At 37.4% G+C, this 117662-nt stretch overlaps 16 protein-coding genes, 3 non-coding genes and 2 pseudogenes across 22 annotated transcripts; 14 read left to right on the top strand and 7 right to left on the bottom strand.

Annotated features, from left to right (window-relative positions):
• Positions 1-6312: 6312 nt before the first annotated feature.
• On the bottom strand, positions 6313-7107 carry LOC121254035. The gene is made up of 2 exons (XM_041153999.1): positions 6613-7107; positions 6313-6497 (listed from the first exon to the last, which is right to left on the bottom strand). The coding sequence occupies exons 1-2, from the start codon at positions 6977-6979 to the stop codon at positions 6388-6390; spliced, it is 477 nt and encodes a 158-aa protein (XP_041009933.1). The 5' UTR covers positions 6980-7107; the 3' UTR covers positions 6313-6387.
• A 6053-nt stretch (positions 7108-13160) lies between these two features.
• Positions 13161-17074, top strand: LOC121254744 (ABSCISIC ACID-INSENSITIVE 5-like protein 7). 2 transcript variants are annotated; one of them, XM_041154889.1, is made up of 5 exons: positions 13161-13320; positions 14314-15523; positions 16180-16251; positions 16378-16407; positions 16781-17074. In XM_041154889.1, exons 2-5 carry the CDS (start codon positions 14429-14431, stop codon positions 16853-16855), a joined length of 1272 nt encoding a protein of 423 aa, XP_041010823.1. In that variant the 5' UTR covers positions 13161-13320; positions 14314-14428; the 3' UTR covers positions 16856-17074. The 2 variants fall into 2 exon arrangements, with proteins under 2 accessions (XP_041010823.1, XP_041010822.1); XM_041154888.1 differs by having other exon boundaries at positions 13161-13323; positions 14318-15523.
• Positions 17075-17937: 863 nt separating this feature from the next.
• TRNAE-CUC lies at positions 17938-18010 on the top strand. Its single transcript has one exon. It is a non-coding gene; the product is annotated as a tRNA-Glu (tRNA).
• Positions 18011-18122: 112 nt separating this feature from the next.
• Positions 18123-22767, bottom strand: LOC121254743 (protein DJ-1 homolog C). Its single transcript, XM_041154887.1, is given in 9 exon segments — positions 18123-18608; positions 18688-18825; positions 19246-19446; positions 20233-20310; positions 21315-21494; positions 21590-21648; positions 21651-21738; positions 22107-22307; positions 22455-22767. Coding segments are annotated over 9 exon segments (1413 nt in total). The 5' UTR covers positions 22710-22767; the 3' UTR covers positions 18123-18395.
• A 470-nt stretch (positions 22768-23237) lies between these two features.
• On the top strand, positions 23238-27212 carry LOC121255907 (methylcrotonoyl-CoA carboxylase beta chain, mitochondrial). Of its 2 annotated transcripts, XM_041156459.1 has the most exons (10): positions 23238-23537; positions 23613-23732; positions 24015-24449; positions 24668-24758; positions 25001-25242; positions 25334-25498; positions 26127-26201; positions 26342-26473; positions 26724-26780; positions 26889-27212. In XM_041156459.1, the coding sequence occupies exons 1-10, from the start codon at positions 23337-23339 to the stop codon at positions 27090-27092; spliced, it is 1722 nt and encodes a 573-aa protein (XP_041012393.1). In that variant the 5' UTR covers positions 23238-23336; the 3' UTR covers positions 27093-27212. The 2 variants fall into 2 exon arrangements, with proteins under 2 accessions (XP_041012393.1, XP_041012394.1); XM_041156460.1 differs by lacking the exon at positions 23238-23537 and having other exon boundaries at positions 23607-23732; positions 24022-24449.
• A 312-nt stretch (positions 27213-27524) lies between these two features.
• On the top strand, positions 27525-27597 carry TRNAR-UCU. Its single transcript has one exon. It is a non-coding gene; the product is annotated as a tRNA-Arg (tRNA).
• Positions 27598-28100: 503 nt separating this feature from the next.
• Positions 28101-30268, top strand: LOC121256376 (thioredoxin M3, chloroplastic-like). Its single transcript, XM_041157153.1, has 2 exons — positions 28101-28431; positions 29630-30268. The coding sequence occupies exons 1-2, from the start codon at positions 28221-28223 to the stop codon at positions 29944-29946; spliced, it is 528 nt and encodes a 175-aa protein (XP_041013087.1). The 5' UTR covers positions 28101-28220; the 3' UTR covers positions 29947-30268.
• A 1372-nt stretch (positions 30269-31640) lies between these two features.
• Positions 31641-37111, top strand: LOC121254921. 2 transcript variants are annotated; one of them, XM_041155152.1, is made up of 3 exons: positions 31641-31788; positions 31976-32045; positions 35222-37111. In XM_041155152.1, the coding sequence occupies exon 3, from the start codon at positions 35248-35250 to the stop codon at positions 36844-36846; it is 1599 nt and encodes a 532-aa protein (XP_041011086.1). In that variant the 5' UTR covers positions 31641-31788; positions 31976-32045; positions 35222-35247; the 3' UTR covers positions 36847-37111. The 2 variants fall into 2 exon arrangements, with proteins under 2 accessions (XP_041011086.1, XP_041011087.1); XM_041155153.1 differs by having other exon boundaries at positions 31660-32045.
• A 4790-nt stretch (positions 37112-41901) lies between these two features.
• Positions 41902-49477, top strand: LOC121254135 (annotated as a pseudogene).
• A 626-nt stretch (positions 49478-50103) lies between these two features.
• LOC121254215 (ceramide synthase LOH2) lies at positions 50104-55838 on the top strand. Its single transcript, XM_041154178.1, has 6 exons — positions 50104-50524; positions 51885-52093; positions 52275-52430; positions 54133-54318; positions 54412-54590; positions 55494-55838. The coding sequence occupies exons 1-6, from the start codon at positions 50408-50410 to the stop codon at positions 55511-55513; spliced, it is 867 nt and encodes a 288-aa protein (XP_041010112.1). The 5' UTR covers positions 50104-50407; the 3' UTR covers positions 55514-55838.
• A 3617-nt stretch (positions 55839-59455) lies between these two features.
• On the top strand, positions 59456-60589 carry LOC121254216 (ethylene-responsive transcription factor ERF109). Its single transcript, XM_041154180.1, has one exon. The coding sequence runs from the start codon at positions 59578-59580 to the stop codon at positions 60331-60333; it is 756 nt and encodes a 251-aa protein (XP_041010114.1). The 5' UTR covers positions 59456-59577; the 3' UTR covers positions 60334-60589.
• A 2218-nt stretch (positions 60590-62807) lies between these two features.
• LOC121254214 (protein CYPRO4-like) lies at positions 62808-66083 on the bottom strand. Its single transcript, XM_041154177.1, has 2 exons — positions 64230-66083; positions 62808-63293 (listed from the first exon to the last, which is right to left on the bottom strand). The coding sequence occupies exons 1-2, from the start codon at positions 65880-65882 to the stop codon at positions 63006-63008; spliced, it is 1941 nt and encodes a 646-aa protein (XP_041010111.1). The 5' UTR covers positions 65883-66083; the 3' UTR covers positions 62808-63005.
• A 1185-nt stretch (positions 66084-67268) lies between these two features.
• Positions 67269-69481, bottom strand: LOC121256759 (EKC/KEOPS complex subunit Tprkb). The gene is made up of 6 exons (XM_041157647.1): positions 69312-69481; positions 68184-68250; positions 67936-68058; positions 67758-67841; positions 67563-67649; positions 67269-67480 (listed from the first exon to the last, which is right to left on the bottom strand). The coding sequence occupies exons 1-6, from the start codon at positions 69377-69379 to the stop codon at positions 67394-67396; spliced, it is 516 nt and encodes a 171-aa protein (XP_041013581.1). The 5' UTR covers positions 69380-69481; the 3' UTR covers positions 67269-67393.
• Positions 69482-69531: 50 nt separating this feature from the next.
• Positions 69532-69604, bottom strand: TRNAR-CCU. Its single transcript has one exon. It is a non-coding gene; the product is annotated as a tRNA-Arg (tRNA).
• A 1004-nt stretch (positions 69605-70608) lies between these two features.
• LOC121256346 lies at positions 70609-74660 on the top strand (annotated as a pseudogene).
• On the top strand, positions 74630-75480 carry LOC121256345 (calmodulin-like protein 30). The gene has a single exon (XM_041157117.1). The coding sequence runs from the start codon at positions 74706-74708 to the stop codon at positions 75261-75263; it is 558 nt and encodes a 185-aa protein (XP_041013051.1). The 5' UTR covers positions 74630-74705; the 3' UTR covers positions 75264-75480.
• Positions 75481-87677: 12197 nt separating this feature from the next.
• LOC121256561 (protein CHROMATIN REMODELING 25) lies at positions 87678-96199 on the top strand. The gene is made up of 21 exons (XM_041157404.1): positions 87678-87938; positions 88540-88920; positions 89201-89287; positions 89429-89669; positions 89741-89866; positions 89978-90034; positions 90133-90219; positions 90618-90713; positions 90933-90983; positions 91095-91169; positions 91290-91376; positions 91620-91711; positions 91797-91929; positions 93487-93606; positions 93734-93847; positions 93961-94044; positions 94169-94246; positions 94338-94396; positions 94990-95179; positions 95269-95367; positions 95828-96199. Exons 1-21 carry the CDS (start codon positions 87775-87777, stop codon positions 96176-96178), a joined length of 2772 nt encoding a protein of 923 aa, XP_041013338.1. The 5' UTR covers positions 87678-87774; the 3' UTR covers positions 96179-96199.
• A 1198-nt stretch (positions 96200-97397) lies between these two features.
• LOC121255544 (ribosome biogenesis protein BOP1 homolog) lies at positions 97398-103629 on the top strand. The gene is made up of 18 exons (XM_041155909.1): positions 97398-97737; positions 98269-98355; positions 98918-99034; positions 99144-99298; positions 99711-99828; positions 99948-100049; positions 100232-100388; positions 100487-100595; positions 100692-100794; positions 100979-101129; positions 101224-101356; positions 101478-101584; positions 101666-101736; positions 101905-101965; positions 102284-102511; positions 102647-102731; positions 103055-103233; positions 103326-103629. The coding sequence occupies exons 1-18, from the start codon at positions 97576-97578 to the stop codon at positions 103409-103411; spliced, it is 2211 nt and encodes a 736-aa protein (XP_041011843.1). The 5' UTR covers positions 97398-97575; the 3' UTR covers positions 103412-103629.
• A 120-nt stretch (positions 103630-103749) lies between these two features.
• LOC121255547 (nifU-like protein 2, chloroplastic) lies at positions 103750-105935 on the bottom strand. The gene is made up of 4 exons (XM_041155911.1): positions 105707-105935; positions 105496-105607; positions 104900-105210; positions 103750-104064 (listed from the first exon to the last, which is right to left on the bottom strand). Exons 1-4 carry the CDS (start codon positions 105791-105793, stop codon positions 103876-103878), a joined length of 699 nt encoding a protein of 232 aa, XP_041011845.1. The 5' UTR covers positions 105794-105935; the 3' UTR covers positions 103750-103875.
• Positions 105936-106797: 862 nt separating this feature from the next.
• On the bottom strand, positions 106798-107838 carry LOC121255546 (WEB family protein At3g51220-like). The gene has a single exon (XM_041155910.1). The coding sequence runs from the start codon at positions 107704-107706 to the stop codon at positions 106981-106983; it is 726 nt and encodes a 241-aa protein (XP_041011844.1). The 5' UTR covers positions 107707-107838; the 3' UTR covers positions 106798-106980.
• A 5899-nt stretch (positions 107839-113737) lies between these two features.
• Positions 113738-116427, top strand: LOC121255587 (uncharacterized protein At5g49945). The gene is given in 4 exon segments (XM_041155968.1): positions 113738-114004; positions 114007-114839; positions 115798-116001; positions 116096-116427. Coding segments are annotated over 4 exon segments (1449 nt in total). The 5' UTR covers positions 113738-113823; the 3' UTR covers positions 116327-116427.
• Positions 116428-117662: the final 1235 nt, after the last annotated feature.

The following is a 117662-nucleotide window of genomic DNA, read 5'->3' as shown; positions in this document are numbered from 1 at the left end:
CCCATTACATAGTATTACTCTTGACCATTATTATGTGTGATAAGTAACCACTCCACGCTTAAGAATTTTAAGTTCTAAGTTCTGGATTTACTCTGTAGGTTTTGGTTCAGTTTGATATTAGCTAGTATATATAAAAAGAATGAAGCATGAAGCCAAACAGAACAGAGAGATCCAGTGGTATGGTAGTCCTGTTTTAACAACTGTAACAATTGGTATGGCAGTCCTCTTTTGAAATCCAGGGATCATGTGCTAGATACTGTCTGACCAAGTGTGATGTTGAACCTCATTTATATAAGCTGTGTTGTGCATATTTGCTTGTTTCTTCTTCTCATTGTCCTTGTTTTCTGTTACAATAAATTGCAGTATCTGAGAGAAGAGCTTGCAAGAATAGATGAGAGTTGGGCTGCAGCATGCTTTGATTCATTACCTCATGTTGGATCTTTTTGCACTTTGAGTTATAGTTGCCTTTCTTATTCATATCTAGATGTAGGCATGTATACATAAGTAGATGTATTGGTATACACACATTTTTGCATGCTATGATATGCCCTTACTTAGTTGTTCCAACATTTTCTTAGAAAATGGAAAAAAAAGTACTTGTACTATGACTTCATTATTTATAAACTAGCACTACAATTATTCTCTTTTAATTTTTTTGGATTTCACAGTTTGGTGATTCTGAAAAATTTCCATGTTCTGTACTAGAAACTTTGGCTCAAGTTCCAGCTCATATTAGAAAGCTAATTGCTGACAGGCAGTGTTATGCTGTAGTACCATATTCTGTACTTCAAACTGTATGTTTTCTAGCATTTTTTTCCTGTAATCCCACTTCTGTAAGGTTATTGTATCTTTCATTTCTTTTTTTTTTTTTTTTAATTTTTGGGGGGTGGGTTTGTGGAACTTTTATGTTTCTTAAGTTACATCTAAATACCTGATCTTATGTCTGGTGATCTAAATAAGTATAGTCATTGTGTCTTTCAAGTTTCAATAAAGGCTCAAGTCATCGGCTCACTACTTAAGGGGTTAAAGTCAATGCTATATTTATAATCCAGTATTTTTTTCATCTTGTCGTAACTCATTCTACCTTTAGGATCATTTTTTAATGATTTACTACAAGCTGCTTTGATGTTAACAAGATCTGGCAACACTATCTTGACCACAAAGATTGCATTATGTCCCATTGTTCACACATCTACTGAAAACTCTCATTTTTACCATCATTTTAACCTGGAAACTAATTATATCACTTTGATTTGGGGCTTAGTTTAGAAATTCTATGCATTTTTTCATTGATTAATTAAAGTAAAGATAGTTTAATTATAAACAAATTTTAATTAAATGTAGTTGTTTGGGTTAGTTATAATATGTCGTTGGTTCTAATGTGGATTTTTTTTTTTGTTGGTTGGGCGATAGCCTATTTGGATTGCAATGGAGTGGATGAAATGGAGTGACTTCACTTGTGTTGATGTTTGAGCATGGAATGGAGTTTGGATGAGGATGAATTGTTTTGAAGTTTTGGAATTAAATGATGAAGTTGTAATGAGTTTGTAGAGTATGATGATGATGTTGGTTTAATAAATAAATTTGTGTATATTAAATGTACTAGATATGGATGAAGCTTGTAAAAACAAATGAGTGTTTTGAATGGATTGTATGTTGATCTTATAAAGCTTGAATATATTGTATGGTTGTGGTTTTGTAGAGTCATGAATTTTAACCTACAATGTTTTGAGGTTGTGTGGTGTATGTGTATAAATTTTATGGGCAGTTTCCTCTTTTGGGTTCTCATTAGAAGTTTTTTTTTTGTGAATGTTAGCACAATGTTACATTTTTAAAAAAAATTATTATAAGTGTGAATTTGGATCTTCTATATTTATTTTAGCATATATTAGACTTTGTTATGATCATTTTCTTAGTTTACAATTTTCATTTTTTTTTGTCTGAAATCTCTTAGTATTTGCTGCGAATGAAACTCGTGGCAAATACTTTTTTTTTGCTGGAAATGATTATTTCCCCCGATAAGATTTCCTCGTAAATAAATATTTCTGACGAAATACTTTGTGGAAAATATATATTTGCCAAGAAAGTATTTATCGAAAATTCTAAAGACAACTTTTTCCATGAAGATATGTCATGGGTAAAAAATTTTTGCCACAACCTCTTTCCAAGGAAAATGATGTTATTTCCAACCATATTATACCAGATGAGATTTTATTTGCCATGAAAAAAAAAAGTTTTAACCGCCACAAATGTCATGAGAAAAATAAGGTTTTTTTCATGAACTTGTGATTTGGTGGAAAAAGACTCTTTCTCCACCTATTATATGCCATGAGTCTCCCACGGAACAAATTGGTGGGAAAAAAATTTTTCCACTAAAGATATACTTTTTCCCACAACTGTCACTCTTGGAAAAAATCAGTATTTGTTGTAGTGTCTTTACCCTCGGGAATTTTAGGTAATGTACTTAATTATATACGCATCAAACAAACGAAGTTTAATTTCAAGCTCTCACGTACAAACCACTTTTCTTTCTCCCTCACTTTTTGACATGAGTTCTAATGCATCCCCATCACCCTCATTATTTTCCCAGTTAGAACAAATTGTTTGGACGTGATTCTTAGCATCTTCGATCGTGCAAATTATTATTTTTCTTCTTCTTCATCTTTTTTTTTTCCTAAATAATCATGGTTGGAGCTAGCGCGGTTCAGGCACTCAGTCCCCGACATTTCACTGAGAGAGACAAATACTATTAACAGCAAATTACTTATAGTCTTTGTTGGAAGGTAGAAGGTACGTGCTGTAATTTTAAGAGGTGTGATCACCAAACGGTGTACCCCTTAGAATGACACACTCTGTTTGGTGATGGTTCACATGAGGGGTGATGGTTAAAGAAGTGTCAAGAGACACAACGATCCTTTGATTTAGTCAAAAGGTTGTGTGACTAGTGAAGTGTTAAAAGACACGATCTTTTGATTTAGTCAAAAAGTTGTCACTTCTGAAGGTTGTGTTATTTGTCAACCATTGAGTTACCAATAACAAGTCCGCTTCGAAGCGGTCCGGCCGTTAATCACTAATAAACAGCTCTCCTATCAGAATCAACCACATCAGAATTTACATCAAAAGAGAAATAGTCTCAGCCACACAAGATTAGCCCTGCCCCTCTCAGATTCTCTTCGTCCCTGTCGCTCGAATCGCACAAAACTTGCCCTAACCCTTTCAAAATACATCTCACTGAGAAACAAGCATCTCTTCTGTCGGATCTCTTCCGTCCGAATTCATTACCTGAGTTCGTAGACATGCGTGTAAAAGCAAGACATTCTGAGACACCCATTGTAGAGTCTGCACCTCTCTTTCTCACCTCCTTGAGATTTTAAAGTTCATTCGCCATTTCACAACAAGCACACCACTTTTACAAATTACAGACGTTCTCGATGTGTGAAAATGCAAGCATAGCCGCATTTTGAGTTCAAAAGCTCTTAACTCCTTGTCTCCTTCGTTCATTGGCCGAGAAACCGTACAGACAAATAAAACAGAAAGCATAGCTATCTCACACAGCAATCACTCGAATTTTAACCATTGTACTAGTCTTCCAAACATCATCGGCGGGAGAAAGTAGTTCAACTATGAATTTTATCCCAAGACTACCAGCGCATCAAATACATATAGTCTGCTATTTCTGACGCAAACGTAGAGAACAATTGGTACCCATTCGTTTTTCTTAACGTTGATGGGAATTTATTCATCTTCTCGAATAATCGAGCTGTTTTATTGGACTATGCAAGAAACAAACTCGTGAAGACGTACTCGGCAATACCTTCGATGCGGCAGGCGAAAACAAAAATGAAAAAAAACACCAAAAGCCAGTAGTCCTTCTAATCGGGTGAGGTGCGGTCACACAAAAAGAAAGATGACATGCATACGTGTATAAATATTATTGGTGGGCTGTTTTTAGTAGGTTATAAACCCAACAGATCAGAAGGTTTTCTCTACTAATAATTGTACTCTCTACCAACCGGTGCATGATGGCCTATAAAGAGGGGTCATTAGTGCACAAATTCATTCACTCAATTCTCTTTGTCCATCATCAACTTGTGAGATAAATATCCTCACGAAAATATCACCATATTGCCAAATTTCTTTTCTTTTTGTTTTTCATAATTCTACTCGTACGTGTGTAGTGATCAGATAAACAGTTTTTTTTCCCCTCTTAAAAGGTACGATAGTATGAAAAAATAACTTCATTTGACTAGCTCACAGTACGTACCGGCCTATACGCAAAGTTTGGATTCAACTCTCTTGTTGAGTTGTTGCCAATCATTGTAGAGTTCAACTCAAAGTTTGGATTCAACCGCACCTTCCAGATCAACGACTATCTTGTTATATACGGCTCTAGTCACTAGTCTTGCCTTAGGCATCTCCCTCCTAGTAGTATTAATTGAATCCATGGGAGGGTCCTTTGTATCAATTATTTCCTCCCAAAAGTGAATGATACATACATTTAATTCAAAGAATACAGCGAGGGTACGTTAAGCTAGAGTTAATGAAAGCAAGAAAAATATTTATTTGTGACGAATTATTTTCAATAAAATTAATTATTTTTGGTTAAAATGAGTTTGTTTTTGTCGTAAATAATCGTTATTATTACAAATAATTCATCACAAATGTTTATTTTTTTTGTAACATACGAGTGAGAATGGATTCGATCGAGGTGAATGGAGCCAAAAAAAAAACCTCACTGGCTAGGTTGCGAGCCACAAAATCCGTAGGAAAGTGAATTAATATATATTCGGAGCTTTCATGTGTAGAGTGTGGGAAGCAACGAGTAAGATCAGTCGCTTCTGAATGATCATGTCATGTTCAAGTATTGTTAAGGAGGTCCAGGGAAATTTCTACCAATTTATAATGCTGTGTATTTGATCTCCACATGCACACCCGTGGGCGAGGGATCATCCAAACAGGGATTAGGGATGGGAGCACTGAACGGAGTCCTAGAGAATTTCTGGAGCATGCACGCATGTGACCAGTCGTGTGTACGCGCGTATTATAAATTGCATGGTTGCGAGCGCACCAAATGTTATACGTACATGCATGGCCATAATTTAGATAGAATTGAACCGATTATTCCGAAATTTTGAGGAGTCGAAGGTTGATAAGATGGGAGGGCAGGGGGATAGAGTTGCAGCACCAAATTAGGACACAGGCGCGTGCATGCATGAGAGGATATTTCTAGGAACTGAGGAGACTGTAACATAATAAGAAGAATAACAAAACTAAAGAATGAGTGAAAATCAACGGAATTGATAGTCACAAAATAAATAAGCTACGGATCGAAAAGTATAGTTTCCATCCTCAAATTATGGGTATTTTATAATTTTACATCTCAAATTACCAATAATGATATTAATTTTCTCAAACTATTACAGAATTGCAATGAGTACTATATATATGCTAAAATCCAAATGTCAAGGATTTAGGATTGTGGTATGTCTCTTATTTTTATTTAGAAAAATGATATTTACAGTCTTAAAGTGTATAAGTTTTGCTTATTTTTTTTTTTAAAAGTGGGTGAATATGGAATCTACAAGAAAAAAAAATTTAATTATAGATCCTACTTTTTAAAAACGAAATAAGCGAGACTTGCCCACATAAGACTGTATCTAGTATGATTACTATTTTATTTATCTTTCATCTTTTATAGCAGTCAAAATTACACAATGGCGATCTTCAATAATTTTTTATGGTTGGAGGGTATAATATGTTTGTTTGATAGGTTAAACTCACAATAATTTGAACGTGAAAACTATATACAAAAACGAATTAAATATGTAATATTATTATTACGTCCCTAGTTTTTTTTTTTTTTTTTCAATGCTCTTATTATGCGAGGGATAAGAACGTAATTTTACTCAACCAATTAACGAGGAAGATGAAGTCTAAAAAGTGGGCAGAGTAAAAATAAGTGGTGAAATTGAACACCATTCCCTCCATGCCCCCGGCTCCTTTATCTCTCAAAGATAATCACTGTTCAATTCCTTAGGGAATTCCTCCTCCATTCCATCCAAACAATAGATGTATGCATATACAGCCATGTTTCTTCCTTCCATACTAAGATTTCAGTTAATTCATTTAATATTAGTATTAATCCACCATGAAAATCATCAGGAACAAAAGATAAAGTGGTTAAAACAATTAGTAACATCATTGTTGAAACATCTCAGTACCTCTCACCTCCCAATCTCCAGCCTTCCAAACAAGATTGTTGTTTGGCAAAGAAAATCAAGAACATGAATGACCAAAATTAAATAGAAATTATTAAATAAATCAAAACTTTTAATTAGTAATAATTGTACGTTACAAAATTGAGTATGAAAGGGGAAAGACAATCCATCAAACATTTCGGTTCATGGTGGTTGACGTTGAAACGGATTGACGCACTGCGCAAGCAACCACCTGGGCCCATTGCCTCAGCCTCGTCTTTACCAGATCAGCATCTTCACCTGAAAAAAAAAAATCCCATTTTTTTAAAGTGAAATGCGAAATCGATGAGTTACGGCCGTCGGATCAAGAAAAGTCCAGGACTCCACGTACGGAATCAAAACGTCGGAGGTTTACCTTGATCGATTATGGAGCTGGGGCATTCGATTTCGCTATCGGAAGCGGCCATTAGAGACGATGAAGACGACGATCTCGACAAGCTGTTACTGTACTGCTTGCTAACAGCGTAATAAAAACCCAGAGCGGGGATAGTGTCGGAGAGCTTTGGATCCACCTCCGGCGAATCGAACCCGAAACCGAACCCCAGTTCGATGCAAGCCTTCAACTCCTCCAGATCATCGTCTGAGACGCTCTTGTTGCGGCGGAGAAGGTCTTCGGTGCCGTGATTGCCTTTGCGTCTAAGCCACGCCTCGTCTCGGTGCATATCAGGAGCCCACGAACGCTGCTTGTGGAGAGGCCTCGGCGGCCCGTGGGGGTTTGACATGGCTTAGGTTTTGAGGTGGCTGGGTTTTTCAAAACAAAACTACGAACAGTATTTGCACCACCAATGCAGGAATATGTGTTCGGACAAATATTATTGGGTTCGTAGGCGGGAGGGATTCTCCGAAACTTACGGCTTAAACCTTTATTTATTTTAAAATTCATGGGCAAGCAACAGGTGGGGCCCAAGTCAATACTGGCCAGAACTTACCAGTGATGTCCATTGCCAATGCCACCACACAGGCGCGGCGCACAATACACGTGGCAAATTAGTTGCTTTTTAATTTTGATCATACGTTATCAAATATGGGAGAGTATAATAAGTGCATTAAGTTATGATTAGCATCACCAAAGAGGATTCCCACAAGAATGTTGGTGGAGGATTGAGAGAGAGAGAGAGAGAGAGACAGTCTGGCAATTGGAACAACTGAGGTGGACTCCAAAGTCAATGGTTCTATTCTTCGTCGGTAGCTTGACAGGTATTCCACAGTTTCTAAATGTATGTGTGGGAGATTTGATACACTTGTCCAGATAAGCACCTGGATGGATCCCTTGCCATTTTTGTTGAGCTAGCGCCTGGTTGGCGTACCCTTGATTCTTCTACCATTTCGACTGTTTAAAAGTAAAGCAAACTAAATCGTAAAGGTTAAGTTTTTTAGGCATGATGGAAAAAAATAAAACATAAAAGGAAAATAAAGAAATAAGAGTGGACAAAACTTTCAGTGGCTTCGATTCCGGTTGATACCTATTCCAACTTTGACGGAGTCAAAATTGAAATCGGAGTCAAAATTGTTTTAAAAAAACTAGTCAAAGTCTGAGTCTAGTAAACTTATTATATTTAATATTGTAATATAAGCATTAGGTAATTGAGTGGCTTAATGGTTGAGACAGTATTTTGCAAATCTTCAATCCTGCATTTGAGCCCCTATAGACCAAATTTATTAAACTTTTTATTTTTATAAAAAAAGGCCGTTTTCTACCCTCTATATATTCATCTATTTCCCTTAAACAAACACCCTATGCATCATTTCTTACTTCAATTGTGGCCTGCCTCTCTCTCCACTTCCTACACCACTCACTCCTCCATGGCTCCATATCACAGTCTCAGGCTCTCAACTCCCAACTAGATTCTCCGTCTCAATAAAATCCTTTTTTCGTTTCTCACCCTCTCTTAAAGCGTCTTTTTTTACTGCCATGGCAGTGTCAAAGTTGTCGTCTTCATACACCAAAACACACTTGCAATCCTCCTAAGTCTCATTTTTATCGAACCGTCTCTACAATCACCACCGCTATGCTTTTCGACCATTTTAATGAGTATGAAGCACCACAATCTCGTGCTTCTGTTACGCCAAAGCTTTGAAATCAATGTTACTATGGCATTGATTTGTGTCTTGTCTATCAAATCTACACTTACTTTCAAGGATCCGATTATAGTTATGATAATCAGTGTTATTATGATTTTTTTTTCTCTTTTTTGTTAAATGATATATTTTTGTTTTTATTAAGATTGTGGGTTTGGTTGCTTTATTTGTTAATTGAAGTGTGAGCACTGATCAATGAATGTTTGGTTGGATTGGTAGCTTTGTTTAGGATTTTGAAAGAATATTTGATGGAATTTCAAACTTCTGCTAAGTTGCCTCTCTATCTTTCTCATTCTGTAGCTCCAATAGGAGTCGAAAGCTGCTCCGATTTGGAGTTGAAGTCGGAGCTTAACTTGGACTTCAACTTTGGTGTGAGTCGGAAGTCGAAGTTGGACATTTCAACTCTCTTGGAGTTGTAGCCGTAGCCCAGCCCTATAAAGAGAAGTGGTGATTAGAATGCTACAAATCATTGGAAAGAGTTGTCTAATACTGTATTACCGCATCATTTCAAAAAAAAAAAAAAAATCATATATATATATATATACGTATATAGTACCCTTTTGGTACAGTGGAGTGAGTCCAATATTCTGGGTTTGAAGGGCTTCTATGCATAATGACATGGTCAGTATTCGGTCTGGAAGGATTTGAAGAGAAGCAAAAGGTCTTGACAAGAAAATGATCCTATTTGACCTCTATACATTGCCTAACATTCGGAAATGGAAATGGTAATTGCTAAGAATCACATTATTTCGTCTTTTGTAGTGGTAGGAAAAGTATATCAGTAAAAAAATACCTTTTCAATGATATTCATGTCACCGCCGCAAGAGCAAATTTCGTACTTGGAAAGGATGAAAACGATTAGAATCCCTTACAATGATCTCTCTCACTACTCCTTAGCTACGAACTCAATCGCCCTATAGGGATCGCTACAATTATTGAATTCCAGGTAGAAGTACTCTATTAAAAAATCCGATTAAAAACAAAAAAAAGTAACAGAGAAAATGAGACATCGCCAAGGTTGGCGTAAAGATTAAGGAGTCTGGTGGATAGAAATATATTGTCTAGGGCTTTTCCTGATGCCAAATTAAAGAAGGGCATGAAGGTGATTAACAAGGAAGGAGTAGTTTTAAGCAAGATGATGAGAAAATTAAAAGATTGAAACTTGTTTGATATGAATTGCAGAAAAGTTGTAGCTGCCGGAAGAAGAATGGGCAACGGACCTGAAGGAATAGTCGAGTTGGTTTTGCATCAATCTGAGCAAAAAGAAGATGATGGAGAAGAGATTGTCAGCCAGAAAATACTGATGGCATATGATCACAACCCCATTGGGTACCGATGGCGATATTCAAACAATTGAATCTAGGTTTCAGTCTCAGACTTTCCCGGTACATCGAACGGGCACTGAGAAACACTTCAGAAAGAACTTGGTGAGAGGGTTTAAGCGGTTGGGGTTTTTTTTAGTGAAATTTGGGGAATAAGATGGGCTTGGGCCCAACGTAAGATGAGATCGGATCTAGAATCATGGTTGCTTTATTTATGTTACACCGTAATTTTTTAAAATTTTTTTTTAAATATTTAAAATTTTTTTTAAAAAAAATTCACAAATTCATTAAAAAAAATATTTTCTTAATTATTATGTAAAAAAAAATATCCAGAAACCTATAGTCTGATTGTTATAACTCTAATTTCTAAAATAGAGGTGTGCTACCCCAATTCAAAAAAAAAAAAAAAAAAAAAAATGGATACAAAAAATTGATGACATTACTCCACCGAGTAGTATTTTCCTTAATGAAATTTTGAAAATATATCTTATCTGGAATAGTTTAGAAAAGCCTAATGAATTATATTCTATAAAAACCAAAAATATTAATGACTCGCTCGAGTTTGTATTCAAAATTGGCATATTTATTTATTAAAACATTTAAAATTAAAATAAGTGGAACGTTTGAATTTTAGAATTGATGAGTTAATTGAATTCAACAAATAGATAAGGATGAGACCGCTGTGAGCTGTCCGATCGCCATACCCCATCCCATCACATATCCATAAGAATGTCGTCTATCACTACTCAACCTTCTAAATTTCGAGAGACGATATTTGTAATTATCATTGTTATGCAATCGTTTTTAAAAAATAATAAATATAAAAATTATTTTTTTGTGTTCAAATTATTTTATTTTTTGTGAAATTTTTTATGATGTCAATATTATTACATATTCTTAAAATATAATTTGTTTTATTTTATTTTAAAAGTTCAGATATACAAATAAAATATAAAAGTATTGGTAAAAAGTTTTCTGAGACGATGCCGAATCGTTTGGAATGGATCGGTCAATTTTTAAAAACAAACAAAAACAGAAAATTGAGTGGGGGCGAGTTGGCGAGACGCCGTCAAGAGTTCATTGCGTAGAAATGCAAAATTCGAAGGTGCGGGGGGCCCACCATTAGTTGTCTGGATCCTTTTTTTTGGGTTTTTAATGTTGTCACGGAACCAACCGTTGGACACCGCGTGGTGCACGGAACCCCCACTAGAATGTGCCAGCACGATACATACCACTTCTTATCCTGATTGGTGTGCTGTATGCTTTTTTATTTTTTTGGTAGTGCATCTGCCCCTATTATCTAGCTTCTCTACTACTTTTATATGGATCAATATTGCCGTTGTGATGTGGGTGACGGTCGTAGCCCAAAATTCATATCATTTTTCTCTTTTTTATTTTTTATTTTTTATTTTTTATTTTTATGAGGAAAATCCATATCATTTAGCAACTAATCCCTATCACTAAGGATGGACAGCAGGTGCCCGCCACCCACTGCATTACCCCGTTCGCTCCGTCTCTACTTGAGTGGGGCGGGAGATCCGTTCCGCATAAATGGGAGGTGGGGCCCCCCACCGTATGAAATGAGGGTTACGGAGGAGGGGGCGAAGGGGGCTCAGTCCTGCTCTGTAAATCCTCCGCCCTGCTCCCGCATGTCTAAGCCCCCCATTCCTTTCTCTTTCTCGAACTCTCTCGATCTCTCACTTAGTCACTTTCTTGATCTCGATCTCGAACTCTCTCGTGACCTTGTCCTAGATCTAAACTCTCAATTCCCAAACTCTCTCAATTTCTCTCGAACTCTCTCGATCTAACTCTCTCCATCTGGTTTTCCATGGCCATAGAAGTTGCAGACGTTGGCAGAGGACTCGACTGGCAACGTAACAGACGCCGCTAAGCTTAGGGGAGCCAAGGAGGGGAGAAGGGCCGATGGATGGAGGTCCACCCCTGCACCCCGTGCAACGGACTGGGTACCCTACCCCTGCATGGCCGGAGGTGGATTACAGGAAAAAAATTCTCACCCCTGCCTATGCGGGGGTGGGGGACAAGGAGGGGGTGGCCCCGCCTCGTAAGGGGCGGGTAGCACCCGTACCTATCACTACACTAATCTTTAGCAACTAATGTTTATGGTAAACAAAGTGATCAATAAGAACCCATCAATTTGATGTTAAGACTGAATTTGAATGTTGAACTGAGTTGAGTTGTGATAATAAAATATTGTTAGAATATTATTTTTTAATAATATTATTATTTTAGGATTTGAAAAGTTGAATTGTTTATTATATTTTGTATTAGAATTTGAAAAAATTGTAATGATGAATTGAGATAAGTTGAAATGAGTTTGGGATCCAAACTCACCCTAGTAAATAAATTAGGAAGGAAAATATTTTAAGCACATAGAGGTTATACAAAAATAAGCATACAAATAGATATAGTTTAATATGGTATGTTAAATTGTAAAATTATTTTTATTATAAGATAGATCTAAATAATTCTATAAAACTATCTTAATTTATGAATTTATTTTATGTAATTTGTGTCCGTAGCCATTTTCATAATATATATATATATATATATATATATATATATATATATATAGAAAAAGTGGCCTGATCAAACCTAGTTTATCTTGTCAAACTTAATCGCCGGAGTCCAACATTGTCCCTTCAACCACCAACATGGCTTAACTCAACTCAAGCCTAACACCCACATCCAAGGCCAGGATTATGTGTCCAAAGGTTAACATTGTCCTTTCAAGCCACCATGAAGCCATCACATTCGAGCTCCAAAAAGCCTGTCTTATGTACCAACCAACCTATGTGACATTGACTATTGTTGGTGTGAATTGACTCCATTAAACCTGCCAAAAACCAACTAATTTATTTTTTAACTGTTACGTAGAGTATTGATACAAATATAACATATTTTCACAATAATATTATAAGATAATAGTATTTTTATAAAATAATATTATTTTTATAAAATATTTTACAAAATTACCTCTTATTTAATACATTATTATCAAATATATTGTAAAAATATTATGTATAAATCATTTTACATTTGGTAATCTAAAATAAAATGTGTCGGTTTGGTGCAAACCACAGGATGATGTGAAATCTATAATTTTTTCAGACAAGTTATTATATAAAGCAACCTACACATCCACTCATGCTGATGAGGGGATCTGATCTCATCACGGGCTTAAATTCATCCAGTTCCTAAGATCCACTGCACAGGATAGAAACCCACAGTAACCAAACACCCTGCACTATTCCGGACGAATAAATCCAGGAGAATGATCACCATCAAATTATTTGTCGGAAAGTTCTACTCAACGGTCCAGATCTTCCCACCCGTCGACACTCCACTGGCTATCGGTCACGACAAAGTTTCAACCTCTTCATCATTGGGCCACGTTGCGAGATCTCGATGGCACCCCCGTCTCTCCCCCCAATATTCTAACCATTAAAAAAACAGCAGAAAATCAAAAGTCCCTCAAATCTCGATCCCGAGAGGCCTCCTTAAATAACGACTCGAGTCTAGGAAAGCGGCTCAAGACACCTGTCGCTTACACCACAGCCCAAGCTTGCTCAGAGCTTCCGACACGACTCTCTCTCTCTCTCACTCTCCAGCCACTCCGAATTTCGCTCCCCCCACCCAAAAAAAAGGTAAAAACAAAAGCCTCTCTCTCTTTCACACTCATTCTCTTTGTTTTGTACTGTTTATTTCCATTTTTCTTGTCTTTTCTGATCATATTTCTTTTTTTTTTCGTGAAAATTGGATCCCCCACTGTAGTTGGGAGCTTGAATGTTCATGTACCAATTTAAAATGGAAAGTTGCCTCTTTTCTGTAAAATCAGTAGCAGAAATGGCGTTTTTTTTTTTTTTTTTTTTTTTTTTTTTTTTTTTTTTTAATAATTTTTTAAATAAGGTTTTGGATCTCTATCATGTTGTTTATGATTTGAGTATAACTGGTTCGCTTTAGTTATTAATTACAAGTTCGGTTTTGATCAATTTAGTCTCAGAAGTGGAAAACTAAAAGTTGTTTGTAAGTTTGTGGATACATATGTTAGTGAGTTTTGGATCTGAATGAAGCTGGAGAATAAACAGGACAAAAGTGCTAGGGTCTTTTATCTGATCTGCATCTAGTACTGGATGGGTCATGGGTGTATTGGACGGTTTTGCGTGGTTCTAGTTACCTCTACTTTGTACCACTTCAGATTCTTCAACGTGAGGTCTTATTCGGAAGTTTGGCTTTTTTTTTTTTTTTTTTCAGGGTTTCAATCACCTCGAGCTACAGCTGAGCTAGTTTTCTGACTTGGGATTTTTATTGATTTGTCGGTTTTGAACTTGTGGTTGTCGTACAGTGTACTAACCAAGTTCTTGATAATCGGACTTATGTGTGAATGGTTCCAATAATTGCAAGCTAGCTGAGTTTTTCTTTTTCTCAGCTGCAATTTGCCATTTCACTTTGTTTACTAAAATGGGGGTTTCAGGGGAACTGATTTACTTGATTGTGGGTTAAATCAACAGTAGAATTATTATGTATGCAGTTTGATGTTTTTGGGTTTTACTCGGTTAGTCCATTGATAAATCTGTGTGAATTTTCTGCTTCACTGACTGATTTTTCCTGCGTTGCGGAACTTTGGATCTGTGTATAAAGAAACCAATAGAAATCAAACTGAGACTTATACTCGATCTCCTTCAAGTGGATGCTATATATAAGACAGCTCCCTAAACTCAAGCTGCTGCCACTTCTTGAAGTTTCCCAAAAATGGGGTCTTATATGAACTTCAAGAACTTCAGTGATGCACCGCCTGCGAGTGGTAGTAATGGGAAGCCGCAGGGAAATTACCCGTTGGCCCGGCAGTCTTCAGTATACTCCTTGACCTTTGATGAGTTCCAGAACACCTTGGGTGGTTTTGGAAAGGATTTTGGATCCATGAACATGGATGAACTTTTGAAAAATATATGGACTGCTGAGGAGACTCAAGCCGTGACATCTGCAGCTGGTGCCAGAGAAGGAAATGTCCCGGGTGGCAATTTGCAGAGGCAAGGATCTTTGACATTGCCACGGACACTTAGTCAGAAAACTGTGGATGAAGTTTGGAGAGACTTGCTGATTAGGGAAAGCAGCTGCGGTGGTGTTCCAGATGGGAATGGGAATGGGGGATCAAGTGTGCCGCAGAGGCAACAAACTCTGGGAGAGATGACGTTAGAAGAGTTTTTGCTGAGAGCTGGCGTGGTGAGAGAAGATACTCAATCGATTGGAAGGCCTAGTAATGGTGGATTCTACGGTGAACTATCAGGACCAAATGATAACATGGGTTTATCCTTTTGCTTTCAACAGCCAGTTCGAAGTAATGGGGTTTTGGGTAATCAGATAATAGAGAACAATAATCCAGTTTCTAATCAGCCTTCTAATTTAGCAATGAATGTAGGCGGGCTAAGGTCTTCTCAGCAACAAATCCAGCAGCAGCAGCCACTCTTCCCCAAGCCTGCAACTGTGGCTTTTGCCTCTCCCATACATCTTGTAAACAATGCTCAGCTTGCTAGCCCTCAAAGTAGGGGTACAATGGTTGGAGTTGCAGAGCCTTCTGTGAATACTGCTTTGGTTCAGGGTGGAGGAATTGGCGTGGTTGGTTTGGGTCGTGGGGCTGTCACTAGTATGGCTGGGTCCCCTGCAAGTCAGATATCATCAGATGTGATTTCAAAGAGTAGCGTCGATACCTCGTCATTGTCACCGGTTCCATACCTATTTAACCGGGGAAGGAAAAGCGGTGGGGCTTTGGAGAAAGTGGTCGAGAGAAGGCAAAGGAGAATGATCAAGAACAGAGAGTCAGCTGCAAGATCACGGGCTCGTAAGCAGGTAAGCATCATATTGAGGCCTCCATTATAGTTTATTAGCAGTTAATATTATCAGTGTTATGTTGCTTTGCTTCTTTGTCAAATTGGGTAATAACAAGAACCAGCACATCCTTAAACTTCTAAGAAAAATAGGAGAAAAGGGATTTTTTCTTTTCATGCCAGCCAATTGTGTCATGGAAATTACCCCCTGTTAGCAAGTGATTTTTTGTGGTTTAAAAATAAAGTTGACTTCCTATTAGCAACCTATTGCAAACTGCAGTAGCTACGCCCTTAACTGGAATCTGAATGCCATGACTATTCTATGGAGAGGGGAAAGCATTAGAACTGTGGAGCTCTGCTAATGATCGAATTAAATTGTGTTTCTGGCGTAAAATTCGAGATGGCCCACCCATTTGAGGTTCTTCCATCATTGTATCTTGGATCAGGTTGTTTCCCCAATGACAGTGCAGCCAATGATGTAAAGCCAAGCCCCTAACGAATCTGCCTAGAACAATATCGTGTGAGTGTCCACTTAACTGCAAGTCAAGGATCAAAAAATGGCCTACCCAGAAACAGCTTTGTAAATTAATGTTTCCCTGCTTGGTTACTGAATTTTGATTTTGTGCATAGAACAATGACAGACAATTAATGTCGCCTTCTCTTTTGGGTTTCTGGCAGGCATATACCTTGGAACTGGAAGCAGAAGTTGCAAAACTCAAAGAAATGAACCAAGAGTTGCAGAAAAAACAGGTGGTGTTTTAAAAAAAAATAAAAAAAAAATAAAATCTCTTTAATTCAATTTAAAATCTTGATCGTTTATTCGGTACGTAGATGCTGTGAAAAACCCCCATTGACCTCATTTTTGGCTGGCTGCAGGCAGAAATTATGGAGCTGCAGAAAAACCAGGTAGAAGTCCCCTTTGATGTCTCGTTACCTTACTCTTTTTACGTAAATACAGATTACACAGCCTTCAATCAAACAACAAATACTTGTTCACATATTCAAATTTGGGGAATAAAAAATCCATGGTCTTTTGGGTTTCATTGAACAAATCATGCACAGAGAAACTCATTATCTAGAAAACAGTTCACTTCTTCATTGATTTTAGCAAGTGAAACAAGAATTCATTTTGTTTCTTTCTTTAACAGGTTCTTCTTGTAATTCATTAAAAAAGGTTCTTGTTGCAAATTATCGACAAGAGCTGAACACTCTTCGTTAGTTAATTTGAACCGCAGAATTGGAGCCTAAAGAAGTCCTTTTTATCGCTGTTTTTTGGCAGATAATAGAGAAGATGAATCGGCAGTGGGGAAGTAAAAGAAGATGCCTGAGAAGGACACTGACTGGCCCTTGGTAGAGATGATGAAACCGATTGTGAATACAAAGAAATGGTGCTTTTTGAGTACACGGATGTAGGCGGTTGATCATTGATGTAGTAGTGTAATGGTTAAGAGTGTGTGCATCTATCATCTGACAAAGTTTAGGTAGCTGTATGTATAGGACTAGAGACAAAAAATAGAGTTTCTGTTGTAAATTAAAACTGAGATTAATTTTATGTTTGGAGCTTTTAGCGTGATTTCTATTTGCAAACCCTTTATTTTTTTGATAATGTTAGGTACAAACTCTAAATGTACGAGTCTTATACAAACTTCTTGTAAAAATATGGGCTCGTAAAAAAAAAAAAAAAAAAAAAAGAGTTTCATATTTTTCTACAGTGAAACTCACTTTTTTATAAAAAATTTATGCGAAAATTATGTATTTAAAATTTGTATATATCCTTTCTTTTATTTTTTTTCCCCTTTTGAGAAACCTCTGCCACTTTATACATCTACGGCCAACTTATTTATTTGATCGCATGGAGAATTTGGGATTCTTTAAGCCGTATGCCATTAGATTTCTAGGCGCATAAGAAATCTCAAAGCATTTTGGGGGGGACCTTCTACTTGTACGGTTCCACCACTGCTCAGCGGATCCTTGATTCCTTATTAGAGATGAAAAAAAAAAAAAAAAATAGGTACAACATATTACACAATATATGTTATAAAATAAGAGTATTTTAGTAAAATAATGTTACATTTACAAGTTAATTTATAAAATAACTGTCCTTTTAAAATATTGTTATATAAAATGTTGTGAAAAGTGAATTGTGTTTATATTTTAAAAAAAAAAAAAAACACAATTCTCCTCAAAATTTATTAGAATTTTCAGTATTATTATTTACTAACTTGTACTTATAAAAAATTTACATTCACGTGACTTTTTACTGTTTCTTTCTATTTTTATATATATTTTATTTGTTTTAAATGAGAGTGGTTTGCATGTGAAAAAGGCATAGGATTCATATTGGAATGATGTATTTGTTGGCAGGCCTTGAGTCGATCGCATAGGGGGAACAAGCTATTCGTAGTTATAAATCAATAAAGAACCGATATACCGTAATCCGTTGTAGTCTAGTTGGTTAGGATACTCGGCTCTCACCCGAGAGACCCGGGTTCGAGTCCCGGCAACGGAATTTTCTTTTTAATCTCTAATTGCCATATACGTGTTAGCCAGTGAGCCACAGTCGTTTACGAGAGGAGCTAGATAGGTAATATTATCATTGACTCGTAGGAGGCGTAAGCATTAAAACTCAATGCGAGTTCAATTTGGCATTTTAATTAACACACTCTGATTTTGTGAAGGAATTTGCAATATTTGCCCATGTGTGATTTGCTTGAGGACGCACGGGCAAGCAGTATGGTGATTTGTCATCAGTCCTCCGGTAAAGGGATAAAGCAATCATGACTTTCACACACGTTCTGCTGAGACTCAATTCTGAAATTGGGCTATCGGCCTCGCACATGCCTAATGGAAAATTGCCTTCATTCAATCCACAATGACTGGACTAATTGGATCTCCTAACTCCTTGGATACTCAAAAACAAGGCCTTCTGCAACACTCCTTGCTCTTGCATGACCAAAAAACTTGCTCACAATAGCCAATGCAAAATCTGTTACGGTAGCAAGTCCCTTGCTAGTGATCAGTCTACCGTCGATGACTACTTTGGCACCCTTCACTGCTTCCTTTGTAAGATCGTCAATGACCGACGGATGAGTGGTGACTCTCTTACCCTGTATGTTTGCAGAGGAATGGCAGAGCTTTAACATACGGAACTTATAAACAAGATGATATCAATTGGCTTCCAGTTACCTTCAGTAAACCCTGTCTATGCAGGACAGTTGGCGAAGAGCAGACTGCTCCATACATTCTTCCAGCTGTATCTTGTTCTTTGAGCAGCTTCTTGAGAATCTTAGATTTGTGTAGCCGCTCAGCCCCAACAATTCCTCCCTGAAATTTACAATGGACTTAAAAGGATGTAGCATGGAAAAGGAAAAATTATAATAAAGAGTACATCATGAATTCGGACAAAGAAAGCATGAGTCAATATAGGCATAAGAATAGTGGAGAATTCAATGATTGAGAAACAAGAGTGACCCATATACCAATCGGTTGGCTCCAATGCAAAGAATTATCATAAAGCCTGGGCTGAGCCAACCAATTAATAAGAAGCACTTTAAAGACTTTGAATTTCATTTGAGTTTGTGCGAGTAAAAATATAATTTGTTTGACCGAGACAACGAGGCTAATATCAATGGTAGAATGAGAATTCAAGACCTCCTAAACAATACCTACATCCTCAACACTAAGAAAATGTAAACTGCAAGAATGCTATTTTATTATCCAGAAGAAGTTGTTCATTTATCTTACCGGAAGAATGATTAGGTCATATGTTGACTCAGAAGCATCTTCAATTAGCTTATCAGCAACAAGTTTTGTGCCTTGAGATGCCACAATCTGTACACTTTTTTCAACAGAAGCAACCACTACATTCACTTTTGCTCGCCGTAGAATATCTGCAATAGTTACTACTTCAATCACTTCAGAGCCGTTTGCAACTGGAATGAGAACCTGCATAACCAATGAACAATGAGAGCACATGCCTTCAAATTTGAATACAGCATGCAATGATACCTTCACGGGCACTAGATTACCAAGGATACAGAAAACTTGGAAAGTGCTTTAGAACGAGTGTAGACAAGAACAGAGAATGTAGGAAAACAAGCCTCACAAGATGACAATTGATCCCAGATCCTAATACCCATCTGGTCTGGATACCAGATAGAGTGAAGAAAGTAGCTCCTTAAATATGTTTTTATAGGGAACTGACATATTAATGGGGTTGAAAAGAATTTTGTACCAAACATCCTATTCAAGATTTCTAGAGAAGAATTATAATACAAAATACTGATAATTCCTTCTTGAAGTTTTTCCTACTTAACCCCTTATCTATGACTAACAAAGCTACGAAGGAAGAAGCAAAGACTGAAATTTACCAGCACTGTTAATAGTTGAGAGTTCATGCTACTAAGAACCTATCAAGCAAAATTCTAAAAATGACATATTGCTTTCCTACAAAAGGTTTTTGAATTATTTCTAGCAATGCTTAGGCCAACAAATGATATTTTGAAGGTAAACCACGGCAAAGAGATGATAAAGAAGAACAACAAAGGCAGAATTCTAAGGATCTTCTCTTGTTCATTCCTAAATAGATATGCAGATATCTATCAGAGACAGAAAAGAAAAACAATTTGATAGTAGGATGTGCAAGAGTATTGAATAAAGGGTAGTCATTAATCAAGCTGCATTTCTGTAAAGGAATGCTCATCAAATTATACAGAAAGAGAAGCAACTCACATGAGGGGTGTGATTGACAGACCAATCAACTTTGTTGAATTCTTCCTTTCTAGGACTATCATCAGCAGTATACACCAACTAATACAAAAGAACCAAAGAGTGTTAGCTCAAGCTAATCAGGCAAAGAATACATCACTAAGAAACAGGTAAAAAGGAATATAGAAGAGAAACTACGATGGGAGACGACTAACAGATTCATTCTTAAACCACAAAGACAAAAATTACATATATGTTTATGGGGATTAAGCACATTCAACTACTTAGCTTTCCCATTTCTCTTTTATACATAGGATTAAAATTCAAATTTTAGAAATATATTTTTGTGTTGAACAACTCCCTCTCCTAACGATCAATGGAAAAGAGCCTATACACCTCCTGCAGTTATGATGGTAGGAGGTTTTCTGAAATTGTTTGATTCCTGCAGAATATCACCCTTCCCTTGCTATGCCAGCAAAGATATTCAAACTGGTCTTGTACTCCCCTTTTCACTCTGTTTTTATTTGTACTATTCGTTCTCTATTTCATTCATTTCATTATCAAGCAACAGATAATCTTAGCATCAGAGTGAACCCTGAGAAATTCTTCTACTGATATTTTTTTGGTAAGTGATTATTCAGCTGATCCATGCAAAAGAATCTAGTTGAGTAACACAAGTATTTTGAGTCTCAATTAGGCCAAACCTCTGAACAAGGACACCTTCAACCTGCACAAGTACTCATCTGCTGGTTACAGTTCTAATATATAATTTGATCACTTGAGATCTGGTAGGTTGAATAATTTATTGAAACCATGCTAGAATCTCTGGAAAAGAAAGATTACAATCCTATTCTCTCAAATTTATATTTTCCATGTTTATGCGTTGACCTTGTAATGTAACCTAACAGCTTCCACAGGTTGTGTCAGTGAGAAACAATGCACCAACAGCCATGATGATCCCATATGCTTTGTTTGCATACATTAGCCATAGAAATAGCTTTAACTAATACCGTCCAAATCTTAGCTTCCACAACAAATGTAAATATCTATGAAAGAATAAAGTCTGAAATGCCAAACAAATCACCATCTAGGTAAGTTGGCCTTACCAATAACTGTCCAACCTTGTTGGCAACTGACTCTCCGAACAGCTGCTCTACCAAGGAAAGAGCAAACTCAAAAGTGGTTCCTGGACCACGACTTGTTGTAAGCTCTCCAGAAACTTGAAGATTTGATTTAACAGCCCAAAAGGTTGGAAGCTTGTCCATGAACGCAGGATGACAAGTTGTCTTGCACGAAGAACTTCACCACAATTAGCCAACCAATATATATGGGTATTTATAGATTCATTAAATCTCAATTGACATAAACCCACGTAAGCCACCTGCTTTTTTCTCAGAAGTCCCCAAGGCAGTAGCGTGACTGCTGGAGCAGCACAAATAGCCCATATAGCCTCTTTTCCTCGGCCTGTTTGTTCATTATTTTGTGCAGAATTTCGGAGTCTCTTAACCGCGCTGAGCCAGGCATTCCTCCCTTAAAACAAGGCAGATTAAATTAACCACTAAAAGCATTCACCGTCAAACCAATCAACAACTTAGTAGCCTACAACCGAGATTATAATTCCCATATAATTAATTAACTGGCCATTAAGGACGCAAAAAAAAGGAAAAAGTGTATACAACTATCACTGCCATGCCAAAACAATCGCACATCTTTCTTTGTTACCTTTTATTTTAAGCATTTTGTTTTTAAAATCTCCCCAGTCTATTCCATTTTTTTATCACCAAATAACTAATCTTCGTCATTGCAATACTGTTTCCTTCTAACCACGAATTGCAGGAACTGTAATTTTATGGTTAATGTTACACCGGAATACAATAAACAAAAAAACATAAACTAACCGGCAACGCGACGAGGTCGAAAATCTGTTCCGAACAGGTCACGATGAACGTGTCCGCAACCAGTTTGGTGCCTCCAGAAGCTTCAATCTCGAGATGTGGCTCCACTGATGCCACAGTCACGTCCGCACCAGCTCGACGCAGAACATCAACTATAATAACAGCTTCCATTTCCTCCGTACCAAATCCAATAGGAAGCAAAACCTGGCCACACAGAAACAAAAAAAAACACTATTCAGTCTTATGAAAGCAGGAAATTTACTCCTTTAAGCTACGTCTGGTTGCCGAGGAAATTGTGCTTTTTTTTTTTGAAACTTTTGATGATACGTGAAATGGGGGTTGTATAAAGACCTTCTTGGGAGGCTGAGATGTGGTTGTGTTGATCGAACTAGTATTAATGCTTGTTGTAGTAGTCGTGAGTATTGTTGGAGAGAGGGATTTTGTGGATTTCGAAGTGCGTTTTGAAGTGGTGGTTCGTTGCTGTTGAGAGGGCAAGGAAGCGAATGATAAGGAAGAAACGGTATTTGCAGAGGCAGCCAATGGAGAGCACTTGCGAGAAGAGGAGCTGAGAGTATTGGACGAGAGAATGGACGATAGAGACTCCATTGACACCCTCCTTTGCTTCAACCTTGGACTCGCAGTCGCAGAATCCAACAGCGTAGAGCCTTATCCGGGTTTAAGCAGGCACTAGATCGTCTTCCCAAGAAACGGTGTCGTTTTCAGCCCAGGTATATCATTTTCTCTTTTCTTTAAAATTTTAAATTGCCACGCTGCTAAAATAAAGAGAGAAAAAAAAATGGAAAAGGCATGTAATTTATTCGAAGAATCGTATCATAGAGAAGTTTTAAATATGAAATATTAGAATAAAAAAATAAAATTATATAATTTTTAAATAATATAAAGACTGAGAGTTACGTATAAAATTTAGAAAAATCTAGTTATAAATAATTTTGTACATTAATACATATATTTATTCAATATGATTAATTAAAAAATAGATTTTATTAAAAATAATATTAATTTAAATTTAAAATATAAAAATAATAATATTAATACACATATTAATATACAAACTTAACTGTATATAGCAAAATTCATAAAATTTTTCTTATCCGAAAGCTGAAACGGATAGGTCTGACACATAAGCGCTTACACATTTTAGCTCAACGGGGCCGACCGATAAACAAGGGTAGTGATCTTGGCCTCGCGCGCGCGCGAGAGAGAGAGAGAGAGATGCTCAGGATATTGGCGAGGAGAGCAGCTTCGGCTTCATCAGCCCTGAATTCGCATCCATGGATTGCTCACTCATTAAAGACAAGGCCTTTCTGCCTTGGAGTCCTTCCCGACGGCATTGACCGTACCTCCGAGCCCTTCGCTCGCAACTCTGACGCCATGGACGACCTCATTTCCGACCTCCAATCTCACATAACCAAGGTCCTCCCCTTTCACTCTCTCTCTCTTACTGTACATATATTTTGTGCTATAACCGATCGATTGTGTTTCTGGAAGGTGTTGGCTGGAGGAGGAGCGGATGCCGTGAAGAGGAATAGGAGTAGGAATAAGCTTCTACCGAGAGAAAGAATCGATCGCCTGCTTGATCCCGGTTCTTCGTTCCTTGAACTTTCGCAGGTTTTCTCTCTTCTTTTTTCCTTCTTAATTTAGAGGCGAGTTGGGAATGATCTTCGTACAATTTTTTTGCCTGATTCATTGATCACTAGTACAACTTAGAATTTAATCATTTGGTGCAATATATTAGAAAGCTTGCATTTTTCCTTCCGGTTCAGGATATAATCATAATTCACGGGTTAATCGGCAAGCTCGTGTTCCCTTTGTTAATTAATTGGACAATTTTGACTTGATGCATTTGTAACATAAGATGCGAGCGTCTAAATAGTGTGCTTTGTGACAAAGCTTGCAGGCCATGAATTATATGAAGACCCCTTGCCATCCGCTGGCATCATTACTGGCATAGGTCCAGTGCATGGACGGCTTTGTATGTTTGTGGCTAATGACCCTACCGTTAAGGGAGGGACTTACTATCCTATAACCGTTAAGAAGCATCTTAGGGCACAAGAGATTGCCGCTAAATGCAATTTACCTTGCATATATCTTGTTGATAGTGGAGGCGCTTATCTTCCCAAGCAGGCTGATGTCTTCCCCGACCGGGATAATTTTGGTAGAATTTTCTATAATCAAGCTGTAATGTCTGCTGAAGGAATTCCCCAAATTGCGCTGGTATTGGGTTCATGCACAGCTGGGGGTGCCTATATACCTGCAATGGCCGATGAAAGTGTAATGGTCAAAGGGAACGGCACTATTTTTCTAGCAGGGCCCCCACTTGTGAAGGTTAGTTCCGGACCTTCTGGTGTTTCAAAGTGACTCATAGGGTAATTCTGTGGATCTGTTTCGTGATTCTAGGCGTCTTTTGTGTTAAATGGAATATTATTAAGGGCTCACACGTGTGCTAGCTGTGATGGATTGGTCTGCGGATATGTTTATAACAATTAGTTTGTCAATATATTCCTCAAAATTCTATCCTTTATTCTAAAGAGATGAGTCCATAGGCTGCTACAGGAGAAGAAGTATCTGCCGAGGATTTGGGGGGTGCCACCGTGCATTGCAAGACATCAGGAGTTTCAGATTACTTTGCTCAAGGTATTTGCTTTTCTACCTTTAAGGCATCTCTTCCTAAATTCATTATGACCCTCTCAGTGTTTTATGCTTAATGCTTATGTAAGAGTTTTTACGCTGGCCATGCCACACCAGTTTACTGAAATTCTCATTGCGAGTTTTAGCTTTCAATTTTATGTCATGAAGTTTTGTTTTTCCTGATCTCTCTATCTCTCTTTCAATTTTTGTGCTGGCGATTGTATATGTAATTTTATATCTTCTTGTAGACGAACTGCATGGACTTGCTCTTGGTAGGAACATCATTAAGAACTTGCACATGGCTGGGAAGGAAGGGCTATTAAATAGATTGCAAAATATAAACCAGGAATATAAAGAACCATTATACGATGTGAAGGAACTTCGTTCCATTGCACAAACTGACCTTAAGCAGTCCTTTGATATACGATCAGTTATTGCTCGCATTGTTGATGGAAGTGAGTTTGACGAATTCAAGAAATTGTATGGCACTGTGAGGACATTTGCATCACTTCAACTTCTTTGGTTTTTATTTGCTTGCTTTTGATATTCATACATCTTTTATCTCATTTGTGTCTATGCAGACTCTTGTAACGGGTTTCGCTAGGATTTTTGGACAGCCAGTTGGAATTATTGGAAACAATGGGATATTATTTAATGAATCTGCTCTAAAAGGGGCCCATTTCATTGAACTATGTGCTCAGCGAAACATTCCTTTGGTCTTCCTTCAGAACATCACTGGATTTATGGTATGTAAGCTCACTGTTAATGAAGCTTTCTAACATCTTAGTGTCACTATAGTTTCATAGAAAAGAACTGAAAATAAGGGTCCCATTAAAATCATGTGGTAGATTTCTCTTATGATGGGTGATTCATGTCCATTCTAGAATGAGGGGATGATGCTGTACAAAGTTTGATAATTGAGTGATGATTGAAAGATCCATTAAAAGGACATGGAAGGTAGTAAGGTCATGAGTTAAAAACTCACTGAACTAAGATGTAACCTACAAATCAAACAGAAAAGGAAATCCATTAAACGGTGCAGCAAGTTTATGCTGGATATAGCTAATGTTGGATAAAGTATTGGAGTTTAGAAAGTACTAGTAGATGTTGAATTTAAAAAGAAATTGGTAGGAAAAAGGGAATAAAAATGGACCAAGTTCAGAATGAGTTTTCTATGATCTTCTCGTAGGCCTCTAATCCAAGTAATGTCAGTCTCTTCTGTTGGAGAAAAGAGAGGAGCTTGGGCCACATTTTTGTAGTTCAATGGAAACTCCCTTTTTGGTTTACATCTTGGTTTTTGTGACCCTCCTTGAGGTATAATATATACAGAGTTGGTAAAATCCCAGATCATAATGGTTGATATTCATTTGGTAGGTTGGCTCAAGATCTGAGGCCAATGGCATAGCAAAATCTGGAGCAAAGATGGTCATGGCAGTTTCCTGTGCGAAGGTTGGTGCCTCATATTTAATTTAATTTAAATCTTATTCTTTTGTAAGTTCTTTGATTTATAACTAATCAATAAAAGAACAAAAAGCAAGATATGAAAGAAAGTGATTTACTCCTGCACCGTTTCCAATGCATTTTTCTAGGTTCCCAAAGTTACTATAATTGTCGGTGGAAGCTTTGGTGCTGGAAATTATGCAATGTGTGGTCGTGCTTATAGTCCTGACTTCATGTTCCTTTGGCCAAATGCCAGAATTTCTGTAATGGGTGGTGCTCAGGTAGTCTTTTTCACCCAATACATTCTTGCATATGAGATATCGTATTTTTGTTCGAGGTATATTGTTTCCTACGAAAAAATGATGGTAAAAGCATAAGATCTGCTTCTTTTTGAGTTTTAGTTAGATACCATGTCTTCCTGATTAACCAAATTATCTGCAGTGGAGAATGGTTCCCAAAGTGTTGAATCTATGATCTATCAATCTAAGTTGTTTCAAGTGTAGATTGGCATTGTTTTCTTTGAATATTCAGGCTGCTGGTGTGCTATCTCAAATTGAAAAAACTAACAAGAAAAAGCAAGGGATTCAGGTAAAAGTTTGTGTCTTTGGCGGAAAGATGGCTTCTTATTTCTCTGTTCTATCAGGGTGTGTTTACTCATCTTTGTGCGCGATTTGCGATTTGCATGATGTAATGTAGTGGGACAAGGAAGAAGAGGAAAAATTCAAGGCAAAGGTCGTGGAGGCTTATGAGAGAGAAGGGAGTTCGTATTACTCCACGGCAAGGCTCTGGGATGACGGAGTTATTGATCCAGCCGACACAAGAAAAATCATTGGTCTCTGCGTTTCTGCTTCTATGAACCGCGACATAGATGATACCAAGTATGGTGTATTTAGAATGTGATGAGAGATCATTTTATGTACAAGAAGAAGCAGCCAAAGCTGTGCTGCGCAGAAAACCTGATGCGTTCATTTGAAATCTTGTTAGCTTGTATGTGAAAGAGGAGCAAGCAACAAATTGAAAATTTCAACTAATTAGATGGTCCTATTTTAAAGAGAGAGATGCATATCACGTTGTCGAAAATTTTCGGCAAGTAATTGGGAAAAATTTGAATTGGATAAACATAAACTATCTTGAAAGAATCTCATTATATATAATTTGGCAAGTAATTGGGAAAATTTTGAATAACTGGATAAAACCAAAACTATTTCAAAAGAAAATTTTAACTTCTAAGACCTTTTGTAGTGGTGCATTCCTCCAAGTAATAATCATAAAATATAGTGTTAAAAAAAATTACTTATTATTATAAATAAATTGGAATTGAAGTGCCAAGAAGCGCCCGTGGCCTAATGGATAAGGCGTCTGACTTCTAATCAGGCGATTGTGGGTTCGAGTCCCACCGGGCGTGCGTGTTTCAATTAAAATTTTTTTTAATCCATTGGATGTGCGTGTTTTAATTAAATTTTTTTTTCCCCGCAACAGAGCCGTGACCCAGCTGTAAACTGAATAAACACACGTTATTTTTCACAATATTTTATATAATAATATTTTAAAAAGAGAAAGATTTTTTTAAAATATCTTATAAAACTAATATTATTTTATAAAAACACCATTATTTTTTAAGATGTGTTTTACTTAAATTTTTTTTTCCAATGGTCTCCCCCAACAGAGTCGTGGCCCAGCTGCCCCTTGAATTGAAAAATGTTAAAAACACATTATTTTTTACAATATTTTTTAAAATAAAATAATATTTTTATAAAATATCTTATAAAATTAATATTATTTTATAAAAATATTTTTATTTTTTAATATATATTATAAAATATATTGTATAAGTATCATTACTCACCTGAACTATCCCCCCTCAAGGCCCCAGCCCCCGGCAAATAAAAAACGTGCGCCAGCCACACTTCTCTCTCTTCTTTCTCCGTTTCTTCCCATTTTACTTTTATTTTTCCTGCTCATAGAATAGAAATCTGATTCGACTCGAGCACATAACCTTTTCTCCTCTTCCCTTCCTCATTTTTGCCCATGGCTTCCTATACTTGTTCTTTCTCTGCTCCTCTCTCTTTCCCACGCGCTGCTCAGCGCTCCGCTTTATCTCCATCTCCCTGTTACTGCCATTTCAGGAGACCTACAGGAGGACTCCCATTTCCCTCCCGTTTCCGCACCCTCCAGGGGCCTAGGGTTCCAACACCTCCTCCTCTCCCCCTCAAGATTCTCTGTGCGCGTCTTTCCAGAGGTACTCCGTCTCTGATCCAAAGATTATTGTTGCTTTTTTCTTTTGTTTCTTTTTTCCTTCCTTCAATTTAAGGCTTGAGGGTATATACTATAGTTAGTCTCCGTTTGGCCTCCGAGATAAGTCCGCAAAAGAAAGAGGCACTTGTAGATTTATGTTAGATGTATACATTTCTCTGCTTGTAGGCATAAGATTAACAGTCTATGCATGCGAATGTATTCGTTTGTCCCTGTTTGATTCTCACCTTTTAGATGTACTATTAGACGTAAGATTAACTATTCAAGCGTGCAAATGTAGTTCTTAGCCTCTGATTGGTTCCCGATAGAACTCCGGGCGATAGAGAGACCTGTAGATGTGCTACGTTTTTCTATGTTATTAGGCCTAAGTTCAACAATAATACCCAGACTCAGCCCAACAGTTGTGAAACGCTATTTTTATTTTCTTCCTCTTCTTTCTGGAACAAACATATTTTGGTTCTGTAAAGGCATGTGATGATGAACAACCTAGTCTTTTTTACCTACGCATTCATCTTTTTTTGCTTTATAGTCATGTGAGTATAGTTATTCATGTATGTTTGGTTTCCAAGAAAAGTCCAGAAAAGAAAGACTTATAGATGTGCAAAGCATGACTTTAGTAATAATGTTGAGACTCAGCCTAACAATTGTGAGAGACGCCCTTTCTTTCTTTCTTTCTTTCTCTCTTACCTTTTTTGAGAAAAGGAAACTATTTTTTGATGAATTTTGAGAAAAGGAATCTTTTCTTGCTATATAGTGATGTTATGATGAAAAGCCCAAGTTATTTTCTGCGAAATACTGTGCAAATTCTTTTTTGGCTTTGATTTATCAGTTCTTCAGTTTTTATTGCCGGCAAATGGTACAATATGAAATAGTTTTCATGATTGTGCAATGAAAATGAGGATTTTAACTTAGGAAGACGTTAGGATTAGTATACCTTTCTCTATTACATAGCTTAATCAAGGGCTTGTGGGTTCTTCCTATTAACTTACTTTTGCTTAAATGTTTTGATTGGGCACACTCTTATATTGCATTCTTCTTCCTTGATCCTTCTAGTTTTTTCACCTTGTATTTGGATTTGCTCTTTCTTGTTTGCTTGGTAGAGTTTTAAGTACAAGATATACTACTGAGGCAGAAGATTGAAAACATTAAACAGAATTCTAACAACATTATGTTGATCTGTGCAGACCTGGTAACCAAAGAATCCTGGGAAAAATCGATTCTGAATAGTGAAGTCCCTGTCCTTGTTGAGTTTTATGCAAGTTGGTGTGGCCCCTGCAGGATGGTTCACCGGGTTATCGATGAAATTTCAGCAGATTATGCTGGGAGACTTAAATGCTTTGTGCTCAACACTGATAATGACTCGCAGGTTGCTGAAGACTATGAAATTAAGGCTGTACCCGTGGTTCTGCTCTTCAAGGATGGGGAGAAACGTGACTCTGTGGTGGGTACCATGCCAAAGGAGTTTTACGTTGCTGCTATTGAGAGGCTCCTGGAATCCTAATTGTGGTTCATTGCGTGGCTAGAAACCTGAAGTAAAGTTGATTGATTTTTCCTCACCCATACACAATCTTAATAACTCAAATCTTCCACGAGCATCTCTACATTGTTGTATCTCGACGTTTGTTTTGCTGGATGTTGGAGTAGTTCATCGATGTCATGGTGATGTCCACCTCTTTCGCCTTCCTCTTTTCTTGAATTTTGATCGAGGAATTGGCTTGAACAATGGAGACTGTTTTGTAGATATGTACGTCGGTTGTTCTTTTCGGTTTTGTAAAGCGGAAAAGTATATGTTTCTATGCAAGGATAGTAATGGTTTGGAACTATACGGAGGGTAGAAGGTGGTGATGTTATGCGAAATTTGGTTTCCTCTTCTCCTGACTGGAGGGAGATCAACTCTTTAACCTTTCTTTCTCGAGCAGCTTACGGGAAGGGGTTTCCGACTTGAGATGAAATGTTACTCTTTTATCTCTTAACTTGCCATGTCACTTGGCTTTTCTCAATCCAGACCTTGGTAAGTTTACGGTCTAGTCTATCTTGCCTGGTCAACTATGTAAAACCATTGTGACGCCCATGGTTCTGCCATTTTTGACTGATTTGCTTCTTTTTTCGCTTGGCCTAGATGTTATGAGCAATACTATTTATTCTAAATTTTGTGATTCTCAATTATATACCTGTTAATTAAATGAATATATGCTTAAACTGTATCACATCAGTATGCGTTATTGGAAACATTAGCATACCAAAGGAGTGAAGTTGGAACAAAGATCGCAAATGCTATCTAAAGTTGAAGAAAAAAATTGGAAATGGATTAAAAGTGGAATTTTTGTGGCCATAATAATGCTAACGACCCAAGCCAGCAGAAAGGCGGATTGTGCAACAGTCCAATGCCATTTGAATTTTGAGATATGCAAAGGGGAGCGGAAGGCAACACATCTGGACTTCCAATTCTTCCTAAAAAGCATTCATCAAAAGGTAAACGGGTTGGGTTGTGATGGTAACGGGATAAATATGTGTTCTGATAGCAAAGTAAAGTCGTAGTAGCTTTTCTTAAAATTATCGATAATGGAGTATTACTTTGAACATGTCGGACCTTTTCTTTTTATATTGGCTTTCCTTTTTCTTTTTCTTTTTTAAGTAAATAATGTATTTATCATCTTATTCTACATTTAAATTCATATAATTTACGTCTAAGCCAGACTTTTTAACTTTAAATGGTGGCGTGAGTACTTAATTCAAAAGCTGAAAATAATGTTTCTTTCTTTCTTTAGAAACAGTGTGAGATTTGTAAATGAATAATGTTAGTATTTCTCTTTATTTTGCCTTTTTTTTTTTTTACTGATTAAGAGAATGATTATTAGTATATTATTTTTTTTTTAAAAATATTTAAATATATTTAAAAAATGTTAAAAAAAAAGAAAAGTATAATTTATACTAGAGGCACACCAAGTGGACAAATTGATGGGACATAGTAGCACTATCCTTTGTAAATTGAGCAATGATACCCACACAGTATATTTTATAATATATTTCACAATACATGTTTTAAAGTGAGGGTATTTTTATAAAATAATATTATTTTTATAAAATATTTTATTAAAATATTTTTTATTTTAAAATATAATTATGTAATATGTTGTAAAAAGTTACGTGAGTTTATTATTTTTCTTACCTAGTTGGGAAGAAAGGCCGGCCATGGACTAGGATTGCTTTTATTTTGGATATGGAATAGATTTTTAGACGGGTCCCTCTATTTTCTCTACAAATTCCAAATAGACAAGCATAAGCCTTAGATCAAATCATTTCTCTGCATTTGTCCCCGACCAAAATTCACGCTTCACTTCTAGTAAGATTTTTCAGTTCCTCAACGCTCGGTTTTGTCTGGAAATTCCCAGGGACCATGACCAAAACCTTTGTCCTCTGATTTTGATGCACAGGTTTCCTCTCTGTGTCTCTATCTCTTCTTTTGTGGTCCTCTTTTTCAATTTAGATCTCTCTTTGATTGGATCACTTACCTTTTGCCTGTTCTTCAGGATGGATCTAAGTATCTTGGCTTCTGGGGACCTGACCGGAATTTAGAGAGGAGCTCTGGACTAATATGAGGTACCTTTTTTCCGATTTTTTTTTCTCTACGATGTTATATTCCGATCAAAATTGTCAATTGGGAGGCTCGTACTTGAAATTGTGAACGATTTTGTTTAGTGGGGTTGTTTTAGTTGCTGCCAAAACGCAATGATAATAATAATAATAATAATAATAATAATAAAAGTTAAAGGATTTAAACTTTTTGTAGTGGTGTTCACTGTTTGAGTAATTGAAATTTTTGCCGACCGGGGTTTAATAAAAATATATGTTCTCATAACGTTTTTATGGTAAAGTCGAAGTCAACTGTAGCGTAAAAAAAAAAAATGAATTTCTATGTTCTTTCTTGATTCTACGAGAGTCTAAGCGACCATACACAGTATCTCCCATCTATTATTGCCCAATAATTACATCTTGTTAGACTTTATTTACCAGCTTGCAGTACAATATCGAATAAGTAAAGCTGGAAGCGTGGAATTTTAGGTGCTGTTTGGAAGTGGAATTGAGAACAGTTTTCCTAGTATAAACGATAATGAAAAAGCATTTTAGGTAACTCATTCCTTTTAGTGGTAAAAGGACCTGGGACTCGAAGGCAGCCTGTTTCATAAATATTTCCATGAAACTGTGTCAGAATGCTCTGAAATTTCTTTCTTAACTGTGGGAACCTGCAGCAAAATCATGTTTTGATCAGGATCAGATGGTACTTATGGTGGGTCTATATAAACCTTGCTCTAACTATGTTTTTCACATGAATCTTTTGTTACCAATAAATTCGGTAATAATTTCGGAATGCTTTTATTGGTAAATAAGTTTGAATTTTATATTCAACGATCTGCCTATGCAATTATTATAATTAGAGGTCTAATGCAAATAACAGGATACAGGAAACCTTAATAACGGTTCTGTGCTGTAGTCTTAATTATTATGCCCTCTGCAGGGCTCAGCGCAACCCTTTGTCTTAATGACCAGTTTTTGTTTGGTCTAGAATTAACATATCTCATGTCCTCTGTACATCCAACCCTGCAAGAGTGTATGGCTTGAGATTACCAGCAATTCAACATTCTTATTCCAATTATCTAGCCGTTACACTTGGAGATTTTATCTAGTTGGGTTTTGTTGAAGAAACTTTAGTTTTTGTGAATCAAATAAGTAATCTTCTCTATTTTACTTTGCCTCAACTTTCTTATATTTGACATTTTGCTGTCATGATGGTAACCAACCCTGTTGAACTTACCAAATTGAGTATGCAAATGTGAGGAGTCTTTAACATGTTGGTTCAATACAAGACTGTCATTTTTTTATGGGTAAGAATAAAATTTTATTAATTTTTTTAAAATTATTGAAAGGAAAGAGGCATGTCCCAAGTATACAGGAAGTATACACGGAATACGCCTAGCTTCATCTAGGGACTATAAATGGATACTGGTAAATTATTGAAACTATCCCCATTATAATCAATAACCGAAGCCCGAGAAAAAAGAGTGTTGAAGAAGAATCTTTTCAGCTCATCCAAAGAAACGCTCTTGGTCTTCAAACACCTACCATTGTTCTCCATCCAAAGGCCCCACATAATACAATGACAAATCATTTTCCAAACCGCAGCAACATTTATATTACCCCGAAGACCCTTCCTACACCCAAACAACTCCACTAACCCTTCTAGGCATAACCCTTGCCACTCTGATTTGGTTGAAAATATCATCCCACAAGGACCTGGCCACCTCACAATGCAACAATAAATGGCCCACCGATTCCCCCTTTTTCTTACATAAATAACAACAATCCAGGGTACAAAAACCACATTTCCTTAGATTGTCAATGGTGAGGATTTTCTTGAGGGAAGTAGTCCAACTAAAGAAAGCAATCTTGGGAGGAACCTTGCATCTTCAAATACTCTTCCAAGGGAAATGGTTACCATGATGACCAAGAAGAGCCTTGTAAAAAGAACTAACTGAGAAACTCCAACTCCCGACCAGAGACTAAATCATCCTGTCCTCCCCAGAATCACCAATGTTCATCGCATACAACATGCAGAAAAACTCAGCAAAAGTACCAAGTTCCCAGTCCTGAGCTGCTCTCGTGAAGCATCAAGACCAACATCTTGCTGGCTGCAGGATTCTTCAACCAGTTTTTATTTTTTTACCGATAAAAAAAAAGAACTAAAATGAATTACGTGTCAGATTGTGTTGTCTGAAGCAGAGATCCCCGTAGTATTAGATTTTTTATGTTAAATTTCACGTGTTTACCAAATTTCACACTCCATAATAGTTTACCATGTTCAGCATTGTGCAATTTGAAATGCAGGTCACTACTGTCTTAAGTATCGTGCAAATAGGAATCATAGACCATGCTTTGGAGATAGGTTTCAGCAGTGGTTTATCCTTTTATCTCTTTTCATTTTGCAGATGTGAATGATGATTAATGGGCTATAATTATTAGACACAAATATGATCAGAATTCTGGTCTTAAGTCATTATTTGTATTGATCCAGTGGGTTACCCATTTGTTAGGTGGCTACTGAGTCTGATGTGGCTTGTTACCTATGGTTTTCTGTCTCCATGCATTTAATCATGTCTCTCTCTCTCTCTCTTAATCAATCCATTCTGTTTACTTATATAAAGAAAACATGTTTATCTCTTTTGACCCTTTTAAGTGATCCCGTGAACTATGGTGGTATAATACAAAATAATTTTCTATGCACAAGTACCTTATCCTATGTTGAAATTTTTAATGGGAATTGGATTTGATTACCCTGTGGATGCTTCTATTATGTCATGCTCAGTTTTCTTTTTCAAACACTTTGGCTGTAACATCAAATCCAGGTCAATTGTAACATGCTCTGATCTTATCTTCTTCTATATATTTATATCCCCCATTGATGCCTTTCCCCCACACTTGGGAATTGGAGTGCTTGTTGAGGATCTAGGCAAGTAGTTAAATTGAGGATATATAAGCAATCATTTCGAGTGGTATAAAGTGTCAAAGTCTTATTCTTTGTGTGTTGTGTAGACTAATTGCCACATCTATTGAAGAAAATAAACCCCCCACCCCCCCAAAAAAAAAAAATCTCTCCGTCTAGATTTTTCCTTTGTTACTGTGGACTATTAGTAGATTTGAACTTAGCCAGTCCAGTATTTTTAAGCCTTGTCAGCACCATATGGTGTTTATTTACATTTTCTGATCTCTTCCATGTGTAGGAACCTTTGATTTTATTAATGAAACAATGATGGCTAATCCAAATGCATCAACCTCAATGGTGTATTCAGACTCCTCTGAACAAAAGTCCCCACGTGTGTTGGGTTCAAACTGGAACATTCTTCAAACTTCTTCAAGCCATCACAGTCGAAGCTCCTCAGATGGTCTTGTTGCTATCCTTTGGGACATTGAGAATTGCCGTGTCCCAAGTGATGTTCGCCCTGAAGATGTTGCTGGTAATATTAGAATGGCTTTGCAGGTTCACCCTGTGATTAAAGGATCTGTTATGATGTTTTCTGCCTATGGAGATTTTAATGCCTTCCCGAGGCGACTCAGAGAAGGCTGTCAGAGAACTGGTGTCAAACTAATAGATGTTCCAAACGGTAGAAAAGATGCTGCTGATAAGGCTATCTTGGTCGACATGTTTCTATTTGCCCTCGACAACCCTCCACCTTCCACTATCATGTTGATATCTGGTGATATAGATTTTTCTCCGGCACTTCACATACTTGGTCAGCGCGGTTATACTGTGATCCTTGTCATCCCTTCTAGTGTTGGTGTTTCATCTGCACTCATTAATGCCGGTAAGTTTGTTTGGGACTGGCCTAGTGTGGCTCGTGGGGAAGGCTTTGTTCCCCCCACCAAGGTTGTAATGCCCCTTTGTGGAGGAGCTTCTGACATTGCAGGATATCTCATGGGATACCATGTCAATGACATCCCGGATGCCCTAAATGATGAAGAGGCAATTGTATATAGGGGTATCTCACAAAGCTATTGCAACTCGAGGGATCTCCAATTAGTGTCACAATCTTTATCAGATTACAAGAAGAGTTCTTCAACCTCGTCTTGTCTTCCTACTACTTTGAGGTCACAGAGTCTTCCTTCTGGCTTGAATGAAGTATCGGGAGGTGGTGTTTGTCCTGGTGATCAGATGGAATCTAGTTTGTGGGTACAGCCTGGAGACCTAAATGGTCTAAAGGCTCAATTTGTAAAGTTATTGGAACTTTCAGGAGGATGCCTGCCCCTGTCCCGAGTTTCAGTTGAGTACCAGAAGTTTTGTGGGCGAATTCTCAAAGTATCAGAGTATGGAGCGTCCAAGCTTGTAAAACTTTTCAAGAAGATGGATGACACAATGACTGTAGAGGAGAAGGGCCATCAGAAGTTTGTCTATCTTCGAAATTGGAAGGCAGGCCCTAGTGCGCCTCCTTTGGTTTTGACCAGGAAGGATAAGAAAGGAAAGGGGACCCAGGAAGAGTGTATGAATAATGTCACAGGCAGTGGCTCTTCAGATGTGTTTTCAGATGAAGAAAGAGTGGTTATAGAAGCACATGATGTGAGCAGGGGCCAAGGAGATATCAATCAGGGAACAGTGGCCAATCGTGAAATTGATGACTGTTGTCTTGAGCAGTTCAAGTATGAGTTGCAAGAGATTCTAGTCAGCTATTCTTGTCGGATTTTTCTAGGTTGCTTTGAGGCGATATACGAGCAACGGTACAAGAAACCACTGGAATATCAAAGATTTGGTGTGGATCAGCTGGAGGAGCTGTTTGAGAAAGTGAGAGATGTGGTGGTGTTGCATGAAGAACCCACAAGCAAGAGGAAGTTCCTGGCTGCAGGTGATGGCTAGACAAACAAGGCAGTTGAGATTGGCATACCCTTGTGATGGTTTTACCTGATATATATATATATATAGAGAGAGAGAGAGAGAGAGAGAGAGAGAGAGAGAGAGACAAACAAACGCATAAAAAGACAGACTCAAGCTTTTTCTTTTTTCAGTTTGCCCTGCATGGATATGAGCTTTTAACATTGAAATTTCCATGTAAGACTCTTGCCTAATCATTGTAACTGATTAGCTGCTGCTAATGGAGATCTGTATGTAAATTGATCTGCAAGTTGTTTTTGTAACTTGCCTAATCACGATGCTAGTTGTTTCTGCATCTGATCATTATAATCAATGATAGATTCAGTTTTCTTTTCCTCTTCAAGTGTCCTCAACTCAACAGGAGAATCTCGGCTGTTGTGTCCTTCTAAATATGTAAACGAAGGATAGTAGCATACCTCGGCCTTTTTGTTCCTTTCTATTTTTTAGGGACGTTTTGTTCGAAACTTCAGTGAAACTTGATTGGTTCCTGCATCCTGAATCCTATCATGGCTAACAGCAAAATATCCGTGAACTTTCTGTGTGCAAATACCGGAGTTCCCAGTAAAAAAAGGGTCAGAAAAGAAGGAAGATCAGTGCAGCTGGTATTGATCTTCTTGTTCTGTATTTGCTTGGAATGGAATGGATGTGTGAAATTGAAGGTATACCTATATTCTTCAGAAGCTAGAAGGAGCTTCAGAATCATGACAAAATTCATTATATACGTGTATTTTGCACAGGTTGTTTTCAGAGAACATTATGGAAGAGGTGAGGTAGCTGAAGGCTTGAGTTTTGGTAGCGTAACAAAGTTTTGTGTGGAAATTGGGCTATGTATTGTAAGCGCTTTTGGCAACAATGCTTTTTTTTTTTTTTTTTTTTAATGCTTGTGTTCGTTTGTAAGTATATGATCATGCGATTATCATCGTATTGAAATATTATAGAATGTATTAACATTTTATATATTTGAATAGAATTAAATATGACTAGGGCTGCAAACGAACCGAGTTATGTCGAATTCGAACTAGAGGTCGCGAGTTTGATTAACATATATATCTGCTCGGACTCGACTCGAGCTCGAAAAATATTAGAGATTTTTGATTGAGCTCGGCTTGCCTAACATATATTAAGATCGAGTTTGGCTCGAACTCGAATACCAAAAATAAATGAGCTTATACGAACTCGAGCTCGAGCTACTCAACTTTGTCTGGACTTCACGACTTAAATACTTGTTTCAGGTTTCATGGCATGGGTTCAATGGTGGAGGGAGACACCGACAACAACACACAGATGCGGATGAGAGAGAGAGCTGCAGGGAGATGGAAGAGGTCGAGGCGCAGCGGCAGTGGCGCGAGGTGGACGACAACGCAGAGGAGGTGCGGCAATGTGCATATTCTCTGCAGCAGGAAGAAGAGAGAAAGAAGAAAAAAGAAAAAAGAAACAAGAAAAAAGACAAAACAAGAAAAAAGAAAGAAGACGAAACAAGAAAGAGGAGAGGGAGGCTGGGGGGTGGGGACGGCGCATTGAAGAAGAAAAGAAATAAGAAGGGGCTCTAGGTTTTATCATGGTCAAAACGCATAGCTTAATCAAAAGGGGTTGGGCCATTACTTGAAATGGGCGACATCAACTTCACACACACAGTTCAAAAGAAATAAAACACTATAAATCAACTATAAAAAGCCCAAACTCAAAAAATTAAAATAAAATAAATAAAAGACATTAAAATAAAATACACTATAACCTTAGCAATTAAATAAATAATATAATATATATAGAAATATTACGAGTATTGTGACGAGCCCATAACGAATCAAATCGAGTTTATACGAATTTTGTTCACGAGCCTACACTGAGTCGAGTTGAGATTACACGAGTTTAGCTCGTTTAATATTCGAACCAATATTAGTAATTACGAACAACTCATTTATCAAATGAACCAAATCCGAATCGATTTTATACGAGTCAAGCCCAAGTTGTTCACGAGCAACTCTGTCCGTTTGCAGCCCTAAATATGACTAGATACTCAACATAATATATGAACAGTTCCTTAAAAGTTTACTTGAATTGTAAAAATACAACATATACTGCAAATGTCAAGATGCTGATTTCAGATACATGAACCATTTTTTTCCCTATTGATTAAGTTGCATTCACTGACATCTAAAAGATTTAAGTTTAGAATGTGAAGAATCATGTTTACCGGTGACCTGTTTATTAATTTGAAGAGCCTGAAGAATGACGCAGTATTCTGTATCGTAAAGAACAGGCATCAAGACTTGCCGTCACCGATTGTGTTTTAACAACCAAGACAACAATCACCGAATAGAGCAGCTGATAAAACTAAATTTTATTTGGTGCCCTTTCTTTTCTTCGCCGGTCTAAATTTGCTAAAAAGTTATATCGGGCAACAAATGTATAAAACATCCCATCATGAACTGGAGATGCAAATCACAGCACTCAACGGTCTTAATTCCCAATGAGAAGTGATCACGACCTCATTTAAGATGCCAAAAGTTTCTTGATTCCCCCGACTTCTGCTCAGCAGTCAACCTTGTTGGGAATTTGATGTTGGACTTGATTCTTAAGGTTACCTCTCTTTAAGGGATCTTTTGGTATTGGCATACCTTCTTTTGGGACAATCTCCTCGTAGTTTGGATGAATTACAATGTTGATGGGATAGTCAAGCTCCTTCCATCAAGTGTTGTGAGATGGACTCTGTAACCTGTTAAAAATCTGCAGGAATGTCATTTGGCTGCTCGTTCCCTTTCTCTGGGAAGGTGATTTTTGTTCCCTTCTTCCACCCATGCTTAATCTCGATGGCTAGAATTTCCTTCACACGTAAGGTCTTCCTGCAAAACAAGATTTACAATTACTTAACCAAAACTAGATAAAGATAATTCCAATTTCTAGAAACAAAACATGGCAAGAAATAACCATTTAAACAATCCAAGAACGTCTGAAAATGGAACAGATTTGGACAACCTATCTGCAACCAATGGTAGCCATATCACGGCCTAAAGCTTCATAATGAGCAAAAGGAACATCTCCAATAAGTAGTGCTTGTTGGGATAGCATTGACTACTTTAGAAATTGCAGCCATCATCAATAACAATTGAGTGTTGGCAACAATAGTGGGATGGAATGCAGTAACAACAATCCCCCATGCCACTGCCACTGCAGCCATCACCATAGACACTATCCCTGATTCTCTGTCCTAATCAAACTGCAGTCATAAAACTGACATGGCCACCACCAAATGACCAATTCATCCCATGCAATCAATTCAGAGCAAGATAAGCACCGCCAATGGTAGAGACATTGATTCAATTCAATCTGCTGAACCTATGCGTGTTTTTTGCGTTTATGTATATAAGCACAAGTTCCATCAATTTTGTATTGTGGGTTCTTGTCAATATCACTCATGTGATGTCTTGAAAATTGTAAACAAATTCGAAAGAGAAAGTAAAAAAAGACAAATAAATAGAAAAAAAAAAAAAACTCACTTTTCCCAAGCATATTCATTCACACATACTTGAAATAAGACTCGAAATAATACTTTTGCTCAAACAAAAAATACATCTATATTCGTTTATAACAATAACATACATATATGTTTATAACACCACAACAAAAACAAAACAAAACTCATAAACTGACTTGAGAATACAAATCTGTCAAAAAGAAAAAACTAGCACTCAAAACTCAGAAATCTGGCTTAAGTTTAGTGTAGAAACAATTTTTTCCTCAACACCAACATCAGGTAAACTAGCTTGAGCAACTAGTTTTTGCTTTATTTATTCTACTTTTGGAATATATGAATGAGAAACAATTTTTTCCTCGACACCAACATCAGGAACAAAGTTTGCCTTGTGTTTTCTCGACAAGATGTTTTTCAACTGGTTGTTGGTTCTCTTCTTTTGGGCATATAATTTTAATTTATGGGTAAGGTCTATTAGTGATAATAAACAAACAGGAGGTTCTCTACTAAACCTCAGAAATCCTAGACAAGTAAACCCCTTATACTTGAGGTTTGACTACTTTGAATGTTCAGTGAAATACCCATTTATTTTCATTCCCACTCTCTCATACTGCGAAAAGAAAAGTTAAAACTTATCAAAATCATCACAGTTTGCATATAAGACCTTTTTTTTTTGAGTAAACAGATAAGAGAATGGCGGTGCTCATGGTAGGAGCAAGAGACTGCCATAAATTCTGGAACTGCAAGGGAAGTAACCATTGTTGGGAAGATTGTAAAAATCGATACAATGGAAAGGGAATGTGCAACTTATGCACAACACCATTTAAAAGATTGCAACACAGTAGCTAGTAATATGAGGCGAGTTTATGTGTTTTTCGTTCAAAGAGATTCCGATGGTGTTCCCTCTCGAGAAACCAGTCACCGCAACCCCCACTAAACTCTGTAATAAAAAGCATTAAAACTAATTATGCTATACGCAGATCTGACATTTTCAACAATTACAGATCGATGTCTGTAGTTCTTTCCAACTGTGCTTAAACCAAAAAGGAATCCAAAAGGATTTTACCTTCTTCTCGGATTCCTTCTTCTTTTCCGACCTCTGTATCTTGCTCTCCACTGTCGGATCGGATACGCACGGCTGGCTCGCTCTTCACCTTCTCCAAGTACACGGTGGCAAGGATGAGTTGAGAATCTGATGCTACTCCAACTTCCGACCTCGGGCGAGATCTCCCTCTTTCAGAACTGCAGAATGTGAAGTGTGAATCTGATGCTACTCATTATTTCTCGCTTCTTTCTTCTTTCTTCTTCCTTTTTTTCTTTTTCAAAACTGCTAGCTGATGTAACCGAGCCATGTCGGATTAGTGCGCGACGACTGTGCTAATACGACTATACAAAAGCTTGACCCTTGGCAACTCCCAAAGGTCTCAAAATCTGATCACGAACAAGAAGATTTCTCAGAAGAGCCTCTCCTAAGGTCCCCCAGCATCCGCTAAAAAAATGTTCACGCTTCTCTCTCACCCCAGTAAGATTATCACCGAAACTACCATTACAAACTTCAGCAGTGTCCCATGTCATCGTTCTCGGTGCGCTTTCTTTCACCACCCTTGTCCTCTCCCGCCCCTGCATGGCGCAGGACAAGGCACACAGCTACTCCGGCGGTGGCACCGGTTATGGAGGAGTTGGTCCTGGCGAGGCTGGAACCCAGAGTGGAAAAGAGAGAAGGCTACTGGGTGTTGAAGGAGAAGTTCAGGGAAGGTATAAATCCTCAGGAGAAGGTTAAGCTTGAGAAAAGAGCCTATGAAGCTTTTCATGGAAGGCGGAATAGAAGAGTTGGCCAAGATGTCGCTGGAGGAGATTGACAAGGCTAAGGTTACTAAGGTTGATATTGATGTAAGGCTTAAGTGGCTTGGTCTCTTCCATAGGAGAGAGCATCAATGTAAGCTTTATGCTATAATGAAACAGAAATTTGACTTCTTTTTTTAATTAATTATAAAGAAAACAAATTGTTCGACTTAGATTAAGTTGATGGGTTGGATTCCCTTTTATCTGCTTCGTTGCTCGGTATATATTGGAAGGAAAAAGTAATCTGATATATTGTAGACTACTTAATTGATAACCAGAGAAAATCTAATGACAGAAGGAGATCGGCTATTTTGAACCATCCACTTTATTCTTGATGCAATTTGCTTTCGTTGGTGATGATCAGATGGTAGATTTATGATGCGAGTTAAACTACCTAATGGGGTGACAACCAGTGCACAGACTCGATACTTAGCAAGCGTGATTAGAAAATATGGGAAGGATGGGTGTTCAGATGTGACAACCAGGCAAAATTGGCAAATACTTGGAGTGTTACTGCCTGATGTGCCAGAAATACTTGAAGGTCTTGCAGAAGTTGGGTTGACAAGCCTGCAGAGTGGAATGGACGATGTGAGAAATCCTGTTGGGAACCCCCTTTGCAAGCATCGACCCACATGAGATAGTTGATACAACGGCCTTATGCCAGTTTGTTATCACAATTTATCATTGCCAATTCATGCGGTAGCCCGGCCGTCACTAACTTGTGAGTTGCTTTGGCCCCCTAAACAGCATAAATAATACTTTTCCGTTTGTTCTAGTTAAGAGTACCCCCCCCCCCCCCCCCCCCCCCCCCCCCCCCCCCCCCCCCCCCCCAAAAAAAAAAATAATAATAATAATAAAAAATAAATAAATATGCAAGGGAAAGTTCAGGTTGTTTGTTGGGGAGGTTCTTCATGGGGTTGCAACAATCTTTTATCTGTGAAGTCATAGCCTATGTGTGACAAAATTTGATGTGTAGGCTATTGAATGCTGAATAGAGGATCACATTAGGCCAAGAGTGGTGGGTAAAGGTTAGGTATAATTGCATAAGTGACATTTTTAGTAAAGGCTTGTTAATTTGTGTCTGAGCAGGCCAAGGAAGTGGAATGTTTGTGTAGTGGGTTCTCATGATCTTTTTGAGCATCCTCTCGTCAATGATCTTGCCTACATGCCTTCTCTGAAGGATGGAAGGTTCGGTTTCAATCTGCTGGTTGGAGGCTTCTTTAGTACCAAGCGATGTGCCGAGGCAGCCCCTCTTGATGCCTGGGTCTCAGCAGATGACGTGATCCCGTCATAGCAGGATATTCAAAAGTATCATTTACAATTCCAACGTTTCTGATGACACTATAAAATCTGAAAGCATCAGAATTAGTCTTCCTTTTTTTTTTTTTGGTAGCATGCAGTCCTTTTTTTCCCCAATTCTGATTTGTTGATACTATCCACATGATTATTACAAGTAATTTAATTGAATACAGGGAATAGAAGGATTCAGGTCAGAGGTAGTGAAAAGAGTGCCTCAACAAGAGCTGGAGAGAGCTTCTACTGAAGACATAATTCGGAAGCAATGGGAAAGGAGAGAGTATCTTGGCGTTGTTAGACATATTAGCTCCGATAAATCAGCACCTCATAAGATAAATCTGTCACAGCTGTTACCTAGTTGTTGCTGTAGTTATCTAGCGTCCATCCACAGAAGCAAGAAGGTTTTAGTTACGTGGGTCTTCACATTCCTGTAGGTCAGGTCCAAGCAGACGACATGGATGAACTAGCTCGTTTAGCCGACACATGTAAAACTTTATAATGGAAAACAGAGGACTGCATGAAAACTTGTATATATTCTCATTGCTTTCGTATCTTAAAAGAGCTGTACAAAGGGTCTATTTATACACTTCATTTACCCAAGCATAGCTATAACAAACTTAACCAACTTAACTGTATAGCTGTAACAGATTTAACTAACTCAACTGATTATTTACAATTTTAAGATAAAACTTTCTGTTTGGCTTCTAGAGATTGTAATTCTAATTTTTCTATGTGATTTTCTATATTCCAACACCCCCCCTCAAGATGAGAATGTATATTAATCATTCCCATCTTGCGAATAAGGTGATGAAAATTGAGAGATCCGAGAGGCTTAGTTAATATATCTGCTATTTGGAATCTGGAAGGAATATGAATGATTTTTATAAGACCTTCCTGCAGCTTTTCTCGAACTAAATGGCAGTCCAATTGGATATGCTTTGTCCTCTCGTGGTGTACTGGGTTTGATGCAATCTCAGAGGCAGGTTTACTATCCGTGTATAGAAGTGCAGCTTGAGTATGTTCAATGGTTAAATCAGATAACAGGTAATTTAACCATTGAAGTTCACAAGTAGTTGATGCTAATGCTCGATATTCAGACTCTGCAGAGGACCTACTGATTGTGGGTTGTTTCTTTGATTTCCAAGAGATGAGAGAATCTCCTAGAAATATTGCAAAACCAGTGACACTCCTTCTAGTATCAATGCAGCCGCCCCAATCACTGTCTGAGTAAGCCTTTAGATGTAGTGGAGACTTGGCAGATAAGAAAATCCCTTGGCCTGGTGTTGCCTTGATGTATCTAAGAACTCTCTCTGCTGCCTTGAGATGTGAGGTGCTAGGATTGGCCATAAATTGACTCAATGCCTGTACTGAATAAGCAAGATCAGGTCTAGTAATTGTTAGATACAACAATCGACCCACTAGTCTTCTATAAGATGCTGGATCAGATAGAGGGTCTGATGAGTCATTTGCAGTTAATTTCAAGGTTGATTCCATAGGGAAAGCAGCTGGTTTGCATCCAGAAAAACCACTATCATGTAGAATGTCAAGGGCATACTTTCTTTGACATAGAGCAATACCTTTGGCTGACCTAGCTACCTCAATCCCCAAAAAGTACTTCAATTCACCCAAGTCTTTTATTGTAAAAGATTTATGCAAAAAATCCTTCACAGCAGATATAAGTTCTAAGTTGGTGGAAGCAACAATGACATCATCTACATATATCAATAGAGCAATGAAACTATTTTCAGTTTTCTTGATAAAAAGAGATGAATCTGACTTTCCTTGAGTAAAACCAAATTGAAGTAGTGAAGTGGACAGTTTTGAAAACCACTGCCTTGAGGCCTGCTTTAGGCCATATAAACTCTTTTTGAGTTTGCATACTCAAGGGTCATTAGGGGTAGAAAAACCAGGTGGTAGCTGCATATATACCTCTTCATTTAAATCTCCATGCAAAAAAGCATTATTTACATCAAGTTGATGTAAATACCAATTGTTTGATGCGGCTACAGCTAGTAATATTCTCACTGTTGTCATTCTAGCAACAGGTGAAAAAGTATCAAAGAAGTCAAGTCCCTCTTGTTGAGTGTAGCCCTTGGCTACCAATCTAGCTTTGTGTCTGTCCAATGTGCCATCAGCTTTAAATTTTATGCGATAAACCCATTTGCAACCTATTGCCTTTTTGTTAGGAGGCAAAATTGCAAGTTCCCAAGTTTTATTAGTTTCAAGAGCTTTAATTTCATCTGCCATGGCTTGTTGCCATTGAGGTTGTGAGATGGCTTGTTTAAAAGTTCTTGGTTCAGATATAGAAGAGACAGCATGAGCAAAAGCTTTGTGATTGTTGGAAAGTTTAGAATCAGAAATGAAAGAAAGAATTGAATAAGGTTTACCTGAAGAAGGATAGCAAGGAGGTTCATGGACAGCTGAAGAACTTTTAATCAAATTACCACAATAATAATTCTGCAAGTATTGAGGAGAATGCCTAATTCTTTCAGATCTTCTCAAATTTGTAATATTATGAGATGGTAATGAAACAGAATTTTCTGGAGAAGGTGAAGCAGAATTTTCTGTAGAAGGTGAAAGAGAATTTTCTGTGGTAGGACAGTCATATATTTGAGGAGAATTTGGAAAAACAAATGGGATATGGATAGAGTTAGGAATAAATGGAAAAATAGATTCATGAAATGTGACATTTCTAGATATGAAGGTTTTGAGAGTAAGTATATCAAGCACTTTGTATCCTTTTACATTTGGTGGATAACCAAGAAAGATGCATTTTGAAGCTTTAGGTGAAAACTTCCCTCGATTATTTTTTAGTGTGCTTGCAAAACACAAACATCCAAATACTTTGAGATATTTGTAAGTTGGTTGTTTATGGAATAAGAGGTAATATGGTGACTGATTGTTTAAGATTGAAGAAGGGGTACGATTAATGAGATGGGTAGCTGTCAAAACACAATCTGTCCAGTAAGATAGAGGTAAATTGCTTTGAAATAGAAGGGCTCTAGCAACATTTAGTAGGTGTTGATGTTTTCTTTCAACCCTACCATTTTGCTGTGGAGATTCAACACATGATAATTGATGTATTATTCCATGCTCTTGATAGAAAAGAGGCATGTTAAACTCCTGACCATTATCTGTTCGAAGAGTTTGAATATTTGTGTTGAATTGAGTTTGAGCATATTTGATAAAACTGGTAAGTATAGATCTTGTATCAGATTTTGCTTTCATGAGATATAGCCATGTAAAACGACTATGGTCATCTATGATTGTAAGAAAATAGCTATATCCAGAATAAGAGGCTGTAGAAAAGGGACCCCAGATGTCAACATGAACTAACTGGAAATTTTTATTTGATTGACTGTTTGATACAGGATATGGAAGCTTCTTTTGTTTAGCTAAGGGACATATTTCACATACATGATTTTGTGAAACTTTTACAGAAGGGTCAAGATTACTAATTATTTATAATCTTGTAGATGGAATATGTCCTAATCTAAGATGCCATATATGAGGATTGTTATTACATAAATGAACTAAGGCAGTAGAAGAAGGACCAATCGAATCAGGCATTTTTCTTTTATTTAAGGCAGGAAAAGATAAGTGGTATAAACCAGATTTGACTTCAGCAAGCCCAATCATCCTCCATTTGCTCAAGTCCTGCAAAATGCATTTGGATTGAATGAAGAACAATCTAATAGAATTAGCTTTAGTCAATCTTGAAGCAGAAATCAGATTGATATTGAAAGAAGGAACAAACAGTGCATTTTGGAGGATTATATCAGGAGAAAGTTTAACATTTCCAGAAAAAATGATGGGAACAGATTGTCCATTTGGTAAATGGACTTTAGAAGGTTTGCTAAGTAAGTTTTTAGAATCAAATAGATGAGGAGAACATATCATATGATCTGTTGCTCCTGTGTCAAGAATCCAAGTATAGGAATTCTTTGAAAAGGAAACAATATTAGCTGAAGAATAAGATATACCTGAAGTGGAGACAACATTAGCTGTGGAATCAGTGTTAATATTGGAATTGGATAGGCTATTTGCTAGGGTAAGCAGATTTTTGATTTGCTCTTGAGAAAATATCATATTGGGAATACTTGAATATTGTTCTAATGAAGATGCATTGTTTGCAATGGGTTGTGCATATGATGAATTTCCAGATTGCATATTGAGTGATCTTTTCCCTTTAGGACCTTTCCATCCAGGAGGATATCCAATGAGTTGAAAACATTTGTCTGCAAGATGGCCAGAATAGCCACAATGAGAACAAACCAAATCTGTTTTCCCTTTTTGCTTCGTGTATCTAGCACCAGCAGATGATTGTCTTTGAGGTTGAGCAGCAATCATGGCATGAGAATCCAAGGAAATTCCAATACTGTTAGACAGAGACCTTTGACTTTCTTCTTGTAGTAACAAAGAAAATACTTTACTCATTGATGGTAGGGGAGATTGAAGGAGTAATTGACTTCTGATGGCTGAGTATGAATCATGTAATCCAACCAAGAATTTTATCACATAATCAGACTGTTGTCGATCTGTGAGATTCTTGAGAATACTGCAGGTGCACCTACCAAGATTTCCACATTTACAACTCGGAATAGGTCTATAGCTGATATATTCATCCCACAAGGTTTTAAAATCACTGAAATATTCAGTAACAGTTTTAGAACCTTGAGAAATGGAACTGAGGGATTTTTCAAGAGAGAAAACTCTCGGACCATCACTTCTAAGATATCTTGTCTTTAGTTCCTCCCAAATGTCCAAAGCAGTTGTAAAGTAAAGAAGACTGCCACGGATTTCTTTGGAAATTGAGTTCATTAACCATGAGAGCACTAGATTATTTGCTCTTAGCCAAGCAATTCGAAGTCTAGAATCAGTATCAATTCTAGGTTGAAGTAAAGTTCAATCAATAAAGGAGATTTTATTCTTGACAGTGAGTGCAATTGAAATTGATCGACTCCACGCAATATAGTTCTCACCTGTAAAGATTTCAGATACAAGAAGTGCTCCTGGATTGTCAGAAGGATGAAGATAGTATTGGCTCGAGGAATCATCACAAGGATTCGGCATAGGAGGATTAGCCATAGAAGCTCTCTCAGAAGGAGTTTCAGAGTTTTCCATAAAAGCAAGAAACAGAAAAAAAATGTCAAGAAGCAAGAAGAATGGAAGATTTCAGCGGAAGACTTTTCTTTACTTCTCTGATACCATGTAAAACTTTATAATGGAAAACAGAGGACTGCATGAAAACTTGTATATATTCTCATTGCTTTCGTATCTTAAAAGAGCTGTACAAAGGGTCTATTTATACACTTCATTTACCCAAGCATAGCTATAACAAACTTAACCAACTTAACTGTATAGCTGTAACAGATTTAACTAACTCAACTGATTATTTACAATTTTAAGATAAAACTTTCTGTTTGGCTTCTAGAGATTGTAATTCTAATTTTTCTATGTGATTTTCTATATTCCAACAACACATATGGCGCCGGTGAACTCCGGCTCACTGTGGAGCAAAACATCATAATTCCCAACATTGAGAACTCAAAACTCAAAGCGTTACTCAGAGAGCCTTTATTGAAAGACAGGTTTTCACCAGAGCCGCCTCTTCTCATGAAAGGTTTGGCGGCATGCACTGGCAACCAATTTTGTGGGCAAGCCATTATAGAGACGAAGGCGAGGGCTTTGAAGGTGACTAAGGAAGTCGAAAGGCAAGTGGCAGTGACTCGGCCGGTCAGGATGCACTGGACTGGCTGTCCAGATAGTTGTGGGCAGGTACAAGTGGCTGATATTGGTTTCATGGGGTGCATGGCGAGGGATGAAAAGGGGAAGCCTTGTGAAGGTGTAGTTGTTTATTTGGGAGGCAGGATTGGGAGTGACTCACATTTAGGAGACCTTTACGAGAAGGGTGTTCCTTGCAAGGACTTGGTACCATTGGTTGTGGACATTCTGATTAAACAATTTGGAGCTGTAGCAAGGGAGCGGGAAGAGAGGGAGGATTGACTCTTCATACAATGCGGATATACAATTTTGGAATTAATGCTTACATTTATGTAATTGTGGCTTTCATGGTTTAAACGGTTTACTTTTATTATTTGAACCTTTTATTCTTTAAAAAATATTCTCTGAGAATGTTACACTAAATAGTTATTAGTTTTGCTTGTGGGAGGTTAAAGACTCGACCATGATCCAAAATTTCTAGAACAGTTAGATACTAATTTGGTTAACTCTCAAGATCATAATATTCTACCACACTTTTAAATCTGATGTTCATGGCAGTCTATTCTATCGATACTAATCCGATGGTAACCATTTCTCTACCCTCAACATCGTAACATGGGAGGTGAAATTGATATTTCTGGTTTTGAGTTTTGTGGGAGGAATAGCCATTTACAAGAATAAATAAAATAAAAGAAGACTGAAACAAAATAAAATTTAAAGCCTTTCTACACATCATCTTTACACAATACTTGATTTTTTTATTATTATTATTACTAAATAAAAATAATTATTTTACTCATCATACATACATCACATATTTAATAAGAAAAAAAATAAAAAATTACGTGTGGTGTTTGATATAGCGCTGATAAATAGAAAGAAGCAAGAATGCGCTCATTTTAATTTGAGGGCTTGTTTGGGATGCTAATCTTATCTCATTTCAAAACTCCTTATAAAAAACTTCCTCCTCCCTGCTTTTCGTTGCCACTTGCCACTCTCTCTCTCAATTAGGAATAGCAGAGTCCTTCGTGCTATCTTCATTGTCAAAATTAGGGCTAAACATTTAGATCTGGGGAAGTATCAGATAGAGGATTATCCCATCCAATTCTTGCTTATCGGTTGCTGATCTCGATGTGTATATCGAGCTCCTTGATGATTGATTCTCTTATTCATGCTTCTCTCTGAAACTCTGTTTAGGACGCGGACTCTTTCATGGACTCGATCTGGAGCCACAATGACGCGCCGCACGCCTGGAATTTCGTCGTCGCTCTATACTTTGCCCTCGGCTTCGTCGCCCTCAGGTTCTTCCTCGATAGATTCATCTTCCAAGTAAGGTTCTTGCTGTATCTCTTTTGCCCCCATAGCATTTTTTTGTGAGCTTCTTTATGCTTGTGCAATTTTGTGATTCATTTTTATGGCTATTTTTAGTTTGGCGTTTGGTTGATTAGAAAATTGTGGAAAGGAAAAGTAACTTCCAGAACATATCGGTTTTGTTCGATTAATTCGGTTTCGAGAAATTGGAAAATGTACCCTTGAATGTGCTGAATTGTGCTTTATTAGGTTAGGTTGAGTGGATCTTGGATTTTATTAGCAAAGAATAGGTTCGTTTAGTTGCTGAAACTTATTCAAATGCATTACATCCAACATAGGCATGCATGAGCTGCTCAAGAATTTAAATAGACGGTCACTACAATTGTTAAGAAGGGGAAGAACATAACTGTTATCCAAGAACGTTGACGAAAGGCATTGATGCTGGTTTGAAATTTTTGATTGAGCATGTCATGGGCTCTGTCATTCATGGAGACAAGCTTGCACTTAGCAGTTGCAATCGATGCCATTTTTTTCTGCCAGGGATTTTTTTGGGCATCATATATTTAAGGTTCCTATTTCTGTGGTGAAGGGTTTATTTATCTTGATCGATGATTAGCTGGTCAAGGTTCAAGCTGCGAAAGTTTTAGTGTCATTTATCTGAAAGAATGGCTCTTTACTTTTGTCATTAGATTGGTTGTTGATTAAACTAGAAGGTGTTGAAGCCCTGAAATTTATTAGAACTATTTAAGAGAGGAAAAAGAAAAGGGTTTATTCTGTTGCTGAAATGTTCCATTACGAGCCCAATTATGTATAATTAATGTATTCTTGAATTTTCACATAACATAAAACGTGTGCTTTGCCTCTATTATCCCCCCCCCCCCCCCCCCCCCCCCAATGTTCTCTGCTTGATTTCCATGTCAAAATATGTCTTTGCTCACAAGCATGCATGTTGCTGATGTTATACAATTTATTTAAGTGTCATGTTTCTTCATTTCAATCTTATTTTTGTCATTAACAAATTTCCATTAAAAGTCTCTTTATCGTTTTGATAGAACAGTAACTCTGTTGACAGTATGAGAGACATTTGCATTTGAAATCATTATTTTCTTTTTGAAGTCTTCCAACCTTTTGAGAAATGATTGTCCTTGATGAATCTCATACTAATGAGTAAGCTTCTTCACTTATTACTATAAGGGAAAGCAAAAGTCATGTGAGCTAGTGTTGATAGTTTTGGGTATTTCTGATGCTCTCTGTATCAATCTCCCTTCTTTTTTGTTAACAGAAAAAACAAACAAGAAACAAAACAAAAGGACAAGACATTTCAACGCTCTTGTTTCATTAGTGTTATTTTAGTTATTCTTTACGTATTTTCTTTCAGAGGTTGGCCATATGGTTGTTGAGTAATGGAGCTGTTCCATTGAAACTTGATGAAGCAACCCGTGCAAAGATTGTAAAATGCTCGGAATCAATGTGGAAGCTAACATACTATGCTACTGTTGAAGCATGCATTATCAACATTACTTACCATGAGCCATGGTTTAGGGATACAAAAGGATTCTTTAGAGGCTGGCCAAATCAGGAACTACTGTGAGTATTTCTCATGCTTGGACATTACTGCAACGGATCACATTCCTTTTCATATGATTTAATGACTAACATGCTTGTGTTTTTGTTCACAATTAGTCAAACTTGTAAAACGAGAGAAAAAATACATGTCTATTTACATGTTATAAATATTCTAAACTGACTGTTTCATTTCATATTCCAGTCTTCCCTTGAGGCTTTTCTATATGTGCCAATGTGGATTCTACATCTACAGCATTGCAGCCCTTCTTACTTGGGAGACTCGACGGAAGGATTTCTCAGTAATGATGTCTCATCATGTAATTACTGTTGCCCTGATTGGGTACTCATATATAACAAGGTATTATTTCAGTTTTATAGTCACTAATATGTAACCTAATTTTTTGGGGGATTTTTGTTTTGTCTGTGCTGTAACTATTAGATCTCCTTTGTTGGCATAGAGCTTTCTTGATTTCTACTAATTTCCCACGACACAAGTCTAACCGGTTGTGCCCATAAAGATGTTCAGCATTACTTTTCTTACACCTTCAGTAATGGTTTTGAATATATAAAATCCAAATATTAATTCTATATTTGGAATTCTTAATGTTTTATTATTCAGTGATAGACTACTTACAAAACATATTTTAAGAATTTCTCTAGTTAAATGATGGGATTTTACTTCATTTTGAGATGGAAAGCTTTGCAAATGAAATGCTCTACTAGATTACCCGGTTGAGCATATTATTGAATTTGAGTATCTTAATTATGCGAAGAGCAGATGTATTTCAAAATCAGAGCACGTTTGCTTACCAAACTTATTGTTCCAACACCTGTATTTTAAATAGTGTAATATTTGTTATGGAGGTTATCTCTAGGCCTTTTACACGCATCAACCATAATCAATATCTTGTTATTATTCCTTCGATGTTTCCTCAAGTTTGGTGGACTGTTTGCTGAGTGATAATGAAGATGTTTTTTTGAACATTCAACAATAAGCAGCAGTTTGCTTCTCACTACAAGGAAATTATTAACACAGTTGCCATGGCGATTATATTTTTTTTTTTATAGGTAATCAAGAAGTTTTATTCATAGAAGTAGGCAAAGCCCAAGTACACAGGGAGTATACATGAGAATAACCTAATTAGAGTTTACAATCGAAAGGAGAAGATCATGGACATTTAGCCCATTACAAACATTGGCCCCCACCGAAGTTTTAAAAAAGAAAACTTTAAGTTCATCCATTGTTCTTTGGCAGTCTTCGAAGCTTCTGTCATTTCTTTCCTGTCAAATACACCAACACATACATATAAGAACCATTTTCCAGATTGCTGCCACTTGGCGATTAGATATATTATTGCGCTAAGAGTAGCTAACAGTTCACGGTACTTGGTTACATTTTCTTAACTGTCTTGGGCATTTATTCCGTCATTGTCACACTCCTTGTGTTACATGGGCATGCTAAAAGTGGTAGGGTTATGCTCTTGTTACTTGTACATGGTGTCTCAAGTTTTTGAGTAGATCCACTGTTTTCTGCAGAAGTTAGCTTTATATTGTGTTTATGATTTATTATTATTATTATTATTGCGGAAAGATTAGCCAAGTTCCATTCAATTGCATCTTTCGTATAGTTGTTGTTTGCTGTGTTAGGCAATATGTAGCAGTTTGGCAGTCTCTATGTTTGATAAAGAACGTCCATGATTACTTTCTTATAACTTGTTTACATATTCTTTCTGGCATCACATTCATGACCCGTCTTAATATCACAAATACATTAGAAAAGCACCCTTATAGCTATGCTGAACTAAAACGATCCATTATTAAGGATTCTCTGGTTGCCACTTTTAGGTGCATAGGTCTACATTAACAAACTTTTTGTGTAAGAGAACTTCTAAGTGTGAAAATCTTAGCCCTTGAGAGTTATGTCTGTTATTTTAGCTTTGTCTGCCATATTGCTTTGTGGTTTTCATATAAGAGTAGGTTGATTAAAGTAAGCAATATTTATAGTAATGTTAACATGGAAATATGCAGTGAGAGAATAGTTCATAAATTTTCTATTTCAGATTTTTCCGAATCGGCTCAATTGTCCTCGCCCTGCATGATGCGAGCGATATATTCATGGAAGCTGCCAAGGTTTTTAAATATTCGGAGAAGGAGCTTGCAGCAAGTGTCTTCTTTGGATTCTTTGCCATTTCATGGCTCATTCTGCGGCTAATATACTTTCCTATTTGGGTTATAAGAGCATCAAGGTTTGCCCTCATGGTAAAATGATTTTAATTGCCATATTTGGCTTTAGTGGTCCTGTTACTTATCTATCTATCTTTACTATTGGCATTTCCCAGCTATGATCTTTGTGAGTTCTTGAAGCTATCGGAGGCCTATCCTACATTAATGTACTACGTATTCAATACAATGTTGCTTTCGCTACTTGTGTTTCACATATACTGGTGGGTACTCATATGCTCAATGATCTGGAGACAGTTGAAAAATAGAGGAAAAGTTGGAGAAGATATAAGATCTGGTATGCCATTCATTGCTTTAATATTACTATCTAGTACTTGTCAGGAAGAAGTTATTCAAGAAATTGTTTTATTATTCAATGACCATTTATGCCAAAAAATTTGCTCTCTCTCTCTCTCTCTCTCTCTCTCATATGCTTTGACATGGGTGAATATCCGGAGTAAAAATGTGAAGGAAAAATTTATCAATTGAATGTTTAGACAAATATCTATCATGGAGAACCCAGAATGAAGCTCTCAGTCTACAAGTTTATCTTGTGCATATGAGGTTTCCCCTTCATCACTTAACTCTCCCAAACTATCAGCTATTTTACAATGTGACCTTCAGCAGCTAACACCCCGATTCAAAATGCACCTCTCAGGTCTGAAATGTGTGTTATACCCTTACCTGAAAATGAAAAGTCCGAAGTATCATTGTACATTCCTGTTTATAGATCAAAAAGGGGGAAGGTTGGACATTTCAGTTTTGGAGGACACGTTGTAAAAGGGGAGTAGTGATTTTTTTTGGAGGTGTGGGGTTGGGTTCAGGGGATGAGGTAACTTGTCCTCATGTCAAAATTATCCTAAAACTCCCGGTGCTCTTATATTTGTATAACCATCACCATTGGATGTATAAAAATGAAATGGAATGGGGCAATGAATGCCTGTGTCCTACAAAAGTAGCTATCTACACAATTATTGTTACCTTGCTACTAATTACTCAAGGAGCCACTGAGAAATATAGGTAGGGATTATCTTGAAAGCATCATGGTCCCGCCAATAATATTGGTTGAATGATGGAAAACAAGATGCATTTGAGAGAAGAGTCATTATAATATTCAATATATCTTATTTCCTCTGTAATCCAAAGTAGTAATTTAATTTTTATTTTCTCACGGAGTAATTTAAATTTATCTTTAATACAGATTCTGAGGACGATGAATAGGTGGAAGATTTTGTTCAGGTTTTCAAGCTCTCATTGATGATGTAAAACACCTGGGAAATTATTTTTGTCATGCTTTGTATGTTTGTCTTTGACCTCAATTGGAAGGGGTATGAAACTCGTCAATTTCTAATTTTCCTTCTATTATTCTTGGGGTATAGTTGAGGACGTAGGACCATTAAGCACATCTCTTTTTGATATCTCTTTGGTGTATAAACGATAGGCAATTCCTGTATAATTGTTTTCTTTAGAATTTTTTTACTAGCCCAGAATGAACGGAGAAATGAAGAAGATCCCAGAATGAACAGAGAAACGAACTTTTCGTGTCCTTTTCCTGCTTGTGTGTAGCTACTCTTGTATTACTGTAATGGCTTTAGCATGAGTGGAAAATTACATTGCTAGGAGAAATTCTTTCAGTTTATGACACGATTCAAAGTGGATCCAATTATAATTTACTTTGATTAGTTGTTTTTGAAGTATTGACTTGTATATGATTTGAATGCTCCTTACATCCTTATTGATCCAAAAAAGAATGGTTCCTAAAATTCAAGAGTAATGCTACTATACCCCTTATCAAAGTGAGTGGTATAAATCAGATCTATAAATACAATATAGGGTAATTTAGGCTCGGTTTAGATTGAAAAACACTCTTATCCATCTCATCTCATTTTATCCTTACAACTAATTTGGATTCTAAACTCATCTTTTATAAAATTTCAATACAAAATATAATAAATAATTTAATTTTTTTAAATATCAAAATAATAATAATATTAAAAAATAATATTATAACAATATTTTTTCATCTCAACTCAAATCAACATTAATTTTAATTTTAGACTACGCGTCTTTCCTTTTTTGGTTGGGTCTTTTTGTTCTGTGGGGCAGGTATTTACTGTGAACCTTCTCACTCGGTTCGAGTCACTTTCAATCTCGAACTTCCTGAGGCCCAAATAGTCTTTAGCTTTTCTGTCAAGTTTAATGTTTTACAAGTAGAAAATAAATTATTTATAAAACTATTTATTGACACTTTAAATAAATTTAGCATATGAAAAAATCTGTTATATCTGCTACTAGAAAATTATTTTTTATTTTAAAATTTTATTTTTTATAATTATAATAAATTTGACAATAAATAATTATAGAGTTCCTCTTCGGAACAGCCAGTCTGCACTTATGAGTATGACAGCCCCCAATTAAAATTAGACACGTAAGAAAAATACAAACTACAAAAGGCCTCATCTGATTAAACCCATCTAAGATGTCAACACTCCCCTTCACTCGTACATGCCAAAGAACCCAGAGCTTCTGATCATTGTAGCCGAAGAGGAACTTGCTCTCGACGATGGAGAAAATTTTGTAGTTAAGCTTGTTGGTGTAGATGCTCGGTTCCTGCATTTTCGACGAATTTGAACCCATTTGCTCGAAGACTCTTTTTTTTTTTTTTTTTTTAGAGATTTAAAAGGATTACAGACATTGGGGTAAAAGGATGAACCAGTCAACAAGCTTGAACATCTAGTAACTTGAGTAGCACAAACAAAGCTCATTTCATGTTGACAAAAGACGGAAACCAAATTAAACCTCTAATTCACCTCAACATTGGAATAGTTGACAAATTGATCTTTGCATAGTCACCAAGGAATATATATTTGATGGGTCATACTAGTATTTGGTGGTTGGTAAATACAGTAAATGGTGAAAACTACCTTGTTCCTCAGCTTCAGGCTTCCACCGAGAGATGCTTCAAGATGTTCTAGAATAGTCTGCAGCAGCACTGAGGGAATAAACCATACCAGCCACCCCAACTACCTGTGTCCAGCTACGTGTCCTAGCAGCAACAGCTACCCCTGCTACAACACCCGCAACCAAACCATTCACCACATTGAAAGCCGAATTTACCAACCGACTTTGCTACAAAGGAAGCACGAGCAACTCTGGTAAGTCATTTCTGACGAGCATCGTGCAGATCCATACACAAGCCCTATATTGCGCCAGCCATTCTGACGCGGAGGATGGAGTCAACGACGATGAGTACTGAATTTCTAGGGATGGGTCTTTGGTGGAAGAGGGAGATGTCAAGGGGATGACGAAGGATTGGGTGTTGAAGAATTTCTTATCAACTGTAGTCAGGCACACAAGAGGTAAAGTGGAGGAGTTACGTGGCAATAGTTTATTGGAGGTATGTTATTTGGATATCAGATCTACCGGTAGGAAGGTTTTCTCATAATTATATAGTACATACTAATTTATAATTAGCAGAGTTGTTCATAGCTAGATGAAAAGTTATAAGAGATGAGGAAATTAATTGGAGACAGATGCTTTAATTATGTCTTGAAGCCTGCCATTGCGGTTTGATCAGACCAGAAAACAAAACCAAAAGACGAACGAGAAAACATTTAATAAATAAATAACAACGATAAAAGATGCAACTGAATTAGCAGCTACCTTTTTGGTATTAGATGATGAACAGAAAGTAGATCAGGAATGGTCTGAAATGCTAACAATTGCTTTAGAGCCAGAAGAAACATTTGTTGAGAGCTTTAATTTCTTAATTCGATCAATTGCCCACAATCAGGATGAATTGGCTTTTCTTCTTCTGTTCGTTTCATATATAAACTAATTATTACTAGTATAAATCTTATCATTTATAATTTAGTGGCAGTTTTATGATCACACCACTTTAGGTTACGTTTGAATGTTAATATCATCTCAAATGATCTATAAATGGTATCGAAAAATTAATTAATAACAATTAACTGTTTTTGTAAATAGTAATTAAATAGGTTGAGACGATTCCACAGGAATCTATCATTATTAACTACTTGTTGTTCCACATTAATTAGGACCGATCGAGCTGCCTACAACTCACAATAAAGCAGGGAATTAATTTTTTTTTTTTTTTTTTATACGAAGCTGAGTTGATCCTTAATTTAGAATTAGGTCGACTCCAACTCCAGCCGTAGATTGTCAACCTCGATTCTCAGTTTGACATTTTGATATCTGCATGTCAACTCCGTTTCCACGTTTTGTCAACTCGCTTTGTCATTTTGTTCCACTTCCTTTTGACTTTTTCTAATATATATCACCTGGACAAGGTACCCTTTCGTTACTCGGGGGGGCTGAATACTTGACCTTTTCAACTCCCAACTTCCAAAGCAACGCGACGTCGTCTGATAAGCCTACCAGGTTACCTCTATTCCATATAATTCAAGAGAGGTATGTGCTACTCTCACAGAGGGGTCAACCAAAACAACCACAGAATATTAAATAAATATTTATGAACATGATAACTAGAATAAATAATAAAATTAATAAAGGATGATTAAATGTGAAAGTACAAGTTCTGTATCCGCGGAACGAAGGCCAGCAGGGTGACGCAAAATTAAAAGAGTAATGATAAATATACAATATTTTATATAACAGTTTTTACAAAATATTATAAAATAAGGATATTTTTATAAAATAATATTAACTTTATAAGATACTTTATAAAAATTTTTTTTTTTTTTAAATATTGTTGTATAAAATGTTATAAAAAATATTGTATTTTATCCATTTCCAAATTAAATAGTGGAGCCGTCAAACAAGCTATCCATTAAAAACGTCCCATCGGATGAATCGAATATATGTTTTTTTTTTATAAAAGGAAAATCAGTTTATACGCGCAAGTCCAAAGTCCAACAGTTTCTGCAACAACCCATCTTTATTTTCCGTCAAATACTCCGCGTGTGTTCCATCACTTTTTTGCCATGTCACCCTCCCTCTCTCCCACGTCACTCCCCACACAATCAAATATCAATGTATGATCCGGTCCACTTATCGCTTGTAACTTATATTTCAATTCCCCCATGTGCAGTCCCACACACCCCTCAAAAACCGTGTGTTAACGGTGTGCCAGCTGCGAGCCACGTCAGTCTCTTCTCTCATATATATGTACCCACAAACCTGGTTCCCCCCTCCAGACAGATTCAGCGTTCGAAACATTTACAGACAGCATAGCGACTTTCCATAATCCACTGAAGGCTTCCCCTACTGCCACTCTCACACACACGCACCCACGAACAGACATGCTGGATAAGTCCAGCTTTAAGAGACCCAAACTCACTGAATCTCCAACGAGTCACCAACCTGCGCGCCGCCTTACCTCCGAGCAGGAGCTCTCCGTCATGGTCGCCGCCCTCACCAACGTCGTCTCCGGCTCTTCTTCTACTACTACCACGTCTGCCTCCACTTTCGACTACTCCATGGTCCCGATCGTCTTCCACCCTCCGCCTTCCTCCTATTCCGACACTTGTCAAGTCTGCCACATCAGTGGTTGTCTCGGTTGCGACTACTTTTCCCCGCCGGCGGGTAAGGTTCAGGAACAGGTGGAGGATAAGAAGAAAGCGAAAGTGGGAGTGTCGAAGAGAAGGGCGACGAAGAACTACAGGGGTGTCAGGCAGAGGCCGTGGGGCAAATGGGCCGCGGAGATCCGAGACCCGAGGCGGGCGACCCGTGTCTGGCTTGGCACCTTCAACACAGCCGAGGAGGCCGCGCGGGCCTACGACAAGGCCGCCATCGATTTCCGCGGACCGCGCGCGAAGCTCAACTTTCAGTTTCCGGATTACACGACGTTTGGAGAGGGCAGTTCGGAATGCACGTCGTCGGATCAGCATCAGACAACTTCGAGAGGTGCTTCTGATAGTTCGGCCGGAGTCGGAATTGAAATCGGGAAGGGAAATGAGTTCTGGGAAAGCATTGGAGACGAGGACATTCAGAAGTGGATGATGACGATGGATTTTACCGGGGACTCCTCCGAATCGGCCGCTACCGGAACTGAATGAATGCGGGCTCCTACTTCTTCTTTCTACTTCACTAAAGTGAGTAATAATAATTCAGCTGTGGGAGCACCCAACTAATTAGTTAAACTTTCGTGGAAATGATTTGGGGTTAGATTAATTTGTACAATTAATTAAATTCCTTCTCTGTTTTCATGTTGTGAGGGAATCAGAAAAAACCTGGTTGTATTGTAATTGTCTTGTTTTTTTGGGAATATTATATCCAAAAAGAATGACCAAACAAATATCCACATTTCTTTTATTTTCTTCTGTTTCTAGCAGCAAGAAAATGAACTTAAATATCTTTTACTGCATCTCTGATCGGATGTTTGGCAGCCGGGAAAACCTGGGGAAGGAGGAGATCAGAGTCCACACCCACACGGGCCACAGAAAAAGACCACTGGGTGCCATAAAAGTAGGGACCGTGTGTCCAACACGATGTTTGAGAGAATTGTTGATGTTGCCACGATACCAAAGGAGATTTGCTCTGGCCACGTGTAATAGTACAGCGTGTGCGTCTCTCATCTCGATTCTTGAGTAAAATCTAATCGATGTCTAATTAGCACATTTAGCATGTGCTCAATAAATCACGTGTGAATTTGGAGATTGTTATAAATAAAGCTAAACAGGCAAAAAAGGTATAATAATGATGAATTGATGATGACATATGTGAAGACGTGAGAGAGAGAGAGAGAGAGATTACAAAGGAGAGTTTTATAGTGGAGTAGAGAAAATGCTGGGAACTGATTTCTTGCATAGATTAGGAGTATAAAATAATGACGGGTTATTAGAGCGCGTAAGAATGGAATTTAAATATTATATACATTTAACCACACGTGATTAATCTGTTAATACGATTTCTTTTCACTAGAGCTGATCAATTCAAGCAAGACGGCGAGTTTTATTAGGTAAGATGCCATTCATTTTTCTATTTAATTTTTTGAACGATAAATATTTTAAGAAAGCCTTATACTATACACATCTATTTAATCAACATGTGATTTATCATTTTATTTAAATAAACACATATTTAAACATTAAGACAGAAAGATAAAAATAATAAATCACATATTGATTAAATATATGTGTGATGTAAAATTTACATGTAAAATCTTTCTTTTCCAATTGAGTGATCATATTTGAAAATAGAAAATATGGTACATGTAGGTCACGTGTAAGGATAAAATGTGGTAAAGGCTATGTAATGTGTTTATCTCTCTTTTGCTTATTAACAATTCAATTTAATAATTAAAGGAAATTTCATCTCTTTTTCTAGTACATTAATTGATCTTATTTTAATTGAAGGTTTTAAGTGTATTCAGTTCTAAAACTTAGAAGGGGAAAAGGACGATGCACCCTAGCTATATCGGCCAAAAGAAAAATCAGGATTTCTTTTTTAAAAAAAAAGTGCAAAAGGTGGGAAGTCATTGGTTATAAATAATCTGAGCAATGCTGCACAATCTCTTCAATCTCCACACAATATATTTTTTTAAATTTATAAATTTTTTAAAATTTCTTTAAATTTTTTTTTTAGTTTATTCTTTTTAAATTAATTCAATTCTTCTATTCATTATTCATATATTAAATATTTGATAAAATTAAAAAAAAAATGTGGTGTGTGGAGATTGTATGAATAGTAGGAAGTTATGTAGATTTTTTTCGGCCAATATATCATTAGCGTATTTGTTCCTCAACAAATAGAATTATCCAATGGGTAATGTGAAATTCGTCCTATATTATATGTGGGAAAGGTGTCTTGGCCGTCTGCGCTTTCATGGATTAGTTGTTGGCAGTCATCCCTTATCGCAAGAAAATTAATATAAAGAAGCATTCTATATAAACATTTTAAAATTGACATACTAAAGCAATAAAATCTAAACATTTTAAAATCTAAAACGATAGTCACACGGAGAGTCCCAACTCTAAGGGAAAAATATATATATATATATATATATATATTTATAACAGGGGTACCGTTTTATAATGAGTGCATGAACAAAGAGTAGTGTTATTTTCATCAGTGTATTGAGTGGTTGACAATCTCGGCTCTTTTAAGATACCACCGTTCAGCCTACGAAGGGTATGGTTTATCAAACTGTACATAAACAGTAAAGATACTGTTCGTGTGAGGGTCGGTGTATTATGTATACAAATCAAAACCTTTTGTGCAAGCAAAGTAGGTGAAGCTCAGCAGTGGAAATTGAATCGAGAGTACATCCCCCTACAGATGCTCTCTCTTCAGCAAACGTACATTCCCATTCCCAGCACCATAAGCAAGCAGGCAGCGTATATAAATTAGTTTCCCTATCTAACCCAACACATTGCTGGCAACCCTCCTATTCCTACTCTTACTCCTACCTCTTCCATAATGAGATCACTGAACGATTTTCAACATGAATGAATATTAATGGCATATCACAGCCTTTTTGTCACAAATAAAAATGTAAATCACACCATTTGCAATAACTCCAGCTTCCACAAGTTCAAACATCCTACTTTTATTTATACTCGACTGAAGACAAGTAAAAAGAATTCGTGTAAATACAAGCAGAAACCAAGATCAACTACAGGAGAAGGGAGGCAGAGAGAGATGAAAGAAAGAAAATAAAAAAAATCCAAAAATAAAAACAACTTGGACAAGAACAAATGAACGCGACTGTATAAACAAAGAATATTTGTCAATGTTGTCTCTTGCCAGAGAGACTGATAGAGCTAACTTTCATAGGGGTTGCCACCACCAGTGGAGCTTCTGGAGAATCACTAACGGCAAACTTATCATGCATGAAACGACTCTCAACAATGGACTCATCCTTCAACAAAATCTTGTAACAATAACAGCTTTTAAGGCCTTGCTGACTCCGGTAGCACTCATGAGCACTGTTCTTCACCTGCTGGAAGTCCCACACCACACTGAATTTGCCCACTGTTGCAACTGCATGGCGCTCTTGTTTACCATTTTCTGTGACCTGAAAGACAATATCACGAGAAAAAAAAAACCCCCCATAAGTTGATACTAATCTAAGGTTGCCGAGAAAAAAAAATTAAGCTCATCCATTAAATTCAAGATTAAAAAAAGGAAAAGGCATGATAAATCCTACAAACACCCCGAATAGGAGGCAAATGATTCATCCTATTCAACGAAATAAGTGGTTTGCGGGCACTAATAAAAACACCTAAATCTCAACTTCGAGAATGCATACAAGTATGCAACCAAATCTGACACTGAAACCCCAAAGTAGATTCATATGCGCACATCACAAGAAGAAGAGTTATCTATGGTGTTCACAGAAAAATTTGATTGAACCCCTTTTGTTTTAAATTGAATTTCCAAATATTTAAACTCATTGTCCCCCATAAGATATTTTAGGATTTCACCATCATTTTAGATAAGTAGAGATATCAAGATAATTACAGGGATGCATCTATCTGCCCCCATGCTGGCAAATGCAGCAAACTCTCAAGGCCATTGTATTTTCGCAGGATACAATTCTCGATCACTAGTTTAAGAGAAAATAATGTAAATATGATTAAAAACAGAAGCAATATGGAAATGCGTTCGCCTAATAACTACATGATAGATGCATAAAGCGAGCATGAATGGTGGTGGCATAATGCAAACTCATTGCAACCATCTTGGTGAATGGTGATACTCATATCTAAAAACGAGGTTGAAGAAAAAACTGCATAATAAAAGAAAATATCGCCATCAACAAGAGTCTCATTCATGACTCAAAAAATGAGATGCAAATATAATCTAACCAAGAGAGCTGAAAGGAAACAACTTTGCCAGTAAATAGTTATAGCTTACCGTACATAACGCATACCAAACTACCATCTTATATAGACATATTGCACAACAACGAAGTGTTTTTAACATATAGAAAGGGGTATAGTATGCCTACCCATGAGAAATGGCCGCCGTGAAATTTATTATTTGTCCCAGCCAAATGTGAATCCAGAGGAGTCAGCTTCAACAACCTTGGAGCAGGAATCCTATTCCCCATTCGACCGCTAAATCCAGTCTTTGTCCTTCCATCTTTGTCGTTAAACAGAGTGCAGATAAGGATCAAATAGGTGTCAGTCGTGGCCAAAATCCACTTCCCATCGTAAGTAACGTCAACGTTAGTAACCGGTGAGCCGAGACCTGGAAAAGCTGTCTTGGCCTGCCTCATCGATGACTTCGAATACAACCTTATCTTCCCATCAAGAGAACCTACAACAATAGACCCGTCCCCGGTCGTCGCAAAGCACTGAAAATTCGTCCCTCTCGAGAACTGATGCCCCTGCGTCCAATGCAAAACAGGTGAATTCGACATCGCAATGTTCTGAACCATTCCTCCACGGTCACGCATATCCCACTGGCATAACCTATTATCATCCAATCCCAAAAAGGTAGACTCCGACGGATCCAATTGCGACCCCTTAGTATCATTGGTGATATCCCTCATTGTAACGTCAGCCCCATCCTTCCCAAACTTCCACTCCGTAACTATCTTGCCCGTCTCAATATCAAGCTGTTGAAGCCCCGTGGCGTTGGGCTTCCCTTCCTTCAACGGACTCATAAGGAGCATATTCGTCTCGGCCCTCATCAGCAACGCCTTTTTGGGGGTCAAAAAGGGACCTGAACTCGAACTCCTGCCATCAAATCTCACAGAAACACCTTTCCCATGAATCCCACGGTCGAAATTCCTGTAAACTTGCACGCCGGTATCGTTCACCAAGAAGCTGTTATCCAACGCCCCCAAACTCAAGCTCTGCACACCGCCATTGGCTGCCTCCTCAAACTCCTCCAGTAAGTCCTGGCTCGCCCGGACCGGTGCCACCGACTCGGGACTCTTCAAGCCGCCATCGTCTGCATCCTCCCACATCGAATCGTCTGCCGCCTCGGGCTTCAGCCACCCAATGAAGTCTTTCCCGTAAACCTTGATCTTGTTTTCTTCAGTCGCTTTGAGCCCGTGCACATTCTCAAACAAACAATCCTGAAATTCGGAGACGAATTTCCTATACGCCTCGTCGGCGGGAAACTTCAAGGCCCACACGCCGTTGGATACGAAATCGACGCGGCGTTGATCGCCGAACAGCTTCAATTGCACCTCCGTCGAAACCCTAGCCCAGACCTTGGACCCAACTTTCAGTACCCACCAGGAGTGTCCCGCACTGCGGTCCGAGTCATCGTCGTCTTCTTCGCCGTCAATTTTGGAGGTTTTTAAAAAGGAATAAGATGCGTACTTGTCGGAGACGATCCATTTGGCTTTGGGGGTATTGCCGCCGATGTGGAGGTAGAGCTTGACAGAATTAATTGCATGAAGGTTTTGGGAAGAGGAAGAAGTACCGTACTTGAGCTTCAGGGCTTTGAGCTTGGCGTCAACATCGTCAAGGGATTTGGATTTGGCTTGGGTCGAAGGGGAGAATTGGGGCTTCTGAGGGTCCACAGCATCGTCGTATTGCTCTTCCTCTTCCTCTTCCTCTTCCTCCTCCTCTTCTTCTTCTTCGGTATGTCGGTCTGAGTCTGAGTCAGTAATGTCGATGCCCTCGCGGCTCTGAGAAGTGCCCATCGTTCAATTGCTTGGTAACACTCAACAACGGAACAGAGAGGGGGAGACTGCAAAATGACAAAGAGATCGTTGCAAGCAAAAGTGTTTGGGAAAATGATCAGAATCAGAAAGCGGAATTTTAGAACAGAACAGATGCGGTTAGTTTGGGACTTTGGGCCATTTTATACGTGATGTTCTCACCGACTATCACCGGTTTTGTAACTTTTGTCTCCTTTCCCATCGTCGCCTTTATTTATTTATTTATTATTATTATTAGTATTTTTTTTTTACGTGATGTTCTCTCTCTCATTCACAATTATTTCCTTATCAAATCTTTTAAAATATATTACTAAATTTTTTTTTATTTTATACAGACTTTTACAATATATCATATATTAATTAATTTATTTTTTTCTTATCATTTAAATAATATTTTTTATTCTTTTTAAACATTTCCTTTCTATCAATAAATTTATAATATCTATATATTTTTTTATATTTGCAATATATTATTATATACAATGTAATATAATTCAATTCTATACACACAAAATAAAAATATATAAGCTAAATAAAAATTAAAATTAAAATTAAAATATGAAAAAATTGGATAAATAACATTTTCAAGATATTTTTTTAGGAAAAAATAAAATAGAGATGTTTTAAATGATAAACAATAAAAAGAATTTGTATTGAAATGTAAAAATAAAAGAAAATAAGGCAATAAATAAAATATAAAAAAATAAAAAATTATTTGAATGATGAATAATAACAGCCACATGTAATGAGTTACTATAACAATTTGTATTTTATATATTCTTTTACATAATTAGATGAAACTTATTTTATAAATAATTTTTTAAATACTTTATATTTTTTATATTATATATAAGCCATTGAGAATGCTCTAAGATTTCTGCATTTAAAAAATATTCCTGATTTTATACAGAGTTGAAATGTATGCATATTGGATTGTAAAATTATTTACATCAGCGCTGCACACTGTGTTGAGGGAGGAATAAAAAAAACAAACAAACATGTAAGGTGTGCGGCTGATCTATTGGATTAGAGAAACTACTGAATGCTGTGGTCATAATAATGAGTCATCGTTGTATATATCACCGGCTATCACCGTTCCCCACTTAGCGTTGATTCGACGTCGCCTTTACTTCGTACTGAAGGAAATGATTATCCATATATTTTTATTTTCATTTTTTTCCCTTTTATCGTATGTAAATATCCGCGTCCATCGTGCGTGTGCTGGGAGCGTCGCCTAGACATGGCCGACAACTTGTCCCACATGTTGCTGCGGATAGATCTAGGTGGGCATCATCAGAGAAAACAGAAAACTGGGTTTTTTTCCTCCCTTGGCCGCCAACAAATAAATATTGCTCTGCGAATTCATCGTTTCAATTCCAAAGCACAAATTTCCATTCAATATAGGAGAATACAATCGAGAAAGGCGACACAGATGGTGGACATCAGAGAAAATAAAAGGAGCTAATTATTGAACAAAATATAGGTCTATCTTCTCACAAGGCATCCCGAGCAGCAATCCGACATGTAATAGCATCTGCAACCGTGGATATTCCTAGTTCTGGGCCAGATATCTTGTAGTGCTGAAAAAAATTACAAGTCGTTTTTCATTAGTCACTGAAAGCAGCACAAAGTGAACTTGAACAAGATTTTACATTGCATTACCTTTTGTATCTGGGCCTGGTTTGCTCTTCCCTCCAACTCCTCCAACTCAATCTCTTTTCCATCGATTAGTTTCTCTGCAGCTTTCATCTGGCACAAAACCAAACTTTAATTAAATCAAAATGAACCCAACCTTATTTGTTTACTGGAGCAACACAAAGCATGATCGGCTACACCATTTATAAATGGTGTTTTCACCTCATCAATGGAAGAATTGAAACGAGCAGCAAGGATATAGGTTGTGCTATCAGAGATGCCACACCTTTTCAAAGATTCTGTAATCTATTCATAATCAAAGACTAGGAGTTATCCATAGGAAACAAAAGAAAATTAAGCAAGATGAACTACCATAGTTAAAGTAGCATAAATTGATTACATGCTTAGATCCGGAATAATTGTATACAAGCTCAGAATGAAGAGTACGTGTCGTCAATGACTCCCGTGACTTGGCTAAAAGTGTCTTATGTGCAGATGCCAGGACAGGAAAAACGTCTGGAATCTGTTTCAGTTTTTAATAAAGATAAGAGAAGAGAAATCAACTAAGTGTAGCTAAGAAAAGAGAGAAGGAAATGAAAAAAATAGAAAAACAAGCGTAGGTTATCATAAGTATTTAAAGAATCGTACCAGTGATGCATTGAGAAATGCAACTTCTGGTTCCAGAGTTCCAGCTTGCATAGAATCAAGGAGTTCCCTGCCAAGTAATAAGTTTATAAGGCACGCTTCACTTTTGTGCTTATATGAACTAATCTAATAAAACGGATAACTAAATATAGGTAGATAGCCACTAGGGGGTTACAAGAACGGAGAATGAACAGAAATCTATTTTTGCAAGTCAATTATAAAATAGAAAAAGAAATCAAGCATTGCATGTTAAACATTTTGCTAATGTACACATTTAGTCAATCACAACCCTAACACCATAAAATTACTGTCAAGATCAATGCAGAACATTAGATCCATTTCGGCTTATTCTGCATTTCGATCAACCGCCCCCAAGATGTCAAATTCTTAACGGATAGACGCTGGTTCGACTTTCACCCCCTCTGATATAATGGCAAGACGTAGCAAGTAGGAATTGTGTGCTCATCTTCTTCTAGCCAATGTCATATTTCCATAGACAATCAAACTTCAATTCTCCATTAACAAAAAAAAGTAGACAGATGACAGACTTCAACACGGCTCTTACAGAGAAAAAGCTCTAGATCCATCCCTAATTCTTCCCAAAAACTAAGAACTGACTCTAGGTTGTACACATAATCACGAGTTAGCCCATACAGACATATGCATATAACAACATGCTCCACTATTCCTAAAATGAGGCAACCCTCCATTGGTTCCAATCGTTTCAAAGCGCAATGACCGTCATCAACCCGGTAATTTAGATTACGCTTTGCCATCATAATCATCTTCTAAGTATGTAACAAAAATCCTATGCAAGAACAGTCCAAAAAAAGAAAGGAGGGGAGAAAAAAGAAACTATTTCTCCAAGTAATTAAGAAAACGGTAGCTTATTCTTATAAATTAGGCAGAAAGCCCTTTATATATCGTGTGGACGTGTGAATTCACCATGAATTCGTTTATTATTCATCAACACCAAAAATTCGGAAAAAAGAAAACACACCAACGTAAAATTAGAACATAATTTCTTATAAAGTTCGAAACTTTAGTATTATCCGATTGGCTCTCGAAGAGCCAAAAGGAGAAATTGTTTTTGGGGGGGGGGGGGGGTTGTTGGGGGGGAAAGACACATACTTGGAGTTGGTGACTTCGGTGAAAAGAGCAAGAGATAGAGTGTTTCCATCGATCTCGAAAACCTTCATAGCTGCGAGCCTGCGTCTATGTCTTCTTCTCTTCCCTGTTCTGACAAAAATAGAACTTCGATGGGACCAAGAGACTAGGGTTTTGAGAGCCAAGATTTTCTCACAAACCGCACCGTTTCGACGGCATGAGAGAGACAAAGACTAAAATCAGACGCGCCAGATAGGGGTCGAACCTATGACCTTCCGCTTAGGAAACGGACGCTCTATCCACTGAGCTACAGGCGCTTACAAGCTCTAAATGATATAAAAGTAATTTATACAAGTTCCAAAAATATATAACCTTGTAAAAAAGTAGACTCTACCTAAAAAAAGTATAAAAAAACTATTTTTTATCAATAGGATCTACTTTTTTACAAAGGGTTTGTCTATTTAAGGTTTGTACCTAACTAGTATTATTCTTTTTATTCAACTGTTTTTGTCTCATTTCCCAAAATCCTATAAAATATTAACTCAAATCATCTCACTACTATTCACAAATTATTTTACTATTATTCACAAAATTCTCATCTCATCTAACTTTTCAAACTTATCATAACACTTCTAATTTGTGTTTTTTAAGAAATGTTATTATGTCGTCTCAGTTACATTATTCACTTTGTCCCATTGATATGTGTTTTATTAGAAAAATTAAAAGTACAAACATAAAAGGAAATGAGGAACTTTGAATTTTAATTTTCGTGTTTTTTGACGTTATTTTATTTTAAATATATATCTTTTATCTTTTATCTTTTTAATAGGTCAATGGTAGTTCCACCGCGAAGTCAATAGAACAAAGTAAGCGATATAATTGCGACTGTATAATAACATTACTCTTGATTTTTTCCCCTTGAGTATTCATGGATTTTAATTTGAGATTATGCTTTTCACTATCAATTTGCAAATAACGAGGATACTTCATCAACTTTTTTATAACTATTTTATAATTCGTTGTATAACTTATTTTTAAATTATTTTAATTTTACAAAATAAATATCTTCTATTTCAAGAAATAATCGTAAAAGAGCCATAAATTTATCAATTTTCTTTGGTAAAACTATGAAGGGTTATGGGTAATTTCAGTGGTTTCCTTACTTTTCTTGTGCATTAATTTTGCCTAAAAGGTTTGTGAAATTCAATTGAGACTTATCGCGGCGAAGTTGGGAGAAACTCTTGCCTTAAAAAGTACAAACTTCGCCTTAAGAACAGCTTCTTGTAGCGCATGTTAAATTGTTATGTTAATGTCGTCGTTAGGAGAGTGGCGAGTGTCTCGTGTCGTAAATCACATAGAAACGTGGACCCGTCCTAAATCCCAACTTCCGACTCTGAAGAACCACGTCCAAACTTCCACTTCACAGAAGAACCGGTGCGAAAAAAGTTAACGGAAATTGAAAAAACCAACGGCCACCTCGCTCCTCCATTTCCAAGTTCCTCTCTTTGTTTCTCTTAGTCCTTACGGAGGCCTTTCAAACCGAATGTTTGCTTTAAATTCTTGTTCCCTTTTCATCCCATCCAAGCCTTCCGCCCTCCGCTGCCGTGCCGCCGGAGACATCCTGGCCGGCCCCACATTCCCCCGATGGTTCCAGTTCCCCTCCTCAACCGAAATATCCGGCGCCGGCGGCTTCCGAATAGGCCACGACTCAGAAGCAGCCGCCAAGGACGGCTCGGCTAGGCTTGGCGGCGTCGGTATCGACGGCCTGAAAGTGAATGCCAAAGAGAAGAGATGGTCTCGTCGTGGAAAGAGCTATTTGGATGACGCTAGCGACGCTCTTCCGCTTCCAATGACCTATCCGGATTCTTCTCCGGGCCCGCCCGAAGAGATCGATCGACGGCTCCGATGCGATCCCCAACTCCAGGTTTTTATTCTCTCTCTTCTATTGTATGTTATAAACGTAGACCTCACTTTTGAAAATTAGCTTACAAGGAATGATGCCTAGGGCTTATAAACCACATACTAATCTCATACTTAATCAACGTGACATCGTAACAATCATCACACTCAGCAACTAACATCTACGGTGGTCTTGGCGCTCACACGGATTGGCTATGCGCTAGGGTCTTTCTTAGCCCTGGACGGGCATTGTCATGCCGGCATAACTCTCGTGCCGCACAATTGCAGCCGTGCCAACATGGACTGCATACACGGGGTAGTTCTAATATCATTTGTTGTGAATTCACTAAGTAAAACTCACCCTTGAAAACCGACTTATAAGAGAAGGGTGTCTAGGGGTTTATAAACTATCAACCAATCTCATATTTAGTCGATGTGGATCGTAATATTATATATAATTCTTGCTTTCATTTTTGTATCATTTAATGTTGCGTGGGCCTTTTTCTAGGGGGTTGGGGGAGGGGGTGGATTTCCCATAGCAAATGTTCGGAAAATAAAAAAAGTTTAGACAAAGAGGTGCTTGAGTCTTTGATTTTTCACTCATAGAATGATTTATTTTATCAAGCAGGAAGCAATAAAAACATAGACAATTTCCAGGAAGAAATACCTTCTTCGAAGTACACTTTTGGTTGTTAAACAATGCCATTTTGTACTCCTATAGTTTTCAGCCATTGTCCTTAATGAACAATGTGCATGATTTCTTATCTTTAACTTAGTGCTTTTAGAATCTTCTGTATACTCCCTGCGAGCATGGACTATGCCTATTTTCATTCATATCAATGAAACTTACTTCTTACTTATATAAAAAAAACAATGCCATTTTGTTTCATGCGTGAACTATTCAATTTAATAAAGCTTAATGCTCTTAATGTAGCCAAACCACCATAGTCGAGATGAGTTGTTTTAGGAGCCAAAAGATGCTAGGCCTTAATTTGTCATCATTGTCTTCTCTTCAGTGCGGCTTCAGCTTTCCTTTTTCTTTTTCCCCGCTTTAAGTTGCTATTTTTCCTCCACAGTTGGCAATTTACATCCTGATAGAATCGCATTTCGCATTTGAATTATTATGGAAGCCTCAAAGAAGCATCTTTTTCTTTGTGTCACAGCTTTGTGCCCTTAAAATTTGGTGTCATCTTTGTTAGAACCAAGACAACTCCACCACTAGCTATAGGGTAGCCTATCTAGTTCTCGCTGTACCTCTCCAACACACCACACACGTGCACAGAGTGAAAACAAAACCCTGGAATAAAGAATCATTGAAACCTGATCTATTTTTTATTTTCAGGACTGTAAGGAAGTCGTGTATGAATGGACAGGAAAATGTCGAAGTTGCCAAGGATCAGGATTTGTCAGTTATTATAATAGATGAGGAAGGGAGATCATTTGCAAATGCATACCTTGCCTGGAAATCAGTATTCTTCTTCTTTTAAGTGTTTATTATGTTGAAAGGCTTGAACTTGTCAAATGTGTGCGAGCGTGCTCGAAGGCTGGAAGCGGTGTGTACCTGTTATGAAGTGAAGCACATGCTTATCATACTATTTTCTATTTTGATTTCTAACTGTGATCTGATTATGGTGAATTTTCATTAAGTAGATTAAAAGCTGCAAAGAGATGCTTACAGGATATGCGATACTTTACCCAGAAAATCTCCATGGTAAATTGTGCATGGAGCTTTTTATCTCCTCTACCTGTTCATCCGTTTTATGCACCTAGAAGCATAAAACTTTTAGTGCTTATGTGATGTATGATGTCAACCTTTGTTTTTGATCAGATAATTGGTTTTGAAGATCGCCCATATGGTAATCTTTTTGGTGGTGCTTGAGTACCCTGTCTCTGCACAATATTTCTACATGCATGTATTAAATTTTACCCTTCTGAAGAAGTTAGGTACCCATACCATGTAGGAGGTGGACCTTGAGACTTGAGAGCGTCACTCAACATGCTTGCACGCAGAATAATCAATAGCCAAAAATATTTGACATTTGACTTCTTAACTTCTGGAGTGCTTTTCTAGGTTCCAGATCAGTTCATCTGGCCTAACTTTCCTTACCTAATAAATGTCTCGTCTGTATAAAATTTTAGAATGTTCTCGCTTTCTAATCAACTTTGTAGATTCTTTGTGAAGCTTTTGAATCAACAAAGTCCGTACCTGTGTGGGACTAGTCTTGTTTGAGGAAAATGATATAAGAACAACTATACTACAATTTGTTTTCGACTAACTATAAAAAAATTATTATTTTATGTACTTTGAACTGTTGCATGTACAGAAATTTTGAATTAAAGTAGAAAATATTAATATTTTAATGTATAGTAGTAATTAAGTTGTAATATTCTTGATGGTGTATCATTGTCCGTAAGTTACATAGTTTCAGTGCTTTTTAAGTTTCGGAAACTACTTGCAATGGGATTTTATGAAGATGCATTGTAACCTGAAACTTTTGGTTTCCATTTCAAGGCTCTCTCAGCAAGGTTGAGGCTCTGTTGCTTTTATGATGAGTTGTTTAGGGAACTTTTAGTTGGTCAGTAAACATATAAGATGGATATGAGGCTACGAGTAAACAACTTCTTTATCTTCAGAATTAAATTTCCCTCACTTGCCAGTGTAATTTGCTCTTGGGTGGTGAGTGTTTGGCAAATATAAGACGAAGAAACAAGTTTACAAGGGGTTCTGAATTCTCAAATGTTTATGTAGTTTTTGTCCAGGAATCTTTATTAGGAGAATTTAATGATTGGGGTGTTGTTGCTGATCCCTGCCTTCCTGTGTTTACCTTCCATGTTGATGGGCTTTTCCCTACTGAATATTTGTGGCTTTTATTTCTCAAATTATAGGTATTATTGAGAAACTTTCCTTATGGATACTGAGTTAACAAATTGATACATGTTTGCTTTGAAGGGAAGCTGGGATTTACTATGTGGTGCTTGGTTAGAGTGGCCACGTACGTGAGCATTCTGGAGTTCACACGTATAATATTCATGATTGCAGGATACGTGCAGAAGATAACAACTCGCAAGGACATTGAAGTAATGGAGGATTTGGATAACGGAAGACCACCATGATTAATAAAAATATAGTTGTGATTTTTATTAATCAAATTTTCTAACTTACACAATCATTTTGGCAAGGAGAGTCTGCATGCAAGCCAAAAGAGAAATGTACCTTTTGCCGCCAAGAATGTATTCTTTTCTTTACACCAATACTTTCGGCAACCAGCCACAACTGGTTCGTCTGACTTATCACATCAGAATCTTTTGCCCCGTGTGCGATGCATGGTAAAGGAATAGGAATGCTTACCTTTGTCCTGCTTTATCCTCCCTCCACCAGTGGGATTGGGAATAGAATAATTCATCATATATAGCTTACAGCTTACCTAAGACAACTGATTTCTGCCATAAATATGTGAGAGGCTATTAGACTTTCATATCTCAATTTATTTCTGTTTCTGCACACAACAACATCACAGAATGTCAAATACGAGCTTCCTCGATTTCCAATACAACATCTCGAAAATAAAGTTCTTGAGAAAACCATCTCGGCTGTTTTCCTCCAGGGACAGGCAAAACTCTAGCTTAAAACCTGCTTTCCAGCCAAATCAGGATGAGATGAAGCAAGTATTTGACAAATTTGATTCCAACAAAGATGGGAAGATTTCCCAACAGGAGTACAAGGCTATTCTCAAAGCATTGGGAAAGGGCAACACGATTGGTGAAGTGTCAAAGATTTTCCAAGAGGTTGATCTGAATGGAGATGGGTTTATTGATTTCAAAGAGTTCATGGAATTGCACGAGAAGGATGGTGGGATTAAAACGACGGACATAGAGAATGCTTTTCTGACATTTGATTTGAATGGTGATGGGAAAATAAGTGCAGAAGAAGTCAAGGAAGTGCTAGGAAAGCTGGGGGAGAGATGCAGCTTGGAGGATTGCCGACGAATGGTTAGAGCAGTGGACGCAGATGGGGATGGCATGGTTAACTTGGATGAATTCATGAACATGATGACTCGTAACCTGAATCGTGTGTAGAGGGTTTATCTTTGCATGGGTTAGAGGGGCATCTTTGGTTAGATCCCATGTAAGATATACCAATGAATGTATATCATGTTTTTACTTGATCTGTACCGTCTTTTCCTTTCCCCCATGAAAAATAAGGAAGACATCAGAAAAATAATGTTGGGAGTCTGGTGTGCTATATTCCGATGGAAATTAATCCATATAAATCATGATCTGTGCATGCCGACTACAAAGACGAGCTGCAATTTATTTCTTGAGAATAGCCCGCCAAAGGGAAATGCCTTTTTGCGCTACCTTTCGAATCTTTCCACCTCTTTCTGGCTCGAAATGAATTAATACATTCCTTCAATCAAATCGCAGCTAGGATTGGTTGACAATTCTGACTGGATCTACTAGAATATAATGCCAAGCTAATTCATTTTTTAAGGCCTCCTTGGGCTAAGCATTGTGGATCCAAAACGTCATTAGATTATAATTTATATGGGCAAGGTTCTCTAACTTTCAGATACATCATATATATCTAGACAATTTAATTAAAATTATCCAGGAAGCATCATCAATTGTGTTCTTTTCTTTAAGTTCTCTAACTTTCAGATATTTTATATATCTATATAATTTAATTAAAATCATCCAGGAGCTTCATTGTGTTATTTTCTTTTGCAACAACGTGGGGCCTTCTTCAAGTATATGAGGATTTTCCTCCATAACATTCATCACGGATACCACACTTGGAAGTGAGAATACAATAGATAAAATGTAACACCCTGTATTTTAGTGTATTTTTACTAAAGGATTATTTTTATTTATTTAAATTTTATTCTCGTATTTTAAAATTGGTTAGATTTTAATGAGTTTATTTCTATGATTTTAATTGGTGAAAATTAATTTTTATGTGCTTTCTTAATATTTATTTATTGTTGTGCATTTAAATTATTTTTCATATTTAATTAATTACTGTGGGATTTAATTATTTCAATTTGAATTTACTATTACGTTTAAATTATTTTATTTAACTTGTGGTTTTAAAATCATCTCCGTTGGATCATTTTTGTGACCCAAGTTATGAGGATTGGACCTCATTTCTTTTCCCTCCATTTTTCTTCCTCTCCTTTTCTTTTCTTTTCTTTTTTCTTCTTCCTTATTTCTCCCCTCCCCCGTGCACGTGCCCCTCTCTCTCCCCAGGCGTCCGTCACCTTCACCCAGACTGCCGCCGTCGCGCCGCCGTGCGCGACACCGCCCGGCCGACCAGCTCCCCTCCCTCCGGCGACCTCACCCCCCAAATCTCAGCCCCTACCTCGCCGCTGGTAGCCCGCACGCACCCCACGAAGCCGCGGGCCACTTTCACGCCAGCGCCGCCGTGAGCCAGCACTGGCCTTCACCGCCCACCCCATTGTGTTCCCCTGTCGTCGGCGACCTCACACCACCAACCTCACCTCCATCCGCGCCGCCGTTAACCACCAGTAGCCCTTCAAAGCCGCGGCCACCATTCGTTCCAGCGCCGCCGTCGCACCACCATTGGCCACCATCTTCTTACCACATCATCCTCGACCTCTTAGCAACCCATTGGACCCAACCCCACCTCCGATCTGTCACCAGTGAAGCACATCCAACTCCATTTCCGTTTTGGGCTTTTTGGTCTTCTACCGCCGCCCATGCCGCCACCCACGGCCAACCTTCACCACCACTAGCTTCACCGACCTCCCTAGGCCCTACCCTATCAATCTTGGGTCTTCATTTGCCTCCGTTTGAAAGTTGGTATTGTGACCCACGGCCACAGTGTATTTTACACTGTGGTGTTGCTCAAACGTCGTCTTTTTCAACTTCGTGATCCTTCGAAAATTGTTATATTGCACTGTAAGTATTTCTCCAAAAAACTTTCGTAATTTAAATGTATTTTTGCACTAACCCATTTCACTGTATTTTTTGGCATGCCGGACTGAGTCCGAGGAGTTCGGGAGTCGGATGGATTTGTGATTGGAGTTGTTTGGTTGGATTTGATTGGATTGGTAATTGTTGGTTTGGATATTGTGTTGGTACATGTGCATTTCATTATTTCATGCATGATCATGTTTGTAAAAGAAAATTGAGTTTTCGTGTATTGCATTCATGTTCATGTGTTTATGAAAACTGGATTTTCATGTGAGAATGGATTTTTGGTGCGTGTGTATCACGACCCCAAGCCGAGATGGGGCATTAACTCGGTGGAGCTCCTCTGGTTACTCGGGAGTGGAATATACTGAGTAACGTCCCCTGGATTGTCGCCGGGCGATAATGGGATCGGACGAGATGGTCTCGTGCCGACTCCGTGGTCCTTCTGCTGGAGGGAACTAGAGGATGCCTGGCCACGTACGCGCTGGGCGCAGAACTGGGCATCGCTCGTTGCGTAGCGTGGGTGCTTGGCCATGTACGCGCTGGGCGCGGAACTGAGCACCGCTACGAAGCCAGGACGTGCGGATGGTCCATAGGGGAGGCCATGGTGCATATGGAAATAATGCATGGTGCATTTGGAATTATTTCACTATTTTCTGGGAAAATAGTGCGAGTTGGTTTTTGGGTAAATCATTTTCTGGAAAAATGTTTTACGGATATTTTGGGCCAAAATGGGATTTTGGCGTGTGTTGGAAAATTATCATTTACGGGGAAAATGATGTTTTGTGGAAAAATGCATATTTCATCATGTGCATGCATGTTAGTTGCATTTAATGCATTTTATATTACGTTGTTATTTGAGGTTATACTTACCTGCGATACCATTTTGTGGTAACGCAGATTTTGATGCAGATGAGGAGGAGGAGGGCGAGCCTGAGGAGACGGCTCCGCCTGAGGAGTGATCTGGGATCACTCGTTTGTTTATTTGAAAACTATTGTATTATATTTTTATGGATGACTGTATAACTGCTATTTAAATTTTTACTGATGTTTGATTGTAAATAAATTCTGGTACTTAGTTGACTATCCGCTGCGTTATTTTATTTGTAAAATGTTGCATGTACACACACTGGCACTTCGTTGGGATGTGTGACCGTGTTGTCACCATCCTAACGTCTCGATCCCTATGTATTTATATAAGGGGGATTGGGGGCGCCACATAAAATATGATGATGACACCCACAGTATGGATAAAACTGAAATGAAGCTTGCATAAGCAAAGCAAGGAAGCAGCAGCGAAGGGGTCTTTGTTTTTCTCTTCCACCTCGTCATGCCTGGTGTCATGATTGGAGCTTGCGTAGCTGAACGCCTTCGTCTGTCCTCGTTTGCTTCCCATCCTTCAATTCCAAGAACCACCCACGAGATACAAGTTCTCAGAAAAACTCACTTATAAATCCCCAGGAAAGAATCAAGCAATTTAAAACTTAATAAAAGTAGCAAGTCAAGGCAACATGCAGTCCAATTAGAGGTGCCAATGTTTTCATATATGAGGCCTCCTATCTAACCAATCAAAGCATTACGACCCAAAATAAAAGATTTTTCTCTCTTTGACGTACGTCTCAGAAAACAGGCAGCTTGTATGGACCAAGCTATTTTTGCATGGTCAATATCCAAGTTGGGAGTAATAAACAAATATATGGCTAGCGGTCGGTATGCGTTGCTTTAGCGGGATGTAATTGTCTATATACATATAATATGCATGCATGCGTGCATGTATGTATGTATATATGTATATTATATCGAAGAACCAGATGATGATTTGAGGATGGTGAACACCGATTTGCCAAAAGCACTGTATCTATCATTGGAGTCGATGCTAATCTGGTTCTGTGGTTCACTACTACACGCTCTAGCCCCTTCACACTTGAAAGACAATAATATTAAAGCGGAAACAAGGCAAGAGACTTTTCAAACCTGCCAAAACTAGTAAGGCCAAACTGCATATGTGGTTTTTAAGTTGCTTAGCATGCCGGAGAAAAAGTGAGATTTCAAATTTGTTCATGGATCGTTGTTAAAATAATAATAGTGACGATGATGTACACACTGGATAACCAAGCAGCTATTATACCTATCCCCATATCAAACCCACGATTGTGGAGCTCTTTGTATTCTTGACACAGGGCACAAGACGGACAGCAAAAGTGCACTAAGCAGTCTACACAGGGTGCCTCTTCCAAGTCATATTGCCCCCTCAATTTTGAACGATTGAAACAGGAGAAGAGGCAGGCAAAACCAGTAAGGCCTAGAAGCCCATAGATTGCACCACTTGAAACACAAGCTGGAAAACAAGAACAAACAATCTAAACAAAATAATTCTAACCATCATTCCTCATATATTATTAAACAGAGGTTGTTTTTTTCAAGGCTTACATGGAGAACCTCTGTTTACTATCTCAGCAATCTGTCCAAATGTGATGCAAGGGCAGAAGCAGGTAGTGAGACCTTTAAAACATTAAAAGTGAAAATAGTAAAACAGAAGTCTTCAGGATTTTATGTTTATTGGTAGAAATTAGTGATTGAGCTATATGAGTTTTGAGATGTTTACAATTTGCAGGATCATCAAAACAATGGCAAAGATCAGTGGACCACCTCCCTGCTACACCATTAGCCAGCACACCAGAACCTGTGTGTACATATGACCGAGCATAGTGTTGTGTGGAAGAAAAATTTGGAAGTCCTGAAACTGGGCCAGGACCTGGAAACTGTTCAGCTCTCTGTTTATCATCTAAACTACTGCTGTAGGATACATTTTTTTTTTCCCCCGAGTAACTGAACTAATGATTGTGGTAAGCTACTGATTTGGTTCTGCCGTGGAGACAACAGGGTTCGGGACATGGTATTTATTGACAAAAGTGTCGAGAGAAACATTATCATCTTACTTGCACCCTTGAACGAAGTTTATCAACTTGTTGGTCAAAAAATCTTCTTAATTTATTTATGTCTGGGGGGGACCATGAGAGAAAAAACACGAAAACTCACTCACCAATCTTCCAGTTGCACGTATCAAGCAACATTGATGAAATTGATGACAACCTAACGAACCAATCATGCACACTATTTTTGAGTCTTATGTGTTTTGTCTTCTAGTTCCAAAGTCTTTGGTTTTTGTCTTATATTTTCATGGCATATGAAGGTTCCTACTCATTATGAATTTATATGGAGAGCAGGTAAGTAAGTAAAGTCTTTCATTACTCTTAATTAGTTTCATGCTTGTATACCTCAGCAACTTCTTCTGTTCCTACCGTTGATTAGTAAATTAGCAATTATCAAAGCTTCACTCTGTATTTATTATCATCATCAGGCTACACGTAAGCACTCCACTAAACTATATATGCAGTTGCTTATTAGCTTCTCCTAACCACCGTTGATGTCAATGCCGACGATACTGGTCGTTTTTTATATTAAAAGTTTGGTCTTATAATCCCTTTTTTTTTTTTTTTTTTTTAAAAAAGAGGACGGTATCCCAATTTTATTGATAGTGCTCACTTATGGCGGAGGAAAACCGTGGTTACATCCAAATGCATGGGGTTACAAATTTTCAACAAAAAACCAAAACTCAGGCATCAAAAAAATAAACAAACCATAATACAAGAAAGTCAATAAAGTTCATCAAAAAGAAAAATAGAATACCAAGATAAATTAAAAAGGGGGAAACAAAAGGCACCTGCAAGAGGAAAACAACAACACATAATGTCAACTCAGATAAAACAAATAAAACTTACCCGTGGAAACCTACTTGATCCGCAGGTAGGGAAGACCAATTTTGTCCATACGAAGAAGACCTTGGAGGTGACCGGCCAAATTCTCACTATTAATGGTCCAATCCATATTTAAACCCTTTGCTCTCTACTTGGCTAAAAAATCGGCCACGACATTACCTTTACAAAAAACATGGGTCAAACGATACTCCACGCAGCCTAAGAGGCCCTGCAACTCTTCACAGAAATCCTCTAAGTACCAAATATTAAAAGCTCCTTTAGTAATCATGTTAACAAGTAATTTAGAATTTGTCTCAATCTCAACCCTGCCAAAACCTAACTGACAGCACTTTCGAACCCCTTCTAAGAAGCTTCTCAATTTAGCAAAATTATTAGACCCCTCACCCAAGAACATAGAATAAGTTGCATGCAATCTACCACAACTATCGCGAATCACCCCCCAGCACCTGCTGGCCCAGGATTCCCTAAGCTACTACCGTCCGATTTCAGCTTCATCCAACCTTGTGGAGGCCGGATCCACCTAACCACACTAACTTGCCTAGGTTTGGGAAATAAAACCGGAATATTCAATCTCTGTAAAATAGCAGCATCATGGGAAGAGATCCTAGAAATTTTCATGACTAAAGAAATAATCTTGTGAATCCAAAACTTAATCACATGCCAAACTGACTGAACTGACTCTACCTTATCCTCAAACCGAGCCTTACAGCGCCTATCCCAAAGCTTCCACGAGACAATAGATGGAAGAAGGCCAAAAATAATCCGAACCTGAGAAGACTTTCCAGCATGGTGGAACCATAAATTAGTTTGCTCCTTACACATCTGAAAAATGTCCATATAAACACCTAACTGGATCGCAGCCAGACGCCAAATTTGTCTAGCAAAATCACCAGTACACAGCACGTGGTTTAAATCCTCCATATGGCCCCTGACACAACAATTGCATTTAGAAACCATAGGAATGCCAATATTCCTGATCTTATCATCCACACTCAAACAATTATGAGATGCTTTCCACATCATAATAGAGATTTTCTTAGAAAGATTGGTATGCCAAATCCAATGAGCCCAAGATAAAGGAGGCGCTCTAATGCGAATATAATTCCAAGTACTTTTGGTAGCAAATTTACCATTATTATCCTTAAGCCAAACAAGAACATCGTGCCCATCCTTCCTCCTAGCCAAAAACTTATATAACTTAAGAGCTTTACTTTGACCCACTAATCTCTCGAAAAGAGTAATATCTCATCCGTCATCAATCCGACACTCTTTAATTTTCAACAAAGGTTTCTTAAGAACCTGGTAATGATCACTAATAGGACCACCACCCTCCCAATTATCATACCAGAAAGAAATATTCCTCTCCCTAACCATCCATTTAGAATTATTCAGAACCTCTGGAATATAACGAACAATTGATTTCCAAAACCGTGTACCCTTATTAGGATTCAGAAGGGATAAATGATTACCTTGAACATACTTACCTCTAAAAAATTCAGTCCATAAAGACTGGTCTTGAATGAGATGCCAGGCAAATTTCATGTGTAAAGCCTTCTGAATATCCCCAAAGTCACGAATACCTAAACCACCTTCCTCCGTAGGAGTACAAATATGTTTCCAGGCCACTCACTTCCACTTACCTTTGCCATCAGAATCACCCCAAAAGAAGGAACTAAGAATCCTATTCAAAGCCATAAACACCCCATTAGGAACCTGTAAAACAGTAAGAAGATGAATAGCCATGCTTGACAAAACATGACGCAAAAGAATAACTCGGCCACCAGCAGAGAGCAATTTCATTTTCCACCCTACAATTTTCTTATTAATTTTTCCAAGCAACTCGCCAAAATCACAAATCTTAAGCCTACCAACCACAATAGGAACACCCAAATACTTAAAAGGAAAGGAACCATTCGAAAAACCAGTTATACGGAGAATAGAGGTTTTTCTAGAATCAGGAATCTTGTTAGAGCAGAAAATAGCACTTTTATCTTTATTAAGAACTTGGCCTATCCAAATCTCATAAACATTTAAAACCTCAATCAAACCTTTCATAGACTGCTTACCACCATTAGCAAATATAACAATATCATCAGCATACATAAGGTGGGAAATAAGAGGAGTACCTCTAGCCTGAGTAAATTGACCAATTTTACCAAGCTTAAACGCTTCATTCAGAAGACGAGACAAAATCTCTTGCATAATAATGAATAAATAAGGCGAAATAGGGTTTCCTTACCTAAGACCCTGATCACCTTTAAGGAAACCCAAATATGTGACATTCATCATAATAGAGTACCAAGGGGTGGAGATACACAATTTAATCAGATTGCAAAATTGAGAAGAGAAATCAAAAGAGTCCAAAACCTGTAAAAGAAAACTCCAATTCACACGATCATAAGCATTGGACATATCAAGTTTAACAAGAACATTACCCCCATGGGACTTCTTATTAATAGAATGGATCATTTCCTGAGTGAGACTAATGTTTTCAAAAATGCTACGACCAAGAATAAAATCTCCTTGTTCCTGAGAAATCATCTTAGAAAGGAGAGTCGTCAAACGACCCACAATGATCTTAGCACAAATCTTATAAATCACCAAACAAAGACTAATAGGCCTAAATTTATCAAAACCATTAGGCGTATCAACCTTGGGAATCAACACAATAAAAGAAGCAGTATAAAATTTAGGAAGAGAATTATGAAGAAAAAAATCAGATATGGCTGCCAATAAATCATCTTTAACAATATCCAACAAACCCTGAAGAAACCAGAACCAAAACCATTCGGGCCCAGGCTACTCTCAATAGGAATGCTAAAAAGCGCATCCTTAATCTCCCCAATGGAAGGGGGACTACAAAGTATCAAATTCTCATCTTCAGTAATCACAGGAACAATCAAATCCCCTAAGTTAGGTAACTCACCACTGCTGCTCTCACCCAAAAAATTATGGAAATAATCAACAGCAGCCTGATGAATTTCAAGCGGGGTTTTTAAAAGAGTACCATCCTCCAAACACATATCAGTAACCCTTTTATGATGTTTGGCATTCAAGTACGTATGAAAAGACTTAGAATTTTGATCCCCATCTTTAAGCCAACTTTTCTTGGCCATATGAGAAAGACGAATGTCTTCTCGACCCTTCCAAGTTAAAAGCTCCAAATTAGTAGCTAGGAGATTATTATCATCCTCAACTGAAAAGGAAGTTTGAAGGCGAGTTTCCAAGCTATCAACACGATTCTCAAGATCACTAATAATAACATTAGTTCTCCCAAAAACACGTTGATTCCAATCTCTTATCGCCACCTTCATCCTTTTCAACTTAAGAGATAACTTACAAAAACCAAAATCAGTTCCCTCTTGGTTCCACACCCCCTCGACAAAACTTAGAAAATCTATATGATCAGTCCATATGAATTGAAAGCGAAAAGGACTAGGCCCATATCTAAAAGGATCCTCACCCATTTGGATCACTAAAGGAGAATAATCTGAAGTAGTATGAGACAAAACCTGAGAAAACACATTAGGATAACAATTAAGAAAATTAGCATCAATAAAACATCTATCTAACCTTGCCTAGCTGCGAGCCAAACCTCTTTGACCATTACACCAAGTTATCATCGAGCCCTTCGAACACATGTCTATCAAACCACAATTTTGAATACACAAATTAAAGTCTTTCATTGCTGCAAATGGACGTGGATGACCACCTTTTCGTTCAGAGTCCTCTTTGATAATATTAAAACCACCACAATGAAGCCACGGGTAATTACTATTACTAGTCGCAACCAAGTCCTCCTAGAGATTCTTCCTCTCTAACGGGTTACACTTAGCATATACAATGGTAAGAATAAAAATAAACCCATTCTCCTCAACTTTCACTGAGATAAATTGGTTAGACCCCGCCAACCATTGAATAGAAACTGATGCATTCCACAACAACCAGATTTTCCCATTATACGCTTCATTTGTGACAAAAAAATCACAACTAAAGTTCCCCAAACAAGTTGGAATTTTATCTTCCATTAAAAAAGGCTCAGCCAAAGCTATAATGTTAGGCCTATATTTGTTTATGAGTTTCCTTAAACGTAACTTTGAGGAACCAACACCTCGGATATTCTAAAAAAGAATTGGACTAATAATAAATTAAGCTTTGTGAGGCGATTGATAGCCTGAGTAGAATTCCTTTTTTGAAACTTACTTGCCGTTTTCCATAGTTTTTCAGAGTCAGAGCAATATTCTTTTCGCATGTCTTCTCTCAGTCTATCTTTTTCAGTTTCACTTTCAGACTGTGGATCATCAACCCGCTCTTTCTCGACCATAGCATCACGTTCATTGGAAATAAATTGCACCACTGGATCACCCTCATATTCAAATTGAGTTTCTTCAACATTCAAAACCGTATTGCAAACTACTCCATCTACCTCCAAATTCTCAAACTCTACAGCATCAACAAGTTGACCCATAATTTCGGCCTGCACCTTTCGTCCACTTGAACTCACCCCACCCTTTCCCACTTCCTTAACAAATATTGCAAAACCATTAACTACATCCACGGTTTGCTGTTTAGCTACTGCTTCATGCAATGGGTACGTTGCACTTGCATTTTCATTTTGCCGCACAGTTGCATGCATAGGAGCGTGCCCCTGGGACCCATCAAACACCACGGGTTCATTAACATGAGCACCTGCACCTGATGGTTCTTACAATGGATTAAAAACCTGTATGGCCAAATCATTTTCAGAGTTTATGCAAATATTATTATCATCTCCTATAGCAATAGCTGCCATAATATCCTTGGGTCCCTCTAACGCCCCACCAAAAGAAGATGATGCACCGTTATCCCCCTGAGCCAACTCTGGTAATTCAACAATCTCCATGGACTGAGACCCATCAATAGTTGCCCCACCGGACAGCATAGTCTTCTCCCCTTTCTTAACCCATATCTTCCCACCCTTAGAAATATTTTTAGAGTTCTCCACACCAAATGTGCAAGTGTACAAATTATGACTTTGAATTCTACATGTTTGGCAATAAGTAGGGAGAGTCTCAAAGACCACCTCCTACTTCCTGTTGCAAGGCAGTCCAGGTGGGCCAAGCCATAAATGAGTGATCAGAACCTTTGATGCATCAACCTCTAGACAAACTCTAGCACCATCCGTTCTCGTTGCACAAATTGTGGAATTATCGCGACAAATGAATCTGCCAATCGGTGTCGTAATCATCTTCAATACCGACTCATGATAAAAATTTGGAGATAGACCAGGTAAAAAAACCCACACCAGCACGCAAGGGGGTTCATAATCCTCACTAAAATCTGGTGACCAAGCCAAAGGTCTGTAATGAATGCCATTTACCTCGCAAGATTCCCTTGAAAGGGCCTTGTAAAAGTCTGACTCATTAGACATCCTTATGAAAACGTTTCTCGGACGTAACATGGAAGATACAACTGGAATATTGCTAAGCCCCCAACGTGTTTTGATAAATGCCTGTATAGAGTCAAGAGAGGGCCTCTGTTTCAGAAACTTCAGTACAAGAGAATACCGAAAAGGCTATGCAATTCTATCTAATTCTTCCGCGAAGAACAAGAAGCATAGCTCTCCATTTATAATTTTCGGTGGCCGGAACACCACTTTAGCCTCAGGCAGGGGCTGCGGCACTGCAGAAACCAAATCATTGAAGGACCTTGGTTGACCAACCGAGACATTCAAGGCCCGGGCGGCCTCCATGCACGCAGGCGTGAAACAAGCCCAATAGGAAACGAAAACCCTAGCAGAGCAAGGAAAAATCGCTTAAGGAAATTTTTTTACAACACAACCATTGTTTATAATCCCATTGTTTATGGACTCAAAAGTTTATTTTACACATCTCTCATTACTTGCCCACTTTAGTCTTATTTTAGCAAAAGTCATTATAATCAATGACTTATCGACCCACTTCAAGTTGACTCCCCAATTTGAACTTAATTAACAACTACTGAGATCAGGATCAGTACGGATGACGGTATTACTATTGAAAAAATATTAAATTCAAAATTTTAAAAATTTTTCTCATAAATTAATTCGAGTAAAATTTTTTTATTATTGCTTTACTATTCAGTTATATTTTTTTTTCTTTTTACTATTTGAACCTGAATAAAAAGTCCAAAACATGACCTTCTTGTATAATCTAGAATAAAATAAATTTAATCAATTAACGTAATAATGTAATTTAATTAAATTTACTTTTATTTAAATTACATGATTATGTTGGTTGATTGAATTAATTTTATTTTAAATTATGCAAGAAGGTAATGTTCTTGATTTTTAATCCAAAATAAAAAGAGAAAAAAAAAATTAGCCGGATAGCAAAATAATGGAAACTGAATTGTAAATATACCATTACCCATCAATTATATGGAATGTATGTATTTCATATTAGTTGAGAGTACTGCTGTGATATGGAAAATGCAAAACCCACTTTGCAATGATCTATCTCTCATCAAGCAATCAAGATGGAATAAAATGAAAAGATAGAATTTGCGAAGTGAGAAGAAATTCAGCTAGGGATCAAAACCAAGTCTCTGAATAAGTAAAAAATAAAAAACAAATTAAAACCAAATTCAAATGGGGGGATTGAAGAGTCCACAGAATATATGGGCCGGAAAATTGACCTAGCGCCGCAGACCAAATGGCCCAATTTCGACCGTTTGTTATTCAACTTCTCGAAAGCACTGCAGCCCAAAATCCATTTTCACGGCGGCCTCCTTGACAGTCCCTAACATTAACTTTCGCCGCAATCTTCACAAAAAGCTCGCGAACATTTTACCGCCAAATTCCATTAGATTTAAAGTTTGCAACTAAAGAACTCTGGGAAAAAGGAGAGGGGGTTTCCATGGAAGACGAAGAAGAGGTTCTCTCAGCTTCCGATCCCAGCGATTCCAGTGAGGAGTACACGGTGGACCACGAAGAAGAAGAGCTCGAAGACGAACCGTCTGTGGGTCGTTCTGCTCCCTTCGATGAAGACCGGAAATCGAAGAACGTCGATGCTCTCCTGAGGTACCGTCTAATTTGTTTTAAACTGTGATTTTATCCCTAAGATGCATTTACTTTTCTATTCTCACGTTTATACCAAATTGGAGCTCGTTCATTTCAACTTTGGGTTTTGTATTTTTGTTCTAAAATGCCCGTGCGTTCCAATTACACCGTCCGATTTCAACGTTTCAATTTACGGACCGGAGTTTGCGTAACGTAGAATTCCGTTTGAAAATAGCAGAAAACTACAGAAAATTGAAGAGTACGATTTTTTTTTCTGTTCTGTTTTTAGAATCTGTTTATAGCAGGCGTAAGCTAGACAGTAGATGCTCGTATTTACTGTCGCTATGGTTTAGTTAACTTCAACCAATAGGAGCACTGAGTGAACTTATTGCTGCTATTATTCGATGCAATCTCCCCGTTTTGTCCATGAAGCTGGTTGATTATCAGTTTTATTTTTGTAAAATATGAAAGCTTGTCTTATTTAATTGAGATTTAAGGGTTTGTCATCGGGAAAATGTTGGTAGAGTTTTTTTCATTTATATTATTAATCCAATTTGAAAATTCTTTATGTTAAATAAAATTTATACAAATTATCGTTGGAATTTGTGATCATATTTATCAGAGGCAACCTTATCGTGAAGAGACAATCACTGCTTCCACGAGTTCTTTCAGTGACAGAAGCAGCAGCAATTTGTAGGAAGCCCTTTAAACCCCCATGCTCTAATGGCTATGATGAGCAGAACGAACAACTTGCTCGTCGACTCTGGGCCCGCAAACGGTTTGTTCCTTGGGGCTCTACAAGGCCAGCCTTGGTTGCAATTACCAATAGACTGAACGTACCGAGTACTGTTGGGAAGGATGTAGTCGAGGAGAGTGTGACTCTGCCACCAGGAGTTGAGCCTTTGGTGTTGTGGCAACCTGAAGAATCTGAGGATGGGACTGCTAATTTGAAGCAGATAGCAGTTGACCCATTGCTTGTTCGTTTCCTGCGACCCCATCAAAGGTGATATCAGTTCTAAATTTTCTATATGCAGCATAGGGTTTTGTATGGAGAGGTTTTTCCTTTTGGCTACATACATAAAAATTTATAGGTGTATCATAATAATTGATACTACCCCTCGTGCATCATGAGCGTAAACGGAAACTAAATCTAATACTATTCATCTTCCCTCAAACATATGTTGCATATAAAAAAGTGCCAAAATTCTCTGTACTTTGCATCATATTTTCAGTTGGTTGTGTTCTTGTAACTGATGAGAAAATTTCTTTTACTTTTACTGCAGAGAAGGGGTTCAGTTTATGTTTGAATGTGTTTCAGGGTTGTGTAGTGAAGCAAATATATGTGGATGCATTCTGGCTGATGACATGGGGTGAATATCTCTCTATCCGATCCCTTTTTATCTTTTAACGCTGGGTACAATTTGTGATATTATCTACAGTTTTTTCTGGTTATTTCATCTTTATTTTTCTGTCTCCTCATATCTTCACAAGGTAATGTTTGATCTTTGCAGTTTGGGAAAGACGTTGCAGTCAATTACCTTACTTTATACTCTTCTTCGTCAAGGGTTTGACGGGAAGCCGATGGTTAAAAAGGTCATCATTGTTACTCCTACCAGTCTAGTAAGCAATTGGGAGGCTGAAATTAAGAAGTGGATTGGAGAGAGAGTTCAGCTTGTTGCTCTTTGTGAAAGCACCAGAGATGATGTTGTCTCTGGGATTGACAGATTTACCAGTCCCCGCGACTCCTTACAAGCAAGTTTGCGTAACTATACTCGAAATTAATTATCTCGAAAAATAGGCTTATTCAATAAATACTTCCACAGGTGCTGATTGTTTCATACGAGACATTCCGGATGCATTCATCAAAATTTAGCCATAGTGAATCCTGTGACCTTCTCATATGTGACGAGGCCCATAGGCTGAAGAATGATCAGACGTTAACAAATCGGGTACAAGATATGTGGTAGTGTATTTTTCTTAAATATTCTTTTACATAGATGCCAATTTTTAACCCTTTTTTTTTTCCAAAAATTATATGAAAAAACATTTATATGGATCAGGCATTGGCCACTCTCTCATGCAAGCGCCGTATATTATTATCAGGAACGCCAATGCAGGTAAGAGGCACTTAACATGAATACACGATACTTTTAGATCTTATGATTTGATGCTCATTTCCATTATCATAATCATCTCTCAATACATACTCCTGCAGAATGACCTGGAAGAGTTCTTTGCTATGGTTAACTTCACTAATCCTGGAATATTGGGTGATGTTGCGTATTTTCGCCGTTACTATGAGGTGATCTGATTGCGTTACTTTTTATGTATAATTTATTGCTGTTGAGGATTGCTGAACTGTTATATACTTTCTAGAGCCGTCGAGGATGAAAATATATTGTTGAATTGGGTTAATCAGTTTTTTGACTTGCTGAGGTTGCTTTTCATTTGTTTCTCCCTATATCCTTTTTATTCTGTTAGAGGATTACGGATGCCTTACTAGTTGTTGAAGTATCTATTCTGGAAATTAGTGTCGCTTCTTGCCATCATGAAGCTAAGAAATAGACACGTTCGCAGCAAGCTCTGACGCTTACTTTTAAATGCTAATGTTATACTCTAAACGCATGCATTCTCTCTCCATTTTCTATACTCAATGCATGTTCATTATGTTTTAAAAAATATGACACGTGTATCATGAAGGCACCTATAATTTGTGGAAGAGAACCTACTGCCACTGAAGAAGAGAAGAAACTAGGTAATGAGCGTGCATCAGAACTAAGTGCAAAAGTTAACCAGGTAATCTTTGGTTTTTAACATGAAATTGGTAGAATTCAACTTTGTCACTTGATGCTTTCGCGTGTTTCATTAGCATCTTTCACAATTCTGACCATAGAAATGTGAAAGTTCTTGATACTACGAGTATTTAATTCTATGGAAATGATGGATAGCACATAGAGCTGTTCAAGAAAAATGCATTTGTATTTTACTTCTCACTCAACTCATCACTTTTTACAGTTCATACTGCGGAGGACTAATGCACTGTTATCAAATCACTTGCCACCAAAGGTCTGCCTGCTTGGTTTATTTAGTGATTTTTTTCCTTTGTGCATTTTTTTTCTTTTCTCGGAGAAGATATCATTTTGCTTCATAAGACTTCTTGTTCTTTTCTAATTGCAGATGGTTGAAGTTGTTTGCTGCAAGTTGACTCCTCTCCAATCAGACCTGTACAACCATTTTATACATTCCAAAAACGTAAGTTGTCGTTCTTCTTCAGCTATCAGACCATGTATTTTCCAAAAAAAAAAAATATTAGCAGTTACTAACAAGAATGTTTTCTGGACTTGTTTGCTATTCAAAATCCACCAAACACAGGTTAAACGGTTAATAACTGAAGATATGAAGCAATCAAAGATTTTGGCCTATATAACCGCTCTAAAAAAGCTCTGCAATCATCCAAAGGTATGGGATTTTCTTTTCTTTCCCCCCTCCCCCCTGGGTGATGCTTTCTGAAGATCTTATAATTATCTTAGAGGATTTTCAATTTGGAATAGAAGAAGCAAATCCACAGGTTAGATTGGTTAAAATCCGCTGGGAAATCTTAGGTCATCTGGGCTCTAAACTCGCATCTCTTCTCCATAATATGCTTGTTTTAAATAGTATCAATATTACTTTCATGCTCATGGGCGATCTGTTATCTCATAGCTCATCTATGATACCATAAAAAGTGGGAGTCCAGGAACTTCAGGTTTTGAGGATTGCATTCGCTTTTTCCCGCCAGAGATGTTCTCCGGAAGGCAAGCAATCTTATATATGATGCTTTCTATATTTTATACTTTTACATATTATACTCATATTTTTCTTGTTTCTTATTTTTTTCAGAGCTGGGTCATGGACTGGCGGCGATGGGGCTTGGGTTGAGCTATCTGGGAAAATGCATGTCTTAGCCCGGTTACTAGCTCATCTACGTCAGAGGACTGATGATCGTATCGTCCTTGTGTCGAACTATACCCAGGTATACAAGATAGTAATGCAATAAAAACCAAACTATTATATGCACAATTGCTTTTTGTTTTTGTGGCAACGGGTCCAGTTGTTGACGTGTTGGTAGTCAGTGCTATTCCATCTGGCAGGCTGGCAGCACTTCATATTTTCGGAGGCCAAAATTATAGTTATTGAGTCTTTACATAGGAAGCTGAGCTGATGGTATACCATCATATTCTAGTTAGTGCACTTCCTTGGAGAGTGGCCTGCTCGTTAATGTTATAGGAAATAGGAAGGGTATACAAGTAATGTTAGTTATAATGATTAGTTGCGTAAGCGCTATACAGTTCTTTTTTTTTTTAAAAAGGGAATGTAGCATTAAAAAAATTAATTTTTTTTATGCGAATCTCATATTTATTTTTATTTTTTAAAAAGAGTGTGTAGCGCTTGCGCACTTTATGACTGTAAATATCATTTTGAATATTCAAAAACAGATATCCTGAAGGGTAAACAATTAAATAAGAACTAGAAAACTAAAAACAGTGCATGCATCTAAACTGTGATCTGTTCATCCATCGTCCCTTCATCAAACCCAAGCATAGTTTCGAGTTTTTCATTTCTATATTGTTCCAGAAATTTTGCCTAGGAAAAGCCTTTAGCTAGCCTTCTTTTCTGTTCCATAGAATAGGGAAGAATAGAAAAGAGCCTCCCAAGCTTTGCATGAATGAAGGTGCCTGCAAGGAAGGAACAAACGCACGAACTCTGAAAGTTACAACAGACTTACAACCTTTGCACTCCATCTCTCTGCTCCACTTCTCGCCATCCTTCTCTGTTTTCTCTGATTCTTTTTGAGCTCTCTATTTACATCACAGCAAGACTCTTCATCTTTGGCTCCATTGTTGAAGTCGCAAGGGGCCCTTCCAATACTTGTTCTAAAATTTATGTTGTTTCAAACTTTCAACCAAACTTTCTGTGCCTGTCAACCTACCACCGTGTCTTACAAAACTTGAGCCTACTTGTGTAAGGATGCCATTATTAATCCAAAGCTAAACAATGAAACTTCCCTATGGTGGCTGTCATAACAATACAAGTAGTTCTTCTTCCGACAATGTTGCTTCGCTTAAGTTATAGTTCTTGCCATCCTACAATGTCATAGCACTTGGTAATTTCTTCTTTTTCTTCTTCCTTTTTTTCCTAACACTTTTATTGTCAAGGTTCCCACCAATTCGCTTCAATGATCCTGCCATAGTTGTTCTGTGTTAGACACATGCCTGCACGAGTTTTCGATTTATCATACCTGACTATGGATAAGTAAAACTGAATTTTTATTTATCTTCAACTTGATTGTTATTGACTTGTTCAATAGTGACTCAGTGATTTATTATATTAAAAATCCTATTAGATTCAGTTTTTTTCCTAAATCAAGGTGACTGTGATGTATCAGACACTGGACCTTTTTGCTCAATTGTGTCGTGAAAGAAGAGACCCATTTATTGACTTGTTCAATGATGACTCAGTGATTCGTTACATTAAAAAATCCTATTAGATTCAGTTTTTTTCCTAAGTCAAGGTGACTGTGATGTATCAGACACTGGACCTTTTTGCTCAATTGTGTCGTGAAAGAAGATACCCATATTTGAGGCTTGATGGAACCACGTCGATCAGTAAAAGACAGAAGTTAGTCAACCGCTTCAATGACCCATCAAAGGTATACTGTTCGTCACTCCAAAACCGTATTCGGAATCTAGGCTTTGTATATGCTTTACATTTGTGTTTTGGTTGAGCTTTGTTAGGCCTCTCTATTGGAAACATAATTTAAACTCAACATCTTGCAGGATGAGTTTGTGTTTCTCTTAAGCAGCAAGGCTGGTGGTTGCGGCCTCAATTTGATAGGTGGAAATCGACTAGTTTTGTTTGATCCGGACTGGAATCCTGCAAACGATAAACAAGTAATAGCCTAGGTTAATCTCCAGATGAACAAATGGAATGTGAGTCATTAAATATGCATAAGTTTCATTCAGAGAGATAATGTTGTTACTATTTGCAATGTGTCTCCATTAAGGCTGCTGCAAGGGTCTGGAGGGATGGACAAAAGAAGAGAGTATACATCTACAGATTGTTGAGTACAGGAACAATTGAAGAAAAGGTTGGATCATGGAAGTAATTTGGATAATACAACCACTATCCTTTTTTTCCTTTCTGCATTTGCTTGATAATTCAGAGTAATTCTGTTTAGATTCATATTGTTGAACAGTTTAAATTTGCCGTAGGTGTACCAGCGTCAAATGTCAAAAGAAGGGCTTCAAAAAGTTATCCAACAGGAGCAAGCAGATACCCTTACGACACAGGTTTGAGTAGCTTTGAATGTTTCTTTGCAGTTGGTATTTGCTCTTAAATGTGTGAAACTATGAATAATGTGTGAAACTGTCTTAATCTCAGGTCAACTTTCTTTCAATGGAAGATCTTCGCGATCTTTTTACATTTCATGAGAATGTTAGGTAATGAGCTTTTTTTATACCTCCTGTGTACACGGGCTATGCCTATTTGATTCGTATCAATAAAATTTACCTCTTATAAAAAATAAGGTAATGAGCTTTTAAATTTTTTTGAGTTACATCACTGCACTGTCGCTTGTATGTATATCTGCTTCGTGGTGGATGAATTTGCTGAAGGGACAAGTTGGGGAGTTCGATTGACTATGAATGTATAGTTTTCACATAGTAGATACAAACATGGCATATTCTTTATATTCCTGTTATGGTTTGCATGCTGTCCATGGCCAGATGCAATAGGTCTCTCCTTGTCAGCTATACTTGTTTATTGTTTTATATGTTTTGAATAAAGCGAGCATCAGTATCTCTGTTAGCAGTCAAAAAGTTGATCATGACATCAGTAACTGTAGTACACTTATGGATGATACTGTTAGAAAGAAAAGATGAGATGATCTGCAACAGCACCTTCTTACCTTATGCCAAATTTCTTCTGTTTTGTTTTTCATTTTTGCTTTCTAGTCCGTGTACCTTGCTTTGTTCTTTTGAACTCTGTAGGTTGAATTGTTTCTTAGCTGCAAGATCTCTTGTTATGCATGTAGGTCTGAAATCCATCAAAATATGAACTGCATCCGTTGCCAAAATTGCAACGATAGGCCTGAGAGTATAGAAGAGGGAGATGGAAATCACTCAACAAATATTAATTGCCAATCCGATCAAGAAACCTCTGATATAGGCAGATTTGCGGAAATTTCAGGATGCTTGCATAATTTAAGGAACTCAGAGAAACAGGTTGTCCACATCTATTCAGCAGATATTGCTTCTGCTGATTTTAGTCTAGGCGTTTAATTTGATTCTTATATTTGAGATGATAATTTCAGGTGGGGACTCCTCTAGAAGAAGATTTAGGTAGTTGGGGGCATCATTTCTTCTCCACTTCAGTACCCGATGCTATTTTCCAAGCTTCTGCTGGTGATGAGGTGTGGCAATAGTTTAATATATTTGGTCCAAAGGCAATGGCCACCTTTTATTTGCATTTGTACTCGAAAGAGTATTAGAGCTTTTTCTACCAGGCCCCCGCGTTTGTTAGCTTTAGCACGTATCCCCACGAGTCATGTCTGCATTTTGTTGGTAATGGAAACCAGCTTTGGCACAAACTTGTAGAACACAGAATTTATTGTATGATTTTTAAAAAGGTTGTTTCTCCTTTCCTCACTTGCATATGAATACTTATGATGCATGCCTTGTCTTGGCAGAGAACCAATGACTGTTAAGATCTGTGGCAGTTACTTAGGATTTAAAATGATCAAATGTGTTAAAAGTCAGTTTTGCTTCCCTTGTTAGTGATGTACATCCCAAATCTACAGTGCTTTATTCTCCTCCTCTCCTACTGGAGAGTAGATATAAATTGAACTGTTACTCACATTGTTGTTATTGCAGGTGACTTTTGTTTTCACAAACCAAGTGGATGGTAAGCTCATACCTGTTGAGTCTGTAAGTCCAAAAGTGCTTGGACCAGAACGAAATGAGAACGGATTCAGATCAAAGCAAAACATGAACCAAAAATCCATCTTCTTTTCTCAGCACCAAAAACAGATACAATCTGTTTTGTCCGATAGAGATTCTATCAGTACATTTTCCAAGCCTTTGTCAAGGACAACAATGAAATCAGTGAGAACTACTTTAAAAGGCTCAACACATGTAATGAAGACAAACCTCTCTCCTGGAGATCAATTACCCCAGAAAAGATTGTCTCCTGACACTGTAGAACATGATGATGATTTTGCGTAAAAGTTATTTTGTTTTTTTTTTAAGAGAATCGATGAGCAAGCAAAAGCACTCACTCTGAAGTCTGCTTGTCTATAGTATAGTTCTAATGTATGCATGTAGCCGTAATATGGAGACTAGGGGTGTAAATTTAAACCGGAGAACCGGTTGGTCCAGTTTTGAACCGGTCCGAGATCAGTTCTTGTAACTGAAAATCGGCCAGACCCGGTCTGGTTCTGGTTCCGTGGTGTTTCCGGGACCGGACCGAACAGGAATGGCCCGGCTAGGGAAAAAAAATATAAAAATTAATATTATATATATAAGTTTTATACAAAATTAATATTATACAAAATATTTTATATATATAAGTTTTATATATAATTTATATAATTATTAATTTTTATATCATATATGAAATTAAATTTATAAATTATAACATAAAATGTTAATATTAAATATGAACATTTGTAATTTGTTTAACCATATATTATTAATATAATTATATATAAGATAATTTTATTATAACTTATAAAATAAAAGTTTAACCTTAAAGATGAAAATTTAATTGATCATATGTTTTAAACATAAAATATATATTTGAATTATTAATGACATTTTATTTATAGCTATACTAATATATAACTAATACTAATATGTTATATATAGCTAAATAATCACAATACTAAATAATCACATATAAAATAATGATATAATAATACTAATACTAAATTACTATACTAATACTATCACTATAATACTATCAATAATATAGTTATAATAAATTAAACTCACTATAACAATTAACAAATACTAATATAAAAATTAACAAACTCACTATAGCTATAGTTATATTATATAGCTATACTAAATTACTAATATATAACTAATACTAATATATAGTTATACTAATGGTCTAATATAGACTATAGCTATAATTATACTAATATAGTTATAGTTATACTAATATATAGTTATACTAATAGTCTAATATACACTATAGTTATAGTTATACTAATATATAACTAATACTAATCACTATAACTAAATCACTATAGTCTATTAAATGTATTACAAATATATATAAATTATAATTATCAATGTCCTAAACCATAAAAAAATATAATAATTATCATTTAAAAAAAAAGAACCACATTGAAAAAAAAAAAAAGGAAACGGCGCCGTTTCCTCTTCTTTCTCGATTCTCATATCTCGAATAAACTCTAAAGCCGGGCCCGTCTCTCACCCTAAACCCTCGTCTCTTCGTCTCTCAGCCTCGCTCTCTCGTCTCTCTTCCTCAGCCTCACTCTCTCGTCCCTCAGCCTCACTCTCCGTCACACATAACTTAGCCGCAGCCTACCAGTGCTACTACGCACAGACCCTCGGCCTCACCTCACTCTCTCTGTCTTCGATTCCTCACGGAGATGAAAAATAAGGAGGAAAGTAAGAGGATGAGGAATGCTTCAAATCCTCATTACGAAGAAGAGCCTTTAATCAATGAAAAACCTTCACAAGCACCACAACAAAAACAGCATCAGCAGCAATTAGCATCTGCTTCTGACTCTGAATCTGATTCTGACTACGAGGTCCTTTCATGTTCTACTACTTCACTCTCTGTTTATTTCTGTTGAAAATTTCTCTGGCAGAATATTTCCTCAAAAAAATGTAAAAGAAAAGTGTGAATGTTAAGCAAGGAGTTGGTTACCTGTCCAATATGCGTAGATTTGAGCCTTTTTTACCTTTTTATATCATAGATGGCCGCTCTAAACTCGCTGGAGACTAAGTAATAATTATGTTCTTCAGTTTAGCGAGTATTTATTCAACTTTTTCTCTGCGTCTTTTCATTTAAGAGATCTCAAAGATGATTTAAGCGACTAGCTTGTCGCTTCGTTAATATTCTGTTTGATTTTTACGTGTTAAATATTAATTTACCTTTTCGATTGCCCAGCTCGACGATAGCAATAGGTGAATGAGCAAATTCGGTATTATAATAAAAATATTTTCATAAATATTCTAATGAAAGTTTTATCTGTTATGTCTGCCTCCTAGCTCCTATGTTCTTATGTTTTTTTTTTTTTTTTTGGAGTATATGAATGAAGTGGATTTGGTGGTTCTAGGATTTTTCAGAGGCTGGTGACTCTGGTGACTCTGGTCAATCGTTGAGTGAATCAGAAGCCAGTGAAAGTGGATCGTCTGGAGATGAGGTACACGATAATTTCCCTTGCATAGTTTTATTTTTTAATTTTTTGTAATGACCAAGAGAATGTTGGGAAAGATAGGATATAAAATTATAAGAAAAAAATATTGAACATGTGAGGGATCCGAAGAATTGAAATTCAGTGAATGAAAATAAAATCAGAGCTGAATCATGTGGAAATAACTTTTTGTATAGATCAACCTATGATACTTATCATCACAAATATAGATATCAATGATTCGCACTGGCAGACTTTTTTTTTTTTTTTATAAGTGTTGGTGTCCGGGACAGCTTGCGCGCACCTCAACTAATCCCATGGGGTCCTAAAGTTAACAACCAGGTAAACCTCCAGTGGCCATAAGGGGACTCGAATTGGTGACCATTGGGGAGCAAACCCAAGGCTGGACCAGCTGGGCTATCCCTCAGGGTTCACACACTCACCATATAACTGTGTGTGTATGTGTATAATATATATATCACTTGCATATTTCATGAAATTTCATGTTATTCTAGAGCCTGGAAAAGCCTTTTGAGTTTATACTAAAGTGTTTTAGAAGTAACTGTAACAGGGCATTGCCAATTCAGATGATGATAATGGCTTGGACGATGATCATGGTCAAGAAGATCAAAGCAATAGCTCCGAACTGCATCAAGGAGCTGAGGAGAGTGATTCGTCTGAAGATGAGGTCCATTTTTATATTTAATTAATTTTCATTTGAGTATTTGTAGAATGAGATTTGAGGTTTCAAGTATCAGCTGTTTGGCAATGACTATATTTGTTCTTGCTTTGGACAGGTGGCTCCACGAAATACAATTGGAGAAGTTCCTTTGGAATGGTATAAGGATGAAGCCCATATTGGATATGACCTTGGTGGGAAGAAGATTAAGAAGAAAGAACGGCAAGATAAATTGGATTCGTTTCTTGCAAGTGCTGATGACTCTAAAAATTGGTGAGTTTATTTATCATACTTCTCTATTTTCTCATTCATGTAATCAGTAATTTGATAGATAAATTCTAGGGGTTGGCTCAAGTGGTAAAGGCCTTGGTCTCGTTGGTATGCTCCCTTTAGGTCTAAGGTTCGAATCCTTGGGTGTAAACAATTTCTAGGGAGTCCAATGGGGGAATTTTCCCTTAAGTTACCTGAGGTATACTTGCGTGAAACTCTTTGCCAAGGGCATGTGTACCCCCATAATTAGTCGGGACTTTGTTCCTAGACATCCGGTTCCAATAAAAAAAGGTAATTTGATAGATAATAACTGCTCACCTCATTTCCTTGGAAGTACTTGTGAAGAGTCTTCAGCCAAGGTCTTTCTTTAGAACATATATATGGTCATGGTGTATTTATTATATAACCTTTTCAGGCTCAAGATCTATGATGAGTACAATGATGAGGAAGTAGAGGTGACGCGAAAAGAGCTAAGACTTGTTCGCAGATTGCTCAAAGGAAAGGCACCACATGCTGACTTTGATCCTTATGCGGTCTGTAGTTCAGATTCATTTCATGCTCCTTCATTTGTCTATGGATATCATTCTTGCACTGTAACAAATTACTTACTTCATTGTATGCTTGGATTTAACTTCTTTTTTACCAATTGCAGCCTTATGTTGATTGGTTTAAATGGGATGATGCCAAGCACCCACTCTCAAATGCTCCGGAACCGAAGAGGCGGTTCATTCCTTCAAAATGGGAAAGTAAGAAGGTAAGGCTTCTTTCAGGGCATGTCTTCTTTGTTATGTACGGAGATATCAAACTGGCAAAGATTGGGTGATTTACTTCTTTTACCTCTGGTTTCCTTCCTTTTGATGATCAATGTTCAAAAATAAACAAATGTCTGGACCTCCTTTCTGGTGGACACTCTACATTTCCTCTTATAAATTACAGGTTGTTAAGCTTGTTAGGGCAATTCGTATGGGATTAATTAAGTTTGACAAGCCAAAGGAAAAACAACGTTTCTATCCGTTGTGGGGAGATGATTCCAGCTCAACAGAAAAGGCTAATCATTTAGCCTACATTCCTGCACCGAAGCCAAAATTGCCAGGTATTAACGTTCAACCACCTTTCTGGATTTTAAATTTTACACTACATAATTTCTGTGAAGGAATTTTCCACCTATTTTACTCTCTATTTCTTTTAAAGGCCATGAGGAATCGTACAACCCTTCTTTGGAATACATCCCAACACAAGAAGAGATTAATTCTTATCAATTGATGTACGATGAAGATCGGCCTAAGTTTATACCTAGAAGGTAATTCACAATGCAACTGTATCTAATCCAAATCCATTTGCTTCTCTTGTTTGATATTTGATTGTCAAACATCTTGACCACTGTCTATTTGATTAGGTATATTTCTTTGAGAAGTATCCCAGCATATGATAATGGTGTTAAGGACATTTTTGAACGTTGTTTGGACCTATATTTGTGCCCACGAGTTCGGAAAAAACGTGTAAGTCAGAAACTTGCTGAGGATCGAAGAGGCCAAGTTTTGCTGATTTGCTCGTTCATTTATCCTTAGTCTTATGTTGAGTTTCATAGCACATAAAGATGCATAATTTTCCTGTAATCCATTTTCAAATCAGTATGTTCTAATCACATGATGGTTGGTCAAATTGATCCTTTTAATGTTCCAGATTAATATTGATCCTGAGTCCTTGAAGCCCAAGCTGCCAAGTCGGAAAGATCTTAAGCCTTACCCCATAACATGTTATCTTGAGTACAATGGTCACAAGGATGCTGTCATGTCAATTTCTATTGAAGCTTCTGGGCAATGGGTTGCTTCAGGTTTGTATGCTACTCTTTGTTGTAATTTCATTCAGGAAACAGGACAAAAGAATGATTGGATTTGGGTCTTATGACCTTCTTATGGTTCACGAAGGTTCTCTTGATGGAACTGTGCGTATCTGGGAAGTTGAAACTGGTAGATGTCTTAGAGTCTGGGAGATTGGTGAAGCAGTTAAGTACGTAGCATGGAATCCATTGCATGAGCTTCCTATTTTAGCTGTCTCTGCGTAAGGCTCAATACTTTGTTTTATTTTTTTCCTGTTCTACCCAAAAAAGGATACTGAATACAAATTGAAGCTGGGATTCACATTACTTTTCAGTGTAGTTCAACTACTGAGAATTTTTCAGGGGACAGGATGTACTACTTTTGAACACTGGTTTTGGTGATGAAGAAGAACAGAAGAAGATTAAGGAAATTCTCCATGTTGAGACATCTAAAACACCAGATGATTCAGGTACAAAATATCTATTACTTTCAATGTCCTAGAATAAATGAATGTATTTTGACCTTTGCACAATATATTACTCATGCTTAGGCAACAAAGTACCTATTGTAAGTTGGCTTCAAGATGATAAGCATGAAGGGATTAGGTTAAGGCATTTTAAGGTACGTCTGCTTTAAAACTAATTCCCTCCCATCCCACTCATTACGTCTCTGCCCTCTTTCTTTTTCCTCAGGTGGTAAAATTTTATGGTAGTTACTTGTTAAAAATAATAATAATTTTCTGGTAAAGTTAATAATAATATAATTGCTTGCTTTGTTGTCCTGCCGCAGACTGTGTCTTCAGTAGAATGGCACCGTAAAGGGGACTACCTGTCAACCGTAATGCCAGCTGATATCCTTCGCGTAGTCATTTTTTTAATTTTTACTTTAATTGATTATTTGACATGCATGATTTACTCTCCCATTTGTCAATGATGATCTTCTCAGTTGTTCCCTTATAAGGCCCGGTTTGGATTCACGACTCATCTCAACTCATCTCACTACTATTCACTCCTATTTATCAACTTTAACTCTCAAATCTCACTACTATTCACTACTATTCATAACCATGGGACTATGTCTAAGCAATTATTCCTGCTTAGACATGAGCTGGTTGATAAATGCGATGTATTCTTGAACATGCCTTGGATTTTCTTGACCTGTTAATTACGTGAATCGAGAGCTGTTCTTATACACCAGCTCTCTAAAAAGCATACTCAAAGAATACCATTCAAGCTGCATGGACTTCCAGTTTCGGCAGTGTTCCATCCTACTCGTTCCATCTTTTTCATCTCAACGAAGAAGAATGTTCGTGTTTACGATCTGTGGCAGCAAAAGTTCATCAAAAAGCTTGAAACTGGACTGCGTGAAGTCTCTTCCATTGCTGTTCATCCTGGGGGTATCTTTTCAATTTTCATTTCTCGATTATCATTTTGTATTGTGTGGATGAAAGTTTATTTTATTAGGTTAGTTTTTCATTTGTCGGTATGCTCAGTCATCTTTTCAAAATATCTGAGAAGCACTTTCCATGCAGGTGATAATGTAATTGTGGGGAGCAGAGAGGGAAAATTGTGTTGGTTTGACATGGACCTTTCATCTCAACCTTACAGAATTCTAAAGTATGTCACAGCACCAATTGGCAAAATAATGATGATCGTATAGATGGATAAAAGATCTGTGTGTGGAAAATGTTGTGCCTATCCTCGATTGAAAAACTTATATGGTTTCTTGAAATGATAAAGCTAAACATCCGGTATTTGAGGATGTGTTGGTTAATGAGCAAATTGATTGTTAGATTACAAAATCTAGAGATTAAAAATATGTAAGCTACAATATTTATATATATATATATATAAATATATACACAGATTCCAATCACCTTCTACAATTTTTTTTGTCTATATGGTGTTTCATTTTTCTGACGTGTTTGGAATTTTCTCAGGTGTCATCCAAAGGACATTACCAATGTGGCCTTCCATCGCTCATATCCCTTATTTGCTTCATGCTCTGATGATTGCACTGCATATGTTTTTCATGGCATGGTTTATTCTGATCTTAACCAGAATCCTCTTGTCGTCCCCCTTGAAATTCTTAGAGGACATACAAGCTCAAATGGGAGAGGTGAGGAGCTTTGAATATTTGTCATTTATTTTCCAATTGCTTTTGTGTAGAAACTGATATCTCATTGTTATTGATTATGTTCTTTATTGCAGGAGTAATGGATTGTAAATTCCATCCAAGGCAACCCTGGTTATTCACTGCGGGTGCTGATTCAGTTATCAAACTTTATTGTCATTAAGGAGGTCTGTCAAGCTTATAAGAATGTGATCTAGTGGGCGATGAGTCCCAAGAAAGGGACCTCATATTTTTTCTGGCAACTATACTGTTTTATTGTTGAGGAGGACAAGTTGAAACCTAATTGTTGCTCATCAATCATCTCGAGCTCGATATCGAACATCAATCCAGTATTGTTTTTGTAGTCTGAAATGCATAAATCAATCTAAGTATTGTTTTTGCATATCAAGCTCGATACTAAATACAAATCAAACAGAGAGAGAGAGAGAGAGAGCAGTTTGTAGAACCTATGACATACGGAGAATATTTGAGTATTGGCCAAGAGTTTTGCAGCCAACCAAATACCAAACTGTACATGTTCTATAAAACTACCAAAGGCTTTACGGAGTTTTATTGACACGGTTCGTTTGCAAATTGTGACAAAATCGAAGGAATACAACAAAATTTGTGTGTTTTCAGCCTAGGATTTTACAGAAGTTGAACTGCCGCAATGGATGGGATCTTCTCTCGCAGTTTCTGTGTTACAGCCACGCGAACAGTCATCACTCCTGCAGCTGGTCCTGTTATTCGAACTTTGACTATTGGCTCCTCAATTGCCACGAGTTCAAGTGATCCACCTGCTACCCCAACTAGATAGGGCCTTATTTCTTCGAGTACCTGCAATGGATTAAATTATAGTTATATACTAAACTCCTGTAAATATAACACTTTTTTTTTTTTGCACCATGCACACACCCTGTGAAGCTCAAATTAGGATTCCTTGAGATAAGTTAGTACTTATGAGCATTTTCATTAACGGGATTTCACCAACCCTTCTACGGCCAGCCCTGGTCCAGCTATATTTTCAGGCAACCAAAAGATCAAATGTAAATCTGAAACTGAATTAGGCAAAGCAATGAAAGCACGCCACCAAAAGGGGAACATCATGGCTCAGCCAAGAAGGTAATTGACCAATTCATCATTTTTAATGACATGGCTACATCCATTGGCAGATATCTTATCTTCCAGCATGGACTGTCAACACAATGTGATGCACATAGAAACCTTTGTACATTTAGCTTTAAAAGGAGAAAGAAAAAGTTAAAGATTTTGATGCTAAACTACATCTCGGAGTACTGAGTAACTCAATCCGAACAACTTGTTGATTTTGTTGGACTGCAACAATCATCCTCAAAAACCCTAGTAGTTTAAGGACAAAGCAGACAAAATAATCTATTGCTCCTCTCACACGAGGTCGCCTCCATTAGGTACAATTCATACGAAACTCGAACAATTTCTAACAATTTATTCTTTCTATCTGTTCAGGTTAAGTGAAATATGGCTTCTTTTTCAGATCCCTTTCCATGTACAAACCCTCTCACCTCCTCTTCAATGAGTATAGTACCAATAAATGGTGAAACAAAAAACTGAACGCAAGTCTTACATATCATTTTGTCTGCTTATAACATTAGTAGTTGAATATACTGAGTAGTTACTGGAAATGAGAAGTTACCGTCTCTATATTTTCCTCATTCATCTCAAGACCAGTTTCTTCATCAGCTATCGGTTCCACTGCCACTATTTCAGGGATCTTTTCCATCAAGCGATGCTCAATGCCCATTTTCATTGTCATAACGGAACTCGGACAGGAGCCACATGCTCCCTGTAGCTTCAATCGTACAACGTTGCCATCAATCTCATGCAATGCCACATTTCCCCCATCTGCAATTAGATAAGGTCGGATTTCATCCAATACACTTTCAACATTTTCTGCAGTTAGTGGCAATTCCACAACTGAATTCGGAGTAGCAACAGCCTTCACAACTGTACAGAATGCAAATAAGTTAACTTCTGAGATTTGATAGGTTGGAAGGAAAAAAGCTGAAAAGGAGTATTGTTAACGATTAAATCCATGCTTTAGAACAATCTTGTGTACATCGAGACCGAAAATTTTAATTTGGAATGCGTACTTAGTAAGAAAATCTCAAACTCAATGAAACAATCAACAAAATAATCAATTTCCAATTTCCAATTTTCCATTCAAGTTAAATCCACAAAAGAAGGAAAACAAAACACGTACAGATACTAACCGTGAGAAATTATGGTTACCTGGACTGCGTGAGCGGGATTGGAAACGAATTGGAACGGAACGGTATGAATCTCGCCATACCGAATCATGTCCCCTCGCGATAGAAAGATGCGTGCCAAACAAGCTGGAGCTCTGAGAATTTCTTGGACGATTAGAAACTGATCCTATTTAATCCTATTCTATAATAGAGAAATAAACGGTGAATGTTGAGAGAGACAGAAGAGAGAGAACCTTGGAGGGGCGAGAAGATGTGGGAGGCTCTAGGGCTGGCTGGGCCCTGTTACAGTATAAGGGCGTATTCACCACTACGGCTTGCATCTTCTTCTAATCCAATCCTCTTTTGCCTTTTTCTTCTATTACCTTTTCTTTTCCTGAGTTTCTCGGTAGATAAACAGAGGTCTAGAATACAGATCCCTCTCCCTCTCCCTCTCCCTCTCTGGAATCAAACCCTCTTCTCTCTCTCTTTCTCTAGGAGGAATCTTTTTCGTTATTTTTAGTTAAGGTGTCTTTTATTGCCGCAGGTTGGAAAAAAAAAAATTCTAACCTCATTTGTTGATACGTTTAATATATAAAAAATTACTTTGTTTTGCCTGAATATTAATTAGCATAAAAATTTATTAATGTTCAAAATTTTATATTAAACTCTACAATATGTGATTTATTTACTCACCGACTTATAAATAATAAGAAATTTATTGTTGTTTATATTAAAATTTTCAAAATCGTTCCACACCATTCAAGTAGTTGACATATAAATTCAATTAATTTATAACATCAATAAATATAATTAAAAATATCCAATAGCTAATAATATTGGATTTTAACAAGTTATAATTGCTTTACTCGTGATCTTGGAAGTTTCCAATTGATCAACATGAACCTACGCCTTCAATAAATCATCTTTTATCTTTCACTTTTTTCGTTTTTAAATTGGATAGTTAGACTGAAAATATTTGCAAATTCAGATATAGACATTATGCTAATATATAATAGTAATGCATCTACAAGAGCATGCACATCCTTTATTTATAGAGCCTTACTAGGTACAAGTGGTTTGACGCACTAAATTGCGTACCAACTTTGACATGAATTTTTTTATTGAAAAGAAAATTTTTTTAAAAAAATTGAGAGAATAAAAGGTCTCTTATGAAAATCAGTTTCGTAATGTTTCATTAAATGAATACCTTACATGTCAGTATTGATGCTCGGTTTGGTGCATGAACTCACTTATAAAATCACTTTTCCTTATTTATATTCTCGTAAAATTAACAGATTAATTGCCATTTTGAATGACAGACAAGCATCAACACAACAAATTTGAGACATGAATTGAATAGGCATAAATAGCTATTATATATAGCTGCGTTTGCATAGCATAAACTGGAGGAAAAAATAACAACAACAACAACAAACCACGTTAACGTTCTTATACATATTGATCTTAATAAGCCAGGATCAATATATAATATAAAAGAAGTAAATTAAATGCATACATATCGATGATCTCATGAATTAATTATACAAAGATCAGAGTGATGAGTGCTATGCATAGCATGCAGTAGTAGATGATGACCGTTTCTTCCTGGAAATAAATCTCCCACCAGAGGAATAATAGGCTTCATCTTCTTCTTCTCTGGCTGTCTCCCTCCAAAATATCCTTCCTCTCCAAAGCTTAATATCTGAGCCAAAGTTGGCGAGTCTGCAGCCTCGATCCTAAACATCAACTGATCCCTCTTCTTCTCTTCCTCTCTTATCCCACTATTTGCTCTCCCAAAACTCCTCTCTCTCGTATAAGCCATTGCCTTTCCATCCGCAGCCGCTTCGGCCTCCGCCAACTTTGACATGTTGATCTTGTGAAGCTCAGCGTTTAGCGAAGCCAGTGCGACCTCAGTTTCGGACTCTCTCTCCTTCAGCAACTTCAGCTCCACCTTCGTTTCCTCGAGCTGGGCCTCCAGCTTCTTCAGAGAGTCTAAAAGCAAGTACTGTTCATTCTGATCCTCAACTTTCTGATCATCCTCGATGGGATTTGATGAGAACTTCCATGAAGTTTCTTGCTTTGGAGCGTTCACATGATAAGGCGCCTTTTGAGAGTAAATTTCTCCCACAAGAAGCCGCTCGCCGAAGATAGCGACTGCTTCTTTGACGGAGCGGAAGGGACGGGACGTGTCAACGTTGGAGTTATAATCTAGGACGTTCGACTGATTTTCAGGAGGAGGAGGATGAGGTTCCATGGTGGTGAAGGCTTGGGATGAGAATGGGCGGTGTGCAAGTAAAAGAAGAAGGATATTTGATGATTGGTTAGGTTTGGGTTTTCGTTGCTTTTACTTCAAAGTTGGAAGAGACGAGTGAGAGTGAAATGGGAGACTGTTGTTTAAAGGTTAAGACAAGGGATAGCTAGCAGAGAGATCTGGTACTATATTGTTGGTATACTGATCAGTGATGACAGAACAAGGATGACGGGTTAACCACACGGCACGTACGTGTGTCGTCGTGTTAGACCGCAGGTACGTTCTCATTTATTTATAGTAATTGGTAACTTTTTCATGGCTCTATTTGTAAGCTTGCATTACTATCATTCCCAAGTGTTTTGTTTTCTTTAATTTCTTTTTTTTTTCCCCTCCCTTTTTTAGCTACTATGTACTTGGATGATTTGTTTTGGTGATACGAACTAGTTGTTTCCATACTTGTATTATCATTACACGTTAATTTGCATGATTGGCACCGCTTTCAACGCCAGTAATGTAACCATCGATGCTTTTATCAATGGGAAGGCTAAAAAGGGAGATCTATCTTTGAGTTGTATTTGGTTGTTAAATTTATCTGAGTTTAATTCAATTCAGTCTAATTTTAAGTTAAGTCTAATATTTTCAATTTTCAAATTACTAAACTCGTCTCAATTCAAAATTTCTTTACACGTGAGATCCATAATTTTTTTCAATTCAACACTTTTTTATACATGAGACCTGCAATTTTTTTCAATTTCTTATAAACACATCTAAATTCATCTTAACATCCAAACACATTTAAACTCATTTTAAGTGGACTCCACAAAATTCACTTTACCATCTCAACTCACTATTATTCATAAAGAACTCAACTCAGCTCAACATCTAAACAACTCAATCAACTATTTGTTTATTATAAAATTAAAAGTAACAAATTTTTTTATTAAAAAAAAGTATATTTCGTTATAAAAATAATTAATATTTTTATGGAAAAATCAAATACTTATAAGAGATTTGCTACGTAGAAGCCACTGTAGCAGCACTCGTTGCACACACTACAAAAGAAGAAAAAAAAAAGAAAAAAAAAAAACAAACATGCAATTTGAATAATTTCATCCCCATTTCGCAGAACACCTTCTCCCTCGACAGCAACCCGCGTAAGGTTCCTCTACCCAGTGTGTCCCGGCGACACCGTCTCTCTCGTCAACGCCATCGAGCGGCGCTCCTCCCCAACGCCGCCACTTCCCGGGAGCTCGTTGAACGGAGCAAACCCGAAACCAGATTTGAATCCCACGAAACCCACCCTCACTCCTCGCCACGAACTTGTGTTGGCTTCCTCTTCCCAGCACCACCTCGCAACGGTGTCTCTTTGTTCATACCACCTCACGACGCTCCTACTTCTCCCCAGCGCCGCCACTCCCCTCTGTAATAACTCTCTCTCTCTCTCTCTCTCTCTCTCTCTCTCCCACCCTCTATTTCCGTTGCATTTTCTCGTTCATTCACTCTCTGTAATACTTATTTATGTATGCTTGGGTTGATTTCAAATTAATGTTTTTGTAAATGTAAGATTCTCCTCCCTCCCCCCTTATCGTCGATGGCTTTTTTTTCTTTTTTCTTTTTTAATTTGATTTGAGTTTTCTAGGCTTCAATATACCTTTGTTTGTTCATATACTTGAGTTTTCAGAGAATTTTTATATAGCATTTCCATTGTTTCTCTTATTTTAGTGATTTACAACGCTTAAATATTAGTCCACGACTCAAAGTCTTGCCGCTAGTTTTCCCTTTTTTGCTTATTTTATTTCTTTGTTTTCTGCATCTCTCATTGTTTCTCTTTTAAAATCCCTCTTAAAAAGGAGGATAATCCGAGTAATCCGAGTGATATAGAGAGAGAAACATGGAAAGCATAGCAGCATGGCGAGGAGCGACTCTATATGGGTTGTCCTGTGTCGTGTCTGTGCCTTTTTATACTGCCTTTCTTCCTCTGCTCTTCTGGGTATGTTCTGTCTCTCTATAATGTGGTTACTCTTGAAATCTGAGTTGGGTTTTTGTTGTGTTAACAGGAGAGAGGAGTGTTTCTAGCTTGGGATTAAGATGGGAGTTCGGTTGTCAGTGGCTAAAAGACTAAGACTTTGAGGCTGAGAAAGGTATTAGACCCAATTTGGCACTTTATGGGCTGCCTGTCGTTTGGAATGTGCATAATCCTAGTGAAAAGGTAGAAGAACGTGCTTTGAAAAATTCAAAGCTTTTTATGAACTAAAACAATGCATAGTCTTATGAGTACAAAACTTGCCCTGATATTTTTTTAACATGAGAAAAAATACCCATGTAATCTCCGAAGTTCCTAATGTCTAGCATTATCTCGTTTTTTTTTTTTTTTTTTTATATTGCTTTGGGTGGCAAATATATGTTTATCCAAAAGGTGAATTCATCTGGAATATCTCTTATAAATGTTTTGGAGCCATTCCTTGGTTCTCCAGATATGATTAATGGCCAAGATTATGGATGCTTTCTCCTTTGTGATTGTATTTTGGGAAGAAATTGGTGGTGTTGAGTAGATGATTCTTAAGTTATTGTCATTAATATTGATTATGGGATTCAAAATTTTCAACATAATATTGGAATTTTATTCGCTTTAGCCTTTTCTTTATTTTAAATTTTATTTGTTCTTTGAATTGTTTTTTTTTTTTCCCTTGATTTTTCATTAGTAGATAGTCAATAACGCTGCTTATTTGATCAATTTCTTCTCTTTTTCTTGTTAAAAAAGAATAGCTATACTCCCAATCCCGTTATTGTCTCCTAATAAAAGGATCCATTTCTTTCGTATCAATTATTAATAAGTGTGGTTGATGATAAAATAGAATCTCACAAAGAAAAAAGAGTTGTATTGGTGGTGGTGTTGTATTAAGCTTCTTGTGCATTTGATGGGGATGGGACATAAGGATAAGGTCCATGTGGAGCTGTTTTTTGGACTACAAGTATTGTTAGGACGTGTTTTTGTTTGTTATTGGAAATTTAATCCAGTCCCTCATATATGTTTCTCTGTTTTTTCTACAGAAATATTAATGGATATCCGAAAATGGGATTGGATAGCACTTTGGACACTTGCAAGACTGAAGATTTATGGAAATAGTTGCAGCCAAATAATGGCTTTAGCCGCTGGTTTTGTTTTTGTTGTTATATTTGTTTACATTCAAGTTAGAGAAGTACAATACATTCTTGTTGTTTTATTTTGAAAATTTTACTGGTGTATTTCCTTCCATAGTTGTATGTTGAATTGTAAACGTTAATTAATACTTGTGAGGTAGGGAGTATGTTATTTCTATGAGATGGAATGAGGTGCTGCTTGGACAGCCCAAACTATATTTTGTTACGGTTAAATGAGAGATTTGAATGAGGTTCTGATTATATGCAATGGAATGAGGTTTTGTGGCCTTCATTTATATGCAATGAAATGAGATTCTGAATATTTGATTAATGGATTTGAAGTCTTATTTTTTGACACTTCAAAAAAAATAGTACCCCTTCAACATATCAAATTACCCTTTTACATATCATGATTTACACTTCTTGAAAATATTACACTTGAAGAAAATTCTTTGGCAGTGCAAGAGAATGGTTTTGAGTATGGACCTCTAATCCTAGCCAATGCAAAGCGCAGCTGACCTTTGGAACCATGGGGACTGATTGCTTAGTCATGCATCAAAGTAACCATACTCCAATACTTTAAAAATAGAAACTTAAGACAAGTATGAAGTCAAATCTACTTCAAAATTATAGCAGCAAAATAAATATTTTTCATAGGATCAAGAAACCTGTTTTCCAGATAAGAAACCTCTTTATCTCCTCTTTGTACTTGTATAGGATCTAATTGTTAGTTGCAACCAAAAAGAAAAAGGGAAAAAATTAGAAACCATAACCTGTAAGATTGATCAACTTGCATAAATGATCAAGAACTTTTGTATTTCATTTACATATTAACTCTTAGAAGTCCACCATAATTTTGTATTGTATAAGACCGACCATTTGGCTCTAGTAACTCACAACAAAAATAGTTTCCATACCCCATTTAACTATTTTACAAGCACACATTTACCCATAGATAAAAACTAAACCCATTTACAAACTAAACCCATTCAACCAGTTACAATCACACATTAAACCATTATCAAAACAGCTACAGTGGTCCTCATCAACCATCAAATTCTTCAAATTGATTAACTCCAAATTTCTCAGCTGCAGTGTCCTTTGCATTTTTCCCTTCTAGTGTCCTTTGCATATTAAACTTTCAATGTACCTGTAGCAACCAAGGAAAAAAACAACTCATAACATGTATACATATCAGAAATAATTTTACAAAAGAAAATATGGAAATGGTTTTTTTTTTTTTTTTTGAGAGAGAAAAGATGGAAATAGTAACTCAAGGCTTGAGAAGAAACTCTTTAAGAAACCCTAGGTGGCGAGATTGGCAATGGAGAATGTGAATAAGGAAATTATTCTGGTCATCAACCAATAATTGGAAATAAAGAAAACCCAATTGTTGGAAATGTACAAATGTTCCTTATTCATACACGAGTCCTATATAATTTCGGGTTAACTCGCATGTATATATTGCCTACTTAACAAAAAATTCATGGAACTGATCTCAATCTCCAAATTTCTTTAAAAAAACTCATATATGACAGATGAATACAATGGTAACAACTTCTTAGGTTAACTCGCATGCAAATATCGCCTGCTTAACATCAAATTCATGGAACTCACACATGCCACTCAGGACATCTATCATTTAGTAAAATCTGGGACAATCAATTTGCAAGTTCATCAAAACTAAAGAAAACCCAATTATGATTTATCATGCAACCATAATCCTCATATAACTATTAACTGATAATAAAATTATTAAAAAGAAAAAGACAATCAACAATTCAAGCCCACAAGACAAAAAGAAATATGAGAAGCAGGAAACGAGATATAATCTTAGAGTATTAAAGAAAATAATTCAAAAGAAGCTGAACTATAATAATTCAAAGATGACAAGCTATACCGAAAAATTCTTGGCAAAGAACAACAGATTCTCCAATGATATGAAACCACCAGACAAATCAAAATTCAATTAATTAGAGGAGAAAAAGGAAAATCAAAATTAAAACAAGGGTTAAATACACTTTTAATCCCAAAACTACCAAAGGTTTTACACTCTGCAACCTAAACTTCCAAAACTATAATCTCAAAAGGCTAGGAACTGTTAAGCTCTCGATACCTTATACTTCCCGACAAGGAGGGCTTAGTCTTTAAGCATGTACATGCAAGAAACCAGGGGGTTGGTTTAGAGTTGCCGAGAGAGAGGTTTGCGCAAAGCCATGACAAGCAACATCTGCAGAAGGGTAACATTAGTTTCTAGCAAATATAGAGAGAAAAAAGAGATGGAGTAAACAAAGAAAAAAAAGAAAGAAATGTATGCTAAACCTCATATGCAGATCTGAGGGCTTCGATGGACTGAGGGTGGCTTCGCGTAGGTGGACTAAGCGCAGCTTCGTGTCGGTGGACTGAGATGAGACCGAGGGATTTGGCAGACTGAGGGACCGAGGGCTTGGGGACTGATCTCCTTGGGAGGGCTGAGGCCGTTGTGGGGAGGGCTGAGGCCGTGCTTGGCTGAGGTCGGTGGCTGTGCTTAGCTTCAATGGTTGAGGTTTGGGAGGACTTTGAGGGCTTAGGGTTGGGGGGGGAGGGGGGGGAATGGCTGAATGAGAGGGGAATGACTCTGAGGGTTGAGAGACGGAACAAATAGGTTCAGTTTAGTGGTGTTGGTGAATCCGGTCTACACGTCATGTGTGCATTAGGTGTAGCCAAACAGTGGTTTAAGATTTTTTTCTACTTATAAATGTTTAAGCTTATGTATTTTCAGTTGTTGTGCAATGCCTTGAGTTGTTGTGAATATGAATTTTCAGTTCCGTTCTGTCAAAACAAATCTCTTTCAATAATGCAAATTTTTATCCACAATTTCTTTTTCTTTTTGCGTAGTTTTGATTAAACTTTCGAAAAACACGAAACAGTCAAATTGTAATATAGGCGAGGGGAAGCGACCCGTCTTGTAGTCGGCGAAGATAGCAAAGACAGATAGCCATGGCGAATCGACCCCTCTTCCCCTCCTCTCTCTTACACTTGCTCGCTCTACTCTCACTCCTCAACCTCTTCCTTTCCCACCTCTCTCGCTCTCTCGTCCTCGCCGCAGATTCCCACTTCGAAGGCTTCGACTCAGAAGATGCCGATGCCGATTCCGATCCCGATCCCGATATCCTCTACCCTAACTCCTCCGATCCCCTTCACTCACTCTCTCTGATTCAGACCCCTCTCGATTCTCTCCCCCGGATCCCGTTCCGGACTCTCGGTCTCCGCCTTCTTCGTCGGATCCTCCCAAGCCTTCCTACGCCAGCTTCGATGACTGGGACGAGGACGAATTCGAAGGCCTACCGATTCTCGAAGAGAAGCCCATCGAGACCCCGATTATCACCGAGGATGCCACTCCCTCTGATTCGAACTCGAAACCCTCAGCCTCCCCGAAAGCGAAGCCGACCCTAAAGTCTTACACCGCCGAGATCGTGTGCGGGACTTTTCTGATCGTGTTCTTGATCAACTACTTCACCGGGAAGCGCGAGAACGAGAGCCTTGCCCTCGCCTGGGCCGCTAAGTTCGCCACCAAAAACTCCATCTTTGAGCGGAATTTCAGTTTGTTGGGGGTTGGCGAAGGCGACGACTCGCCGTTGCTGCTGAAGGAGGGGCAGACCATGTTCAAGTTCTACGCGAGCGGGCGTAGGTATTGCCAGGGGTTGTTGGCAACGATGGAGCTGAAGAGCCGGCATGATTTGATATCGAGGTTGTACAATTTGGTGGTGCCGTGCAAAGACGAGATTTCTTTCGAGGTGTATATGAACGAAGACGCCATGGACCACGTGGTTCTTGCTGCGTCGAGGAAGAAGGCGGCGAAGGTGATGCAGAAGGAGGTAAGGGATTTGCAGAAGTTCGCCGGGATGGTGTCGCCGCCAACGAGTGGTAGGAAGTGGGTGAGCGAAGAGTTGGCAGTTATCGCGGAATCGAAAGAGGTGGCAGGGGATTTGATCACGGATGCCGTGCTTGATCAGGTTGGATTGGGTTACATTTTGAATATATTTATGGGAATTTCTTCTTTTTTTCTTCTAGTCTTTTTTTGTTTTGCTATGTGGATATTGTTTAGTTTAGGTCTCAGTGCTTTGAATTCAATGTTCTTCTGTGTTGGTATTGTAGTATTATGCGTTGTTGAGTTTTAGCTGTACCATGTTTTCGATGTTGATTATTTAATGGGAGGAGATATGTTTTGCCTGCTGATGTTTTTTTGAACTTTAACGTTACAGTGGATATGCCTTGGAGAAGTTGCCGTGGAGATTTTGATTATTTTCTTATTGAACAAAGCTCTTCTTTGTAATTGGAGTTACTCTTAAATCGACGTAGCTGTAACTACAAGCTAGTTAGGATGTTTTTGGGAAATTTTAGAATGATAACTATGATTTCTTTCGACTTAGCTTATTGTTAGGAACTTATTGTTCCACATATCAGCTTCAGCATGCAACTCATATTGAAGTTCTTCTTACGTCGCTCCATAGTTTTTCTCCGGTGCTAGTGTAGCATATTTCTCACTACTAGTAGCAAACATGATAAAGCCCTTTTCTTTGTGGGCTGTTGCTCTGTTGCCAGATCTTTGAACGCTTCCTAGCCCTGTTTCCTTGTTATGATTATATGATACTTGTACACCCAATTTCTTTGTTTTTCTAACATTTAAGATATAAATGGCATCGACAAAGTAAATGTTAGGCGGCACCAGTTTCAGGTACTGGTCCGCAGCATGACAATGAATTCTCTTATTTCCTTTTCAATAAGATTTTTACTTACAAGAAAACAAGCAAAGTAAATGTCAGGCAATCAATTTGCCAAAAAGAAGAAAAGAAAAGAAGTAAATGTTAGGCAGTCTACTGCCGCTACACTACTCCAATCTAATAGAAATGCCAGCAGTTTGCTTGCTTCTTTGGATTCCTTCATGTAAGTTTGTACATGGTGTTTTTGCAGGTTTTTGGAGAAAAAGCTTTTGAGAAATTCGGAAAGCATTTCATCTCAATGCATTTCTCTGATCAACAACCGGGCACACACAAGAAGATGCTCTTGTTCAAGTTTGCCCTCCCAGACGCCAACAACATGGCTGATATGGCTCGATTGGTGGCTCTTGTGCCTTATTATATCGACTTGATAGGGCGGTACAAACTGAGTTCTCAGGTGGGTTAGCTTATAGCAACATTCTTTAATTTGACTAAACAAAACTTGCCGGAAAAGTTATGATATCCTTAAACCACGACCGGTCCAATTGCAGGCTCGATCTAAAACAGAAGCAGCCAGATTAAAGGCTGCTCAAGAGGCATATAAAGAACTTCAAAATGCTAGGCAAGAAGCCTTGCAGAAAAAGAAAGCAGAGAGGAAAAAGCTGATGGAGGAAGCTGAGGCGCAGCTTAGTGCAGAGTTGATTCGGAAGAAAGAAGCAAAAGATCGTACTCGTCAGACGAAGAAGGGAATGCCAAAAATAAAGATGTCCCGCGCACACTAATTGCCACATTTTGTCCAGACGGACTATCTAAAACATGTGACTCTTCCCGTGCCTTCACGGTGTCACCCACTTTCTAATAGCTTACCTGATTTCCCTTCAAAGAGTTTTGGTTCTGTACTCTTATATCTATGGACCTTTTTTTTTTTTTCAAGAAAGGGGAGGTGGGGCTACAGTTTAGCAATTCTCTCTGAGTCTAATCATAGGAGCTCCTTTGGAATGTCCTGTTTGAGCTATAGTTACTATTTCAAAGGCGAGCCCGTTACTACAACACCTTCAAAGCATCTAACTGGTCTAAAGTCATCCCATGACTCATAGGTCAAGCTTTACTATCACAAGTGGTTTTAACTTATGTATTGACTCAAGCTCTTGACGTCGAAATCATGAAATATCAGCTAAGTTCATACCAATTCGGCTACAACTTGGTGGTTATGGACTGGGTTGTTTGCTCAATGTAATAGTCCCCAACTCCCAACAATTCCACATATTTGAGCTTTATTTTTTGGACAACATATTTGTGCCTCTGGATTTTGAATGTGTCTAAATCTGAGTGCGTTTATGTTCTGTGGCTAACGAAATACAAGCTCTTTTGGTCGAAAGGACGTTGCTATGTCCACGTATCGAAATTCTCGACCCAACACTTAAAATCTTTTATTTTTTTACTTTTACTTTCACCATTTTTTTATTATTTAGATAATTTTAAAAATAAAAAAAAGCATATTCATTTAAGAAAATTTACTTAATTACTAAGTAAAAAAAAATTAAAATATTTCGGTGGTGGGTGACCACTTTCTGTGGAAAAAGCATTTCCCTTTTCAAAATGGAGACTTTGTGTTTGACATGTCTTTGGCTGGGTTAGTGCATCGGCAATGGCTAAATTATTGTAAGTCTAAAATTTGATTAGAATTTTAATTTTTTATTATAGTATTAATTTTTGATTAGTTGAGTCTATATTGGACTAGCTATTTTAAAATGAAAATAATAATATATTTTTTAATTTTTTAATTTTTTTTTTAAATTTTATATTTTGCAAATATAATTCATATATTAATTAATAATTTATATTTTACTTAAAATTATTGTTTCCTCAACCTATTTCTTATGCAATGTGCCTAAAATTGCAAGTGTAATCAAAAGGAAATCAAAAGACAAAATGAATTGAGACAAAACTCTATTCTCATTCATGAGAAGGAATCAAAAATACAAATACAGATCTACTTAAATTCAGACCTTATGATCTATCCACTACACTAAAATTCAGACCTACTAAAAATATTAAAAAGGACACTATAATAGAAATTTATTTACAAGCAACAAGCCAAAACTGAGTCCATAATCT

The sequence above is a fragment of the Juglans microcarpa x Juglans regia genome, chromosome 3D, assembly GCF_004785595.1.
Source record: "Juglans microcarpa x Juglans regia isolate MS1-56 chromosome 3D, Jm3101_v1.0, whole genome shotgun sequence".
In the NCBI taxonomy this organism is placed as follows: Eukaryota; Viridiplantae; Streptophyta; class Magnoliopsida; order Fagales; family Juglandaceae; genus Juglans; species Juglans microcarpa x Juglans regia.
The sequence above is the reverse complement of the archived record's forward strand: the minus strand, read 5'-3'. Positions and strand labels throughout refer to the sequence as shown.

Excerpts from the sequence above, each read along its gene's own strand:
- LOC121256561 (XM_041157404.1), top strand. The coding sequence starts at position 87,775 with ATGGAAGACGAAGAAGAGGTTCTCTCAGCTTCCGATCCCAGCGATTCC. Across the intron at positions 89,867-89,977 it reads ATCAGACGTTAACAAATCGG|GCATTGGCCACTCTCTCATG; the intron begins GTACAAGATATG and ends TATATGGATCAG. Across the intron at positions 91,170-91,289 it reads ATTTTATACATTCCAAAAAC|GTTAAACGGTTAATAACTGA; the intron begins GTAAGTTGTCGT and ends CACCAAACACAG.
- LOC121255547 (XM_041155911.1), bottom strand. The coding sequence starts at position 105,793 with ATGCAAGCCGTAGTGGTGAATACGCCCTTATACTGTAACAGGGCCCAG. Across the intron at positions 105,608-105,706 it reads CATCTTCTCGCCCCTCCAAG|AGCTCCAGCTTGTTTGGCAC; the intron begins GTTCTCTCTCTT and ends AGAAATTCTCAG. Across the intron at positions 104,065-104,899 it reads ATGAGGAAAATATAGAGACG|GTACTCGAAGAAATAAGGCC; the intron begins GTAACTTCTCAT and ends AATCCATTGCAG.
- LOC121255546 (XM_041155910.1), bottom strand. The coding sequence starts at position 107,706 with ATGGAACCTCATCCTCCTCCTCCTGAAAATCAGTCGAACGTCCTAGAT.
- LOC121254215 (XM_041154178.1), top strand. The coding sequence starts at position 50,408 with ATGGACTCGATCTGGAGCCACAATGACGCGCCGCACGCCTGGAATTTC. Across the intron at positions 52,094-52,274 it reads TGGCCAAATCAGGAACTACT|TCTTCCCTTGAGGCTTTTCT; the intron begins GTGAGTATTTCT and ends TTCATATTCCAG. Across the intron at positions 54,319-54,411 it reads TGGGTTATAAGAGCATCAAG|CTATGATCTTTGTGAGTTCT; the intron begins GTTTGCCCTCAT and ends GGCATTTCCCAG.
- LOC121254921 (XM_041155152.1), top strand. The coding sequence starts at position 35,248 with ATGATGGCTAATCCAAATGCATCAACCTCAATGGTGTATTCAGACTCC.
- LOC121256759 (XM_041157647.1), bottom strand. The coding sequence starts at position 69,379 with ATGAAGGTTTTCGAGATCGATGGAAACACTCTATCTCTTGCTCTTTTC. Across the intron at positions 68,059-68,183 it reads CATTTCTCAATGCATCACTG|ATTCCAGACGTTTTTCCTGT; the intron begins GTACGATTCTTT and ends AAACTGAAACAG. Across the intron at positions 67,842-67,935 it reads ATTATTCCGGATCTAAGCAT|ATTACAGAATCTTTGAAAAG; the intron begins GTAATCAATTTA and ends GATTATGAATAG.
- LOC121255544 (XM_041155909.1), top strand. The coding sequence starts at position 97,576 with ATGAAAAATAAGGAGGAAAGTAAGAGGATGAGGAATGCTTCAAATCCT. Across the intron at positions 101,357-101,477 it reads CCTATTTTAGCTGTCTCTGC|GGGACAGGATGTACTACTTT; the intron begins GTAAGGCTCAAT and ends AGAATTTTTCAG. Across the intron at positions 101,737-101,904 it reads TTAGGTTAAGGCATTTTAAG|ACTGTGTCTTCAGTAGAATG; the intron begins GTACGTCTGCTT and ends GTCCTGCCGCAG.
- LOC121256376 (XM_041157153.1), top strand. The coding sequence starts at position 28,221 with ATGGCTTCCTATACTTGTTCTTTCTCTGCTCCTCTCTCTTTCCCACGC. Across the intron at positions 28,432-29,629 it reads CTGTGCGCGTCTTTCCAGAG|ACCTGGTAACCAAAGAATCC; the intron begins GTACTCCGTCTC and ends TGATCTGTGCAG.
- LOC121254744 (XM_041154889.1), top strand. The coding sequence starts at position 14,429 with ATGGGGTCTTATATGAACTTCAAGAACTTCAGTGATGCACCGCCTGCG. Across the intron at positions 15,524-16,179 it reads GATCACGGGCTCGTAAGCAG|GCATATACCTTGGAACTGGA; the intron begins GTAAGCATCATA and ends GGTTTCTGGCAG. Across the intron at positions 16,408-16,780 it reads TGGAGCTGCAGAAAAACCAG|ATAATAGAGAAGATGAATCG; the intron begins GTAGAAGTCCCC and ends GTTTTTTGGCAG.
- LOC121255907 (XM_041156459.1), top strand. The coding sequence starts at position 23,337 with ATGCTCAGGATATTGGCGAGGAGAGCAGCTTCGGCTTCATCAGCCCTG. Across the intron at positions 24,450-24,667 it reads CAGGGCCCCCACTTGTGAAG|GCTGCTACAGGAGAAGAAGT; the intron begins GTTAGTTCCGGA and ends ATGAGTCCATAG. Across the intron at positions 26,781-26,888 it reads AGAAAAAGCAAGGGATTCAG|TGGGACAAGGAAGAAGAGGA; the intron begins GTAAAAGTTTGT and ends GATGTAATGTAG.
- LOC121254216 (XM_041154180.1), top strand. The coding sequence starts at position 59,578 with ATGCTGGATAAGTCCAGCTTTAAGAGACCCAAACTCACTGAATCTCCA.
- LOC121256345 (XM_041157117.1), top strand. The coding sequence starts at position 74,706 with ATGTCAAATACGAGCTTCCTCGATTTCCAATACAACATCTCGAAAATA.
- LOC121254214 (XM_041154177.1), bottom strand. The coding sequence starts at position 65,882 with ATGGGCACTTCTCAGAGCCGCGAGGGCATCGACATTACTGACTCAGAC. Across the intron at positions 63,294-64,229 it reads ACGGCGGCCATTTCTCATGG|GTCACAGAAAATGGTAAACA; the intron begins GTAGGCATACTA and ends ATTGTCTTTCAG.
- LOC121254035 (XM_041153999.1), bottom strand. The coding sequence starts at position 6,979 with ATGTCAAACCCCCACGGGCCGCCGAGGCCTCTCCACAAGCAGCGTTCG. Across the intron at positions 6,498-6,612 it reads CAGCTCCATAATCGATCAAG|GTGAAGATGCTGATCTGGTA; the intron begins GTAAACCTCCGA and ends TTTTTTTTTCAG.